Raw genomic sequence first — 144,179 nt, forward strand, 5'->3', positions numbered from 1 at the left:
TGTTTTTGCATATTGGAAACAACACACAAAATGAGACACTTTCTAAAATTTTTTTTTATTAGTTTATACATATGGGTGTTTCCCCTACACATATATGGCCATGCACCACAGCCATGTGATACTTACAGAGGCCAGAAGAGGGAAATCCGGCTCTGGGGACTGGAGTTACAGATGGCCGTGAATCACTATGTAAGTGCTGTGAATTAAACCAGAGGGGTGAGAGTAGGTATGGTCAAAGAACGTTCTGGTAGAGCACTCAGGGATGAGAGTGGATGATGTCTGGTGAGATCATTGTGCTAGCCTACATTTTAGGTGGGCTTTGTCCTATTTCTGCAGTCTCTTTGTTAGTTTCCTACACTGGTTCAAAGCCAGTGCACTGAACCACTGAGCTGTTTCTTCAGCTCCGAGTCTCCTCTACCAACCCCCACAACACACACATTTTTAAAGAAAGTTTGTGCTCAGAGTTAGAATCACAATATATGTCCCAAATATTCAAGGTTGAATTTCCAAATTGAATTCCAATGAGAGATCAGGAGAGAAAGGTCTCCACTTTCGTATCTGGAAACCTCCCCCCCTCCTGGGACAGTGGGGGCAGGGGGGATCAATGGTTCAGTGTATTCAAAATAGCCCAACACCTTATTCAGGAATTGTAGTAAAGTGGCCCACACTGCTGTCTCCAGGAGTACCCAGAGACATATCTACAATGATAGGACCTGAAGTAGACAGCCCTCCACAATTTGTATAGCTAAAAGACAGGCCTGTCTTGGGTGATTTCTGGATGAGGAGGGACTGTTAGGGGAAAAAAAAAGATTTTCTAATTGCTAGATCCCAGATTTGGCTGCTGGGGCAAAGGTAAGGTAATATTGTTACTGGGTAACTCCCCGGTGGAAGAATTCCAAAAGTCAGAAGCAGAAAACATATGGACCATGGGTTTAGATTTACTTATTTGGGACTGGCTCTTGGGGTCTTTTCTGAAAAGAAAATGTAAGGTCTTAATTTATTATCTTATATTTTACTGTGAGTATTTTCTGAAATATTGGGTTTTTATTTTGGACCGATTCACCCAGTTAGTAATTGCTCTGGTTGATTTTTGTCAACGTGACATAAACTAGAGTCACTTGGAAAGAGGGAAGCATAACTGGGGAATTGCCTCCATCAGACTGGCCTGAAGATAAGTCTGTGGGACACTTTCTTGATTAATGATTGATGTAGGAAGGCCCAAGCCCACTGTGGATGGTGTCAGTTCTGGGCAGGTGGTCCTGGGATGTATAATAAAGCAAACTGAGAAGACCATGAGGAAGAAGCCAGGAAACAAAGTTCCTGAAGGGCAGTGGTTCTAGCCTTCCTAATGCTGTGACCCTCTAGTACAATTCCTCATGTTGTCATGACCCCCAACCATAAAATTATTTTCATTGCTACTTCATAACTGTAATTTTGCTGGTGTTACAAATAATAAACACTTGACATGCAGAATATCTGATATGTGACCCCCAAAGGGGTCGCAACCCACAGGCTGAGAACTGCTGCTCTGTGGTCTCTGTTTGTCCCTGTCTCCAGGTTCCTGTTTTGGTTTTCCTTGATGAGATGGTGGCCGGTGACCTGTAAGCCAAATAAACCCTTCCCTCCACAAGTTGCTTTGGTTAGTGTTTTATCACAGTAACAGAAAGCAAATTATGACAGTAATTCCCTAGAGTCCGATAGCTATAAGGGTACTTAATAAGTCCCAATAGGTCCTCTTTAAAGCTAGTTACATGAATGACTACCTCTCTAGGTCTTTAGGGGAACTAGGTCCCTATTTGAACAGGGTTTGGATGAGAATCCTGGGCAGGGGTTGGTAGAAATTTGTTTTGTTACACAACTAAGTAATTTACTTTTTGGTTATACGTTCTTCCTTGGTATTTAAGACCATGTAGGCAGCCAAAAATTAACATCATCATCATCATCATCATCATCATCATCATCATCACCAGTCAAGACTGTGTAGGGATGACCCTTAGAGACCTATTATAAGTAGGTTTCTAAGGAGCATCCCCAGGGCTCCTTTAATTTTGTTTTCTATCCAGTTGTGTTATCTGGACTGGGTCCAGGTCTTGCTGACTATGTGGCTTCCCTTGGAAGCCTCGAGGATACTTTTCTCTGTAATTAAATTACCCTGATCTTTACAGAATGCACATTGACTATAGTCGGACGGCTCAGTCTCCATGACCTCTCTGATAAAAACAACAGGAGGTTCACCAGTCTCTCTGAGGTCCTAGCAGCTGGCCTGGAGAAAAGGCGGACATGGAAAGGGAGCTCTTTTTGAAGGCCCTTCATCTTTGTTAGTCTTGGTGTCTTATGGCTGTTGAAAACCTGGAGGGTTAGATACACCAGTCCTAGACAGTGAGCAGGGACTTAAAGTGAACTGTTGTGTAACATTCAGAGCAATGTTTCTCACCCTTCCTAATTCTACGACCCTTTAATACAGTTCCTCATGCTGTGGATCCTCAACCATAAAATTATTTTCATTGTTACTGCATAACTGTAATTTTGCTACTGTTATGAACTGTAATGTAAATATTTGTGCTTTCTGATGGTCTTAGGCAACCCCTGTGAAAGGGTCTTTTGACCCCTCCAAGGGGTTGTGACCCCCAGGTTGAGAACCACTGATTTAGATAAAGCGTATGAAGACAAACAGATTTTTAAATAAATCTTGAGTCTGTTAAGACTCAGTTTCAGAAATCACTCAGTTAAAAATTGGCAATTATCCACCTAAAGAATGAATTAATTTTAGATATTTTTTATTCTAGTGATAATTGGAAATTTATATATCAATCCTGTTGTATCTAAAAAATATGTTCATACAAGAAAAAGCATAATAATAAACATTATTACTTTAAAAATAATAAAAATGATTACTTAAATCAGAAATAATGCAAATAATGAATTCTGCTCTCAAGAAGCGTAAAGAAAAGCAACAAAATAAAACTATAGGAAGGAGAAAGACTTTAGTAAAAGTATAGGTTACGTTAATTAGCGAGAAAAGAGCAGAATTTATAAATACATTGGAAATCTTAATAATTTAGACACTTGTAAGACAAGACCCAAAGCAGAGATAAAACCAACATATTGAAAGACAAAGTGGAACCAAGGAAATGGAGAAGACTGCAAAGGAGTCAGTGTGTAAACTGAAAACTGGATAACTAATCCTGGGAATCATATCACCAAGACAAGCTAGGTAGATTAATAAGCATGCAAAATCTTTAAGAGAAGACTCAATTTCCTTGACAAACTTAGCAGAAAACACAATTATCTTGATGAAACATTAAAACCCTCTTTTATCAAAAGCCAGTTATTATAAATGTTGCCAAGAGCGAATGAATAATTTGGTATCTTAGTGGGAAATTGAAAAGGTTGAAGCCGAAAACATGGACACGTGAAGTGTTGAATTCTTAACAATAATAACAGAGCAATGTTACGGAGATCAAAAGGCCAAAATGAAAAGCCAAACTAGAGAGCAAAATTGTCCATGAAAAGCCAAACTAGAGAGCAAAACCGTCCATGAAAAGCCAAACTAGAGAGCAAAATTGTCCATGAAAAGCCAAACTAGAGAGCAAAACCGTCCATGAAAAGCCAAACTAGAGAACAGAACCGTCCACTCTCTATCAGGACAGAGAAATGTAGCACTCATTTTATGCGCATTTTAAAAGGATGAACCCTGATTCTCTCCTAAGCTCTCCTAAGCTCCTGAGTTGCCAGGGGTAACCCCAAGGCACATATGTGGACTTGCCCAGCTAGCAAAACTCAGGTTTCAGGGTCCAGCTGAGTCTGCAGCTTCCTTGGGCTTCTTCATGGGAAGAAGGTCTTTTAATATGCACAATGCTCGGGTCTGGGCACCCAGCAGCTGTTAGCCTATTTCCCTCCCCGTCCCATCTTTTCAATTTTTCATTCTTTTCTTCCCCATCCTCTTCCTCGATGTCTCGTCTTTTCTGTTTAGTGAAGTGATAATATGTTACTATTCAAACAGGTAAGAATAAAATTGTGTAGCCAGGAGGTGGTGGCACACACCTTTAATCCCAGCACTCAGGTGGCAGAGGCAGGCAGATCTCCGTGAGTTCAAGGCCAGCCTGCTCTACAGAGCGAGTTCCAGGACAGCCAAGGCTACACAGAGAAATACTGTCTTTAAAAAACAAAACAAGAATAAAATTGTGTTTTCAAACTAAGAAACATTATGAGTAAGCTATCCTTTTTCTATTTTTAATAAAAAAATGGATTTAATTGTAAAAAGCATGACCTTTTATTAGAGAAAAGAAAAAAATGAAGTTTCCTTCTTTTCTGCATCACCTAGATGTAATTTGGCTAATTTCTTTTTATCCGTGGTGCCGCGTGAAGATTTGACTTTAAACACAGGGATAGTGATGCAGGAGAAGGATGTCAGCCAGTCAGAACCATGAAGGTGAATGAGAGTGACCACAGACTGTCCAAGCTTTGTGGATTCCTCGGGATCCAAGCAAACCTATAACACTAATACCACCCAATATTTTCTAAGTCGCTCTGTGGCCACACATATTTTATTAGCTTTTATATAACACCTCATTTAATTTTGCACCAGATGAAAGAAGCACTGTAGAGGGTTCCTGCGACCTGGAGACTTAGTCTTTGCCATCTCCTTGATGAATTGGACCTTCTTCTCCTTCCCAGACTCCTCCTGTGACGGGCTCCCCTGCCTACTTATTCCTGTGTAGGAACATGCTCGGTTGTTTCAAGCTCTTTTTTTCCATGACAAAGTCACATCCTCCATCTCACCTTTACCCTCATGGACAAGGCTGCCTCAGTCCAACCTGTTAGACCTGACCTCTTCAGAACCATTCTAGAATCTTCTCTCTGGCTCTGTAGCTCCTCTCTTTATCAACTCCTCCTTCAGGTGAGTGCCAGGCACCAACAGTTTATTTGCACTTGAAAAATAAAAACAGCAACTCTGCATTTAGGGGCATCCGAAGACAAAAGTCAGTAGTGGAGACCTAGATAAATAATTTGTTTTTGAAGGCTGTGGCTATGACAAGACAGCATAGCTCACAATAGCTCACCTGAACATATTCTCTAGTTTATCCCCTAAGACTTCGGGGTTGCTAAATGGTTAAGTGAAGAGGTCAGAAGGTTTAAATCAGGCAGTACAAGTTTACAGACTTCCCTTCTCTCTGGCTCCTCCCTGCGTCCAGCACAATTACAAACTTGAGCTTTGACTTGGTCATCTTCTAAGACTCTGCCTCTCGGTGGATGTTTATATTTATAGAACATTCTACTAAAAACAATAAGGTTGTATTTTCTCCTGTTAACTCTAGGGTGTTAGGGAATCCTGCCTATCCAGAGGTAGTCAGTCTCTGAACTTCGTGAGGGTGAGCAGAAAGGTTTTTAAAAATGGAGTGCTGTTCCTTTAAATTCTGCAAGTGAACTTGGCCTTAGAAGGCCAGCAGCTCCAGGTCCAGCCCCTAGAAGAGAGAACAGCTCCAGGCTCTCCATCCTCAGACTTTGCAAGGGGACAGTGGTGCCAGCTGGCTCTGGCAGGCTTCTGGCAGCATGGCAGTAAAGCTGGGGGCCTTCCTGCTGGTGTTTGGGCTCAGTGCGGTGTGGCCAGCTTCTGCCCACCGGAAGCTCCTGGTGTTTCTCCTCGATGGTTTTCGCTCAGACTACATCAGTGAGGAGGTCCTGGCGTCCTTGCCTGGTTTCAGAGAGATTGTGAACAGGGGAGTCAAAGTGGATTACTTGACTCCGGACTTCCCCAGCCTCTCCTACCCCAATTACTACACCCTAATGACCGGTGAGTACCTACCGTGTCCACTTCTTCAAGAGGAGGGCACAGATACCCTCTGATTTGGGGAATCTTAATGTTTGTATGTCCCGAGTCCCTCAGGACATGAAGGATGGGCAGGAGTCTATAGTCCCAGCTAACTCTTCCATTTTGTCATAGCTGTTTTTTTCTACAAATGTCCTCCCAAGGAACTATTTTGGATTGTCTGTAAAGAGAAGAGATGACAATAACAAAAAATGGAAATTGGAGATTTTAAAAAGTGGTTATTGTTGTTTGCTTCACAGATTAAAAAACAATAACATTACATCTTCTAAGCTCAGGTGTAGAAGATGGACAGGTCTCCGGGAATCCATACCAAGTCCCTCTGTCCCTTTACTGCTGTCTGGATTCTTGCAGATTGACTTATCAATGTATAAGACTGTGACAATTACTCTTAGGATCCCTCAGCAGGGAACTTTATTTCTAGATAACTTGGAAGGGATATTTTAGGTCACACTCTTCAGTGTTCTCCAGCAATGCCACTCTCTGCTTTGGCCTTTTTGGGGCCTTGTAAAATGATACAGAGACAAATTGTTTTTGTTGTGGAATTCAAATTGCCCAGCATCTATGAAATGGGGGGTAGGCAAAATGTAAGCACAAACCCCTAAAGAAACAGACGGAATTCCAACCGGTCATTTGGGAAAAGTGGATTTGGCTGAAGATGACCTCCCTCCATCTGGAATTGCCTGAATGTCAAAGGTGATTCCAGAAGGCTGAGCCTGTCTGTGTAATGATTCTTAACTTTTGGTTTTTTGGTTTTTTTTTTTTATCTAACCTTGCAAAATCAGCAAGAGGTGTTCAGAAAGTTTGGGTTTTTTTTTTTTTTCAGCCACCTATCGAGGGAGGCTAAGAACGCAGTCATTGCGAGACTTCACTGTGTGCTCTGAACTCACGGAGAACTTTGAAATTACATTACCAGACAAGACTTGAGAACTGCGATATCTCATTAAATAGCTTTATGGAACTCCAAAGCCAAAGAAGTCTGAAAATATGCAATGTGTCTTCAACTGTGTGTTCCAACCATAGAAAAAAATCCAATAAATGATGGTCACAGAAAGGGGCCAGGAACCCTGGGATTTCTATCTTGTATGGGTGTCCTAGGTATACACGAAGTCACCATGAGCTGACTCCCCAGATTAAAGGGAATATATACTTTGGAGAATTAGAAATGAAGATACGGGGGAGAAAAAAACTCGGGCTGCACACAAGCAAGGAATTTATTTTGTTTCCCCGCCTAACAGATAAACCAGTCTCTAAGATAAACAGTTAACAAAGGACTATTGGCCTTCCCTTGGTCTGTCTGTCCATGCTCACTTGCTTGCTCATTGGGAAGCAGTTTGCAGGCTTCTGGGTTACACATAGATGCTATTGTGTGTCCCAACCCAGTTCTGCATGGGGAGTGTCACACACACTGGCCACCTCCCTCCACTTGTCTTTCAGAGCCTGCTGGGCGACACAATTCATAAGCTGCCACGTGCAGCTTTTTCAGTTACAGTGGAGAAAGAACAAAAATCCGGTTTGTAAAGTCTGACCCCAGTGAGTAAAAAGGGGCTATTGCAAACCCACATAGACGTGGAGCCAGTGACATGGACGTTTGTTTTTCAGACCCACATGGCTGACATGGCACAAGGATGAGTTTGCATGAAGTCTCTGTAAAGCAAATATACACACTTCTTTTCAGGCTATAGGTCTCTAGGGGATATGGGCTAAGTGATCCCATGAGCACTGTACATCCTCAGGCTGTGTATCTTAGTAGTCTCAAGAGAGAAAGCTATCCCACGGGGAAAGACTATAGCTCCAAGCACACAAAGCTCTCACCTTAATTTTGACAATAAAGCTAGCCAGAGGAGGAGGAGGAGGAGGAGGAGGAGGAGGAGGAGGAGGAGGAAGAGGAGGAGGAGGAGGAGGAGGAGGAGGAGGAGGAGGAGGAGGAGGCCACATATACCTTCTGTCTATAGATTTTCAGACGGTAAATACATTATCTGATTTGAAAGTCTTTTCTGTTTGTTTTTTAGAAATGATACTAGATGTAGGCTGTGGCCAGCCAGACTCACGTTTATATTGAGATGTCTTTGGATATGTTTCATCCTGCACCTGAGGAGTAAACTCACAGTTTGGGGGAAGAATTTTCACACTATGAAATCTACCTGTATCATTTTCACTGTCCTGTAACTGACCAAAGGACAAATTTAGACTTTTTTTCCACTTGATGTCGAGAAATTCCATTTGCGCTTGCTTCTAAGGAAGAATATACCCATTGACAATTCTATTTAAGCATCTGAGCATTTTATAAACCAACACAATTGTTAGGTAGATCATACCCAAAGATAGATTGTTTGGATTTCTCAGAATTCATGAGAGAAGCTGTTCTTGCTTCATTACGTGGATTAGTGTGCATAAGATCAAAAGCCCTTAATATTTTTTAATTTCACATAATGAAGGATAATGGATTGTTGGAAGGAAAACACTGCTGGCCTTGGAGTCAAAAAAACTTACTTGGAATCCTTGCAGGGAGGACTTTGACAATCCTCTGATTGCCCCCAGCCTCTGTGTCCTCAGCCCCAGTGTAAAGTAAGATGAACTGCTGGGCCTAGATCTTTCCTGGGTTTCAGGTGCCGCTGGATGCAGAAATGGAAGTGAGTGATGTACGGGAGCTCAGGATGTTTAGGATTGGTCTTCTGTCTGTTGTTTAGATGTGGCGTGCTCCACAAGGCTTCCACGTGCTGGAGGCTTGGTCCTCTGTGTAGTTACGTTGAGAAATGCTATGGAAGCTCTCAGAGGGAAGGACTTCCAGGAAGTCCTTGGATCAATGTAGGAACCTGCTCTCAGGAGAGAAATTAATGTAGTTCTCATGGAATCGGTGAGTTCTCACAAGATTAATTTACCATAGAAACTCAAGCCTGATCCCTGAATGTTCTCTGGATTTCTAACGTGAGATATGATTTATTTCTTCCTTGTGTTCTCCTGCCATGATGCTAAGTGCCGTCAGGACTTTGACAAAGACCAAATCAATGGAACCACCCAATCTGGGACTTACAGCCTCCAGGACTGTAAACCAAACGAGCTAATTTTCATTATAAAAATCCTCCACCTCAGACATTTCACAGTAGTAACAAAAGTCAGATCAATACAACCTTCTAGGGAGGTTTTCATACAGACATTAAGAAATACCCGAGACAGAATTTTCCAGAGTAGTCAATGGAATGTCATGGTAAATAAACTTATTTATAAGCAGAGATTCTCCTGCCCCATCTAACAGGAAGAAGCCACTGTGCTGATTATCTCCCCAGCCCCCAAAGGTGTTTCCAACAGGATGATTGTGAACAAAATTCTGATAGTGATTAAGAAGATCAATCCATTGATTGCTGTAATGACAGAGTCTTAAAACAAGGTCTTTCACCAAGGAAGGTGTACACTGCATTTGAGGAAAAAAGCCACTCAGAGAATAGACACCTACTAATATTCTAAAATATATCACAATGTGTTGTGAGCTCAGTTGTCCACACGCTGCCCAAATTCTAGGAGGCATTCCCGTCCACGCTATATCAGAATGTGACTAGGTTTGTAATAAGATCTTTAAAGAGCGATTATGTTAAGATGAAGCATTAGATTAGAGCTCTGTTACACTATGACCAGTGTTCTTATAAGAAAAGGAAGAAAAAAATTGTGTGTGTGTGTGTGTGTGTGTGTGTGTGTGTTTCAGCCAAGCGGTGGCGGTGCACACATTTAATCCCAGCACTAAGGAGGCAGAGGCAGGTGGATCTCTGTGAGTTCGAGGCCAGCCTGATCTTACAGAGTGAGTTCCAGGACAGCTAGGACTACACAGAGAAACCCCGTCTCAGAAAGAGGAAGAGGAGGAGGAGGGGGAGGGGAAGGAGGAAGGGGAGGAAGAAGAGGAGACTCCAGGTGTGTGGTGTGTGAGAGAAAAGGCAAGGTTATGCCACAGCAAGGAAAGGTTCAAAGAGAAACTTCAGAAGAAACCAAATCTGGCATCCCTTTATGCTTGAACCTCTGGCCCCCAAACTGCGAATGAGTTTATCCTGTTTAAGCCACTCCACCTCGGGTATTTTGCTACGGTATTCTGTTTGGGTGTGAGCTTGTCAGGGTCGGGATGGGGAAAACTAGATTAACATAAACAGACAGGACCCAGAAGCAGGTCAGAGAGGAGAATTTTCTCCTAGTCACAGGAGCACGAGGAAGCATTTTTGTTGGGACTGAGCCATGTAGCCCAGGTTAGCTCTGAGCTCCTGATCATCTTGCCTCAGCCCTCTTATTGGCTGTTGGAATTATAGATATGCTCTTCTATGTCTGGCTATGAGAAAGCAAGGTGAAGCTTAGATTTGAGGGGGCGTAAATAGGCAGAAGCGTGGCTTATGTTGCTGTGTCTACCTTTCTGCATAATCTTTCTGAAGTTCAGTGTGTGTGGATCAAGTTAATGGTAGTTAAAATGCAACCACGGTTTCAATGCGGTTAGAGTACATTCCGCTTAAGTTCGTTTTACTGGGGATCTTTCTGGAAATCGAGAGTTTCCTTGGCAGGCAAATTCACAGTTAACTTGGTGATTTCACGTAAAATTAATGGAGGAAAAGAGAGTGATTTGTTCAATCCAGGTCATGGGTCAGAGAAAATGCTATCCAAAGTAACATAGCATTGTTTTGCTAAGGCCAATGGAATGCTTGTTTGTCAGTTTTTGAAACGCTTGGCTAAGAAGTTCAAGTGGCCCAGAAGTGTCCTCTGTAGCTAGAAAGCCAATCTAGAATTTTAGCTTCATTTTAAAAAGTCTGCCAAGATACGAAAATGTGCTGAAGCAGTCATTTCCACACTTAAAAACAGCAAATGAGAAACAAGGGAGGGGCGGGCTGAGTGATCCGCTCTAAGGACCGCAGGATGTTAGCAGGAGAGTGGGCTAGAAGGTAAGGTTCAGAGTTCGCCTGAGACCCAGGACAAAGGGCTCCTCAGGATGGGTCCAGGAGGTGGCAAGAATCTGAGCAATGATGCTTTGTAAATCCTTTGTGGGGATCAAAGCAAAATCCAGGGCGCTAACTGCCCCTCATTAGTAACTGGGTCAGCATGCTTCCTATCACACTCCTAGAAACTGCACGTGATGTAAATTCTTACCAGATACCAAGGACACAGCACTCTAGGGCTAACAGACTGCACGGTGAGACATGCTTCCCTACAGTTTAAAAAAAATGCCTGATGTAAATTAAAGCCAGCCATGACTTGGACGAAAGATCAGTATAGGAAGTACTTAAACAATCACATTTTGAGAAAAGCACCCATTCAGAGGTTTTGCAGATTTCAGGCTGTTGTGGGGGTAGGGCATGAGGTCCATGAACCTCTAATCATCCATGCACCAGGGAGAATGAGACAACATCCTTGGCTTCCTCTCCTCTCTGCCATGGAATTCAGCACTGATGCAAGACCAGCTTAACCCTGGATGTGAAGCTCCTCAGATTTAAATGCCTCTACTAGTGAGTGTTCTGCAATTGGGTACCTTTATCTCTTGTCCCTTTTCTCTCATACCAACCCCCTGAGCTTCTCTTTTCACAAGTGACATTCTAGAGATCCAGGCTCCACTCCTCACTTCAAGGACCTGGCCCAGGACCAGCACTTGTCACCCCTAATGTTCCCCCTCTTTGACAGCCTGTCTACGTGTCCCCATGTCCCCCTCTGCTCTCTCTACTTCCTCTTTGTTGATTGACCGCTAGATCCTTTCTCCTAGCTCCTCCTCGTCTTCCTGATCTTTCTCTCTCATGGCTGGAGTCCCCTGCACTTTCAGGGTTCATCGCCAGTCTGTGTTGCTTCCACTTCCCTTGCCAGAGTCCAGTGGAAACCACGCCCGTGGTTGCCAAGAGTCGCTTCCCTGCTCCGACTCTTCTGTGTCCTATCGTCATGTGACAGAACCAGAGAAGTCTTTGGAAAATATGCATCTGTCTGTGTCATTCTTCTGTCAAGACTTCCAGAGAGTCCATTGTCACTCCAAGCGAGTCTTTACAAAAGGGGCCCCAAGCTGCTCCTGTTTTACCTTGTCCCTGACCGCCCAGGCTGCTTCACATCTGTTATTTTGTTATTGTTGTTCAACTAACTGTGTGTCCATCTTAAGACACATTGAACTGCCTGCTTCTTCCGGGCACCCTTAAAGCCCCCAAGGCTGTCCCTCTGCCTCTTCTGACTCCTTCCTCAAAGCTCTGATAGCAGCTGCGTCTTTCCCACCCTCCTGAACTGGAATAGCTGAGCCCCACTCCATTACTCTCATCCTTTCTTTTCTTCTGTTTCATCAGAGCACCAATGCATGTATTTCTGTCTCCCCAAATAAAACTTGTTATAGTGAAGAAGCATAACGTCACAATGACTCAGACGTTCAGAATCTCAGAGTAAATGTTCCTAACAAGGAGGGAAAAAAAAAAAAAAACTAAACTCATGGTCAAACGAAAGCAATTAAGAGCCACATAGGTGCACATTCATATCTAGTCATAGATCTCAAAATGTTTCTTTCAGTTTTGACTGTAAGGTTGGAGGTTCAAGAAGGCTAGAGGGAGAATTTCCCAGAAGAAGGGATTGTGCCAAAGAAAGGGATCCAAGAGAATGTGGCACAGGCAGAAAACTGAACCAGAACATTAGGAGTTACCACAGTCCAAAGGAGATCTAGTTGTAGTTAAGATTTCAAAAGGAAGCGGATGAAACAGCAAGACACAGACTAAGGAAAAGAATCTGGAACCAACGCAGAGAACAGCAGGGAAAGAAGGAAGGCTTATTTTGGTGTAGTCCTGGCTGTCAGACACAGGGAGCCAGCTGGCTACTTCAAGAGTCTTTGGGGCTATTCCTGTATTCTTGGGTTCCAGTCTATACTACTCTTGTGGCCAATCTGTACATTCTAGCACCATGAGAAGCTCCTGGGATACTTAAAAACATGAGTCAGTGTTATGAGACAACTTGTATCCCCTGTGACATTCATGAGTTAAAATCTACCCGCATACCCCAGAATGTGACTTGTAAGAGAGACAGTCCCTGGATAGGTAATTTCAATAAATAAGGCCGTTAGAATAAGTCCTAATCTAATACCACTTGTGTCTCTGCATGAAGAGATGGTTGGAACCCAGATAGGTCTAAAGGGAAGACCTGTGGAAGCACACAGAGAAGATGGCCATCTCAAGCCTAACAGAGAAGCCTCAGATGAGTGAACCCTGTTGAACCTGGGTCATGGACTTCTGGCCTCCAGAATGTGAGAAAAAAAAAATAACTGTTCTGTGTAAACTACCCTATTATGACCTTGTAAATGAACCAAACAAGACTGACACTGTCACTGGAAGAATTGAGGGTTTCCAGACAGGCTGCATCCATTCCCAACCCTACTTTGTGAGAGTTTCTGGAGACTTCTGCCCTGAAATTAAGGCACTGGTAGCATTTGAGTTTCCTAGGACTTCCCTAACAACGACTACAAATAAAGAGCCTCACATCAACTGGAATTTATCTCCTCACAGTTTTTGTGGCCAGAAGTCTAAAATTAGAGTGGTGGCAGGGCTATGTTCTGTAGTCGGAAGATTTCCTGTGTCCCGGCCTGCCGGCGGTCAGGACAAATCTCTCCCACTCGAGTCCCCCAAGTAAACACACAGAGGCTTATATTAATTATAACTGCATGGCTATTAGCTCAGGCTTCTTACTGACTAGCTCTTACACTTAAACTCAGCCCATTTCTGTTAATCTATAGGTCGCCATGTGTTCCATGGCTTTACCTGTGTGCCATTACATGCTGCTCCCTGGATAGTGGGCTGGCGTCTCCTCACTCAGCCTTCCTCTTCCCAGAATTCTCCCTGTCTGCTTGTCCCACCTATAATGTTCTCTCTGAAGGTTCTAGGGTGCATGTGGCTCAGGCCTTTCTCTTAGCTTCTATTACTGCCAGTCATCCTTGGTATTGTTTGATCTGTAAGAGCTCTGCCTCTGTTGGTATATGGTATTCTACCTGTTTGTATCTGCCGCCACCCTTGTGGAAGGGACACTCCTCTGATGATATCACAATAATTTTGCTATGTGTGAAAGGCTGTGATGTTTTAGTTGTCATCTCGAGATAATGTAGAATCATCTGGGAAGAGGATCTCAATGAGGGGTTATCTACATTGAGTTGGCCTGTACGTAACTCTGTGGGAGGATGTCTTGATTGCTGATGCCAAATGAAGTGGGAAGACCCAGCCTACTGTGGGTGACACCACCCCCTAGGCAGTAGATCTTGGGGTATACAAGAGAAGAGGAATTGACCTGAATGTAAGCAAGCAAGCAAGCAAGCAAGCAAGCAAGCATGTGCACATTTATTTTTCTCTGGTCTTAAGTTGGATGTGATGTGACTAGCTATTTGAAGTCCCTCCCTGCCTTGGCATCCTCAAAATGATAGACTGTGACCTAGAATTGTAAACTGAAACAAACTTTTCTCTCCTGAGTTGTTTTTCATTTTATCACAGCAACAGAAATGAAACTGAGACACAGGCCTTACTTCTCTCCACAGTGAGGTCACCTTTTTAGGTACTGAGGACTAGAACATCAACACATATTTTTGAAGGATACCTAGAACACATGGTATAGTGGAAAGAGTGAGGCATTTGCTAAAAAAAAAAAACAAAAAAAAAAAACCAAACAAACAAAACAATTTGTCTTCGTTACTATTCTATTCCTGGGAAGAGACAACGTGAAAAAGGCAACTCATAAAAAAAAAAAAGCAACATTTAATTGGGTGTTTGCTTACAGTTTTAGAGGGTTATTCTGTTATCATCATGGTGGGGAGCATGGCATCATGTAAGCAGGTGTGGTGCTAGAACAGTAGCTGCGAGCTTTCCATCCTGATCCACAGGCAGCAGGAAGAGAGAGAGAGAGAGAGAGAGAGAGAGAGAGAGAGAGAGAGAGGGAGGGAGGGAGACTGGGGATGGCATGGGCTTTTGAAATCTCAAAGCCCACCCCCAGTGACACACCTCCTCCAATAAGGCCACACCTCCTAATCCTTCCCAAACAGTTCACCAACTGGGGACCAAGCATTCAAACATATAAGCCTGGGGGGCCATTCTCATTCAAACCACCACACAATTTAATCTATTTTGGCATATTTTGACTTTTAGAATTTGATCAGCCTTGGGTTTCAATGTCGTTTGTTTGTTTGTTTGTTTGTTGTTTTATTAGTGGTAGGACAGACAAAGAAAAAAATCAGCCAGTGCATTTATTTTGAAGATAAATGTATCTGTGTTAAATTACCATTGTTGTAGCTGTGCGCATTATACAAACTGTCAGCAAGGTCAGCCCAAGTTGTGTTCCAGTAACAAGCAAATCCAGACAGTACCGGAAACACAGTCATTTTTTTCCTCAATCAGGAACTTGGCCTAAGGAATTAACTCTGCCTCAATTTTTCTTCACATTGGGACCCAGGCAGAAGAAAGCCACCTTCTAGAAGAGACTTAGTACTTTCATGGAAGAGAAAATAGTGGAATGATGCAGCCTGTTTAAAATCTCTGCTCAGAGGTGGCACAAATCACAGGTGCTCACATTTCAGTGACTGAGGTGAATCACATTGCCAAGCTTGATGCCCATAGTGAGATATACAATCCTCCCACAAGGGGGGCCAGGGATCATTTTTAACTTTAATGCAGTGTGCCACAAATACATTAAAAGTGATACAGTCGCAGTGAGAAACTTGTAGATCTTATTGCATTTAACAAGCTTAGAGGGGAAGGGGATTTTGAAGACACCTAAAATGTCAAAGGCTGATTTATGAGTGAAATAATGAAATAACCCGCTCTCTTAGTTACTGTCCTGTTGCTGTGAAGAGACACCACGACCAAGGCGACTCTTATAAAGAGAAGCATTTCATTGGGGGCTTGCTTACAGTTTTAGGGGGTCAGTCCATGATCATCATGTTGGGGAGCAGTCATGCAGTGGAGCTGGAGCTTTGCATCCCGATTCACAGGCAGCCGGAAGGAGGGAGGGAGGAAGGGAAGGAGGGAGGGAGAGAGGAAGAGAGGAGAGAGAGAGAGAGAGAGAGAGAGAGAGAGAGAGAGACTGACTGACTGACTGACTGACTGACTCTGGTCTGGCAACTACAAATCCTGTCCCAGCTCTACTGCCCGGGTACCTAGCATTCAAACTCATGCACCAATGGGAACCATTCTCATCCACACCGCCACAGACCAGAACAAGAGCTATCCTAAAGCTGAAAACGGAAAAACCTGAACAACATGCAGCCAGGTGCCTGGACCTGGGAAGGAGTGGCCGTTATTGGGAGTTACAAGGATCTTGACCATTTTCATAGAGAAGCCAGGTATAGAATTAAATATTGTAAGATAAGCAGAAAGACTTTTAAGTAGGAAATTAAATTTGAGTCAGATATTCAAAGAAAAACACCAATAAAGAGCTCGGCGATAGGAGGGCCGTGGCATAGACCAAGAGAAGCAAATATCAGAAGACAAGAGGAGAGGTTAAACACACGTCATTTAGGTGTGGCTTAGGGGGATACAAAAGAGAAGAGTTTGTAAATTTACTTTAAATTTAAAACAACACATGTGCCTGGTGGAAGACTTCGAAAAACCCAAGGAAGAATTTTGCGGTGAGTCCATCCCTCCTTTCCCCCACAAGCATTTAAGCATTCTTTCTTCGTGAAGGGGGAGACTTAAGTAGGAAGACTACCTTTGAGGAAGCACTTACTGACCGGCTGGGGGGGTGGATGTAAAAAGAATTTAAGGGAAGGGGGCTTGAGTAGTTTCCAAGACCAAGTTGTGTTCTTTCTGCTTCCCATGCATCTGAGAGAGAAGAGTTCTCACGAACGCACAGCTAACACCCAAGAGCAGCTTTCCACATTCCAAAGGAAAACCACGGTCTCTGGAAGGAGCCCCGATGAGACTTCTGAAAGCACACTGGGTAGCTGAAGTGTGGGGCAACAGAAGCCCTAACGAGCTCTAGCCACCTCATGCCTTGAAGGGAGAAGAGAGGGGTGTAAGTATTTACAAGAAATAATGTCTCCCGGCACATCATTAGTTAAGCTCCCGTCAACGACCTCTCCACACTGAAGTGCCACTTTTCAAAAACTGTGTTTCTCTCGGCCTCCATGGTGATGAGGAAAGTCCTTAGTATATAGCATTGGTCCACTGGAAACCCATTCTCTGAAGGAGGGAGTGGTGGGGTACTGGGCAAAGCCTTAAAATGTGGCGAAAGCGTTTGATTATAATAACAGCAGGCCTTTTTTACCCCCAGAAAATGTATCCAAATAGAGCCCTCGTGGTCTACAAACCATGGCGGATCTAGCCCTGGCCTTGTTTGCTCCAGCCCGTTTTTGATTGATAGGACCACATACCTTTACCTAGGGCTTCTGGGAGTTTGGTTAGACTGGTCTGTTCTCAGGACCTGCTTCATCCCGAAATCCTGTGCCAACAAAATGGGTTAAAACAACTTGAAGTTAATTTGGAGGGGCCTGACTCAGCACGTTAACATTCCTTTCAGAGCCCCTCCAACAACACCTGCTTGTGTTTCCTTGGGTGAATAGGGCCATTGTCTCCGCAGTCTAAACAGGCAGGGACCTGGGGCAGGTCTGAGGCTCAGGTCCTCTGGGTAGCATTTGACTCTTCCTGGACACTTCTCTTAATTGTAACCAATACATATCTTCAGCCCTTTTGAGAACAAGGAGAGAAATTCCAATAGTCAGGTCTTAGAGTGATTTGTAGGCAGACATTGAGTCAAAGAGCGGCCCGCCCTGGAATTATAAATGGACTTGTGGTTTGGAATACTTCGGATACTTTGGCCCTGGAAGAAGAAACTCCCCACGGGGTGTCTTTGAGAGGTAGTGCCTCTGTAGTTGCTCAGTCTGTGGAAGAATCCATAGTCATGAGAATGTATGCAAGCATCTGCAACAGACCCACACACAACCTGTGTGCTGTGGGTTGTAAATGGGTTGGACCAGGTATACTCACCAGTCACCTTCAGCTGTGAGAAGCCTTGTCTGCTCAACCCAGCATGCCTAGTTAGAGTGACCCACGTGGGACAAGTTGGTAGACCAGAGAGGGGCCAAGAAAGGGAGTTTGAAGTCAAGTCTCTTTTGCTGATGATGCCATAATTAGCTGAGATTTTTGGATAAGCCACAGTAGCATGCTAGTCCTGTGTCTGAAAGGATTGTCATCTATGCATTGGTGACAGTCAAGTATGTGCTAAAGGTGTTGTAGATGTCAGAAATCCAGTAGTGAGGCACCAAGGAGAGTCTTAAGGGCTACAGAGGGAGCCAGAGGTGTGGTTGTGCTGGCTAATTTTATGTCAACTCTACACTGCCTAGAGTCATTTGGGAGGAGGAAACCTAACTGGGAAAATACCTATATCAGCTTAGCCTGTGTACAAGCCTGTGGGGCATTTTCTTCATAAATGATTGGTATAGGAAGAGCCAAGCCCATTGTGGGTGGTGCCGCCCCCGAGTAGGTTGTCCTAGGTTCTATAAGAAAACTATCCGAGCAAGCCGTGTGGAGCAAGCTAATAAGCACCACTCTTCATGGCTTCTACATCAACTCTGGCTTCCAGGTTCCTGCCCTGACTTCCCTCAGTGATGAGGAGCCGTAAGCTGAAGTAAATGCTCCTGCGCAAGTTGCTTTTGGCCATGGTGTTTTATCCCAGCAATAGAAATCCAAACTAAGACAGAGGGATGACAATCCATGATGAGGTTTTGCAGCCTTGGTTATAATCACAACAACTTCCTTTTGGCTAAGATCAAGTGTAGTATCTGTTCTTATCACTTTGACCAACTTCATGCATTCAAAGAAAGTTGTTTGCAATATCTGACTGGTACTGATGGTCTATGATAAAGATATTAGGCTAAGGAAATGGGGCAGCAGCTGAAGTCCCCATATCTATGGGTGTAGTGGTTGAGACACACCCAGAGTTTGCTTAAGGGGCTTCTGGGACTTGCTGTCTTCTTCCAGATACTGCACACAAATTAAACAAATACACTCTCTGGCTCCATGACATGTCTAGCCTTCCACAAAAAATATCTGTATGTTTAAATGCTTGACTTTCACAGGTGGACTTCAGAAAACATTCTGCTTCAATGCTTGAAGGCAAAAATCTTAAACAAACATCGATGCTTTGGATAAAACCTCAAATACTGTATTCTTCAATCACTCACCAGCATAGTCTGGGGGCCTAACCTGGGACACACTCCCCAGATCCCTGCCACCTCCCCCTGGTGGTCCCAGACTGGTCCAAATTTTCCCCAGACACATTCAGCATCCCAAAGGTGAAATGCAGAAAGTGTTCTAGAGGATCTGGTATGTTTGTCTTATTGAACACAACAGGACACAGAGGCCAAGACTCAGGTCCCAGAGCTGGCTAGACTAAGAGCACACCAAATGCAGGTATCTGAATTGGGAACAGGGTTGGGTATCCTCTAAGACTATGGATGGAAGCATGTGGAGTCTTTCTCGGTGCTTCTGGACTTTTTTTTTTCCTGTCCCATCATTGCTGTATGCTCTTGCATGGCTAACCATATCTGAGTTGCTGTTGCTTCTTTTTTCATTCCCAGGGTGTGCAAATTGAAATAGAGATGTATTGTGGAATATTACTTTAAGGTGTGTTACTTTTGTTTTGTTGTATTTGTTTAACTCTGTGAAGCTGTGTTACTGTGCCTGTCTAAAACACCTGATGGTCTAATAAAGAGCTGAATGGCCAATAGTGAGGCAGGAGAAAGGATAGGTGGGGCTGGCAGGCAGAGAGAATAAGTAGAAGAAGAAATCTAGAAGAAAGATCAAGGAATGAGAGAGGACGGAGGAAAAATTCAGGGACCAGTCACCCAGTCACCTAGCTAAATAGCCAGACATGGAGTAAGAAGGAAAGAAAAGATATACAGGAATAGAGAAAGATAAAAGCCCTGAGGCCAAAGATATATGGGATAATTTAGGTTAAGAAAAGCTGGCAAGAAACAAGCCAAGCTAAGGCCAGGCATTTATAATTAAGACTAAGCCTCCATGTGTGATTTATTTGGAACCTGGGTGGCTGCCCCTGCCCCCAAAGAGTAAAGAGCAAAAACAACAACAACAGAGATGAGATTCAGGTAAGAAAGGAAGTGGAACCATCTAGAAGGTCACACAATGCTTAGTGTTCAAGTCAGGATAAATGCATTTTTTCCCCTGAAGCATTCATCAGTTCTTTGTGGTGCAAACTTTCAGAATCCTTTCTTCTAGCTGAAGTTCTTAATTCTGGAAAGAGAGCTCTCACATTTTCATTTTATAGCAAGTCCTGCAAACCATGAAGCCTGCTTTTCCTTCCTTCCTACCTCCCTCCCTCCTTCTTTCCTCCTTCAGCCCTTTTTGTGAAAGATGAAGCAATACTTCATTTTTAAAAATTTCATTTAAAAAATGGTTTTAATTTACATTTTCCTAATGACTGATGGTGTTGGGTATCTTTTCGTGTGCTTTTTGGATATTTGATAACTTCATAAGAGAAATGTCTATTTAAATCCTTTTAAAAAGTTGGATTGTCTTTTTAAATGTTTTAGCTGTAGGAGTTCATTGTATACCCTGGGTACAACTTTTTAAGAGATACATGATTTATAACCTAGGTTGTGAGCTGTCTTTTGCCTTTTTGATGGAATGTCTTGAAGTGCAAGCTAAATGTGAATGGAGTCTTATTTATCAGCTTTTAAAATCACCATTTTTTTTTTCTGTCATATTTGAGAAGTCATTGTCTAACCCCAAATCCTGACGCTATCCCCTGCATTTTCTGTTAAGGCCTTTATATGCCTAACTCTGTTTAGCTTTGTGAATTATTTTGAACTTAAAAAAGAAAGAAAGAAAACATAGAGTATGTGGTAGTTCTTTTTCTACTGATTTTACAAAATAATTCTTACCAAAAAGTGAAAATAACTGTTGGAGTTTTACTCTTAGGCTCGCAATTTTAATCCACTTATGTATATGTATTCTTAGGTAAGGATCGTGTCATTAGGAATGCCACATGACTTTGTAGTGGTTTTAAAAGCAGTATGTGTACGTCTTCCCATTTTGTTCTTTTTTTAAGTTCTTTTTTTTGGGTATGGCTGTTCTGAGTTTTCATACAAATTTAGAATAAGCTTGTTAGTTTACACCAAAAAAAAAGCATGCCAATCAGAATTCTAATAGGGGTTGTATTGAATTTTTAGATTAATCGGGAAGGTATCTTAATAAATCCTCTGATCCATGAAAATGGGATGTCTTTCCATTTCCTTCCATTTCTATCAACAATACTCTGTAGTTTTTGTTGTACTAGTCCTGCATTTTCTGAGTTAAATATGCCTAGATATTTTGTTCTTTTGATGTTGTGCATGGAATTATTTTCCTAATTTAAATTCTCTAGTATACAGAATGCAAGAGGTCTAGTGTAGATGTTGTGTCTTGCCACCTTCATGAATTTTTAAATTAATTCAAACATTCTTATGGATTCCTTAGCATTTTTGCACACAAGAACATGTTTTCTACAAATAAAACCAGGTATTTCTTCCTCTCCGGTCTTGATCTTTATAGGCATTTGGGAAGTTGCATGGGATCCTTATAGAGGATAAAGCAATTCTAGAGAAGATATGTAACTTGTCTAATATCATGTAGCGATGTAACTTGTCTAATATCACGGAGTGAGTAAATCAGAGTCAGGACAGAGGTCTCCACCACCCCTCTGTTGCTTAGCATTTTTACCCTGCCACTTCCAGTGGGGACAGTCGTTCTTAGAAGACAATGGACAGCCTATGTTCACCACCAGTCTGATTGCCTTCCTTTGTTACAAGAAGACACTTTAGTCAAGCAGGATACAGGATTTCCAGACTGTGTGTCATGCTAAGTACTATACACATGTAAGTACTCTGTGCCATACTAAGTACTATACACATTCAAATACAGCCCTCGTAGGAACCCTGTAGGGTAGTGACAATTGTTCTCACCTAACAGATGGGGAAACCTAGCTCTGAGATACAGAGTTACTTGTCCATGATCACAGAGCCTATAGGTGGAAAAAACAAGGGCACAAAATCCTATCCCCCTCCCATGGTGTCATGTGGCTCTTCCTTCTTGGTTCCAAGGACAGGGTCTGCAGGGCAAGACTGTCCTAAGCATCTCTCCTCAGACAGAGATCTTATAGCTGCCTTGTGCACACAGCATCTGCCTGTGCACACAGGACAAGAATCACTGCCTTTCCAGGCTTCCTCCAGGCTAAGCAACTTCATGGCTCCATGCATTTTTAAACCTTCCTTTGTGTATCTCAATGGACAATGTGAACAATAAGTGTGCCTGGTGTTGAATATAAAAGAGAGAATTCAACCTCAGACACTCAGCTACTTATTCCTAATGGCCAAGGCAGTACAATTGTGAAAACTGGTTTAAACAAGCCTCTTTTGATAATCCACATCTGGGACACTGACCCAGACTACCAATGTGCAGCTTTAGGCTAGTTGCTTCTTCTTGCACTTGATCTTGGGGATATGGGATGGCACAGAGTCTCAGTCAGGGCAGCGCTGGACTCACTCTACTTCCCACTCAGCCTGCATCATGCTTTCTGACACTCTGTAGAAACTCAATAAAATAAATACAGGCTCTTTGCTTAAAAACTAAGTTGGTGTGTGTGTGTGTGTGTGTGTGTGTGTGTGTGTGTGTGTGTGTGTGTGTGTAGGACTCAGCTCTCCCCTTTCATCATGTGGGTCCTGGGGATTAAACTCAGGTCACCAGGCTTGTTGCAAACACCTTTACCAGACGTCTTTTTCCAGTCCCTTCTTTGCTTTTATTATAAAGCCATTGGTAGCTTCTTTACCCCAAATAGTTTCTTTTTTTAGCTGTTCCTTTGCCCACACCTAGCACAAAGAAAGGTCTTGCTACCCATCTATTAAAGTGACAATTTCAGCTGAGGAACAGTCCCAAGGAATGTGGCAAAAGGCCACCTCAGACTCAGCTGTCTGGTTCTCTCTGCCCTCTCTGCCCAGTGCCAGCCCACACTCAACCCAGGATCCATTCTGGGATCTCCAAGTAGGAATGGATGTAATTAAGTGTTTTGCTAACTCTTTCAAATGTCGTAAACAGCAAGGCCATGGAAGCCCCACAGTTTACCTTTATAGAAAATTCCAGATTGGTGAGTGGCCCAGCACTCTTGAGCTTAAAAACAGCTCTTTCATATCACCCAAGAGATTTTTTGCTTTGGGAGTTTAAGCCTTTTGAAAGCCAGAGTCTGGGAAAATCCTCAGGAATAGCAGTTCCCTGAGGCAACGTGGTGTGAGGTAGAAGATATCCTGTGTTAATTTTAGCTCCTACTTCCGGATGGTTCGTGGTTAGCAGGAGAATATGAAATTTTTAATAGCATGAAATAAAAAGCCAATACTTCTGCTAAAACAAGATTGTCCCATGTTTTACTTTGCGGTATTTTATAATCTCTCAGTTGGCTGCCAAATCCAGCGACTTAACCCTCCTGTTCCTCCCTATCCACATCCACATGTAATCTAGGGGAGCAAACTGCTTGCTTCTTTGCCCCTTGAAGAAGTTCTTGTGATGAGAGCCATGATGGACTGGAAGCGAGAGACACAGGTTCTTGTCTGGGCTATGGAGAGATGCAAATTTTGTTTTCTAAAAAAAAAAGCAAAACACTTTGGATGCTGTTTGTTTTCTTAAACCAATGAGGGGGGTGAAGTCTAAGAAGAACATTCAAAGGTTACTGCCAGGGTCCTTTTTATCTTGATCCTTTCTGGTCTGTTTCCCTCTAGAAATGTCTGACTTTTGCTCACACCAATACGAAGGTTCCTGCTCAACTCTATGACTATACCACTCCTCACATCTGTCACCACTACGTTGAGCAGGAACCTCAGCAGATAAATTCCCATGGCTGGACATTCACTCTTCAAGACCTAAGTTTAGTCTGAGTGCACCCTCTTCTACTTAAAACTCAAGATATAATTTAAGAAAAGAGGGGGAAAGTTCTGGCTTGAGGTAGGATTTGTGGGGTTAGAAACCTAGGCCAAAATTTTCTCTTTAAGATCCTATTCTTCATTATCAATTTCCCCGAGGAACAAAGTTGATATCAAATGGCCTCCGCCACCACCAACTCCACATCACGTAGAATCACCCCTACTTAGTCAGAGTCATGACTGTGAAACAAGGGCTGATGGGAGAAAGATCCCTTGATGTACACACAAGGAACTATTTATTGTGTCAACCCCAATCTACTTCCCTAGAGGAGCAGAGCTGTTCACTTCCTAGTCTCTGCTTGACCCAAGACCGAGTGGACACCCTAGTGAAGTCACTGGACTGAAGATCAAGTGGACACCCTGGTGGAGGGCAAAGGGAAAGTTCAGGAAATTAACTTTTAAATAGTGGCAAACACATGTGTTTACTTACTTGTCCTTTTGCTCCCTAAAGTCTTCTGTTTCTATTCAGTTTGAAGTGGCTGTGTCCATTAGGCCAAGGTCTGACCTCTGCATGGAAAGGAGAAGCCCCCTCATCACAGAAAGACACAAGTAAAGGCAAAAGCTGCTTTATTCACAGGCCTAGGCAATTCATGTTTAACTTCACAGTTGTGGACTTATGGAATCTTTATTTTAAAATTCTCTTCCACCTATAAAATTACTGATGTATTTTTCTAAATCTTTCCTCATAAGAATTACTTTTTCTTCAAACTAAATTGTTCCTAAATTTTCAAACATCTGGGACAATTAGAATCAGTTTTCTTCCTGAATTTTTGGTTTGGTTTGTTTAGGGTTTAAAAAATAGTTATTATTTGTGAGTGTATATGTGTGTCTGTATATGTACGAGTGGGTGTGTATATGTGCCACATCCTGATGCGGAAGACTGAGGAGAACTTTGTGAAATCAGTTTTTCTCTTTATGTAGGTTCTAGGGACTGACTTCAGGTCTCCAGCTTTGGGTAGCAAACATCTCTACCCACTCGGCCATCTTGTTGTCCCTTAGTTGGGTTTTGGGAAACAAGGTCTCACTCTGTGGCCTAGGCTGGCCTCAAACTCATGGCAATCCCCTTGCTCAACCCTCCCAAGTGTTGGGATTTACGTACAGGCATCACCATACTCTGTGTGGCAATACTTTTCCCATGCAGATTCTTCTGAACTCGCTTTACCTCTTCCATGAGATGAGTGTCTGCAGGCCCACAACAGTTATTCCCAATAATCTCAGCCTACAGACTAGCAAGACAGATACAAGTTTAGGGTGAAGGCTTCCAGCCCAGGCTGCCCCAGGGACGCTGCTACTGGTCTGGTTTCTAGAACTTCAAATAAATTCAGGGGTGGAGTGTGTGTGTGTGAAAATGGTGAAGAAATTACCTTCCCAGCTTAAAACGCAAACCTTGGGTGATATTTGATTTGACTAAGTAGAATTGGGTTGATAGCTTTAGAAAATGTTTGCTTTCTAAGTCCTGAAATTTAACCCCACAGAAGCCAACCTGAGATAATATTTTCTTAAGGAAACACCAGTAGGAAAGGCTGAAGTCACAATGTCAACCCAGACCCGGCTTCCAGAATTGAAACATAAATGCACGAATAAAAACAAAAGACCGCTAGATTTATTCCACTGGTTCCTCATTACGTTCTTTCCTGAGATGATGTTCTGTGAGTGTGGGCTCCTTTAAAGATGGAATAAGTGATCTGTAAGGAGATGCTCCTGCTCCTATGAATGACTGATTCTAGCATCCAATAACCAATTCTTATTAAAGAGTGCAATGCTCCCTGGGACTGGGAATACAAAGTCTTGTTCAGCTTTGTATTCCAGTTTCTGGACAAGTCCTGACCAACTCATTCATTCATTCATTCATTCATTCATCCATTCATTCACCCATCCATTCTTCATTCATCCATCCATTCATTCATCCATTCACCCATTAATATCTTCAGAGTGCTAGCTATGCCTACATAATGGGTTGTCATCATTCATTTCTTCAAAAAGTTATCTATTGCCTTCTACAGATCCAGAAATAGTCTCTTCTAGGCTATTATGTGTATGAACCAAGCAGGGCTAAGTGTCAAACTCCAAGGAACTTATAATCTTATAAAATGCTGAAGACAAAAGCTGTAATATCAAGTGGTAATCTAGTCTGTGGGAAAAGTTAGAAATGGGCGGTAGCAGCAGGAATGACCTGAGAGAGCCTTTTTCCCAGCATGCTGTGGAGACGCCTTGATGAGATAAACTTGTGAGCTGAGATTTGAGGGAAGGAAGAGAGCTGACCACGTAGCTATCTGAAGCCAATGCATCACAAAGAGAAAACAGGAAGGGCAGAAGGGATATGAGACGGGCACACCCTTGGGTCAGAGGAAGGACAGCCAAGAGCCTAACAGCTACAGCCAAAAGGAATGCTGGGAAGACTGGGAGGTGAGATCTGAGAGGGAACAAGTATAGGGTCTGTGACAACATGCTGCTCAGAGCACCTGCTGCGGGAGGAAGACTTGATGGGCAGTCATTGCGGATGTCCCCAGATGTGTCAAGCTAATGCTGAAGACTCGTGGCCACCAGACACAACATGACCAGCCACTGAGCAAAACAGGTACCTAGTTCTGACCGGTTTCTCTGCAAAGTGACCAGCTCTATAATAGGCTAACTATATAATGATCTATGTACAAATGGGGTTACATCCTGAGACACCAATCGCAAATTGAAAATATCGTAAGTTTGGAAATGCGTTTGATACACCTACCCTACAGAGGAACATCATGGCTTAGTAACTGCATGCTGGGGGGTGTCTTTGTTTGACTTTCTGATTGTGTGGGTGACAGGGAGCTTTGGCCTATAGGTTCTGCCCAGCAAATCTACTGTGTAGGGGATTGCATGTCACCAGCATGGCAAAAGCTCAAAATTTAATGTGAGGTTTCTAGCAAATGCACCAGCAAGAAGTTGAAAGTTGGTAAACCAAACTGTTGATTGGCTGGGGATCATCGTTATGTCATCTTGGGAGGCAGAGGCAGGCAGATCTCTGTAAGTTCGAAGCCAGTGTGGTTTATAGAAGTCAGGACTGTCTTAGGGCTCCAGGTTCTTAGCTGTTAGTTCATGCGTTCTTCCATTTTCTCTATTCTTTCTTAGACATAACATGGGTCCTTTAGTTCTAATGTGAGTTTGCTGAAGTCACAGCAACAAATTACCAAAATCTCTCTCTCTCTCTCTCTCTCTCTCTCTCTCTCTCTCTCTCTCTCTCTCTCTCTCTCTCTCTCTTTCTGTGTGTGTGTGTGTGTGTGAAGAGTGTGCACATTAAAGCAATAGAAATTTCTTCTTTCACAGTCCAGGCCAAGAAGACCAAACCAAGGCTTGCTTCCCTCTACGTGCTCCCAGGGCGACTGTTCTGTGGCTCCCACAGCTCTCCTGCCATCCGGATCACACAGCATCCTTTGTAGACCTGCTGCCTACCTCCATTTATGCTTGGCATTCTCCTTTTTGAGTGCTGTTATGGCCCACTGGGTAACCTGGGAGTTTATTACTGTCCTGTCTTTTTAAAACTTAGTTTTCAAGCAGGCATGGCTGCTTGCCTTTAATCCCTGCACCCAGAGAGGCGGAGGCAGAGGCAGAAGCAGAGGCAGAGGCAGAGGCAGAGGCAGAGGCAGAGGCAGAGGCAGAGGCAGAGACAGGCTCGTCTCCATAAGTTCGAAGCCAGACTGGTTTACATGGTGATGTTTATGTCAGCCAGGGTCACATAGTGACACCCTATCTCAAAAAAAAAAAAAAAGAAAAAGTTTAAAAATGATGTACCAAGTTGAGTTTTCTTTTGACATTTTCATTCACACTTTATTCCCATCCTCTATTCCTCTTCCCCAAATGTCTCATGCTCCACCCCTTGCTGGTCCCTTCCCTCCACCCAGTGGCCTGCCTTCTGCTCTGTCCCAAGCATTTTGCTACCATCTTTTTATTCTTTTATCCGGCCTCCCCTTACAGTTTCTTTTCTCATCTAATGGTTCCTTCTGGCTTTATAAGCTATGCTCACACTCACACATATATATGTGTATAAAAATTAAAATCTCGGATCGTTTTCTGAGAGCAAATATGTAGTATCCCCACCCCTATCCACCGAGTTCATTGAGTTCTGCCTGAGTGTATCTCCTGAAGCATGGATAGACTCCCATGGACCAAATCCCTGAAGAAAACAGAATGTACCTCTTTCCCCCAGCATCTATCAGTCACCAGTATTTCCTCAGATAAGGCTGGGACTTCATGAGCCCTGCCTCCACACATGCTGGGATCACATCCCTTCCTACATCAACATTTCTAACATGTCCGTCAATGGTGGAAAGTATCTCTACTCATGCTATTCTAACTGAATCTGCTCCATTCTGCAGCAGCTGGCAGCTAAGGATGGCGGTGAAGAGACGGGGTCTCCCTGTGGATCCCAGAGGGGCCTCAAAGCCAGTCTTTGCCCCTGCCTCCTAAGTGCTGGGATTCTAGGAATGTCCTGCTACACCCTCAGTAGCCGGCCATGTGAATGAAGTCCACACACTTCTATGTAGTCAGTATCTCCTCATACAATCAGATACCATCAACCTGAACGTCCGGTTTTGTACCAACAGGAAACGTAAAGGCAAGAACCGTACATGTCATGCTTTCATTTCTGATGATGTTACAAATACTTCAACAAAAAGTGACTTAGGGGAGAAAGGACTTGCTTTAGCTCGCAACTCCAAGTCATAGCCCATCCCGACAAAGAAAGTCTAGGAGGCAGAAGCCTTAAAAACATCTGAAGGCAAGAGAGGGAAGAAACAGATGCATGCGTGTTTGTGATCAGCTCACTTTCTCGACGTTTGTGCAGTTCTGGACCTACATCCAGGAGAGGGTACCATCCACAATGGGTGAGCCTTCACAGCATAACTGACGTGATCAAGGCATCCCTCACCGCCAGGCCCTTAGGCCAACCTGATCTAGAGATTCCTTCATTAAGTCATTCTTTTCTGGGGTGATTCTAGCATGTATCAAGTGTGTTGTACCCAGAGTCCCCCAAAGACCACCAAGAGATCAAATCCAATGCAAAAGCAAAGAGTCTTTGTATTGTGAGTTAACCTGGGACTCTCTGTCCGTCTGACGCAGCAGCAGAGCAGGAGAGACCCCGAGTAGCAATGGGGCAGGGTTTCTAAAGCAAGGGGGGCTTGGGGTCTACAGACTACATAGGAACAGACTTAAGATTAGTTTATGTGAGTGGCAATCAAGTTAGTAACTTTTAATTGGCTAGGATTAGTTAGAGGTTATAGTTACCCATTTTGGGGCAGACCTGGACAAGTCCCAGGCTCTGTCCTTGAGCTGCTATGGAGGCTGGCTGGCCAAGCACGTACTGACTGTGGGGGCTGGTTCAATGACCCAGGCTGTCACATTGACCCATGCACGTAGCTCTAAGTTGGTGTGGGGTCCCAGACAGTAAACAATTGACTGAACCTTGAGCAGTCAGAGATTGTGCAGAAAGGGAGCTACTGCAAGGACTATGTCTTTTGTTCACAGCCCTCCCAGAAACTGCTTGCTCAAGTCTCAGGAAACTGAAATTGAGGCCTGATCTCTGAAGGAAGACTGAGCAGTCTGTGATGGCGTCTGCATGGTCCTTTCAGTTGACAGTTAAAATTAACCATGAACTGTCTTTTGGAGCCCACAAAAGCTTCCTAGTGAGATCGGAGCTTGCTTTACACAGCAGGGCTGCATTAGGGGACGGCTTGACCACGTGCATGGTCACCAGGTGTTTGGGATGGTCTGCACTTGGCTGTACTGGGGGGAGGTCTTTTTCTCCACCCCTTGGCATTCCTTTAAAAGCCCTTTAGCAGAGGCAGAAGGGGCTGGTGGGTTTTGACCCAGGCCCTTCCAAGGCTATCCTGTCTTTCTGTCTGTCTCTCTCCTCTGTATTTCTATCTACATAGTCCTCACTTCTCCCTGCTCAAGAGTACCCTGGGGGAAAAAGTGGGGGTGGGCCCCCAGCAACCGTTGCCCAGTACACACATGCACATGCATGCAGGAGAATGAGTGTGACTGGGAACACTGTATTAGTGAGACTCAGAAAGACAAACACTGTACATTTTCTCTCATATGTGGATCCTACGTTTTAATGTTTGTGTGTGTTTGTGTGTGTGTGTGTGTGTGTGTGTGTGTGTGTGTGTGTGTGTGTGTAGGGGGTGTGCAGGTCACGAAACTAGAAAGGGGACCTTCATGGAAGGAAGCAAAGAGAACTAAAAGAGAATGATAGAATGTGTGTAATGGTAAAAACAGAAAGGAGGCTTTTGGGGGGCAAAAGGAACCAGCTGAGGTGGGGTATTTACTGTTTTCTCTTAATTTCGATGTTTCCTAGGCCTGTGCTAACTGCCCTTATTATAATTCTTCAGTCACCTTGAAAACGTTTCAGCCCTTATTATAACTTCTTCAGTCACCTTAAAAACATTTCAGCCAGCTCTGTTGATTATCTGTAGACCCCTTCCGTGCATCAGTCCTCAGGACATCAACACCATTCCTCAAAGCTCAGCGGCCGCAGCCTGTTGGTTCACAGGAGTGCTCTGCTCCTTGGTAAAGTCCTTCCACCTTCTAGATTGGTGTGGAGTAGGTTAGACTCGTGTGGCCCCATGGGGGAGGCAGGATATCACACAGCTCCAAAGCCCCACTTCTGTGTCAGAATGGCCGCTGTTCTCCTGAAGATGTGAGCAGACCGTTCCACTTCTCTGTGCTTCTTTCTACTCACTGATTTTAAAAGAATGTAATAGTTGTGCCTATTGCAAGAGGGTTAGCGGGGGAAACTATACAAATAATTCTGAGTGTTTTACTCGCATGTATGTCTATGAACCATGTATGTGACTAGTGTTTATGGAGGTCTGAAGAGGGCATAAGATCCCCTAGAACCAAAGTTATGGATGGTTGTGAGCCATCACGTAGATGCTGAGAACTGAGCCCAGGTCCTACAGTAAAGCAGCCAGTGCTCTTAAGCACTGAGCCATCTCTCCAGGGCCTGCCCTGGTCCCTTTTCTCATGTAGCCCAGCTTTGTTCTGTTTGCTGGTGGGGGTACAGAGTACCTTAGTTGTGAGAGAGAGACACCTGCTCCTCAACGGCCCCAATCGAAAACACATCTCAAGCTTTCTAGTCATTGTTAGACGTTCCATTTAGAGACTGCCTCGTTTCTGGACCAAGTGTTGACAACTTGTAGGCTCACAGTCTGATGAAGATTCTGCTCCTTCCCAGTTGTGTGATAAAATGCTTTCCTCTGGAACAGTAGGCATAAATGAAGCTGTTCTACAACTTAACATAGGCTCCGTGGGGGAGTAGGAAGGAAGAGAACAGGAAAGGTCTGAGTTCTCCACTTAGGAAAATAAGAGCTGCCGTTAAGTCATTGAACAATGCATGTCCATTTTCTTAAGTTGTACCCCTGATCCTAAAAGAAATAACAGCATGCCTTATATGGTGGTGCTCATCAGTTTTTTTGTCAGCTTGACACAAGCTGGAGTTATTTGGGAAAAGGAACTTCACTTAAGAAAATGCCTCCATCAGATGCCTGGGGGCAACTCTGTAGGACGTTTTCTTTATTAATGATGGATGTGAGTGGACTTAGCCCACAATGGGACAGTGCCTTCCCTGGGCAGGTAGCCCTGAGTAATATAATAAATCAGGCTGAGCAAGCCAATAAGCCGTTAAGCAGCATCCTCCACGGCTTCTGCGTCAGTTCCTGCCTCCAGGCCCTTGCCCTGACTTCTCTCAGTGATGGAGTGTGACCCGAGAGATGTAGACTGAAACAAACCCTTCGCCCCTCACGTTGCTTCTGGTCATTATGTTTTATCACAGCGGTAGAACCTCTACCCAAGACACTGGTCATGCCCTGACTTTGAAAAGAGGAGTTGATCTTCGTTTGTTCAAGCACAGAGATGGATGTGGGCTTGAGGGTTTGCACACTTGGGACCAGGGACTCACTGACCTCCTCTGACAAAGCAAAGAGAAAACGGAGAGGTTTTTGAGACTGGGACAGATTAGGGTGTGGTCAGGACCCCAATCTAAACACCCTAGGGTGGGGAATGAGAAGAGTTCTGGGAAGTACAAGGCAAGGCTAGGAGACCTGGGAAGGTTTTGGAGCAAGTGCTGGGTCCAGTGGATTGTTCAAGAGTCTTGCGTGATGACCCATGTGTCACTCAGCAATGCTTTGGGTGGATCATTTACTTCTTGTCAGAGCAGGGAAGTGACAGTTCCAGCTTCAAAGTCATCACTGAGTGGAAACAAGAAGGCAGCGGAGTTAACAAAAGCATGGACTACATGTTCTTCCTTTTCTGATGAAGACACCAGGAGTCATTCGAGATGACCGGCAGGTAACTGGTGAAACTGGGGTGCACTGTGGATCTCCTTCAGTGCAAAGCTTGTGCAGTTACACACTCCGTGATGTGGTTCAAAGACTATGGTCAACAAACATCGCTCTCCTGTTTTAGGTCTCCAAACCATAGAACGCATAGAGCAGTTAGGTCAAGTGCAGAAGACTTAGAGGCGGAGCTCGGTGTTAAGCAGGTAGGGTGCTTAGACCACATGATTGAAGTTTGGAGTTCAGCCTCAAGCTCTGCCAAAAAACAGTGTAAAATACTTCAAGATACCACAAGGCTTGAAATTCAGTGGCTTTACCACTTAATGATGGAGAAAGCAGAGCTTATTTCTCCCAAGTCTTAGTTCTCTGGCGTGTTAAATATCTGCTACAGAATGCTGCTATCAGGTAAGAATTCTGGAAATCTCTCAGCACAGAGCTTGGCGTGTAGTGAAAGTTGCGGCTGTCACCCGTTATTATTAGGTGTGTCCCCAGCACACTCCATCTTGCGTATTTCTTTAGCTTGGAACAGGCTTGAAGCACTAGCATTTCATATGTTGTTTCGGAGATGATCAACAATTTGGTTGAGTCCCTGTATTATTTCCAAATGAACAAAAGCTTCTGAATTCCTGGCTTTTCACTAGAGTATGGCTCCTTCCAATCTATTTTCTTCAGAGCTATGAGAACTACAATCATCAGGGTCCTCTATAATAGGTGATCAGCACAGGCCCTCATGTATCCTTTGTACTTTCCTAGTATTTTTCACATGATCCCTGGATGGCATTTACCAGTATGCTACTGTCAGACCCCCCCAAAGCTGGGATCCTGTCACCTCCACATCCTTATGCTTTTCCCAGCACCCCTGACATTATGCTTTGAAAACAGTAAATACCACAGGAATGGGCAAGTGTTCAAAGAATGTCCCTAGTGGCCTTTTTAATGTTGACTCTGCCTTTTGAGAATGAGTCCCAGGGGACTTACTTACTCCCTTACTGGAAAACTCAGGGAACACATTCAAATCTTCAGATTTCACCAGTGGTCACAGTGACCACCAAAGGCTTATCCAAATGAAGAACTACAGGGTCTTGATGCAGTTAAAACAGTTAAGTAAAAAGTAATGTAATCTTGCACAAGGCTCCGTTAATCCCAGCACTCAGCAGAGGCAGATGGATCTCTGTGAGTTCGAGGCCAGTCTAGTCTACAAAGCAAGTTCCAGGACAGCCAGAGCTGTTACACAGAAAAACTGTGTCTTGATAAACAAACAAAGTAATCTCACTTTAATTCTTTGGCCTTTAAAGCTGTAGGTTGAAAGTAATAGAATCCAAGAAGGCAGAGAAGGTGATGAAATTGATTTACTTGAGGGAGTATAAACAGAGATGCACCCTTTTTGGAGGAGCCATGGAGAAGTGTTTATCAAGGTTCTTAAAAGTATCCACTGAACTCTAGCGTTGCATAATTCAATTTTTGGATGTCCAATAAAATAGAAAAGGATCAAAGATGAGATTTTATAAATACAGATGTTGTAGAATATTATTTTAAGGTGTGTGACTTTTGTTTATGTTGCATTTGTTTAACTCTGTGAAGCTGTGTTACTGTGCCTGTCTGAAACACCTGATGGTCTAATAAAGAACTGAACAATAGTGAGGCAGGAGAAAGGATAGGCGGGGCTGGCAGGCAGAGAGAATAGACAGAAGGAAAAATCTGGAAAGGGCAATCGAGAAAAAGCCAGAGAATGGGGAGGACATCAGGGGCCAGCCACCCAGCTACACAACCAGAATTAAACATCCTGGGAAAGAACGCGAGGCCCAGGAAGGACTAGAGTGGTGGGTTGAGAGAGTGAGGACACAGGATGATGACTTGAGTCAAAACCAGTCAAGTCCCAATGATGTCCTCCGTGGTCTCCGGGAACTATCTGGGTCAGTATTCTTGGTAAGTGCAGTAAAGTCCCAAGCTGATCTAAGAACACAATGGTTCTTGAGGAATATTCAAGACAGGAAATGAAAAGACTGACAAGGCGGCAAGGCTCAGCAGGCTGGAATCTGGCAACCAGAGAGGAGTGGAGATTTTTTTTACCACCAGTAGAGGGCAGTGTCAGGCCAGGCATTTCTCACATCTCAGGCAGATAGATGCCTTCTCAGCTATGCTGAGCCGTCTGGTCAGTTACTGAGTCTAGCCGGCATTTCCTTTTGATCCTTTTAACTTCTCTTGGTCTGTCCAGAGTAAAGTGTGGGTAGTAACACTTCTTTGATTTATCTTCGGGGAAATTGGGAAGTAAATACCATGTAAAAAAACATACTGCCTATCACCATCTCTCCTAGATACCATTTAAAAGTATACCCTGCTCAATAAGGCAGTCCTTTAAGGGGTATATAGACATCAGGTGCCCTGTGTTACCCTGGGCATCTACCAACCATCATTTAACCCTGCTAGAAGGTGTGGCCATATCTATTTCTCAATTAAGCAATTGGACCTATGGGCGTAGGTCAGTGGTAGAGACATTGCTTGTGCAAGGCCCTGGGTTCCTCGGAGCTTAAAGAAAATGGAAAGGAAAGGAAAGAAGAGGAAAGGAGAGGAGAGGAGAGGAGAGGAGAGGAAAGGAAAGGAAAGGAAAGGAAAGGAAAGGAAAGAGGAGACCTCTCAAATGGGAAAACTTAAGGTTGGTGAAGCTCAGCAGATTGGGTGAGGTCCCAGGGCTAGTGAGTAACAGGGATAGGATTTCAACTTCGGTCTATTGGCCTCCGAAAGTATTGTGAGGCCACAGCCTACTCACAGGTCCAGAATTCCTGTTCTCATACTTCCTCGTGCTGCCTTAGCTTAAAACAACAACAAAAACCAACACACACACACACACACACACACACACACACACACACACACACGCACGCACGCGCACACACACGATGTCCCTTTTCAGTTGTATAGATCCCTTTAACTGAAATACTGAAATTATCAGTGCAACAAAAAGACACTCCCTACACTTGCCAAAGTGCCGAATTGCTCACCGAGTTAAGTCTCTCAGCCCTGAGGCAAATTATCATTAATGCAGCACTGCACCCAGGAAACACAATACACCCATGTTATTAAGCTGGTCCCGTGTCTACTCCAAGTACAGCTGTTTCTACTCTGATCACTGCTGGTCACTGACTGGGACATCTAAGCTGTGGCTACAATGGGCTATGATGCTGATGTTAGCTATAGGGATGCTGTTAACTCCTGACTATGGGTAGAGAGGCTAGTCGGGTGTTATGGGAGTCTCTGGCCTGAGACTGTGAGCTTAGATAGGCCAGCATTATATCAACTTCACAACATCTAGCATCAACAAACTGAATGAATCATGTGAATGAATCATGCTGACAAAAATGAGCTTTCTATGGGGCTATGACATGGCTCAGTGGCTGAGAGGGTCTGCTGCCAAGCCTAGTGACTTGAGTTCAATCCCTGGAACTCACTTGGTGGAAGGAGAGAACCAACTCCGCAACCTGACTGCCAATGTGCACCATGGCACTCATGGACGGACACGGACACACACACACACACACACACACACACACACACACACACACACTAAAACATTTCAATGAACTTTCTTTAAAAATATATAGGGTGCCTCCCGAGTGCTGGGATTAAAGGTGTGTGTCACCACTTAGGAGGTAGAGGCAGGCAAATCTCTGTGAGTTCAAGGCCAATCTGGGCTACAGAGTGAGTTCCAGGAAAGGTGCAAAGCTACACAGAGAACCCCTCTCTTGAAAAACAAAACAAAACAAAACAAAAATAATAATAAATGTAGGGTGCAACAATCTGGATCATAATTAAAGCTCTGCATGTTTTTAATCTTAAAAAATATCAGAAGCTGAGTCATCCAGAGACTGGCTTTGAAGCTACAGGGCCACATGCCCTGCTGTGGCCTCCCAGATAAAAGAACAATGAAATCAGCCCAAATCTGGGGGGCTGCAGGGGTGGGGTGCTGCATTTTCCTTTAGAGTGCTGAAAACCCTCAGAATTCACAAGGAATTGGTCAGTGTGTTTCCGAAATCATGCGAAATAGCTAACCAAGACTGACCACCGTTTTGGCCTCACCTACCTAGTCATTAAAAGCAAGCTAGTACAAGAAACAATGATCAATCTCATGGGGTCGTGATAATTTTTATGTCCCTTAAAGCCCTCACCTCTGAGGAAATGATTTTGGAGGTAGAGACTTTGGGGGTGAATAGTTGAGGAAGGCAAAGCCCTCAGATATGATTAGTGTTCTGATGAAAGAAAACAGATCCAAGAGAGACCCCTCCCCACCCTTTCCTCTGTGTGAGGGAACCCCGAATCTGCTGCCTTCAATCTCGGATTTCTCAGCCTCCATAACTGTGAGAAATGGCATTTCTGCTGTTTAATAAACAACCAACAAGACTTTTCTTCCACGTGCTTCTCTCTATATAAGGGGAGAGGGTTTGGCTGATTGGCTGGTTCGCAATACTTGATTGAAGTCATTGTTAGTTCACCCTCCTAAAAGAGCTGGCTTTGATCTACCAATTGCTAGTGTCGCGGGTTACTTGGGTGACGATCTGGAATCTGATCATCCTTTTTAGAGATCACCCATGGACCAATTAAAAGCTTTACTGGAGAATGTGGCTTGGATCCAAGACCTAACTCTGCCTTGTTCTTTGTTAATTAAATTCCCTGTCCTTACTACTGACACCTGCCCTAGGCCAGACAGCTGGAGAACTCCCTCTGGCTTGAGGCCTCCCGTCCTAGGGAAGAAAGAGGGGGGTCCCACCTCCTGCAGCCAGGCAGTGTTGGAGGGACAGGAGCCTGGGGGGTCTCAAGTCACCATCTCCATAAGTTTGAGGGAACTGATGGTCCTGGGGAAGAGAGAGAAGTTGAGCCCCTCAGAGAAGAAGCTGGCAGCTTTACCACAGGGGAAGGCCATTGGTGGGACTCCAGGGTACAGGTGTTGGCTGAGTTCCATCTATGGGAGGACAGGTGATCAAAATGAATGATTTCTCTTTCCAAACCCCTTACTGTTGTTTGAGAAGACACCAACGGGCCCAAAGAAATCCCTTTTCACTTGTGATGAACTCAGCCACCTTCCGAGTTTGCCCAGAGATTGCAGTGCATTTTACTGTCTGGAAACTTATTTATGTATTTATGTTTGCTGTTCTCTGAGACAATACATCTCGACTGCAGTGTTCTCTCCTCCTGCTTCTCCTAGATTCCCCCTCTCCTCTCCCCCAGATATTCCATTTCTCTTCAGAAAAGAGCAGACCTCCCAGGGCTACCGACCCAACACAACAAGTATGATAAAGTTAGGCACAAATCCTCATATCCAGGCTGGGTGAGGCAACCCAGGGGGAGGAGAAGGGTCCCAAGAGCAGAGAAAGGAGTCAGAGACCTCCCACTCCTACTGTCAGGAGTCTCACCAAAACACCAAGCCCAAAGCCATAACACGAGCTGGGTGGTGGTGGTGCACGCCTTTAACTCCAGCCCTTGGAAGGCAGAACCAGGTGGATCTTTATGAGTTCAAGGCCAGCCTGGTCTACAGAGTGAGTTCCAGGACAGGCACCAAAACTACACGGAGAAACCCTGTCTCGAAAAACCAAAAAAAAAAAAAAAAAAAAGCCACAACCCATATGCAGATGGCCCAGTGCAGACCCATACAGGCTCCGTGATTGCCACGTCAGTCTGTGAGCTTTGCTTAGTTGATTCTGTGAGCCGTGTTATCCTGGTGTCCTCAACCTCTCTGGTTCCTACAATTCTCCCAGACTTCTTTCAGCCTCCCCTCTCTTGTGCTGAGGATTGAACCCAGGACTTTATCACTGAGCTGTATCTCCGGGCTTTGATTAAAAATAAACCTTCCAAAAGTAAAAAGGTTCAAAGCAGAAGTCCAAAACTTTCAGTTTTCTTCTTATGCAAGAAAACAATTAGTTTTATTCTATGTTTTCATTGTTAGGAAATTGCTCGATGCTACTGGGCCCTATGGAATCACGAAACCGTGCTCCACCACCACCTTGTCTGGTGACTTCAAAACTATGGGTGTGAATGTATCCAAGAAAAAATCGCTTTTAACATTTTGGGTGGTTTTTGTTTTGTTTTGTTTTGTTTTCAGTCCTTACACTTCACACTACAATCAAGCCATCTTGGACTTGCAATATTTGTGACTCACTCTAATCATGACCCCGTCTGGCATACACATCAGTAGGCACTTTGAAAGAAGCGCAAACTGCGAGCTTCCTGTTTCAACTTAACCTTGCCTGGTTCATGCAAAACAACTTCTCTACCTTCGCCATACTGATCTCCATCTTCGGACAAGTTAAGAAAACAGGATATATTTCCCAACCGGGGCAATACGTAATGCAAATTTCAATTTGTAAGTTCAGTGCTTGGAGCAAAGCATGGTCAATTCTTTTACATGTCTCGGCTGAAAGGAAGTTATTTGAAAGGTTCACTAACCTAAACAGAGTCTAACTTAATCCTTAGCCTCCCAAACGCTGGAGGATGTGTGCTACGAAGGCTCTAATGTGCAGCGATCTGACTTACATAACATATCCTTAAGACGCCTGGCTCGGAATTGGACATTTAAAGATATTTCTTGGCACCATGTCAGTGTAAGGGAACATGGATATATGACCAGTGTCTAAAACGCATTAACCCGAGACCCCAGATTTCAGAACTTTGGGAGCCTCTCTTTCCACAGCTGGACTCTTTCCAGAGGGAAAGAAAACCTGAGATCATGGTCTCCTTTGTCTGGCAGCATCCCGCCCTTAGGAGGTACTTACAAGGGTGCTGGGGGGGGGGGCGTTGGTTGTGGGAGATCACAGTCTGTCTGGTATTCTGGAGTTCTGTGTACCTCCACGTGGACAGCTTGGTGTCTGAGACAATTGCTGTGAAAGTGGCCAATGCTTGGAGGACTGGGTGGGCTGGCGGTAGGTTTTGGTGCCGGCAAGCCCACAGAGGTTGAGGGAGAGATTCATTTTGACCTCAATGCTCTGCCCTCTCGCTGGGTGTGGTGCCCCAACCCCAGCACTCAGCCGCTGTGACCCCTTAGTTTCCCCACCTGAAAATCAAATGTCAGAAGTATGTCTGTGTCTGAGAGCTACGCCGAACGCCACAAGGCCAAAGCAAGTAGAACGGGACACATTCAAGGTGGCCAAGGACTGGTAATGGCGGCTAGACTACCCAGCAAACACCAGCCAAGCTCCATCTCCCATCCCACTCCCGTGCCCCACCCCGCCTCAACTCTGTTATAAACTCCACACCAACAGACCCTCACTCCAGCCTCTGGTCCCAAGATACCCCAGGGGTAATGGCTCCTCTTGCGGACTTCAACTCTGGCCCTTGTACTCTGGCCTGATTTGTTCCCCTGATTTCCCCCACTGCTTGAGGGTGATAGATTCATAGATCACCTAAAAGTAGCCACGAAAACCATACCACATCTTTTTTTTTGTGGGCCCATCAAGCGTGGATTGTGCTTGAAGACCTCCAGTGGATGCCTGCCATAACACTGGACAGGATTAAACTTTGTGCACTCTATGCTACTTCCTCCATACAGACTTAGAAGAAAGTATGGTTTATAAACCAGGCGCAGGAAGAGGCTAACAATCACAACTCACATGAGAGAGCGACTGTCACAATCAGCTGTAATAAGAGTTGTGTTGGGGAGCTCTCTCGGGCTTGCTCTGGGGCTCCTGTTCCTGCCCATTCTCACTGCATAGCACTCATGTTTCTCATGGATCTCTAGGAAGCCGGTCTGAATTAAGGCTGGGGGCATGTGATGAACTCTCACACCCCGGCGTTCTCTCCCACTGGTGATGCGAGACATCCCTTCGTTCAGTGTTTCCTTGCTGTATACACTGCCTCCTTCTTAGTTACTTAGTAACCATGTTATCCATCGACTTTCTCAGTATCAAGGTGCTTGTGTTGAGAGTGAGCCTTAGAACAGTGGGCAACTTAAAGCTTATGGATTGCTTATTTCTAGAATATTCCATGTTTCTAGGCAGGCTGCAGTTGGTTTTGAGTAGCTGAAACTGAGAAAAAGCAGAACCTTGCACAAAGGAGGACAACTCTTAGACTGAGCACTAACTCTTACCCCATGGATCAAGTGTTAGGAGATCCCGGAGGAAAGGAGCCACCTGAGGCACCTTCTAGTTCTGTCAGAGATGTGCCCAGTGGTACCCTAAAACTTACATGTCTGTGTTCAGGGGATACACGGCCCATGTGGTCTCTGATATTAAGGACTTCTGTTAAAGCTATCAATGTAAATTTCTTTTTAAAAGCCTTTGGATTCTGTTTGTCCATGTGTGTGGGACTTCATCCTTCACAGCGGGCCTACATCCTACAGAAAGGGGGTTTTGATAGATAGAGGAGGGTCTTTGATGATGACACCCTTCCTCCTGCTCTTTAGTTTTGGGAGATGGAAGTGATGATCTCGGTGTGGTTTCACCATTGACCACTCTAGTCCTCCCCCCTAGACAGCACTAAATGAAACGGCACGATTTGTTTATTGCCGGGATCTTGAGGGAGTCCAGCTTTGGATCTGTTTAGTGTGCTGAGGCAGCACAGCTTTGAGGGTACCGCTCTGTTCAAAGCAAGTGAGTCACATTCTTATTTTCATCAGCAAGTGTGATTAAAAAAAAAAAAAAAAAGCAAGCATCTTTGTTTTGTCCTAAGAAATAACCCGTGTCTCACCTCTTCATTCCTTTCTAAGGAATCTTTTTGTGTTGTTGTTTTGTTTTTGTTTTTTGAGACGGGGTTTCTCTGTGTAGTTTTGGTGCCTGTCCTGGATCTCGTTCTGTAGACCAGGCTGACCTCGAACTCACAGAGATCCGCCTGGCTCTGCCTCCCGAGTGCTGAGAATAAAGGTGTGTACCACCACTGCCTGGCCCCTTTCTATGCATCTTTGTGTGGAGTGCAGGAGAAACCTCACTTACCTGTCAAGTCCTGGCTCCTCTGAAGAGCCCTCCTGGACCCTTCCAGTCAGACTAGGCTGTATGTTTGTGTGCCTTGTGTGTGTTTCTCTGGGCTGCTCCTTAGTCCTGCTGTGACTACAGACAGGGAAAAAAAAAGAGATGATCTTCATAGCAACAAGTGAGGTGATCAGGGCATGCAGTTACACCTGATCCTTTGATAAGCGATAAGGAATTCTTAATATATCCCACCTAGTATTTGGAATATATGTGGACATTTTTGTTATCGATGACTGAGGTGGGAGGGCTCAGCCTTGGTTGTATGAGAAAGCAGGCTGAGAAAGCCATGGGGAGCAAGCTAGTAAGCAGCACCCCTCCATGGCCTCTGCATCAGTTCCTGCCTCCAGGTTCCTGCCTTTGGTTCCTGCCTTGACTGCCTTTAGGGACAGATTGTGACCTAGAAGTTATATGATGAAACAAACTTTTTTTCTCCCCTAAGTTGCCTTTGGCCAGTGTTTTACCACAACTGGGAAGCAAGCGAGGATGGGGGTCTGGGTTTCTCCCCAAACCAAGTAGCAGTGTTCTTGCTTAAATTGGACTCCACAAGAGGGAAGCTCAAGCCAGGTATGGTTAAACAGAAGGCTCAGAGGAAGAGGAGCCTGGTTAAAGTTTAGCTAAGAGAAAGTTCTGGTGACCACCAGTGACAGATACAGTTCACAGAGCCTCTTTTATCCTGTGTCCCGTGAAGGCTGTTGAATTCCACAGTAGTGGAAATACGGAATTCGGTGCAGGGCTAGAAAGCCTCTGGCGGTGCCACGGCACCAGAACACATTAAATAAGACTGCATCGTTACTGGAAAATACCGAGAACTGTGCTGCAGAAAGTTTCTCCTAATGCTTTGAGCAACTGTTCCAGAGAGCCAGCCATAGCAAGGCTGTGTGCAAAGCACAAACTGGAGAAAAATCAAGCCCTGGGCCGAGGTGTAAAAATAGATATGGGTCAGGCAGGAAGATGGAGATGAAGCACTCTGTAGGCTGTGAAGCTGGTACACTGTGTTTTGTTTTGTTCTGTTCTGTTTTCTCAGCTACCACTTTCACGCACACACACACACACACACACACACACACACACACACACCCCTGCAATAAAATTGCAAGAATGAGTTGCAAGAGAGAGGGAGGCTGGGTAAAGAAACCTGCGGGAATCAGGCATCAGGCTGCTCCAAGCACACACTGCCAGCCTCGCTGGGCTCCTGGGAGCAGAGCAGGCTGAGCTGGGGAAGAAGAGAGAGGGTCAGATGGGCTAGGGACGTCCAGCCTCCTGCTGGCTTTCAGAAAGGCAGCTTTTTCTGCAAGAAGGGCTAACCCTGGGAACTGGCCCAGCACCTGCTGTTCAGCCTTTGAACAGTAAGGGCAGTCCACCAAAAAACCCAACCTCCGAGCTGAGTCTGAGGTGGTTCTTTGTGGAATGGCTGGATCCCCCAGAAAGGCTCTCCAGGCCCTACCTCTCTTTTTCTCTTCCTTCTTCCTTCCCCGCTTCCCTCCTCTCAATCCAGACACAACAGCCCTACAGCGTCCAGGAAGCCCCTCCTAACTTTTCAGTTAGACAGCAGAGAGCCCAGAAAGGTGGGAGGGTTTGGACTCCGGATTCTGCGCACTGGGGACGGAGGTGAAGGAAGAGGGCCTTGCCCAGGGACGTGGCGTTCGGCGCTTGTTTAAAGTACTTTAGAAATTGAATTTGATTGTTTTGTACTTCTTGGCACTGAGCATCTTCTGTGAAGTACCTTTGCAGTGGTCATTCTCATGATGGCCTCATGGAAACATGAGCGAACAGACATGAAGAAGATAAGTGTCTGAATTCATTGTTCTAAAGGAAGAACTCATAAGTGTTTTTGCTGGAGGGGTGGGGCGGGGGGGGGGGGGGGGCTCCTTAATGAGTTTCAACTTTCCCGACTAAACCTTTGGAATCAAGAGGAAAGATATTTCTACTTGATGAACTAGTCAGACCATGCTCCCCTTTCTCCTTAGCGACAGAGGCATCAGTGATGGTCACATGTCTGAAGGGAAGCTGCAGTCTGGTCCCCTTCCTGGCTTCCTGGGTCACTGGAAGCACGTCTTGTTTATGCAAAGACCCTCTGCTCGGGAGGCAGAGCCAGGTGGATCTCTGTGAGTTCAAGGCCAGCCTGGGCTACCAAGTGAGTCCCAGGAAAGGCGCAAAGCTACACAGAGAAACCCTGTCTCGAAAAACCAAAAAAATATAAATAAATAAAATAAAATAAAATAAAAAAATAAAATAAAGACCACTTGAAGATGGAGACCATGCTTCACATTTGATTCTCTATGCTTATCGCAGTATATGGTAGATAGGAGTGTGTGTGTGTGTGTGTGTGTGTGTGTGTGTGTGTGTGTTCAATTAGTGCAAGTCAAATTCCTTAACCATGGAGAAATTGCTTGATGATTCCAGCCTCTCTGTTCTGTTTCACTTTGAAATTTTATTAGTTCATAAGCAAAACCCTTAGTGGGGATAAAAATACTAATGCTACAGCTTTGGGGAAAAACTCTTTCGTTTAGATCTTTGGGCTTCGCGTGTAAAGCGTGGTTTGCGGAATGTCTGGCTTTCTGTGATGGGAGAGAAGGCTTCCCCTTTTTAGAAATTTTGGCGTTCAGTGTTTCAACATTGTCCTTGGTAGTTCCTCTTTGTTTTTGTTTAAAAACGGGGGGTGGGGAGTGGGGGAGCTGGGAGACTAGAAGAAATAACAGCAGCAAACAAACAGAAAACGTTACTCTGATTACACTTGCTTGTAGGGCTTGCTTAAGTGTCTCCCCCACACACACCCCATGCCAAATGACTCGCTCACATTGCAGCGATTTTTGATGCCCTCGCCAATGTTTGTGTTATTTTTAACTTTAAAGATGTAACAGATTGCTCTAAAGTAAATAATTTAATCTAATGTTCCAGAGAGTCCCAGTGCTTGCGTCCTTCACTTCTGGCTTCTCCCCTGGGATGGAGCTCTGTCCAACAGAACCAGCCCTCGCTTTGGTACACCTCACTCCATGTGGAGTGGTGTTTTCTTGCTTTTTTTCTTTCCCCAACTGGAGTCTGTTTTGTACTCTTTGGTTCCATATGTTATAGGGTGGATCATTGTTTACCACTGAAGCGGTAACTTGTCTTTTCCAAGAAAGGAGGAGACTGGAAGGGATGCAGAATCCAAGTTACCTGTCACAAGAATCCACTCTTTCCAGGCTGGTGCATATGTAGCCATCAGGCTATGAAAAAATGGTGTGTGTGTGTGTGTGTGTGTGTGTGTGTGTGTGTGTGTGTGTGTCTCGCTCACACAGAAGTCAGAGAACCAGAGGTCAAAGGATAACTTGAGAGAACCAGTTCTCTTCTTCCACTATGTAGGTTCTGGGAATCGAACTCAGCTTCTCAGGCTTGGTGACCAGCTCTTTTACATACTAAACCACCTCACTGGTCTCCTCAATGTAACTTAAAACGGAGCAGTTGGAAAGGCTTAGCTTCGTGCAAAGGATCCCACCCTCAATGAACTATTGGATATCTGTTTTATTTTTAAGACAGGGACTTATCACACTGCTGTGGCTGATCTGGAACCTGGTGTGTAGACCTGGCTGGCCTCAAATCCAGTGGTGGCTATCTTGTTTGTCCCCATGGCATCATCTAAGAAAAGGACAAGTTGTGGTACTTTCTCTCTTTCCTAAATGAACATGAGAAGCTCTTGCAATCAGATTAAACAAAGATTAAAAACAAAGAATAAAGTGACCATGTGTTCCCTCATTCCCGCAGGCCGCCATTGTGAGGTCCACCAGATGATTGGGAACTACATGTGGGATTCCAGAACCAACAAGTCCTTTGACATCGGGGTCAACCAAGACAGCCTTTTGCCGCTCTGGTGGAATGGGTCGGAACCGTTGTGGATCACTCTGATGAAGGCCAGGAGGAAGGTCTACATGTATTACTGGCCAGGTGGGTGTGCTGACCTCCAGGCCCCTCCTCTTTTCCAAATCTCAAACACCATGAAGTCTGCCAAAGAAAATAAAGCAGAGTCCTTCAAAGACCAATCCCTGGTTGAAATATGGGATTTTTACTTAATAACCATGTTCTAAGGGCACATTACAAATTTTAGGAATTTTTAAAATTTAACTTAAGTTTTTCTTAATGGTATATATTTTATATTGAATGAATTCCCTCCTCTGTCCCTCACTACCCACTATATTACCCTCTCTCTACCCCATTATCTCTCCCCTCTAACACTAATCTCCTTTGTTCACCTAGTTTTACTTTATTTAATGTATATAAACGTGGTTTTCTGTGACTATAAAAAGCAGGGACCACAAATGAGAGAAAACATATGATCTCCGTCTTTCTGAGGCTGGCTTACTTTGCTTAGTACATTTGTCTCCAGTTGCATCCATTTTACCACAGATGACATAGAAACCACCATGTATCTATGCTACCTTTTCCTTATTTCCTTATTTTCTCTGCTGTCTCACACCCAGGCTGGTTCTATAACTTTGTGAATCACACTGCGTTGAACTGATATGCACGTGTTTCTGGGGTAAGACTTGGAAGTCTTTGGATCAATGCTCAGGAGTGGTGCAGCTCTGTCCTCTGAAAGCCTGATTTCTAGCTTGTTGGGAAGGCTCCGTACTTGTTTCCGTGGGGGATTAGACTAGCTTACATACCCGCCAGCAGAGCACAAGGATTCCCTTTTATCCACACCTCTGTGAGCATTTGTTCTTTGTTTTCTTAGTGACTGCTATTCTGACTGGGATATGATGGACTCTTGGTGCATTTTTTTTAAAATTTATGTTTCTATGATAGCTAATGAGGCTGATTTCCCCTTTTATTTGTATTTTTCTTTTATGAGCTGTCTGTTAAATGTCACTATCCCATTTTTTAACTGGGTTGCTTGTTTTCTTGTTGATTTATTTATTTATTTATTTTGAGTTCTTTGTATATCCTGGATAGTAATCCTCTACCAGACGTATCAATGACAAAGCTTTTCTGTGGCACATCTTAAAAATTCCATGCTTGAGCTCTACAGTATCCGCAGGTACATGTTGTCTCCTGGTCCCCTACAGTGGTGTTGCATGTTTGAATTTCATGGGCAACATTTTCAATATAGAAGAGAAATCAATTTTAGTTTGCTCATTGACTTTTACAAAGGAGCTGAATACCATTTCTAGACACTTTTTAGAAAGAATGTTTTTATTTATTCTTTGAGAATTTCATCCAACATATCTTGAATTTTCTATGCACCTTTAATTTTCCTCACAGCATTGGAAATGGAAAATCAAAGCACTCACAATTGTTTGGTAATGAATTAGAGGACACCTCTTACTGTTGACTCCTTTTTATACACCTAGATAACTGGGAAGCAAAACTATTTTACTTACTGTAACCAAGTAAGTAATGCTACAACCTGTCTTGGCTACTGGGAAAGCCAGTGGATATGCTCATCCTGTCCATTGAATCATTAAGAATGAGGAGATTGTGGGGCAGCCAAAGGCATTTGCCACCAAACTAGAAGACCTGAATTCAATCTCCAGAACCCACATGTTGGAAGGAGAGAACAGACTCCAGCGAGTTGTTTACACATGCACGTGTTTGTGCGTGCACACACACACTAAACACAGGTAGAAGTACGAGGGGATTCAATGCTGACACAAGAATCACTCTGCTACAATGGCTTCATTCTTTCGGCAGGTGACATGCACTATGTTTTTTCCAAGCATACGACTATGGCACTTTTCCCCAATGCTATAAGACTGATTCTTATCATCATGGAGCCAGCTATTGGTAACAGCCTAAAGGAAATGCAGGGGAAAATGAACAATAGCCTGATGGGAGGCAGAGAAAAGCAGTAGAGATCTCACTGACTTGGGCTGGGGTGGCAGGGGGCAGGGCGGGGAGAGCAGGAACAGATGAGAGAATTGTGAAAACGCAGTGGATTATGGGAGAGGGCTGCTGACAGGCGTGGGGGACAGTGGAGGGAAAAATGACTAATCCAGAGCTGAGTCACAGATGGCCTGCACCGAGGGTGTGGGCTTTCTACAGGAGTTGGGTGGATGCTGTCTGGAGGTGGCCACATGGAGAGATGCTCAGGACGCGCTGCAGATCTCAAGGGATCACAGGACACAGCAGATGGAGGCTGCAGAAGGCAGCCCCACTGCTGAGCTGTGATGCAACCTTGTGAATTGTCACAGAGCAGGGACAAGCATCCACAGGGAGGCTCACAAAGGCCAGCACGCACAGCATTAAGTCCAAATTGGGCCAAAGAACTAACTGGCTTATTCCACCAACAGGGATAAATTCAGAGCGACACCAGGGATTCTGTGCATAAACCATCAGCCACCTAGACTGACATGAGATGCTTTGGATCAAGGGAGGAAGAATCAGTTATGTTTGACGTCACTGTGACCAAATATATCTGACAAAAATTCCTTAAGAGAATAAGGGTTTTCTCTGACTCCTGGTTTCAGGCACCATGCACTTGAGTAGAACATTATGGTTGATGGAGCCCGTGGCAGAGAACAGCCATGTACATCACAGTAGATCGTAGTCTTACAGAGCACTGTTTTTCTTTCATCTCGGAGAATCTTAATTTATATGTCACTGAATATGTGATGAATCTCAAAGGTAATTTCCCTGTACAATATCTTATTCCTCCTCCAGAACAGCTCTTTATGGGTAAGAAGGGGCCATCACACCTTACAAGCCACAGTTCAGCAGCTAATAGACACGGTAAAACTGCCTGGTTAGCAGTTATGGAATTAACAATGAGAAGAAAAGAGACTAAAAAGAGCGTTCCTCAGTGACCCACATGGAGCTTAGCCAAAGATCTGGATCAAAGCCTTCGTATAAATTAGACGAAAAGTCTATTGTTTCTTAGACACTGTCTAGCCCTTCGAAAATGAGTACCCCACTGAGGTTTTTCTGAGTGCAGGCTGCCCAGCCCAGGCTGCAATCCCCCAGTCCCCTTCGTTCCTGCCAATAAAGGGCTGAGGGAGTCATGGTCACGGTTGTCCATTCTCTCTCCTCCCTGGTGCCTTCCAGCCTCAGACAGCGACCTAATGAGTGCTCATTTGTCTCCATATGATTAAGTGAAGCGCCATGGGTGTCTTCTAAACATGCCTGGATTTTATTTTTCTCCTTCTGCCTTCTGTTCCCTTTTCCACTCCTGATGGGACATTGTACAGACCTCTCGGCGAGGCCTGGACAGTCTTCGTTGCTTCGGGGAGCTGTGTTATGACACTTTGAGTCTTGCCATTAAGTCAGTGTTTAGAAGTATAACTTAGACATGGCAGGAGTTCAAGGCTTCCTGTCAGGTAGATAAAGCAACCGGGTGAAAAATGGAGCGACGGGGAAGAGTCCACCCTCCCTCAGCCCAAATCTTAAGACATTTAATATTTGTCAACAGAGCCTTCAAAGCCCTGCCGAGTGGTGCCATGCAGTTATACAAGAGGAAACCAGTCTCAGGAAAGAGTTCCAGGCTGAAATCAGCCAGAAATAGTACAACAGGGACCCACCCACCGGTGCTCCAAAACAGTTAAGAACTAATTACATGTTGGTCACAAACTTTACGTTTTGCTGTCCAGGAAATCTTATTTTGAAGGACAGCAAGAATCTTCAATTGATATTGAAGAACAACTCAAAGGTAGTTGGCTGTCCTGAGGAAGAAGTCAGGGATTTTCGGGCAGGTGGTAAGATTGTATATGGGAAGAACATTTGAGCTCCTCATAGCACAAGTCCTACTTTATGGTGGCAGCAGGTTTTAAATTTATTCTTTAGTTGCCTATTAAGGGTTGGCATTCCAGTTCTGTGTCCCTTCATTATGGACTTTGCTGTTAATTTTCAATAGCCTGCTGCCAAGAAGACTTGAACAAAACCACCCATTTACCCTAGGATGATGTTGGGTGTGCCTTGGCTCAATGCCACTTCCTCTTCCTGTTCTGTTCAAGTGTTTTGGCCAGTAAGCTACTTTCTATGTAGAAAAACACACATGGCTACCAGCCTTCTCTCCTTCTCTTTCTAGAAAAGTGTTGTAGGCAGCTTCTACTCCACTCAGATCCAGTTTTGGCAGTTAAAATCATAGTGATTTCATTCGAATTAGCAAGAAGAACATACTAGATGTTGGTCAAGAGTTAAGGGTCACCTACAGTACCTTCATCTACCCTGCCATGGTGCCACAGTGATACCCTTCTGTCAAGTTCACCTTAGATGCATGTCACTTGGGCACAGGTCAAATTAGAAGCCAAGCATCTGCCACAAAAAAAGTGTGAGCCAACATTATAGCTCCACCATTGCCTCTGTGTACACTACACCAAACATCTGGATAACAATTGCCATTATTTTTATTAGAAAGAAAAACAATGCTCTGTAAGACTACAGATTTGACACGCAAATGAAATAATCTGAATGGTTACTGGATTTCCCAGTACTGTCACCAGTTTGGCATTAGTCTCTAAGAGGAATGTCATTTTAGAACTGGAAAAGGCCTTGGTCTGGACTTTGTTGGCTCCATCACTTGGTAACTATGAACTTCTTTTGGAAACTGACGAAAACTACAATTTTGAGGATTGAGGGTATAAATAAGTAAGTGGCAAAGAACATCTTTGATAAGTGCCAGGCTCTAGGTTTAATCTCCATAACCTCGAAAGAAAGAAAGAGAGAGAGAGAAAGAGTGAGAGAGAGAGAGAGGGTGGAGGAAGGAAGAAAGGAAGGAAGGAAGGAAGGAAGGAAGGAAGGAAGGAAGGAAGGGAGGGAGGGAGGGAGGGAGGAAGGGAGGGAGGGAGGGAGGAAGGAAGGAAGGAAGGGAGGAAAGAAGGAAGGAAGGAAGGAAGGAAGGAAGGAAGGAAGGAAGGAAGGAAGGAAGGAAGGGGAAGAAGAAAAAAGGCAGACAGTCTCATTTCCTAGAAAAATATATCTAGATCTGGTGAGGTAACTCAAGCCTGGAGACCTGAGTTCATGTAAAGGTGAGAGGAGGGAATCAGTCCTTCAAATAGCTTTAGATATTTGTGTTATTTTCCATATTTATGCTTTGGTGCACTCCCACTCTCTCTCTTTACAATAATAACTACATTTTAAATATATATATGTATATGTAAACATACTGCATTTATATTATTGATCATGTAGTCCATGAGAATGCAGCAGAATTGCAAGTAGTTTTTTTATGCAGTAGCATGTACATACCTGTGGTATAAAATGGATTTTATTTGTCATATGATATAAGCATGGCAAAAGTCCATCAAAGTATCCAGTGCAGGCTAGGCTCTGTCACTAATCTTTCTGGCAAGGGTAGGCTTGGATCAAAACTCTGTTAGACTCCAGGCTGTTCCAGGTATGTGCAGCTTGAGAAACAAGAGGACAGGACAGAGTCAGGAAAAGAATAGTAGAGGGAAGAATGATGCCATTCTCATCTGGTAGGATTGGGACAGTTTCTCTGAGCAGGTGACACCAAATGAAACATCTTTACAGACACGTGTGAAAGACCAAGTGGGCAGGATGACTTCAGGAGAGCAGTGGGCATCCCTGCCATTTTAGGTCATTGAACTTCACAGAGATTGCAAACAGAACATGCAATTAACTCCTGAGACATCACTGGTAGACTCTGAATTTCATAGCTGTTAAATTTCTCCAACATATCCAGATTAGATTAAAGCAATTACAGTTGTTCTAACTAATTTCTAAATATTCTAAACATTTTTTTCAACATCATTAGTCACCTTCCAGGAACATGTACATATTTACACTGTATTGGGCATTACCTGGGATCTATAGATAATGGCAAGCTCACAGAAGGTGAATATAGGTTAAATGTGAGTAACTCACCATTTTTTGGTAGGGACCTAAGCAAGTATTGTGCTATCCTGTACCAGGCTTTTTCTTTTGGGCCACCAACTAGCTCTCAAATCATGACACAGAGACTTATTAGTTTTGAATGCTCAGCCTAACTTAGGCACATTTCTGGCTAGCTCTTATAACCTAACCTGTTTCTCTTCATCTGTGTTTTGCCTCAGGTCTTATTACCTTTCTTAGTTCTGTATATCTTACTTTTGCTGCTTCTCTATGTCTGGTTGGCTTCTTGCCCTGGGTGTGACCCTTGTTCTCTCCTCCTTCTTCTCTCATTCTTCTTCTCTGGAGCCTAGATTTCTCCTCCTATTTATTCTCTCTGTCCGCCAGCCCTGCCTATCCTTTCTCTGCCTTGCTACTGGCCTTTCAGCTCTTTATTAGACCAATCAGGTGCCTTGGGCAGGCAATGTGATACAAATGCAACACATCTTTACATCATTAAACAAATGCAGCATAAACAAATGTAATACAGCTTTACACAGTTAAAGTAGTATTCTGCAGCAGAAACAAATGTACCACATCTTTGCCTAGTTAAAATAATATTCTACACCATTATCCTAAAGGGAACTGGAACTTATCTCCTATGGAAACTGAGGGATAATTGTTCAAAAGCTGATTTGATCTAATTTGTGTATTGATCAAATTATTTTCAGTCAAATTGCTTTTCTCTAAATTTATTTCACCTAAAGTATGTGTCATTCTATATACTCTTGAGTGATTCACTTGGCCTCTAGGGGCCTACAGTGAGGAATGCCTCCATGTATTGGAGGACATCTACCAGAGGTCTTCCATCTGCGTTCACCGCCCTCCATTGCTGCAGCTATGCCTTAGGGGTTTGCATGTTGGAAATGCAGGGGACAACTTGGAGTGACTTGGTAAAATGTATCTCTAAAAAAGAAATTTGGAGTCACTTGGGTATACTATTCATTAATGTCCTCATTCCATGACTACTTTCTTGTGTGATCTGTGTTCCTGATGCACGGAGTACAGACTGTCTGTGCCATAGCCCTGCTACCAAGCAGCTTAGAATCTGATGATATCACCAGGTATGCAAAAAGTAATCATTCCACACAGCATGACCACAACCAGCACTCAGACAACCCCTCTCTGCTGCTCCAGCACCTTTTGCTCACACCTAACCTGAACAGGAGGTTTCAAGTACAGTTGCTGCTGCAGTATCCCGGGCCATACAATACTCAATCATCCTTGTGCTGGTCCAAGTTGAAGGAGGAGCTAGCAAGGGGATTACAGGCTTTGAGATTGACCAAGAAAGGAATTCGTGTGCTGCAAGACCAGGCATCATCCTCAGAGCTTGATAGCGTCTTCCCAGACTTAGGTCTGGGTTCCAGGCATTCTACCAGCCTGTGAATTTGTGAGTTCGAGGTTCATTCTCACCTCAATTTCATCTGGCTCAGACCAGATGCTGATGTTGTGTTGGGGCGCAGGAACACAGTAGGTCTGCTGCCCCATCTCCATGGGTACCCAAGAAAAGGCGCTGGACTGCTGTGAGCATCGGGCTCTCTTGGGTGCTCCAGTAATAATTCCTCTTCCTGGAAGGGTCTCTGTAAAGGATTCTAGGGAAATGTTTCCTTGTCCATCTCGCTCCCTAACTCAGGAAATAGCTGAGAGAATCGATACGCAGAGAACATACAACCAGGAAGCAAGCAAGTCAAGCCACCATCCATCCTATCTGGTTCCAAATCCTTTGCAAATTGCCCCGAGCTGGTACCTGAGGACACAGACTGAATTGGGAGAGATGGGAAGGAATCTCTCAGCCGGGGCCAGAGATCCAGGAACCCAAATGAGTTGTGCAAGAAAATGCTTCAGTGGTATGTTTTATTCTAAGTAAGTCCTGCCTTCTCTCTTTCAAGGTCTCCATAGGAAAGGAGACTTTGGTTGGGATCACCACATAGTGCAGGAAGTCCACATGGCTTTTCTGGTAGGGAGGAGTCACATAGACCTTTCACAGTCCTGTGAGTGAGATATCCTTGACGCAACTACCTCAGACAGGAAGATGTCGTTTCTGGTATACGCCAAGGGGCCTTCAGGAACTATGACTCTCATAGACGCCACTCTATCTTCATCTTGTTCCCCTTGGGAGGAGGAGAGTCCCTGACCCTGATCTAGAGGACTTTTTTCCTGATCTAAAGCCAACTCTGACCTGCTTGGCCTAGTAAGCAGAGCCTTGGCTCTGTGGAGCATACTTACCCTCTCACCCTGGCTTCCTGTTAGTCACTTTTTATGCCCAATTGGGCACTTCTTGTCAAGCCCCTGGACTCAAGTGTCACAGATGAGCTGCTTCTCATCTGGTTTGTCCTCCTCAGCCTGCTCTCACTTTGTACACAAGGCCAGTCTTCTACGGCACAGCCAACCTCCTTACCCCTGACATCAGAAGCAACCTACAACAGTTCTTCTGGCCTTCTGGGACCAGGCCAGCCCTGGGGAAAGGGTCTCTGAGATCAAAGGCCATGCTTCCCTCCAAAGACTTGTTCCCACAAGCTCCTGTACCTCAGATGTATTTTCCTGGAAAAGGTTGCGTGTTTCTATGAGAGTTAATTGGCTGAGCTGCTTTAATAAGCTCTCTTGAGACATGTATTCAACAGTTGCACACCTGTCTCACATCACATAAAATGCAGCTCACAGGAGTTATTGTTACAAGATGTGTCAAAGTTGGCAAGCGGGAACTCCACTTGGAAGGCGAGACCTGTGCTCTAGGAAGCTGGGAGAAATGTGATGTTTATGGTCTCGGGTTGGTGGTCCTTGGAGAGAGTTGCTAGGAAGCCAGGCGCGTTGAAGAAAACAGTGTGTGCGATGGAAAAGCACCAGAACTAGGGGATCAGATGGTTGGCCCACAGAGAGGCGTTGGGACATTCACTTCTGTCTGAGGGTTTTATTTTCACAGCTATGAAAGAACAGGGTTTGAGGAAAGCCTGTTGGGTAGTGCTTTGAAATTTTTCCTTCCACAAGGGTGCTGCGTCTACATGACGCATCGTCCACACTGGATTTGCATATTTGTTTGGATAGTTTATTTTGGGCGATGAGGTCTTGTCATTAAAAAAATAAGTATATTAAAATAATCTTCTGATAGGTGAAAGATGAGAAAAACTGCCTTAAAATATTTAGGACAAAAGTGCACATATATAGTGGTGGCCCTCGGTAGTTGTACCTACTACTTATTTTCTTATCAGAACACCCAGTAGTACAAGGTGCAAACTATTTAGTAAGAAGCTAAGCTCTAAAAAGAACAAGAGTAGGGTCTTGATGAGTATACCTTAATTAAGGACAATGCCCCTCAAAGTTCACCAGTCATAGTGAGGAAAAGGATGGAAGAAAAGGAGAGACCGTGTCCTCATGGTTGTCACGAAAACAAAAACTGACTTCCCGACCATGCCTTGGCCATGACCTTCCCTGCAGACCCCTGAGGCAACAGTCCAAAACTTCATACTTCCCTCAGACCTACTTGGGTGACCTGTAGTGACCTCAGTGGACCGAATTTCATGTTCTCTGAGTAACCACGAAGCAGGCCTGGAGGAGGTAGCAGCCTGGAAGTTGAGAAATACTCGCCCACACTCACAGATCCCAGAGTGAGCCTCTGGCAGATCCAGAAGGAGTCCACGGACTCCTGATTAGAGAGCTATCCACACAACACCCTCTTCCAGTCTGCTGATTCCTATCCGACAAAGACCAAAGAGAACAAAACAAAGCACCCACACAAACCCACCTAGCAGTAATTAACTCTGCTCTCTCCGAAACCACCGTTTCATTTACACCCTGTTCCATTACACGGCCATTGTCTTTTGCTCACTGGCTTTCCTTTGTTAGCCATAGATTCGTTCATGGCTTTGAGCATCCCCAGTAAGGTGCAATGAGCTCTCTTTTGAGAGCTCATCCAGGAAAGACTGTGGTAGACTGACAGAGAAGAAGGATTTCCTTGCCCCAGACTTGTCTAGTTGGCTACTTACCCAGTCCATTTTGTGAGGCATATGGAGGTAGACGGCTTTCATCCAAACTGATGGCACCCTCGGGATTGCATTTAGAACATTATTCAGTTGCGGTAGGACTTCTTGCTCCGTTGTCTGGATCTCCGACCTTGAATGACGATGCTCCATTGGCCCTGCGGGGATGGTTATTTCTCTCTGCTGTGCTTACAGAACTTGGGTTGTGAATGACCTCAAGGTGGACTGTCAGTCATAACCCATTTCTCATCACCAGCTCCCAACACCACTTCCTGTTCTGTTGTTTTCTGGATATTACACTTTGGTACTATGACTTTTCTTTCCTACTTCTGAGCTCTTCGAACTGGGTTCCCAAGCAGCTCCAAGAACAAGACGAGTTTTGATGGAGTATTTTATAGACACCCCCCCCAAGTTTTATATTTGGTATCAAAATTATTCTGACTGCTATATGCCTTTTTCTTACCTTACATAAGAAAGAATATCCCTCACCCAGAATCTCGCTAAGGCTTCTTGTGCTCTCCTGGCAGTGCATAAAAACTTCCAGCACCAAACAGATACACGGCTCAAATACCGGCGTATTTGGAAAGTTATGAAAAAGTAAGTAGTTGCTACTACTTGCTCTTCAAGTTATTTAAGAAAATCTGAATTGAATTGTCAACTGAAATACTGTCTTAAAGTTTATGCTGGATCACATTTTGATATTTAAAAAAGTAAATTACATTGGCACAAATGAATCCTAGTTCCAGCCACGTATGTGTGTGAACAACTTTCTTAGCACTCAGACTAAACAAGGAGAAGCCGTATTGATTCTGAACTTGTCTCATTCGAGAGATTAGTCATTTTCAGCCATGGATATATGTTAGCTTTTAAAAGCTTCTTTGTTCCTTGAACTAAGAAATGTCTTTATAATAAAAAGTCATGTTCTTAATATTTAAAAATTGTTAGAATTTGGGGTTCTAGTTGGTACAAAGACATGCTAAGTAGTTTGGGAACATTTTTTTTTTCTCTAGGCATAAACTAGATACTGGAGAGCTGATGTATCTGTGCTTGTGTAGTAGATTGGACACACACCAAGACCCGAGAGGGAGGTGTGTTTCTTAGTTAGGATTTTTAATTGCACTGAAGAGACACCATGACCACAGCAACTCTTCTAAAGGAACACATTTAATGGGAGCTAACTTAGAGTTTCAGAGGTTTAGTTCATTATCATCATGGCAGGACATGGTGCTGAGCCATTTCTCCAGCCCAAATGCTCTTGGGTGTTGATTCTTAGACATCTCTGTTGTAGCTTCACCTTGGAAGAGCATTGCCAGAGTTTTAGGTTGATGATCGCTCCATCGTTTTGAGGCTGCTGTCCCACTCTCTGCCTGCATGCCAACACTTCTCCTGGACTGTTGGCTGTCACTCCTATAGTACTTTGTTTGAGCAGTGTTCTCTGGCCAATGTTAAGCTTTCCTCGTCGCCGTCTTTAGTTTTCAACAGTTCTGAGGCTCATCTCTTCTTTCTTCTCATTCCTGACACAGCACTCTCTCTGTGTGGTGCTGGGAATCGAATACAGGGCCTTCCTGGATTCTAGTGCTTTCCCGTGCACTATGGTTTCTTATTTTTATTTTGTTTTGAAACAGGATCTGGCTGAATTGCCCAGGTTGGCCTCAAACTCCCTATGTAGCCGGGGATGGCTACTTTTACATATCTGTATATCGTAACTCAGAATCATCTGGGAAGAGTCTTAATGAGGAATTATTTGTATTGATTTGGCTTTGGGGAATGCATACCTGTGAGGATTGAGGGGGGATGACACACCCTGAATATGGGTGGCACCATTTCATGGGCTAGGCCCTGAGCTAAGCAAGAGTGGGGAAGGCGGGCATGCTTGTATTCTCTCTCTCATCTTGACTGTGGATGGACTAGCTGCTTTGAATTCCTCCCTTGACTCCTTCTCATGGATTGACTCTATTGGAATTGTATGCCCCCCCCAATGTGTTGCTTTTGGTTGTGGTACTTTATCATAGAAACAGAAATGAAACTACAACATAGCCCAAACAGGCCTTCAACTTGTGATCCTCCTGCCTCAACTTCCTGAATGGCTGGCTGGGATGATAGTCATAGCCCTTCTACAATATGTGTTTAGGGTCACTTGTTAGTTTAAAATTTTTCTTAATCATTTTCTCTCAAATATCACTTCTTTCCCATTCTGCCTCTCTTTTCCTATACATTATCCCTATGTGTCCTTTACATTATTTTCTGTCTTTCTGCCTTTTGCCTCTCCACATTTGGCTTCGAAGACTATCTTCAATCCTAGAATTATCTTTTTTAAAAAAGATTTTAGTGTACTAGAGAACTTCCATTTTGTTCTTTGTACAATGGTTCTTTTGAAGTGCATGACTCATATCTGGGTTGCTTGTAGAGTTCAGTCTGTTGTTTAATTTATTCCTCTTGTTTTGGGAATGGTGGTCAATACTTATATTCTTATATTTTTATTGAATGTTGCACACTGTGTATGAAAACTTACAGATATTATATGATGTTCTATATGTTATGTTCTTCTGGAAAGCATGCACCACTACTTATGGATGTCTCTTAGACCACCCCATCCATAGTATAATGAGGGAGAAAGATTATTCAAAACTCAACTTTGTGTTTACAAAGACTTTCACCTTTGTTTATTTCTACCTAATTCTTATTCCTCAGATGGTGTCCTTTATTGAAATCTTAGGATGCCTGCTGGGTCTTATCTTGGTAAATATTGTCTTAGTGTTTCTATTGTTCTAAAGAGACACCATGACCATGGCTACTCTTATAAAGAGAAAACATTTAATTAGGGTACAGGTAGATATGATGCTGGAGAAGGAGCTGAGAGTTCTACATCTTGATCCATAGGCAACAGGAAGTGAACTGTGTTCTACACTGAACATCGCTTGAGCGTAGGAAATCTTAAAGCCCATCCTCACAGAGACATATTTCCTCTAACAAGGCCACACCTACTCCAATAAAGTCACACCTTCTAATAGTGCCACTCTCTATAGGAATCATTTTCTTTCAAATCACCACAGTCTACTCCCTGACACCCATAGGCTTGTAGCCAACTTCAAAAGCTCCCATAGTCTATAACAGTTTCAAACTTATTTATAAGTCTAAAGTTCCAAGTTTTTTCTGAGATTTATGCAATCTCTTAACTGTAATCCCATGTAAAATCAAAATAAAAAAGCAGATCACATACATACAACATATAATGGCACAGGATATACATTACCATTCCAAAATGGAGGAAAGAGAGCAAAGTAAGGAAATACTGGGCCAAAGCAAGACCAAAAACCATCTGGGCAAACTCCAAACTCTGCATCTCCATGTCTGATATCAAAGTGCTCTTCAAATCTTTAACTTCTTTTATCTTTGTTGATTGCAATACACTTCTTTCTCTTGGATTGGTTCCATTTCCTCTTAGCAGCTCTCCTCAGAGGTATCCCATGGCTCTGGAATCTCTAACATCTTGGAGTCTTCAAGGCAATCCAGTCTTCAACTTCACACAATGGTCTAGAAGTCTTTCTCATCCTTGGGAGTTCATTTGTGGTAGGCAGGCCTGTTCTTGCCTCAGAGTCTTTCTTTGGGAGAAGGGCTACTGATGGCTGTTCAGTTTATCTGCCAGTGCTGTTGCTGGGCTAGATCCACCCTCACTTTCAGCCCTTTAACATTTTAGTTACTCAAAGTCCAATGCAGTTTTCAGCCTCTCTGATCCCTCCCTGGTGGAGGCTCTCCTTAGGAGAGGCGTGCTTCCCAAACAAAACCAACACTTCCAGGATAAACTCTAAACCCTCTTTCTTGGCAAAATTCCTCATTTTACTTTGCTCTTTCAGCCAGACATATTTGTGTGTCATCACCGCTTTGATAGCAGCTATGGGACAGTCATTAGGCCCCAGCCCCACATGGTGCAGGCTAATGTGACTACAGCAGGACACATGAGGCTGTGGCTGCTATGCGGGGAGAGAAGGAAAGCATCCATGTGAAACTTTAACAGAATTTACTCCTGGTTAACTACACACACTAAAATGGAAAATGGCTAATTTTAAAAAGAAATAACAAATCCCAATGTTGATAGGAGTGGAACAATGATATCTCAGGAAGTGCCGATAGGGAGCAGAGCCATACCATAATACTCAATCCTGACAGTTCTGTTCATGACATATTCCGACAGGAACGCACCCCTAAATGAACCAGAAAGCATATGTGAAAATATTTATGTCTGCATAATCCGCAATTTAAAAACTGGCAACAAACGAGTGCCCAGCAGCTGGAGAATGGATAAATACAGCAATCACATAGTGGAACTTTGGTGTTCTAACTGGTATATTAGAAAGAAGTTGGAAAGTTATCACTAAAACATCAACATTTTGTTTTTTAGGACAGACATTTGTTTTACAAAAGGGAGGTCAATTTGAATGAGCCATATGAAAATATTTAGGATATCTGAATCCCCTTTATATCACCAATTAGGAAGTGTGTTATAAATAATAGAGAACAGACTAAGAGTGGGCAGCAAAGGGACTTGTTTGGACCACATGAGAAGTATTGCATGTGGGTTCTGATGCTTGTCAGTGTCATTTTCAAAGTGCATGCCCTGGGACTTTCTGCTTTGCTTTAGTATATTGACTTTGGAATCTTCTTCCTTCTTGTGTCATTATTTTCAAGATGGCTGCCATGAGTCCAGGATTCTATCTTCACAACCTACACTCCATGCCAGAAGGAGGGACCGGCCCCTGCAGTGCCTCTTTATCTTTCATAAGGAAGCAAAGCTCCCCACCTCATGCTCCTTAGTAGACCTCTGAGTCAGGGCTGGGTCACATGACGACCCCCTCCTGAAGAGGCAACTGCTGAGAGCTTTCCTCCTAGAGTAAAAGATGGGCTGAGGGGAGGGAAGTTCCACATGACTTCAGTTTGGAACTCAACAAAAACAATTTATCCAGGCAGCCACAAAGATGTGTTCTTGCGGCCATTGTATGATGTTTATTTCCCTTCTTTTGCTAGCCATAAATATGCTTTCAGGCTTTATGACTTCATATTCTTACAATATGTTCCTAGAAGTGGTTTGTTAAGCAGAGCAGGACTATAATAAAAATGGTCAGATTGTTGCTTTATAACCTTTCCCTCAGTGGATGGAAGTGACTGAAGACTCCATTCTGAGATATAAGCTTCATAGAGCATTCCTTCCCACTATTTTAGCTACTTGTCAACTGCTATATGAAAGCATTAGTTGCAAAAGTCAAGAAAGAAATTATTATTGAGTTTTAATATATACAGCATTTGTGAGCTAAAAATCTCATGATGTCCTATTTTGTCCCTCTCAGGATAAGCATTGCCCCATTGTCTAAGTGTATTCACCCTGTCAGTTACCCACCAGATAATCACTTGGAAGCCATCTTGGTTACTAGATGGACTGTTGAAGTATCTCAGTGCTTGTAATCATGTAACTCTTATTTTACTTAATAAAGAAGCCAAAGCATAAGAGTGGTGGTGTGAGATATAGGCAGAAGAAAAGCTAGGAAGTACTTCCCTTAAATGAGAAGGGTACTCTGTGTAAGTAAATTTGTTGCAACTCTATGGGTTTGGTCCCAGGTTTTGGCACCAAAATGTGAGTTTTGCAACTCTGGGGAAAGTTATCCTAACTACTTGGGGAATCAGGCAACACCTTGAGCTGCTTAGGACAGCTCTGATGGCTGGAGCTGCAAAGAGACAGCTTAACCCTGGAGGATGAGGTATCCTGCACACCTTGAGCTGCTCGTGACAACTCTACCCTAGAGGTGTCCTGGACACTTGGAGCTGCTTAGGACAGCTCTGATGCCTGGAGCTGCAAAGATACAGCTCAGCCCTGGAAGGGAAGTTTTTCTGACTGCTCCAGAGAGTCAGGCCTGGAACTACTTCAGCAGGGAAGGGTATCATGACTGTTTGGGAAAGTCAGGCCTGGAGCTGCCAGGAGCTCTGCAGGGAAGGGTATTCTGAATGTTCAGGAGAGTCAAGCTATACCTGGTATGATGGGGGATGTTCTCCCCACAGGAAATAGCAATCCTGCTCCTCTCCTGGAGAGCTGCTACAGATGGGCTCTGCTCAGACCCCACTTAAGGGGGCTTCCTAGCAGAGCTCTGATTCTCTGGCCTAAGATGTTGCTTCTTTTGCTTTACTCTGCAAAAGGGGAAACCCCTGCAGAAATTTAGCAATCTCCTCTGGCTCCGGAGAAAAGCGTTACTTTTTCAGCTCTTTCAGCTTTCCCTTGCTCTGTCCACTGAGGGATGTCTCAGCAAGGATCTTCTCTATGCCAATGAATGAAGATCTTCACACCCAAAACTCTTTTGAGAAAGAGATTTATTTGGGAATGAGGGGTCCAGGAGAGTAGCTGCATCTACCAGGATGGAGAGAACAGCTCTTTTTTTTTTAAACTGACCAGGCATGGCAGTTTATATAGGATGTCTTGGGGTAGAGTCAACCAGGGGTTGACTTGAGGCCCAGGGCTCTACTGTCCTACTCTTTGATTGTTTAGTTTCACAAGTCAGTTGACCAGGAGCAGAGATGGCTCTGATCTGAGCCAAACTGTGTTTCTTTCACTGGCCTTACTTAGCTTTTTGACACTAATTCTAAAGCCAGGGCACATTTCTTTCACTGACTCTGATTCTAGGAACCAGGAGTGTTTCTTTGGCACTAGTTTCAGAGTCAAGGAATGTTTCCTTGGTTCTGGGTTTGGGGATAAAGTGTTTATTTCTCTGGCTCAGGTCTCATACCCAGGTTATATTTCTTTCCCTATCCTGGGCCCCAGAGCCAGGGTTCTGCTGTCCTGCTCTGTGATTTGTTGGTTTCACAAGTCAGTTGGCCAGGGCCAGAGTGGATTTCCTTAGCCAGCCTCTTTTACTATAGGATATTGTTATAATTGTTCCATTTTACTATTGTTTTTAATCTCTTACCATGACTAATTTAGAGATTAAATATCATAAGCCTACCTATCTGTCATCTATCTATCAATCAATCAATCTATCTATTGATCTATCTATCTTCATCATCTATCTAATCTATCTACAGTACAACTGAAGACAAAATGTATCTTGAGGAATGTGGTGTTAGGAAATCTTGTTATATGAACATTATACAGTGTATTAACACAAACTAAGGTGGCTGACAACATCACTAGACAATATAATCTGGTATACGTGGCCCATTGTTAATTTTACATAAAGGTTTACATAAAGGTTTCTATGCTTTCTGTTGTTTCTGGTATCTACAGAGGTCTGGTATCCTCTGGATAAGAGGATGTTATTATTAGAATTGTTCCAACACAGGTCATGACCCATAGTGAACAGTAACGTAAACTTGTGGCTTGATAATCAACTTTTAAAAAATACTCATAGAGGTTAGAACAGGATAAAATAAGTATCTGTGCCCATTGCTCACAGTTTGGCGACACTTTTGTTTCTACTGTGAATGTTCATACTACTATACTATGTCATAGAGTAAAATATTTTATAACTATATGTGTGTGATGGACATGTGTGTATGCATGTGTATCTGGAAGCTGGAGACTTACATCATGAATCTTCCTCAATTGCTCTCTACTCTATTCTTTGAGGCAGGGTCTCCCAGTTGGACATGAAGCTCACCAATATGGTTAGTCAATCTAGCTGGCTTACTCCTGGACTCCCTTGTCTCCACTTCTGGTTACCTGAATTAAAGGCAGGATATCATGACCATCTGGTAGTTGTGTGCACTAGGGATTTGAACTCAGGTCTCTGCACTTGTGTGGCCAGTATTTTAATCACTGATCCATCTCTCAGCCCTGCAAAAAGTTTAGTAAAGACTGTCATACAGATGCTCTTGGGCATACCTCCTGATTCCTAAATTTATTTATTTCTATTTCTTATTTGATGAAAAGCATGTTCAGAGCAATAAATTATAGCAGTGAGGGAAACATTCTTGATTTTCTTCTGGCCTAAGTGAAAATGTGTCCCTTGAAGTGTGAAGTATAGAATTTTCATTGTTGTTAATAACTAGCCTGTCAACCAAGTTTTCATTTCCTCTGTACATCAATTTACATAACAGTTTTCTTTCAAATTTGTAAGTGGTTAGGTTTATTTTTAGTTAGCTATTATGATTAAACTTCTAATGTTGTTACCTGTGGTCAGGTTGTACGCATCGTGTTTGGAACTTTTCCTCTTTTGGGGAACCATTGAGATTTTATTTATGGACCAGAATATGATTTGTTTGCCTAACAGTTGTGTTTAAAATTTATATCCTATGCTCATAGGATTAAAAAAAAATTCAAATCTATTTAGTTCATTCCATTAATATTAACACTCAAATTCTCCATGTATCTCTATTTATTCATTCTATCTGTTTATTTATTGTTTGTTTACATCTTTGATAGAGGGCCTCATGTAGATGTAACCAACCATCTTATTAAATAAGAAACACAGAACCAATGCAAAGAAGAAAGCCAAGAGATTAGAGCTAAGAGCCTTACCCGTCTGCTGCAGCTAGCCTCTTCAGCCAAGAGAGACCTACTTCCTGAGTGTTTGTTTTTATATAGACTTTCTGTTCTGCCTTCTCATTGGTTGTAAACCCAACCACATGACCACCTCGTCACTTCCTGTTTGTACAGACCTCCAGATCTTCTATGGTTGGTATTGAGATTAAAGGCGTGTGTCTCCAATGTTGGCTGTATCCTTGACCACACAGAGATCTACCTAGCTCTGCCTACCAAGTGCTGGGATTAAAGGCGTGCGCCATGAACGCCCAGCTCTGCTATGGCTTGCTATTAGCTCTGACCCCCAGGCAACTTTATTTATTAACATACAAATAAAATCACATTTCAGTACAAATAAAATATCACCATAGCCTCATGTAACTCAGGCTAGCCACAAACATTGTATAGCCAATTGCCAAACTGGATTTAATTCCTGATGCTCCTGCTCAGTCTTCCAAGTACTAGGATTGCAGTTCGAATCATCTGTCAATCAATGAATGGCAGACTATTCATTGTATCTCGAACTAATTTCCATTAAGGTCAAAGTCTTGTACCTACGTTACTAAGATTCCTTTGTGTGTGCATGTACATGACACGTGAGCAATAATCTAAACATGTAAATGTCTATGTGGAGTCATGGCTTATTCTGGCTTTTTATACCTTTCATGTTTGTTTGAAAACTAAAATCCTTGGTTTTATCCTTTTATGTCATTATTGCTGCTTGAATCCTCCCTCTTTTTTTTTTTTTTACTTTTATGAACTTTGATATTTAGTTTAGAATCTGACGCTTTATTTTTCTTCTTTTAGTGATTTAGTAGTTATTCATCCAACACCCTTTTGCATGTCCATATCTTTTAAAGCAATGTCTAGTGTGAGATGTATCATAATTCATCTTCCCCTTTATCTGTAACCAAAACACTTTCCTCCCTTCCCTGGCACTCTCCCCAGTTTCTGTTGATATTCAGAGTTTTAGATTTAGATTATCATATTTAAACATTTTAAATATACATCTCATTTCAAATAAAGGACTTTCACATAGGTAATATTCTTCTTGGAATTAATTATACTTTACTATTGCATGGTTTAGTGCTTCATTAGCTTATGGCTCTGCAACCAGGACCCATGGTTTCTGAGGGTTCAGTCCATGGCCTCTTGGTTCAATGCTCTTTGGAACAGTGGGGTGAGGGTCAGAAGATGTGGCAGAAAAGCATCTCACTCTTGGCAACTGAAAGCAGAGGGATCAGAAGGAGCAGAGACAAGAGACTCCTAACAACCTGCCCTCAGTGACCTTCTTCCTTCTTCTAGACCTCACTGTCTAGAAGTTCTAGAACCTCTTCAAACAGTTCCTAACTCCCCCAACAATTCATAAGCCTTCATGGGAATACTTCACATCTAACCCATCCCACCAAGAAACAATCTGATAAAGTGGCCATATCATTGTCCTCCCCCTATATTGTAAGAACTGCCCATCCCTGTAATGCATTGTTCTCTGCGTGGTAGCCAGCTCCTAAATAACAACATGGAGATTTATTATTAATTATGAAAGCCTGGCCTTAGCTTAGGTTTGTTTTTAACTAGCTATTATAACTTAAAATAACCCATTCCTATTCATCTTTGTTCTGTCACACACCACCCATCCTGCTTCTCAGTGTCTCCTGGTGTCCCTGTGCTCCTAGATTCATCTCTTACTTCCTCTCTCTCTTTGCCTGGAAGTCCCGCCTATATCTCCTGCCTAGCTATTGGCCGATCAGCTCTTTATTAAACCAATCACAGCAATATATCTTCACACAGTACACAAATATGCCATAACACATCCCATTATCATTTGTTGTTTACAGAATTCTGTTTTATCTACGTGTGATCACATGGCACACAATGTAGAGTCTGTGACTTCAGTGGAATTTATCTGTATTCCCCTATCACTCCCAAAGACTTTTGTAAGATGCAACCATGGTCCTCAACTAAGAAATATCCATTACAGGAATGTGTGTATGTGTGTGTGTGTGTGTGTGTGTGTGTGTGTGTGTGTGTGTGTGTGTGCTTCATCCTGTTATATTTCACAGATACTTCACTTTTGTGGTAACTAATTCATTGACCATTTTCTAAAACTTTATGTGATTGTGATCATTTTCAGAAATATAGAATTTTAAACTAAAAGATATATCTGATATATCTTTTATAAACAATGCTATATTTCATTCAATTATAGTATAATGTATATGCAAATTTTATAGGCATAAAAAAGCCCAAAATGCACATGTCTTGCCTTATTGTGATATTTTCTTTCTTTATTTTATTTTTTTAATTTATTTATTTATTATGTATGCAGAGTTCTGGCATGTGTGCCTACACACCAGAAGAGGGCACCAGATCTCATCCTAGATGGTTGTGAGCCACACCATGTGGTTGCTGGGATTTGAACTCAGGACCTCTGGAACAGCAGCCGGTGCTCTTAACCTCTGAGCCACCTCTCCAGCCCCGACATTTTCTTTATTACAGTGGTCTGGAACTAAACCTACAATATCTCTGGGATATACTTACATAATTTTTAAGATTAAAAAATTAATACTGTAATAATAGCTCCACTTTACTACATATTGCCTGTATGTATTACAGAAGTCTAGATATAATTAACCAAAAAAAATGTCTTGTATCCTATTTTAACCTAGGCCAAGAGTTAATTTCTCAAGTGAAGGATATTACTACATCAGTGTTAAGCCCAGATTAATTTTAATCAAATGAAAGTATCAAGAGAACACATGCTTGATAATTTTAGCAAATATACTTATTGTTGATTATACAACAACAACAAAAAAACCTGTGGTTTGTACTAACCTGTCAGGAACAAAAATCATGCATTCATTCATCTATAAGAGAATGATCAAAGTCTTATTACTTCAAAATTCCCACTCCCACATCCTGGAAATGTGGAAACAGACACCTGGCCACACTGCAGATAGCAGTTAAACTCTGAAAGGGCACATGATGTCTGCTGTGTTTCTGGCACTAAGGAAAGTATACATACAGGGGTCGGGGATTTAGCTCAGTGATAGAGCGCTTGCCTAGCAAGCTCAAGGCCCTGGGTTCAGTCCTCAGCTCTGAAAAAAAAAAAAAAAAAAAAAAAGACAGAAAGGTGTACATACAGAACAAAAGGCTTTGAGACGACAATCAAAATTTACAAGTAACTGTTGAGAGACAAAACACAAGTATTCAAGGTAATAGGCGGTCAGTATTCCCCGTGCATTTCTTAGAATTCTAAAAACTGTGAGCAGATTCATTCCTAAACTACACCTTTTTATTATTATTATTATTTATTTATCTTCTTCGTAAGCATGTCCAGGAAAGGAGAACGGCCTGTCTCTTGGCCCTCCCTGAACCCAAGATCTCAGGCAGACAGACAGGGTCTCGCACAGACTATTCCAATCAAATGATGATATGCTAATGAAGGGAGTCTTCCTAGGAGTTGCTCTGCTACCTTGTGCGTCACCTGGAGCCACCTGGCAGACGTACTCAAAAGTGCGTGCCAACCTGTTTCCTGGCGGACTTTTTCCTCCCCCACATTCTGTGTCTCCCACTTTCACTCACTTCCACTCAGAAATCATTTTCCGCGGGCTGTAAGCTAGAGCCACATCTGGTGTGCTGGTTCCCCTGGTCTGGCATTTCACGGTGCTTAACTGTTTAGAAGTCCTCTGAACTCTGGCTCACACTGCTTTCTTCGCCTTGGTACCCACCCTACCCCCACTCCTAACTCCAGCCCCCATCACCTTGGCTGTGTCTCTAACACTGAGTCGGGGACAGGGATGCAAGCAGGACTTTACAGAGAAACATAATGCTTCTTACTGAGTTCCGACACCACCCAGGAAGTGGGCACCTCACTTCAGACCTCACACAGCACACTGTTGTTCTCTTTCTCATAAGACTAGACGCTGGACTGCTTGGAGAAGGAGACCCTGGCTGATTCACTTTTGTTTCCTCTGCCTGAACAGGGCCACTAGGTCATAGCAAGTGCCAGTAAATATTTGCTCAACAAATGTAAACTGAGGCTGGCTCATCCCTCTGCTGCTCTGTGTTCTGATATTCTGATTAAGTGTCCCCTCCCGAAGACAAGTACTTCTCCTGGTCTAGGAGTCTGGGGTAGAAACTTGAGCAGATTCACACCCAGCTTCTGACTCTTTTATTGCATTTTGGGAGGTGGAAGGCCGGCTCAGAACTCTTGCTTTAACTCAGTGAAGTTGGCTTGCTGTTACCACTCTATAGTCCAGTTAGTCTTCATAACTGGATAGGGAAATGTTTATTTTATAATTATCTGGCTACAAGGTACTATTCAACATAAGTCTTTTGAATAGGCAAGGAGACTTTAGACTAGATGATGGTAGTTATGGAAAATCTAGAAAAAATTGAGATATTTTGGTATACTAATTAATATTTGTTTTGTTTCTATTGTCCAATTTGTAGCCATCATGGGACTCCAGTATTACATTGGAATGACATTAAGAAACTACTCTACTGAAGCAAAAATATAATGAAATATGCTACCTACCAGGAATAAATTATTTTAGTTTATAAAAATTTACAAAAATATTTTGACTGATGTTTGTTTTAGTGGAATAGGTTCATAGCCCTACTTCAAGTATTAGAGACAATAACTATTTTCCATATCTTTTCTTGTTAGGCTGTGAAGTGGAGATTCTTGGTGTCAGACCAACTTACTGCCTAGAATATAAAACCGTCCCAACAGATATCAATTTTGCTGATGCAGTCAGTGGTGCTCTTGACTCATTAAAGTAAGTGTCCCAAATCTTTAGCCATAACGTTGTTCTTCCTTGTTTTTCTTTTAACAAAGAGATTATGTGTGCGTGTGTGTGTGTGTGTGTGTGTGTGTGTGTGTGTGCGTGCGTGTGTGCGTGCGTGTGTGTGTGTGTGTGTGTGTGTGTGTGTATGTACACACACAGTGGATATAGGTGTTTGCAGAGAGGAGTTAGGTCCTGTGTAACTGGAGTTACAGGCAGTTGTGAGTCACCTGACATGGGCGCTGGGAACCAAACTCTGGTCCTCTGAAAGAGCAGCAAGCACTCTTGGCCACTGGGCAATCTCTCCATTTCCTCTGCCTTCTTGGATGAACAGCAAGTCCTACAATGGTCTGAGAGAACTGGATCTAGGTGTAATAATATCTCAGCGAGTTGTATGTAGTGATTGTTAGGTGAGAGAAGTGGATTGTACCTGTGAGCACTGTTTGCAAATGGTGAATGGGATGTTAGCAATCCCCAGGACTCGAGGACCTTCTTCTTCTGTTGTTAGACTATAGAGAAACCACATAAGTACCAGAATTTTCACACTGATGATTTACTGAGCAAGTATATTTCAAAGACATCAGGGAGTATTTTCATTAAGGAAGGATCTGTGACCAGATGTGTTTGGGGAAACTGCCTTTTCAACACTCTTGTTTAAAATGTACAAAGCACGTTGCGTATTAGAACAAGGAATGGCTTTGGTTTTGCTTAGTTGTTTTTGTTTGTTTGTTTGTTTGTTTTTCCCTTGCACATGAACAATGACACAGAGTGTGAAACACGCAAGATTTAGTTCCCCTCCCCTGAATAACACATAGGTCTGTCAGGGAACTGATTATCAAGTCAAAGATAAAGCCTCAAGTCAACTGGAAGCAGTCAGATCACCAAGATGGGGGGCCAGCTGGGAGTGTCCTTTAGAAATCAGGAACAAGGAGGTGTTGGGGGCTCCCATTTCTGAAGCTGGACTTGAGGTTTTTTGAGGTCTTCTTGGCTGCTGAATGGGTTTCCTAGTGGGGAGTCAGAGCAGAAGACACAGATAGAATCAGAGTTTATAGATTGGGGCAGGACCTTCATCATTCCAAAAGAGCATGGTTTCCAGCCAGGAAGTGAGAGGTCATCCTTCCTAAATCCAGTTCATGAATCACCGGCACCAAACAGTGATGCCTGGCTATGATTGGGATTGTCTCTCACACAGATGACCAACTATATATTACATTCTAAGCTGCCTCAGGTACAGAGATGAGCAACCGGGTGAGATTACCTCCTAGTAACTCAAGTATCTACTTAGTAGTGGGATCTTCCTCATGGGGTAAGATTACCTCAGTACAGAGGTGACTGATCATGGATGGCACACTTTCACTTCCTTTTCTGCCCCAACCTTCAAAGTAAATGGTTGCCACTCCCACAGGATTATCAAAGGAGAAAACAGGACCCCATCCTTTGCTGATTTTCTGACCATTCTCCCTGTGGGAAATCTATAAAGAGGGGTCTTTAGGTCACAAAATTCTTTAGCATGATTGACATGCTAAAGAGAAAATGTCTTCAAAATATTAAACATCAAGAAGAAACAAACTTATTCGTGTCATTTGATTCTGGTGGCATTTAGAGGGGGCAGAGTTAGCTTAAGCAAATGTTCTTTGTACAGTTTATATATTATGTGTGTTGTGTGTGTTATATGATGCTGCCTGCTACTTCATCTGCCTTTTTTATTTCTTGCACACAAGAGCTAGAGAGCCATGTGCATGCAGAGCTGGTACATTGTGTTGCTGTCCGGTTAATGCAAAGCAGACTGCCACAGCACCCAGGGCAGATGAACAGTGCCAGAACTTCAGAATTCCTCTGTGTCTACTCAGTCTTACTTCCAATGTATTCCAAACCCAAACACCATCCATCCCTATAGCCTACTGCCATGAGAGACAGGAGAGTTTGGGTTGTAATTGTCACATAGATACCTCCAAGTAGTCGGACAGTCTGCTTATCAGTGTGTTTGCGTATCTCTCATATTTATCTTGTGTTTGGAACTGAATGGACTCTCTTTGTACCCAACCCAGAAGTCACAGTAAAATCGCAAGGAATACTATGAGAGCTCCAGGCTAGTGATCATCAGTTTAAGCAGACATTCTTATTTTCACAACACCCGAATGCTGGAGGAATAAAAATTGGGTTCTGTTTCCTTTAGAGAAGTATTGGCTTTGTGGGTTTTCGTTTTTTGTTTTTTGCCTTTTGTTTTTCTTTGTTAAGCAACACGACAAGGTAATAGGACTCTGGGAGATGCATCTTTATCTTGGAAATAGGGAAGATTTTCTGATTGTTGCTATAGTTCCTGGTGGTAGGGGTAGGATGTGTGTTCATATTTGGTAAAGGGATTGGACTCCTCTAGAGAGAAAAGGCCGCAAAGAACTACAAGTCCATAGAATTGGCCTCAGACTAGGCTTCCATGTGGTATGGTCTGGTGCTCTGCATTGCCCAACTCAATACCATTCATGTGGCGGGTAGTCTAGGTGCATGGTCTTGAACTCTGTAGACCAGTATTTTTCAACCTTCCTAATGCTGCAACCCTTTAATATAGCTCCTTATGTTGTGGTGACCTCCAACCATAAAATTATTTTCATTGCTACTTCATAAGTGTAATTTTGCTACTGTAATGAGTCATAATGTAAATATCTGATATGCAACTCTTGAAGAGGTTATGACCTACAGATTGAGAACTGCTGCCATTCACACGGTCTGCAATCTAGATGATGTCTCTGGATTTTGACAGTATAGACCTGGGCAGGATTGAGTAAGACTAATGCTCTTGGGGTTGGGAGGCAGGGTCTTCATACTGCCAAAGTTAACCAGGCAGCTAGAAACAACCTCTTTAATGGTAGATAGAAAGATCATTTCTGACATGATCCCAGGTCCTTTCTGTTTATGGACTGACAGAGAAGAGTAGAGATGCAAAGTCCTGCTTGTTGTCTCTAAGCTAGGTAGTATTTGGAATGAGAGAGAAAGGAAAGGCCAGATGATACTCCCCAAGGAAGGCAGTGGGGACGACCTGGGTCCTCCTCCAGGAACAAAAAAAAGAAAGCACTTTCTTCAACTTTCACTTCCTTCTTACAAAGCAGACTGAAGACTAATGTTTGTAAGTCAATACTTTTATTCACACAAAAATCAAATCTGTCCTCTTCAGGAATGAAGTGGTAGATAGTCTTAGCCAGATTAGAACAATCTGGAGCAATCAAGATTGCTTTGCATGTAAGAGCTTGTGCGTGAGTGTGTGCATATGGCACAAAGGAATCTAATTCTTGTGGTAGGTGTGTTTAGGCAAAGCTGTGGAATGACTTAGCTTCCCATCAGATAGCCCTGACTGGCACTAAGGTTCTTTTGGTTTTCTCTATCTCAAATTCCTAATTATAATTTGAGGAGCATTTGGAAATTGCCACACACAAGTGTTCAAACACACACACACACACATACATTGTTCTGAATCTGTCTTGTGCACAGAGTTCAACTGCCTTTCAGAGAGAATGGACATGGGACAGATATGAAAGAACCTAAGAGAGATCATTAAGACCTTGCCATGCATTCTTACCCAGGGGTGTTTCAGCAGGAGTCCAGGCAGATCAAGAGGCTTCACATGTCCAGACAGGAAGAGATGAGACCACACTTGTGTTTGACCTGGGCATTGCTTTGCACTGCCATATCCTTGTAAAATGCTACCTTTGAATTTCAATGACTTTTTTTTTTTTTTTTTTTTTGGTTTTTCGAGACAGGGTTTCTCTGTGTAGCTTTGCGCCTTTCCTGGGACTCACTTGGTAGCCCAGGCTGGCCTCGAACTCACAGAGATCCGCCTGGCTCTGCCTCCCGAGTGCTGGGATTAAAGGCGTGCGCCACCACCGCCCGGCCTTCAATGACTTTTTTGCATAGAAAAAGAAGATTAAAGAAAAGGTGTCAATTTTAATATCAAAGCATTGGGACAAAGGGCTTTATTTACATGAACCTATGTTGCTCTTTATCTACTGTGGGGAATGATGAGATGTGGGTATTGATACATGGAGAAATATCAATAACATTGAGAATAATCAAACTATAACTTCAGGGTTGTTTCTTCCATCAGAAAATTCAAATTTTATTTTTATCAGGTTTCTGCTAGCTAACAGCTAAGTTTACAGAACCTGAATGATAACCACGAATGAAAGATGGTAACTTTTAAGCATGTGTATTGGACAGTGTTCCAAGATGATACTGAAGGGTCACACTGTCATTTCAGGGATCTTCTTTCTAAATATTAAATCATCTTTCTTAACAGTCAATAACTAACCATACTTTTAAATTGCTTCCATTTCTCTGTGCCCAGTTCCTCTCCCTTCCCAGCCTACTTCAGTAAGAAAAATGCATATGACATTATGAACTCTTTATATTGCAAAGCAATCTAGACAGAATTATAAGGTGAGGGGAGAATTGGGTGTCCCTGAAACCCTAGGGTTGGAGGCCCCCTGCAGCTTTCTGGGAACTGGGTTTGATGGCCACATGTCCTTCTGGCATGGTTCCTGAACCTCAAAGCTGTAAATGGCCAATGGTAGACACGCAGGCATTTCTATCCAACTTGCCTCACCCAGCCTCATAACAAATGAGCTGACCTGTGATAGAGACCAGACCCACATCGGAAACAGCTGGCTACCAAGAATTTATCTGCTAAACTCCAAACAGGCAGGAACTGTCAGCCCTGGGAGACTTCAGTCCCTAATGAATCAATGAAACCTTAGCACAGGAACCTCTCGCGTGTGTATTCCTTGTAACACAAGCACCCCAAATCAAGTGTTCCTGGCATCTAAGGTTGACAGCTTCCTGAAACAATGCCATCAGGTAAATTGTGACACTCTCCAGCTTTCTGACCACATGGAGATTTTCAGATGTGATAAACAGCCTTGGAGAAACCAGCCTATGCTACAGTGCACTACAAATACACTGCAATACAGTGGGTATTAAAATGAAGAGAGCGGGGTGTATTTCATTAAACTCCAATACCACAGTAAGCCTCACTTTATTAAGACACCAATGCATTAAGTGGGATTTCCCACCATATCTAGGGCCTGTGCTGGAAGTGTGGACCCCTAAACAGATGATATAGTGCATGACCCAGCACATCTGGAATGTCTAAGAGGCCAGTCCATAAAGCAGATAAATGCGGAGGCTTATCTCCAGGACAGGTTTTATGGAAAGCTTCCATTGTGTTCAGATGTAGTGATGGAGGAAGAGGCCAGAGCCCTCCCAGTCATGGACCATGAGTGAGTTTCAGCGTTTGGATGAAAGTCATATATATTGCCTAGTACTGACTTCTCCCTACCACCTACACACTCATGGGGCCCTAGAGGGACCTTTTGTACCTGACTGTGTATAGATGCACAGGAGGTTTGAATTAGTCATCCTCACATTAGAGAGTATGAATAATGATCATACCATTTGTGAGAAAAATCTAAATACTAACATAACCCAATCCATACTGTGGAGGAGGGTGGCAATGGGGCTTATTACTGAAGGGTCAGTTTGTTTTCTTCTAAAGATAGAAAAGAACATCTGACTAACAATTTCACTTCGCTTGAAACCAACGTTTCCTTGGAGCTGTTAATGATATGCACCCCAGAGTGTTCCCTAAAACATAACGACATCACTAAAGGGTACGGGACCATAAGGAAGAAGGTGCCAGGCAGAGAATACTCTTGAATCTCTCCCCTAGTTTAGAAGATAGAGTACATGTGGAGGGACTTTCTTTCAAAGGCCCAGTTTACATTTCCAAGTTCCAGCTTTGTCTCAGAGATCTGCCAGAAAGTGAGAAACTTCTAGAACCTTCTGAAGTCTGCCTCTTCGTGTGCAAATCTGGAAATGCTCTTTTGTGAGGACCATTTTCCCAATAGCTCCAGGCCTGAAAATGAAGTCAACCCATCGACACAGAGCACCTGGGTGACGATGATGGTGTCTCCTGGTGTTACTTTTGCCCTTTCTCTGGGAGTTGGTAAGGTGTCATAAAACACCAGCAATTTCCAAAGTTCACTCAGGCTGGGTGGAATGGTTCCCCTTTGTCATGGGCTGTTGACAGATGCTGCAACCAACACAGAACCCAGCCACAGTCAACAGCCCCCTTAGCGGGTACTTGTTACTATACACCTAGCTGACACCTGTAGGGTGTTTACTGTGTGCCAAATGCTAGGCTTGAGCTGAGAGGCCTGGAGAACGAACCCTCATTCCTGATGTGAAGGGATCTCTAGTTTAGAGAGAGAAAAGTACACCTAAAAGGGCCCAGAAGAGAGCATACAGTCATGGGGGCATGGTGCCATGTGCCAGAGCCACCTGATCTGGCCTCAGGACACCAGAGGAAGCTTCCTGGAGGAGGTGACAACTTTCACAGATCTGAAAGAAGAGTGGATACTATGTGACTCTGACCAGGCAAACCAAGCTCTCTAAGCATTACGAGGATGCTTCTCTCTTGGGGGACAGCAAGACCCAAGGTGCTGGCAGCCCTGAGATCACACTCTTGTATTGCTCGTGCTGGGAAGATCATTTCAAGGGAAAACATGATGTGTGACTATGTGACTATGTGTCTGTGTCTGTATACAGATGTGCCTAAAACAGCGTTTTTCAAGAGAAATAAGGCAAATTGACGAGGATATTAATACTTCCTCTTGTACAGGTCCAAGCAGAAAAAAAAGACCACCTTTCATTTCTTTTCCATGGCCTCATCTTTCAGTCCCAGAGGCCATCATACCATCTTCACCACCATCAACAGCACTCTGGTCTATTTTTGGTGCTTGATGGGAAGATAGGCAAAGTCAGAGCTTGGGGAGGGGACGTCACAGTGGAAAGTGTTGTGTGAAGGATGAGAGAACATTTCCTGGAATTCTTCCTTCTCTCCATAAGCTATCTGCTCTTCTTTATATCACTAGCTTCTGGCCATCCTTAGGCCAGCCTTGGGGGTTAAATGGTTTGGATTTTCACCATCAGTGCTGACCCTGGGGGTGTTTTGGAGTTCATAAATGTACAGTTACTTTTGGGATTTACTCTGTGTCTATAGGAGAGCTAGCCTGTCAAAGGTTCCCATAGAGCCCATGGCTGGTGTGTGTGTCTGCGGATGGTAGATCCTAAGGATTCATCTATTTACAGCTGACAAAGTGGCTGTGGTGTCACTGTTGATATTCTTGTCAGTCAGACCCACAATCTAGCATTTTATTAGGACTCCCTTCAAGTCCACTAATAATTTTATGGTAGTTATTTAAAGAACTGCCTCTACTTTCCTGACTTTCCAGTTCCAGCAGGTTATGAGAAGGGAGTTATAAAGACTATGCTCTGCCTCATGCGACATCTTTCTATTTTTGTGGCCATGAAAAGCAATACAGTCTGGCCAGAAGAAGAGGTGACCAATAAAAACACTCTTCAAATCTTGCCACCAAGTTGCTCAGGACTAGAAACCTTGCGTTCAGTATTTACCTACCTTGTTTATGTGGACATGTGGGTTTTGACTGATCTACTAGGCAGGTCTGCTTGGGGGTTCTCACACCTTCACAGAGGGTCAGTGGGTCCTGAGGGAGCAAGCTGTCAGAGGTCTCCTTCAACTGTGTTTGTCTCACACTGTCCCCTCCAGGAGTGGCCGAGCTGATCTAGCAGCCATATACTACGAGCGCATCGATGTGGAAGGTCACCACTATGGCCCCTCGTCGCCTCAGCGAAAAGATGCCCTCAGAGCTGTGGACAATGTGCTGAAGCACATGATCCAGTGGATCAAGGTGACCCAAAACAACTGATCTGGCATTTTTCTCTGTCATCTCTTATCATCTCCATGACTGCTGGTCCTTCATACTTCCTTCAACAGTTTCTTTACTAGGCCAGTGTAAGGCTCTCTTTTCTTCATGTAGTACTTTTTAGGGCACCAAGCGACTCCTTATTCCATGGATAGTCAGTGGGATTTAACTCATCCAGATGTGGTTTTTGCCTGGCTTGACTAGAGAGCTGGCCTGGTTCGTAGTAATATTAGTAAGTCTATTGACCAGTTTAACCTGGACATGGCGGTTAAATGTGGGTTCCAACTTTAACAGTCTCCGTTCTCCTTTAATCAATAGCTTAAAAGCACGTCTTTACAAGAATGTTTGTGTGAAAGGATCTTTCTTCAATCACTGTGGTGACTGCTCGTGTCCCCCCCTCCCCCGCAGGAACGAGGCCTGCAGGATGACCTAAATGTCATCATTTTCTCAGACCATGGGATGACTGACATCTTCTGGATGGATAAAGTGATTGAGCTGAGCAAGTACATCAGCCTGGATGACCTGCAGCAGGTGAAGGACCAAGGGCCTGTTGTGAGCCTGTGGCCAGCCCCTGGAAAACACTCTGAGGCAAGACACACCGTGGTGGATGGGAGGTGACCTGGCCCCATTGGCCCCTCATTTATGCTTTGTCTTATTCCTAGAGTTTTCACAATGAACTATGTAACAGGGTAGGCGCACAGACTTTGGGATCAGATGACTGAGCTTGCCATTCACTTACCAAGTGACCTTTATAAAGGTCATTCATTTTCTATGTTTGTTTATTCTATACCAGTATCTACCTCCCCTGAATTTAATGAAAATTAAAAGAGATAAACGAGACTCCATACTTTGCAAATGCCTGGCACGTGTCAGCATGCCCTTATTAGGGCTCTTTTATTGTTGGACAGACTACGGAGGGGGCTGCTAGAGGCAGGCTCTTCAGAATGAAGCTGCCACTCTGATCTGCATCCGATTCTTTTTACCAGGGGGGCTGGAGATATAAAGCTGACTAAAGAAGACAGCCTAGGCCACATGTGTACAGTGGGTTCATCCCTGACTTTACGGTCACACCTCTTAGGTTCTGATCCCAGCTCTGTTATAACTGTGTACAAGGGAATGGCAAGTCTGGCCCTTCTGCCTTCCACACAGAAACACGGCAATGAACGCTATCCTCAAATCCATGGGAGTACACAGAAGCAGGCTGAGATCACAGCAGAGACTATATATATGTGCCACTTAGGAAGACCATCATCAAACAGGAGGGTGCCTAGGAGGGTGTGGTCGGCTTCCTACAGTGTGCAGATGAGGAACAAAACTCCCTTTCAGGAACTCAGTACCCTGTGTTCACCCTCTCAAAAAAATAATTAGGGATGGCAGTGGATGGTAAGAATAAGGAGGAATGAGTGCCATTCTTGGCTGACAACGGAGTGCTCATGTTGCTTCCTCGCCTCCCAGTGCATGGATGTAGCGTCTGTCCACCCCCAGGGGAGCTGACGTGAACCAGGAAGCATCTATGTTTCTCGGTGGAGGGGACAATGCCAGCCACAGGGGGGGCAGGAGGAGCCTGGGTGCCACTGCCTTCCTGCATCCTCATGGCTACAGAACAGTTGCCTGTGAACATTAGCCAGAGGGGCCTGGTGGAAGCGTTGGTCCTTTGGCCCAGAGCCAGCCCCACCACCACCTTGCTTGCCCTGATTTGAGGTCTCTGGTCAATGATATCACCACTCTCTCAGCCTTTCCCCATTCACTAGGGAAATGCTCCCCCCTCCCCACCACCACCATGTTTTTCCTTGAGCTCCACAGCCAGGAAACGAAGTTTACACAGTGTCCCAACAACTCCCTAAATATGAAAACGGAAAGAATATGTTACACGTTGGCAGGTTCTTGGGAAGCAACTTCCCTCTTCCTGGCAAGGAAGAGCATCTTTGTCTCCAATTTGGCACTTAGGCATGTGACACCTCCAGAATGCTTGGGCATCAACACTCACAGGAGCTGAGAAGAGCATCTTCCAGCAGGATGCGCATCCCAAACACTGCCGTCAGCCAGTAGCAGTTGGTAATGGTTCAACAGTGGGGGCTGTGTTTGGTGACAGCTGTGTCATGTGATGGTCACAACAATCTGCAGGACCTGCTATATATCAGCAGATTTTTCACATATTTGAAATAATTCTGCATACATCGTTTTTAATCAAATAGGGGAGGCTAATTCATGGAGCTATGAACAACTTTCTGCTTAGCAGCCCGACGAAGACTGTTTTTAGGGTGTGAGTGAATACACACCATTTTATTATAAAGGAATACATATCTGATTTGGTTGGTGGCCAGCAAATCAGCGTCAGCAGGTGGATTTTAATTTTAGCCACAAATATTTAAGTTTCTGCTAAATATTGGAAGTGTGTATAGACTTTACGTCTTCATTACAGAACTGGCAATGTGGTTCATAAACAGTTCCTCGTGCTTTTAAGATTCATGTATGGGTAGGATATAATCTCAATGTCAACTTAAAGAGCACTTATCTTTTCTCTGGTTTTGGTGGTATTTAACATCAGCCGGCCACTTTCACAATTGCCACTTAATTTTAGTGCATAGAATTTTGACAAATAAGTTTTGTAATGTCTTTACCAGTCACTGATTATTTATGAAAGAATATATATATATATATATATATATATATATATATATATATGAAAGTGTGTAAGCAGTATAGGAGTATAGGATAATGTTGCAGTGGTCACCTCATCTTTAAGAGAAGTAGCATGCTGGCATGACCTACGACATTTCCTGAAAGTCCTTCCTAGATCCTTCCCATGAGCATTTTACCCTCTCAGAAAAACCACTAAAATGTAACCATTTATCGTAAGGTTGTGTGGTTACTTGAGTTTTATGTCATAAGAATCTCTGTGATATTTTCTACAATTTACATTATTTTTGCTCTGGCTGAGATCCCTGAGTCTTCTGTGCGTCTTTGCAGGTGTGGTGCGTCTGTCTTTACTGTTCTTTATGGTGTCTGCCCCAGAACTGCACCAGTATCTCTTTATCTCTCCCCATTATCTCTTCCCTCTATCTCTTCTGCTATGTGTCTGGGTTATTCTGTGCATACACTACAGGTGCACACACACACAGGAGCTTTTCATTATATTCCCTAGGGGTCCATCTCTCACATCAGAGAGCATATCAAACGTCTCTCATAGCAAGATGTGGTAGCATACACCTTTAATCCCAGCACTGGGGAGGCAGAGGCAGGCTGAGCTCTGTGAGTTCAAGGCCAGTCTGGTCTACACAGTGAGTTCCAGGCCAGCTAAGGCTACTTAGTAAGTCTTCTCAAGGAAAAAAAGTATCTTATTTTAACATAGCTAAATTCTCTCTCTTATATACATACATATATGTGCATGTATAGGTATATACACATACATATATGTGTGTATACACACATAGATATCCTATCTCACAGATGTAACATGAGTGTTCAGACAGCTCATTCTCGGTTTTCTTTGCAGATATATCACAAACTCAGCACAGTGGAACACATGACTGTGTATGAGAAAGAAGCGATACCCAGCAGGTTCTACTACAAGAAAGGGAAATTCGTGTCTCCTTTGACTTTGGTGGCTGATGAAGGGTGGTTCATAACGGAGGTAATTATAAAATCGGTGCCCTTCCCCTCATTGTTCAAATTCTATCCACAGCCCACAGGTAAGTAACAAGTATTGAGATCTTTTCACGAGGAGTCCTTTGTGGCACTGCTTCCTTGTTTAGAAAAATCAAAAGGCTGTACCGGACGTCTAGGAGAACACAGGCTTCGGGCACAAACCCAGAGTCGAGATTTAGACTTCATGGCTCCACATACTCTGTATTGTAATAAACTGGCCTTAACTCAATTACTCAAGCTTTCACACAACCTGTTTAGCTTAAAGCAGGACAGTTACTGTGATCTGAAGCTGTTGCTCCAGGGCAACGGAAAGCCAGGAGAGCCCTGTGCTTCCATCTAGAGAGAAATGTTTAGGAAACAGAACTGCAGGGACCCGGGCCCCCAAATTACCAGCTGGTTTTTACAGTAGAGATTATCTTTCCCTTTGGGCCCGAGCCCTAATGTGCCTCAGGCCTGCCTGCCTCCTCCTTGTCCTCCTGGGCTCCAGGCTCAGCAGAATCCATGTATGATACTTAGGAATGTCCCACCTTCCAGAGGAATCTATGATCACACTGAGAATCCAGTCCATTCTGGAAGGGAGCATTCCTTCAGATACGAGTTCCAAGGTGAGCTGTGCTTGGCTCGGACTGCAAGATTAAAGGAGTAGTAGGTGGCTGAAGCCAGTGATGCCTAGGACTCCAGGTAAATAACATGCTAGAGGGAACCGGTTCCTCGTCAGTGGAAATGGGCATTTGGGAGAGTGAGTGGGTGACCAACAGGCAGGCCATGAAATGAAAGGGCTCTGTGACATGAACATCAGCTATTGAGCAAGACTGAGTTATTCCTGTGTGTTACAGAGAGAAATGTTTGGTCACCGTGAACCATAAACAAGGCAGATCTGGTTGAAACCATGGGCAACAGAAGGCAGAGGCCGGTCAGGCTCTGCTGAAACTGAATCCCCCTTCCTCTGCCATGCCATTTAGAGTCTCTAAGGTGGATGGATGCAGAGAGAGGAGGAGGCCAACCTGGGCTCCGTAGGAAACCTTCAGAAATACCTAGAGACAAAAAGGGTTTCAGGAGACTCCTAACACCACCACTTCCGGGAACTAAGATGTAACTCTTTAGTTCGTCAGCCCGTTCGGAGTTCACATGGACTGAGAGAGAATATTTTAAGCTATGACTGCTATGATTTTTGCACACATGGAAACCCCCCAGCTGGCCGGGCCAGGGTATCGCACGCGTGCAGGGGACCAGGCTGGGCAGATGCTGGCGGGCAGCCCACTCCCTTCGGGCATGGCGGCGGGGTGGTGCGTGGACATTCACAACGCAGATGCTACATCCGCATGGAGAGTTTATTATAATAGAGAGATAAAGAGGCAGAGAGACAGAAGGGGGCAAGAAGGGGGTGCACACCTTGTGGAAGAAAAGCAGAAGGAAGGGGAAGAGTTTTTCCTTCTACATCAGGACGCAGGGTGGCCCCAAGGGGCAGGTCAGAATATTAACAATAACCTTGTCATGTACCATTATCATTCTCTCTCTCTCTCTCTCTCTCTCTCTCTCTCTCTCTCTCTCTCTCTCTCACACACACACACACACACACACCCCAATATAAAATGATAATAAGAATACAATCGGTTTCATTCACACATTCATATTCATAGTCTGTAACATACAAACACACGTGTTTCTCAGGGCCCTCTGTGGAGCACACAGGCAACCTGGTTAGAGGCCCACTGACATCAGTCCATCCAGAAAGACCTCCCAAGTCACAGCAAAGCACTTTCTTTTTTTGTTTGTTTGTTCTTGTTTTGAAACATCTCGCATTTTATAAAATCCTGGGCAAACTGTTCCGAGTCTCTGGAAGTCGGTAATTAAATTGTGAGGATTAATCCACAGTGGTCTACCACTAGTGTGTTGGCATGACTGGAGACATCTGCCATTTGCTTTCTCGTGTTTAGTTCAAGTGCTGAAGGGCTGAGAGGCTACAGCGTGGGGAATGGGGAGACTGACAGGCTATGGGGCGATTTGGGGTACTTTGCTGGAAACGGGTAGGGATGGCAAAGCCAGAGATCACCATGGAGAGGGTGGACAACTAGTGAGATGCCACCGCAATTCCAGTGGGACATGCCTCGGGTCCCCACAGGGGTAGACAGGCACTATGAAACCACTCCAGCTAGGAAGGGAAATCCTCTGATGGGGGGATGGGAGATTCCCTCCATTTTGGCAGAGGTTCTTCTAATAAAGGAAATATGGTACCCTGTTGTAGTCCATTCAGGAAAAAGATGTCTATCTTCTTGAGTGATGCAAGCAATCCTGGGAGACCGAGGGTACTGGTTAAAATGTGTTGGGTTGTAAGCCACGAGCCATTCACCTTTCTGTTTTCATTTTTGGCTTCTTGAAACAAAGTATTGCTAAGTTTCTCATATAGCTTTACTCTGGGAGTTCACTCTCTAGCTCAGGCTGGACTCAAATTCACTAACCTCTTGCCTCAGCCTCCTGAGTATTCGAACTAAGGCATGTGCCACCGAGTCTGGGCCACAGGCCACTTGTACAATGGCTTCAATAATGATTTGCCATCTCATTTAACTGAATCTGGAGACAATCAGCTCCATGGTTGCTTAATCCAGAAACTCAATGAAGTCAAGTCCCTGAGTCAGCTCTGTGTAATTCTGCTTTTCTTTCAAGATCACAAAATAGTTTCTGCAGCTCTGAGCTGTATGGCCTCTCAAAACACCCCAAAGCAGGAAAGAAATGCACATCTCCTACTGTTATGGGAGATGGTTATATATTTCAAAACTAGAGGAAGAAGCAGGTATGTGGGACCCTGAAGGTTATAGAATGCAAGTGGGGAGGGCCTCTCTATAAGAAAGGGTACATAACTATGAAGATGAGGTCTTAAAAAAAACCCACATACCCAATAAGTTCTTGTAGTGAAGTTTCTTTAAGGACTCTGAAAATCTGCCCCTGTCTAGAAACTATTAGCAACTTCCCCTAAGGTCTCATCAATCAACTGGTTGATGTGGCTAGAAAATTCCTGCCTGGGGTGAGATTTGCTTCTGAGATGCACTGAACTGCAGAATCAGGAACCTCAATCACAAAACCAAAGAGATGCAGAAGCTGGGGTTAAGAGACAGGGGCCTCAAAACAAAGCGTTACAGAAGCGGGCAGAGGGCATGGCACGCCATTTCCAGGAGATCGGCAATCCACTCTAGGACGCCTGGGACTGCCTGAAAAAGCCTCCTCCTGTCCCCAGCCTTGGGCCCCACCCATCCCCACCCCACACGCAAGGGAGCTGAGTCATGCTTCCCTGGATGAAACCGGAAAATTATTATCTTCTCTTATATGGTTACATACACTATATTATGTATTACTTTTGTATGTACCATACACATTAATTTAAGTTATTAAAAACTAAGAGTCACCTGTTAGCGAGGATGCCCAGGTATTTCATGATGTGGGCTTAAGAACAAAGAAAACCCCATTAAAAAAAAAAAAAGAATCCACACCATGGACAACCACATGAACAGTTTTTAAAATCTATAATTAGGGTTGGGGATGTAGCTCAGCTCCTAGACTGCTTGCCCTGTCATGTAAGCCTTGGGTCCCATGCCCAGCATCACATAAACTGGCCATTTTGGCACACACTAGGAATCCCAGCACACAGAGGGAGAAGCAGGGGGAGATCAGAAGTTCAAGGTCATCCTTGACCACATCGGAAGCTCCAGGCCTGCCTCAGATGCATGAGATCCTGTCTGGAAAAACAGAAAGGCCAGGAAAGAACACAGGGAAGGAGGGAGGGAGGAAGGAAGGGAGGAAGAAAAGAGAAAGATTTCAAGAGGGAGACTTGAGATATTAAAGATAAGTAAAACAGGAGCCGAGCGTGGTGGCACACGCTTTTAATCCTAGCACTCCAGAGGCAGAGGCAGGCTGATCTCTGTGAGTTCAAGGCCAGCCTGGTCTACAGAGTGAGTTCCAGGACAGCCAGGGCTGTTACACAGAGAAACTTTGTCTTGAAAAACCAAAAATAGATAATAAATAAATAGACAGATAAGTAAAACTATATATATATATATATATATATATATATATATATATATATATATATATATATATATATATGTCAGGATGAGTGGGAGAGAGATGTTGTGGGCAAGAGTAACCAGAATGCATCAGAATGTATCGTATACATAACAAAATTATCAAAGAAGAAAATAAATAAAAGCTGTAGAATAAGAGAAGACAGAAATAAAAGTAAGATAAATTGGGCAGAAAAAAATCAGACTACCTCTGAAAGATGTGTGTTGACCCACCCTGTTGACTTAACCAACAATGATGGAACTACACACCAGTTCTTATTGGTCATGCCTGAGTCATTTTGAATGGCTCCTTTCCCAAAGTTCCTATGGTGCACACTTACAACTATTTAACCTTTTTTTATCAGATAATACATATATCCATGGGGAAAAAAATGAGCATTGGTCAGTGATAACAACTAAAAAACAAAAAAATCCTGAACTAATTGCCGCTTGTTAACTCTCCTCATTTTGGATTATGAGTACCATTGGTCCTGAAGCAACATAGGGAAACAAAAATGGAAGACGGTATATTTCAGGGCTTCTCAGCGCAGTCAGTTTTGCGCATGTCATTTATGGTGTCTGTCATATGTGAGCACCTCTTTCTCCGGAAAGCCATCATCATCTGTGTCCTGAGAGACACTGGGATATCCCTGTCATTCATGTTTGTGCCTTAGGTTCATAGCGTGAACCTACCGTGATCACTTCATTCCTGTTCTTGAATATATACCTTTTTATTTCCTGGATAGCATATATAAAAATTTCAAGTGCCGATCCTACTCTAACACTGAGGAGTCGTTTTCTGAAAAGTCCTAAAAGCAAGTGAGTGTCTTCCATACCTCTGTTGACTTTCTTCTACAGACCTGTACTGTCTATGACCCTCTCCTAAGTACACTCCACTGAAAACTGCATTCTGCATCCTTGTTTCTGCTCAGGACCAGAACTGTTTATCGCTCACATTTCCATTTGCAAACTTCTTTCTGGTCAGAAGAAAAAGAGGCTGTGTTTTGTCCTGTAACCTGCACACCTGTCCGAGGGGCGTGCTGTGGCACAACAGAGCTGGGTCTCACTTCAGATCTGCAGATGACAAAGTCTCAGCCCTGAATGCAATCTCACTGGGTCTCATTTCGAAGTGATTAGGAAAAAAAGCTGAGTAAGGACAAGTTGATGCTGGATAGAAGCCAATAAACTAGAACCCCACCCCTCCCTCATGCCTTGGTTCCCACAGCTACCATCCCATGACCACAAAAGCGTAAGGTGGGGCTTTCACGGCACTGGCACCCAGCACCTTTCACTAAGGCTCTCACAGGATCGAGACAACCACTGAGGGTTCATTTCTTCTTATGGTCGCCTAGAAAGCTGCCACTGAAAAGACAGAGACACAGATTCAGTTTGTCACAGGAATTGTACCAATATCCAGAGTGACCCAGGTGCTCAGTGACTCCTGAGGTCACTTCTGCTCCAGGTGTTTCCAAATACAAGCTAGATTCCAACATCTGTCCTTTGTCTGACCACCCTTCCTCAGCCAGCGGAAATCTGAAGGTGTTTGTGTTTCCAGGGGACTAAACAGAAAGAGGAAAATGAGTCACTGCTGAGGTCAAGGCCCACTGTCCCCCAAGCCAGTCACTGTTCCTCAGGACAGGAAGCAGAGCTCTCGACTCATGCCCCATCTCCTCTCTCTCCCTAAGAGCTGGCCAGTTCCTCTGGAAAAAAAACTGTGTGGATATTGTTTCCTTCTCTCAGGGGATGAGTGTAGCTGAAGTTTTCTCCAGTCCTGCCCAGCCCCATGGACCCCGCAGCTGCTTATAAAATAATCACTCAGAAGCTCATATTAATTAAAACTGCTCGGCCATTAGCTCAGGCTTCTTACTGACTAGCTCTTGCACTTAAACTCAGCCCATTTTTTTTAATCTATATGTCGCCACGTTTTCCGTGGCTTTACCTGTGTGCCATTACATGTTGCTCCCTGGATGGTGGGATGGCATCTCCTGACTCAGCCTTCCTCTTCCCAGAATTCTCCTTGTCCGCTTATCCCACCTATATTTCCTGCCTGGCTACTGGCCAGTCAGTGTTTTATTAAACCAGTGTACAAAAGCATTATCACACAGCAGATGAGATCACACTGGTTCGCAGAGCATCAGAACCCTGAGCGATTCAGCCTTCACTCATGCTCTTCTGGGATTTTCAGGCAGCCATATTGCCGCCTCCTTCTTCAGCAGGTGCTAGGCCAGAGAGCAGAGAAGACTGGGATGTCACCATGTCTGATGCCATCCAAGGGCACTCAATAGACACATCCAGTACTGCCAAATATCCCTGGCATGGGACAGTCAGGGACAACACAAGAAATGATTCAGGGAAGTTTCCACCAAACTCATGTCTGCTCTTGCATCCTGAGCCATTAAGCCCCTGGGCCTATCAAACTCCACAAATATTTGCTTAGTGCCCACTCATGCAATGAACTGTGTAACATGCTAACTCCACTGAGGAGCCACCGAGAGTCCCTAGCTGCCTGATGCAGCCGAGAGAGAGAGAGCCGAAAATCAGCTCAGCACGCAGGCCATAGGGGTCAACAAATGTGTTATTACAAATAGGTTACACATTCTAAAGAAGAGGTGAGAATGCCGTGAAAGACCATTTCTGGAGTGACAGGGTGGGAAGCTTTCTCTGAAAGGGGCCTTGAGCTGAAACCAAGCACAGTGTTCCTGGGCATGTAAATGGGATTCTCAGATCTGAAGGAATGGGGTGTAACCATAGTTCATGCAAAAAGGAGAGTTACAGAGTCAAGTCTTTGGTCCATCCTGGTAGAGAGACTTGTAATCCAGCTATGTGGTGGTGGTGGTGGGTGCTAATGCTTCGAGGCAGGAGGATTGCAAATACACCCCTTCCCTAGGCTACAGAGAGGAAGATCCTTCTTCAAAATAAAAAGAATAATGATGAAAGGGGGTTTGGAGGGATAGTTCAGCATACCTCCACTAGCTCAGTAGTAAAGCTAAGATCTAGTTGAATCCCCAGTACTGTAGCAAAGAAAAGAAAGAAAGAAAGAAAAACAGGTCTTCATTTATGTGTAGTTTCACAACAAAGGGAATCCTGTTGTAAGTATAAATATAAACAGGATTTCTTGTACTGATTCACTAACTAGAGATAATCTGTATTTTTAAATTTTTCTTAAACTAGTATACAGCGTAATGCATTTCATCATGGCATCTTCATCAGTATGTGTCATTAGACTTTGTTCACACCCTCCCTTCTGTCCCCTGATCTTTCCAGCTGGTTCCCATTCTCCCTCTGAATGTTTTCATGTCACATGTATTCCACCACCCTCCACCTTCTTAGAATTTGTTCTTCCTCTTGTGACCCTCTCTCTAGTTTCACAGCTGTCTTGGTTTCTTTTCTGTTGCTGTGATAAAACACTCTGATAAAAGCAACTTCAGGGAGAAAGGGTTTCTCTTAGCTCACAGTTACAGGGTATGATCCATTCTGGAGGAGAAGCCGAGGCTTCGGGAGTTTGAAGCATCCCGTCACGATGTCAGGAAGGGAATGATAAACACACACATGCTAGTGCTCAGCTCACACTTTACACTCTTAGGCAGTCTAGAATCCCGTGCCTAGGGAATGGGTACCATCCACAGTGGACAGGTCTTCCCATATCTACTAGTGTAATGAAGATAATCCCCCATAGGCATACTCAGAAGCCCATCTCCCAGGTGATTTCAGGTTGTGTTAAGACGACCTTTAAAACTAATTCTATCACAGTAACACACACACACACACACACACACACACACACACACACACACACAATACTAAATCTAGATTCTGCATCTGGTTTATTTCACTAAACGTGATTTCCAGTTCCATCCATTTTCTTACAGATGCAGAAATGATGAACTCATCTCATAAACCTTTAAATAGCAATACCACGCGTGAGGAGAAACTGTGAGAGTAACCCTCCTTTGTCTTGCCAGGGTCATTAAAAAGCGAAGTAAACCTCTAACTATGCACAAAAGAGGTTTTAATAACATCCTGGGACATGAAGTCATTTAACATTTTTCACATTGTAAATACATCAAGAACTTTTTGCTTTAAGATTTTCAGTCAACGACAGTGACAACTGTCTTGAATTAAGTCCTTCCTAGCAGACAAATTTCAGTCAGGCCCCATAAGCAGTCAACAGGATCCGGGGGTTGTCCTAACTCTCACAAAGTCCTTCCAGTTCTTCAAAGTCCAGCTGAAGCCCCTCTCTCCCTCGATACACTCAGTATCGTTCCTAATTGTCCTCATTTGGGACTTTCCTAAGACCGCAAATCCTTCTGCTGGGTACCAGTTTGCCTGCAGATTCTGGACTCTCTGGTCTCGAGTGGAGGTTCCTAGAGAATGAGTCTTTGATGAGGTCTTTTGACTTTGGCCTCTGCCCAGGAAGGATGTGTTCTGCAGTGTACTCTGGAGCCACAGTATGTGTGAGTAGATTGGACAGACAAATAAACACCTAGACTGTTGCATTGGTTCCTTATTCGAAGACTATTTGCTTTAAAGGTTGCTAAGCAATTACCAAGTAAAGGAAGGCTGAGTCAAGACTTCAACTCATTCTTAAGAGCTCTAGAAAGATGCCAACTGGGGAAGGCGGTGAAACTCTGAGCGACAATTCTAGCTTCAGTGAGCCCCAGATTGAACAGGACGTGCCAGCACACCCAGTCGGCAGCCCCCTTTCAAGGGCCGGTTTCTGTAGCCTGTCCTGGAAAAGTGTCTACCGAGCTGAAGAAAAGCAAGATGGCGCAAGAGCATGGAAAAGGACCGTGAAGCATGGTGCTTTGTGCTGCTCGTCCGGATCCCTGTGTCAGTTAAAACAGATGGGGCCAGCACAGGCCCGGGCATCTACAAGAGGCCAATATTTGTCCACAGAGGAAAGATTTGTTTTGAAGACTAGTAAAGGCTATGACATGCCAGGCTCAATTCTAAAGCCTCTGGCTGAACGGCAGTTAGGCCTCACTCCAAAATATTTGGGGAAATCAAGACAATCTGGGAAGCATGGCTTCTGAGTGATTATGGCAGCAAGCGTGGTATTGTCCAGGCCCAACTAATTGAGCTTCAGGAAGTCATGGGAAATGCTGGAACCGCTTGCTCTCCACAGTGACTGGGGTCACGTGGGGGAAACTGTCTGAGAGTGCAGGCCCCTCGCCCCCCCCGCCCCGCCCTGCCCCACCAATGATTCAACAAATGAGATCCCAGTAAAGAGGAAGAGCCATCATCCCTGGTCCACAGTACTCCTCTCCAACGCTTCACTCTAGCCGGCTTCTCCTGACCCCTGCTGACTGGGCTGACTGGCATTTCCCACGGCAAGGACCAAGCTGCGTGTGTGGCAAGAGATTCTCCAAGGTCAGGCCAAGGGACCAAGGCTGAGTAGTTACGTCCTGTTAAGACAGAAACAGAGCAACTGTTTGGACATCTCCTGGGAGCTGCACGTGGTGAACACATACCCAAGTTTAAGACCGCGGCTCCCCAGGGGCTCCTAGGGACCTGACCCAGGAAGACACCCTGCCAAACACTTTTAAAAAGCAGTGGCATGAAAGCTAAGCAGCTGGGGCTGTGTGGCCTTTCCTCGGATGCAAACAAATGCCTTTCCACCTTAGGGCACTGATAACAGCTCAAAGCAATAATTCCATGAACCAGCGAGGTTCCTGGGGGTATTGACAGGAGTGCTGATCACCTGTTACATAGCCCAGGTGACTTGAAGTGACACAAGGCAGCTGCATGTCTGGAAAGCCTACTCCAGTAAGAGTAAGGACTCACAAACACTGCATCTCTGGAGCTCCACAGATGACCCGAAGACGGCTGTACCCTGCAGCAATCTCCTCTGGCCCAGCAACCATCACCTGCCTCTGTAGGCAACCTCTGGCCTGGCAGCCATCACCTGCCTCTGTAAGCAACCGTAGAGAGGGCTTTCATGAATCTACCAATGCTCTGAACTTCTTAGCCTTGTAAGTGTAGGGAGCTTCCTGAGTCTCACGAGCCCCCCTGCTCTTCCCTCCAGGAAGAGATGCTTTGAGTTGGAAGCGATTGCTACAGAACACATGGATAATAGGAGAAGGCACAACGCCTTCTCAACCCTAGCACAGATCCAAGACTGTCAACACGCTGTGGCTCACGGGCATTTTCAGCAGTGCCTCCCATGACTGGGACGTTGTTGCTCTTCCTTCTCCTTCTGAGATGACACTACGTAACTGTAGTTTCCCTCTCTTTTAGGAAGAGGAAGGCTCCTGTGAAAAACATGACCTAGGAAAAGACGGCATGTTGAATTTTTATTATTGTTCTAATGCACCTTAAATGCTTCACATTTCGTTTATTTTCATTTAATTTCTAGAACGTCCTCCCTCCCCTGCACCAAGATTTTTGGGAATAACTTGAGGAGGAAAAGACTTATACTCTTAGTGGGTTTGTTAGTCTGCTTCCTGTTACTGTGACAAACTAACTGAGTTAATCAAAAGACAAAAAGATTTACTTTTGCTCATGGATCCATGATTGACCGATCCTGTTTGGAGCCAACACCTCCCACCATGGTGGGAGCACATGGCAGAGGAGACCCAGTCACCTTCTGGTCCTTGTGAAGCAAACAGAGAAGGAAGGGGCCAAGGTCCAAATATTACCTTCCAAGGCACTCTTCCAATGATCTAACTTCCTCTCCCCAGAGCCCAGCTCTTCAAGGTTGTGTCTCTTGCCCACGGTACCACTGGCTGGAGATCAAGCCTTTAACACACGGGCCTTTGGGGATACTCCAGATCCGAATCCAAATTTACAGCAGTGGTGGAAGAGGAAAAATGGTTAACACACAGCAACTGGTACTCCTCGGGCACCAGCCAAGGAGAACAGAGCCCAGGTAGAGAAAGCCGACGGCCCAGCTGTTCCACCGGATCCAAGCCAACTTTATCCTTGATTATGCCACCCCTGAAGCTTTGTGGCCTTTCTTGGAAGGTCTTCTCAAGTTGCACCCAGAGCCACAAGGAAAACACATGATCTGACCTTGGGATGGATGGCAGTGAGTAAAAACAATGCCTGTCTTCAGTAAATGGTGAATGATCATTCAGTGATGCCGGGTGAATGCCTTGCAGGGGTTTCCATGCTCCAATATGAGGAAGATGCACCCTGGTGCGCCCAGACCCACAGAAGGCAAGCATCCAAGAGGGGAACGTAGGACATGCCCAGGGCAGTCTATGCCCAGCCTGGCTTCTGAGCCGCCAGAATGCACAGTGAGTGCTCCCTTCTAACGTTGGCCACCACAGCTGTGGCCTCCGTGGGAAGAAAGACAAACAGGCATCAACCAGGAGGAGGACACAGGGAGGCCACACTACAGACCCCCCCCCCCCCCGCCAGAGAGCATCCATCCCAGTCACATGTCCACATCACGAGAAGTTATTACTCTGTGACTCAGGGCAGGATACGGAGGCCTCACATCTCTCTCTCTCTCAACTGCTGGCCCTCTGCCTCCTCAGGGGTATGTTTCCCTGAGACTCAGCAATCTGTTAGGAGAAATGGGAGCAAATGGGTGAGAACTGGACATCTTAAAGTACTCCAAAACCCCAATGGTGAGTAAAAGGAGCCAATAGAACAAGATTCCTGCTTGTGTGCAAACAGAAAATAACAAATCCACGCTTGCTCAGGCTGCTTCCTCCTTCTTCCCATCCTTCCTCATCCCCTCCCACCTCCACTCTTACTCCCAACCAGACATCTCTAGCTATTCTTTCAGTTCACTGCAGATTAACACCACGGAGTCCTCCATGGCAGAGTATAAAGCAACAGCCCCCAGCAAGGCCTGAACAAACCTCACCTACTGGTTCTGACTTGAACGCCACTTTTCCTTATTAATGCCAAGTTTGATTGAAACTAAGCCCTGGTCTGAAACTGCAACTCTTATAATTTTTCATCTGGCACCCCAAATTCAAGTCTAGCACATCATAGGGGTCTTGGTGGTAGGCTGGAAACGGAGTACATGCAGCAATGGAAGAAGCCAAGTCCAAATCCAAAACCCTCACCCATTTTTCCCAGGGTTCCCTTGTATAGTGCTGTCAAGTTCTAGATCCTTCCCGACCAGAATGTTGAATGGGAGCCTTCCTGTCAATTGTACCAGCCCATGTGCATGGCAGGGGCTTGGGAGGCGCCAGAAGTGCCGGGAAGACCATGCAATATGATGATCATTGAATTCTACACATAGTGTTAAATGCGGCGCCACCAACTTGCTCTGGTTTGCCCAGGGTGGGGGGTGGGGGGAGTCCAGTTTTAAAACTGAAATCTTGAATCTCTCAAGTCCCCGTGGCAGCACACTGGGATGGCTGGTGACCGTCCTGGGTTGCCACATCCCTAGGTGATCGTAGAAAGCCCTGTGACTGTGCACTCTGGCTGGCTGTCGCTTTCCTCTGGTCTTGTCCCATATGAGGTGAGCTGTGTAAAAAGCCCCTCAAATCTCAGAGCCTCCTTGGGGTCAGGCCTGGCACCAGCGATGTCCCCCAGGTCCTGTCATGGAGGAGGAGCTGTGGGATATCTGCTCCTCTTGATTCACTTCTCATTGCAGCCTCCTCATTGTGCCCCCCCTCCTGCAGCCATGTGCAACACAGACAGACAGACAGACAGATGGACAGATGGACGGACAGACAGACAGATGGACAGACACACACAGGGACACACACACACACACACACACACACACACACACACACACACACACATTTCTCACCTTTGGCCAGATCTAGGTGGCCTGGATACCTCCCCAGCATGTCACTAGATGGCACTGTGTGGCAGTCCATGGTAGGGGTCCGGATAGGGTCAGCTTCTCAATCAGCAGCCGGAAGACCCCCAAAGCTAGAATTTCCCTTCTCACTGCATGGTTCCATGTGTGTGCCGTGAGAAGAGGATGCAGGTACAATACTAAGATGCCAGAAGACATCATTTTAAAATTAAAGGTGTGTTTGCATATCACCTGGGCCACCTCTTTAGTTTAAAAGAATTAGTCCCTCCTTACATGACCAGTTCATTATTATTATTTATATCTGTAAAAATAGTTTTTTGGTTTTTTTCTCCCTTTCTGGGGTAACTTGTCACTTTAATAAACAACAGTGATTTATCTGTGATTGGACAATTCCCCAGTTACCTTAAAGACTAAGATTATCGTTGTATTTATTTGTGCAATGAGAAATGGTAGCCTTGTAGACTGTAGTTTTTAAGCTAGGCTGTCCATCTTCCCCTTGGCTATGGAGAACAGACATACCACAGGACCCATCACGAGTGAGATTTGAAGAATCAAATCGTTCCACCTAGGGCTTCCAGCCTTGCTGCCTTGAAGACAGAAAGTGGGAAAAGCAACAGATTAAGTTAGCTGATGAAGCTAAATTGGAATGTGTTGTGATCCTCACTACAGCCAGCTAAAAACCAAAAGACAAAAGGCAGTATGAAAAGCTAGCAGTGCAGTTAAAGTATGTCGGTGCAGAACTACAGGCTGCAGCTGGAGGAGGAGGAGGAGGACCGAGGCATGATGGAAAGCCCGGAAACAGAGAGTCTGTGAAAAAGTGTCCTTTAGAAAGCAGAAAAGCTCAGGAGCGATTTATGGGGTGAGAGAGGAGGAGTATGCAGTGTGCTATGGTTAAATAAGCAGAGAGACCTCAACCTCGCAGCCGGAATGCCTTGCCCCACAGCTAGTGGCATCTGGTGACCAGACCAGCCATTTGTTGAGCACCTACTGTGTGCCAAAGTACTTAACACATAGTCATCTCAGCCTCCCAAACTCCACAAGGTGAGCGTTGAGCATCCCTACATCCAGCAGGGAGAGTGAAGTTCAGAGATGTGACATAGCTTCGACTTGGTGCCAGAGAACTGGAGAGCAGAAAACTAACTCCACCTCCGTACTCAATCCAAGTCCAAACTCTCCTCTCTCTGCCCCATGTGGTGGGTAAAGACCCAGGACACGAGAAGACAGTTCATGGTCCGGTTTCACCAGGAGCGCTGTGGCTTCGGGTTGGTAGAATGTGTATGATGACTGACAGACAGACTTGAGTTCCAGTTCTGGCCCTACCTCCTACTAGCTGTGTGACGCTGAGACTTTCATTTAACCTCTCTGTGCCAAGAAAAGGTGGGATTGTCCACAGTAGGATGTTGTGATGATTGTAAACACCACGATCAGCCCTGGGTCTGCTGGATGACTCAGTAAATACACGATGCCAGTGTTAGCTTTGAGGCTCACCCTGGAAACGGCTGGCAATTGTGCTGTTCTGATTCTGCTCCTGCATTTGAGATACTTGGGATGCTGAATTCTGCTCATCAGGAAGATCACAGAACTGTCAAAAGCACATGGTCTGTCTACAACAAATGGCTAGGATTGTGTTTGACAGGCTGTGAGATGTTCGGGACCCACAAAAACTTTAAGCTCCTTTTCACCACAACTGGGCCTCTGGAGCCCAAGAAAATGTAGTCTAGAAAATGACAGGGAAATGGTGGCCCTGACACCCTTCCCCAGGTGGAGAGTAGTTGAGGGAAATGGAGATGCAGGAGGCCTGGGGAGGAGGACTTTGGGAGCCATCTTCAAATGGCTAAATAGAGGGAGCAGAGGAGAATGAGTGTGATGGAGTCCCTGAGCGTGGAACTGGAACAAGACTGTTGTGTGTGTGTTGTGGAAGGGGCACTGGAGGGGCTATGGGAGACCTTGGGGTCCTGGTTGCTTCGCTACAAAATGAGGTGACTCTATACACCTCATATTTTCCAACAACCCTTCAACATCTCAGTACCTGAACATTCAATTTTATCCCCACACTAATGCATAGAGTTAGAACAAATATCACAGGCTAAGGAGTCCAGTCCTGTGAGACTCCACTCACTTACCAGGCACAAGCCCTGGGTCCCCAAGCTACCAACACTTATGCCTGATTTGGCTAGGGTTCTCACCATCTGACTTCAGTTCATTAGAATGGATCCTAAGACTCGGGGAAGTGCTGCATTTGTGATTATAATTTTGTTATGAAGGACACAACTTGAGAACAGCCAAGTAGACACATATGGGTGAGAAGTGAAGGGCACACAGCTTTTATTCCTTGGAAGGTGTCTGAATCATGCTTGGCAGGGTTGAATCTGGGATGTCATTTTGGGGAGATGAGATATTGTATTGGTTATATGACAGGACTCAAAGCCAGCAACCTCACTCTCTCCAGTGGTTGGGAAACATGCAAACTTTCTAATCCGGAGGTTTGTTCCTTAGGTAACTGCCCCCTCCTGAGGCTACCTAGTCCCCCAGTCCAGTGGACATCTCTGCATAGACCCTGGTATGGGAGGAAGGGGCTCCTTAGGGATAACAAAACCCCCTCTTATCATCCAGGAAATTCCAAGGGTTTTAGGAGCTCTCTGGTAGGAACCCGGGATAAAGACAAATTGGCTTTTAGACCACAGACACGTTCTAACATCCCTTCTATCTCTTACATGCTGTATTTAGTGGTCCCAAACCTCATTACACAATGTGATTCATCTCTGGGTAAGAAAATACCTTCTTAGCCAGAGATGTTCAGGAATTTAAGAGGCTGCTGCTAAGGGTTGGAGCTACCTGAGGTAAAAAGTGGTCTAGCTGAAGCTGGCTCAGGTAGGAAGAGGTCTAGCTGAAGCTGGATGACCCCAGTCTCAGGGATACTGATGAGGAAATCTCCACACTGGGATCCGTTTGCCCACTGGTTGCAATTGTCCAGGAACAACATACTATCACCGCCTTTCTTGATTTCAGAATCGAGAGGTGCTTCCGTTCTGGATGAACAGCACTGGCAAGAAGGGAGGCTGGCAGCGTGGATGGCATGGATACGACAACGAACTCATGGACATGAGAGGCATCTTCCTGGCCTTCGGACCTGGTAGGCAAGGGGATGACGGCACACTCGTAGGCAGCGTTCCAAGGAAGCAGCTCTAACAGGGACTAACCACACTCGTACAAAGCTGGAGCAGTTCCTTTATGGACCCTCTTTATGGGCCAAGCTAAGCAAATCCAGCCGCTCTCCATGAAGCATCTTTGGCGGGCTTCCTTGCAGATTCTTTTTTGGTTTGGCAATTGTGGCCAAATACTTTTCCTTGTAAATTTTAAATCCTGAGTGTAGTGCCGAAAATGTGTTCCACATGTCTATGATTCATTTTTTACTTAATTCATCAAGACGTTATTTTACAGCTGTCTGATGTCCAAAAAGGCTTATCAAACACCAGTTTGCTGACAGCTGTGAGTCTCAAGGTTGACGCTATTGCTTCCTGGACTCTGGCTCTTAAATAGCCCTGCTTTGTCTAGAATATCCACCCCTGTGGGGTCCATTTAGAGTCCAACTATAAACTAGGATGTATTTAAGAGCGGGCTCAGAAATGACCTTGAGATTGACTCTGAGAATGAGCCAGAATGACGAGAGATATTTATAAAAGTAAATTTGCTGGTCTTTCCTTGGTCAGATTATATTCCAAAGGTCTGGAAGAAAGGACAGATGAAGAGAGTCTCTTTGGTCACTTGACTTAACTGATAGGGCACTGTGAATCTGCACATTGGAAAATTTTACCAAGTAGTCTACTGAGCACACTGCTAGAAACATAGCATCCAAGAGAGACATCAAGGGGTGAGAGAGAAAAGGGTAGTCACTCACTCCAAGGACTTTCAGGCATCAGGTGACCAGTTCACAGCTGTCCTTTCCACTACTGTCCAGTCCTTTATTAAACATTCTCCCCCTGATATCTGTATTCCAAAGGCATATTTCTGCTTCCGCTCAAGAAAGTCCACCTTTTCATTTCCAATTGTATGTTCTCTACCTGTGAGCTCTGCTCCTCTCATCCGAGGAGCAAGTGAGACCGGCCATGTCAATTCACTCTTTGTGCTTTGTCTGTCTCAGTTTACCCTACCTACCACAAAAGTGCAGTTGAGAGCCTGAGCTTGGCTGAAAAACAGTAGTGGTGAGCCGCAGTTAACCCCACATAGGATTCTCACATCCCAAAGTCAGCATCAGAATCAGTGACAGCAAACATGTGTTGAGCACTGGCTGAGTTCCTAACACAGGTCCAAGGGACCAGAGGACGTCTGAGTGCGGGGCCATTGGCCAGTGAAAGTTAGGAGAGCTCCCTGTTGGCCAAGCCCAGGCCTTGCAGAGCTTCGGTGCAAGAGGAATTAAGAATGGAGCTTTTAGGACTATGTTGAGGTCTGTTGTAGATCAGAAAGAAGACATTCCAAGGTCATGGCCTTCATTTGGGAGGACGTCAATCATCAGGATTTTCAGTCAAAAAACATCAGCACTTTCTTTCCCAGAAGAGGGAAGAAAGGTCAAGAATTCTGAACAGTTGTCTGTTGGACTGTGTATGAGCAAGTCTCGTGTGTGTTTTAAACCATAAGCCAATCCAGCCCCGCATCAAAAGTTCTAAATGAAATACCCAGCACTGCGCTAACGTAGAGTTAAATTCACCAGGGATGTTTTGTCCATTAACAGAAGCCTCTGTCATCAGCTCCTTTCCAACGGAAAGCCCTCGGCATTTTACAGACAGAAAGACAACCCCTGATGAAAATGGACCGGGCTAATTGTGAAATGTTTCCTTGAGAGCCTCTCACAAACCGTCACGTTATTCCAGGCTCCAATTCTCATGAAAGATTAAACAGCTTTACACACCGATTGTTTACTCAGAAGAAAATTTAAGAGCCAGCCCTTTAATAGCTATCTAGCTGCACTTGCAGATAAAGGTGCATACTTCCTGCTTCGTCGTGCTTCTCACTTAGGGAGGAGGGCTGGGCATCATTGCGGCTGCCCAGATACCAGCCTTCCAAGCCTGTGGTATTGTATTCCCCCAAATATTGTGCATGCTAATAAACTTATCTGGGTCAGAGACAGAGCAGCCACAATATTAAACATAAAGGATAGGCAGTGGTAGCACACGCCTTTAATCCTAGCATTCCAGAGGCAGAAATCCATGTGTTCAAAGATACAGACTGGCATGGTGACTCATCACACCTTTAATCCCAGAAAGCAAGCCTTTAATCCCAGGGAGTGGTGGTAGAAAGCAGAAAGGTATATAAGGTGTGAGGACCAGAAACTAGAAGCATTTGGCTGGTTAAGCATTCAGGCTTTTGGGCAACACAGATCAGCTGAGAAGTTGGCCAGATTCATGCTACACAAGCCAGTGAGTCTGGCCAGCAGAGAGAAAGGAAAGTAATTCCGAAAATAGCCTCTATATGGTTAATCCCATTTTCTAATTTCAACTGACTACCTAATCTGGTTCTGGAGAACTCTGTATTCAGTAGGAGATGGCAGGGACAGGAATCAGCGAGTGGTCACAAGCCAGGAAACCTCTCTCAGAGCTACGGCCAATGGTGGAAGGTGGTGGGGCACAGCGTGAGCCTACAGGGCCTTCTCTTTTCAATAGATGAATTTTAATACCCAAAGCCCATGTGTAAGCTTGTGGGAATAACTTAGATCCAGATCTGAGTTCAGAATGGCATCTTGAGCTAGTGGGACTTGGTGGAAGCCTTCCAAATCAGACTAGGTATTGTTCATCTCCTGGGGAGTTTTCTAAAAGTTTGCATTCTTTTTACTTGAGCTCAGAATTCCATGCCTTGAGAACAGAAAGCTGTGAACTAGATCAGAGAGAGGTCTGTGTCCTCCTTCTGGACAGGCACAGGCATGGGACACAATTTTGTGTTTTCGGTCTCACTTCAAATATGAGCATCCTCTCTAGGATGTGTGTCAGAACTTCATCTCCACTGTTTTTTTTTTCTCTCTCTCTTTGAAACTCAGATTTTTGAAAGGTCAGAGAAGGACACCTTGCACCACCCCACCGCCAGATGATGATTTGGCCTCATGTGATGAGCGGTGTGACAGTCACATCCAGGTCACATGGCAAGTCAGGAGCACAGGGCAAAGTTGCAATCATAACCCTTAGACAGTCTTTCCATTGATCCCTTTGGTTGTGGTGGGTTCATGTGATGGTACTATGTCACCACCACCCTCATCCAATTACATAATTTGCCTTGACATTGAGAGACCCCTCCTTTGTATTTTCCCATGTAGCCATGTTCTCATTTTTTTAAAACTAGTTTTTTTATACTTTAAAGCAATTCCAGACCCTTGTTCTCCTTCCCTCATATGAAAATGAGCCCTCTAAGCCATTTATAAGGTGAATATTTTCAACCCTAATTTTTCTTGATGCCATTTATTAATAATAATGATTGTTGTGTCTGGCACTATGATTTAAGTGCCATTTCCCATGCCCTGTAAAGGGCTGGTGCCTCCTCACACCGAATTCAACTTTAATTCTCCAAAGTTGAACTCAGTGAAAACCCATTTCTTGAAAAGCTGCTCTAGATCTCACACACTGGGTGCCAGGGGCATCTGTCTCTAACTTTCTTCCATAATTACAGTTCCAGGGAGAGAATGGGTGTCCGTACTGTGCTTCCAGAAGATACTTTCTCATGCTTTGCTTGCGTCTTTTAAAATTAAGTATATCTGATCATTTTAGCAGAACACGTGAACTGATGGTTTTCTGAGATGGAGAGCCTGACTTGCCACCTCTCAAGCTCCCTGTCCCTTCTTTAAACCTTCAAGATGGACATTAAAAGCACAGGCCTCTGCTGATGGATCAAAACTCATCTCTGAACTCAGCCTTAACGTTGCTTGGGATATTTTGCTAGATATTTTGTTTGGGGCCTAAAAACAAAAATTGCTTGTTCATGTTGTATTCAGATTGTCACTGTCTAAATCAGTGGTTTTCAACCTATGGGTCACGACCCCTTTGGGGGTCAAATGACCCTTTCACAGGGGTCACTGAGGACCATAGGAAAACTCATAGGAAAAAATCATGTTTACATTATGATTCATAACAGTAGCAAAATTACAGTTATAAAGTAGCAAAAAAAATAGTAATGTTATGGTCCAGGGTCACCACAACATGAGGGACTGTATTAAAGAGTGGCAGCATTAGGAAGGTTGAGAACCACTGGTCTAAAGGAAAAGGGCTCCATATTCATTTTCTGTCCCACAAGGAAGTAACAGGCATACTGGTCCAACTGGTTAGAGAGCCAGCTGGAGAAAGGACTGTGCATGACCAGCCTCTGATTTACACACCTGTGTCTAATGCCCTCAGCTGGCACAGGATCTGGGTAGAGGGACAATGCCATGACCCCCATAGGTCACTTGAGGTCTTCCCTGGAATCTCAACTCCGATACCAATTTGCTCATTTTCCCTATAGCTAATTTATTTCATCTGTTCCCGAAAGGCTCCCAAGCAACGTTCAGTTAATTCTCTAAATATATTGAGAACAATGTTGCCATTGCTGGTGAGTTAGTTACCAGTCGCTAGGAGACTATACAGCTTCACGGGCCACATAGAACTGTGACTTTGGTATGGCTGTGAGAGAGAGACGTTCTCAGGTTTTGGTGGCTGCTCTGGAAAGCACCCTAGGTATTACCCCTAGCTCGCTAGAAGTTCTAGAAGATATCCATGACGTTTTCAAAGAGCCCAGCAAAATAGTCTACCTTCTTTGACCACACTGGCTCCCCAGTGCTCTAGAGAAGTGGAGCAGCTTAGCTGGCCTGTCTGCCTCTGCAGGAATGCTCCATTGCAACAGAGGCACAGGGAGCTTAGGCACAAAGAAGTCGGTCTGCTAACTTGTCTTTGAAGAGTCTCATCTCCATGTCCCGTAGAAGGATATAGACGGACTTTTCTTTGGGCCAACCAGCTCCCAAATCATTAATTATGAAAGCTCAGCCTTAGCTTAGGCTTGTCCCACTAGCTCTTTTAAATTAACCCATACTTTTATTAATCTAAATCTACCATGTGACTTTTACCTCTATCCCACTTGTTCTGCATCTCAATAGCATCTCCTATGTGCCTCAATTCCTCCTCCTCTTCCTCTCTCTCCCCAGAAACCCCACCTATCCTCCCTGCCTAGCTATTGGTCATTTATGTAGCTCTTTGTTAAACCAATCAGAAGGCTCCTTAGGCAGAGACACATCTTTATAGTAAACAAATAATCTGAAACAGGTTTGTTCCTTCACAACCTATAGCTGTCCACATTTATAATCCTCATTCATAAATCACTTAGCCACAGGCACTGATGGAGCTGACTTTCCCAGAGCCTGAGCAGAACTTCTCCGTCTTCGAGTCAACCTTCCTTTTCTGAGTGACCAATCCTGACTGTCTGCTTGTCCGTTTTTGCCTTTTAGATTTCAAGTCCAACTTCAGAGCTGCTCCAATCAGATCGGTGGACGTCTACAACATTATGTGCAACGTATCAGGCATCACCCCACTGCCCAACAATGGGTCCTGGTCCAGGGTGGTATGCATGCTGAAGGATCAGACCAGCTCAGCTCCATCTCCCCCACTGAACCACTGTGCCCTGGTCTTGATTCTTCTCTTATACTTTGCATAATTGGTCATATGGCTCATTCCAAAGCACTGTTGCAGTAAGGCCTGCCTCCAACATGGGACAGTTTTCATTTTCTTTACAAATAATAGCTTTATTAACACAATCAAGGCCATTGAAGTTGTAAACATATTATTCTTGGATGATTATATACATAAAGTCCCTTCTTTTAAAAAATCTTTTTAAACTCTGTTTTACCTAAAAGTTTGACATTTTGTTCTTTTCATTCACTTCACTACACAAGTTTTCTCCTTAGCACATCCTTACTGAGGATGAACAGTGTGAGCAGTGGTCTGTCCCAGTAACAGCCAGTCATCAAATGGATATCCTGGAGTCATCCTGGGTCCCTCTCATCCTGCCTTGCCCTGTCAATCAGGCCCTCTGTGTCCTGTTCACATTTAAAGGCTCATACTTGGGATCTGCAGCCATAATTCTGCACTGCCTTTTCTGTTCTGGAAAGAGGAGGTCTAGTCACAGGAAAGCAACACCTGCTGTCTGTTTCTGTCCCGGTGCATGGCGTTTTTAAGAACACGGTCTCAGAAAGCACATAGGCCAGTAGAGATCACCAACCAACCAATTAAAGTAGCAAAAACAACTAAACTCACAGAACTGACGGAAGCCGTGATTTCCTCTCTCAAAGTCTGAGAAGACAAACAGCTTCTCAATTTCATTGAGTGCTACATTGTAGGGTCCATGAGGCTTACTACACAATGTCTCAAGGTCTAAAGCCTCGTGAACCACAGGCCCTGAACATTGATGTGTACTGATCATCTGCCTACCTGATTCATCTGCCTATGACCTCTTACTTCCTCCAGACACTGCCACTCTTTCGCTCTTGAGTCAGGGTGCAAGGCAGGTAAATACCTGATATTGTCAGTATAGGCTTAGAAAGGAAGAAATGTCTCAGCAATAATAATACGAACATTAGAAATCTTAACTCGTTGCTAGGAATGATGATATATCAAATGCAAGTTTTATATTTCAGGAGTCCAGAAGAGGACTATAAAAAGAGTTGATTGTATTTTTAAACAATTAGAGGCATGTGCATGTGCACATGCGTGCACATACATACACACACACACACACACACACACACACAGACCTCTATATATGATGGTTAGACTTAGGTTTTTTTATACTTTTTTTATGGTGAGGAAGCAAGACACATTCAATAGAATGCAATCTGAATTTTGAACTTGAACATTTCCTCAGCTTAGTATGATGCAACGTGACACTGTCTCACGAGGCTGGCCAGAAGCAGCAACCAGCCACAGCTCCCAACCAGCCACATGACCCTGGGTGTAAACACATAATATCCTAGAGCATCGTGTGCTGCTAAACTATGAGGTTTTATAGGATGGTGCATTAAATTCATTTTGACTAAATAATATTTCCAGTCTATGACGGGTTTATTGGGATGTGACCCCATCATAAGTTGAGGAGCTTGTGAATCTTGTTGCTTTGCATTCGAAATGAGTTGGCACTAAATGAGTCACTAGCAGTGACACTGTGTTGGGAAAAGATAAAACATCCGCTCTCAGGAGGAGGAAGCTTTTGTTTGGTGCTTTCCTTGACAAAAACAGCTCTCCACAGCACCCGGGTTTGGTAAAGATGGGCTTGCCACAGTGCCTTGAGTCAAGAGAGCAAAAGATCACTGCTTAAAAATGTCGAGTTTAGCCTCACAAAAGATTTCTAAGGATTTATGTAATGCGTTTTTTTTAAAGCTCCAACAAGCCATGGAATCAACTGGAAAGGAGGCGAATCAGCCTTTGTTGTGTGGTTGAAAGCAAATTAGTACTTTCAGAACACTGCTATGAGCTGTGGACACAGACATCCATTGTTCAAAGTTTTCTTTTCCCCTCAAGAATGGTGTTTTGTTGAATTCCAGGAAGCTGGCTTGACTTCCTCTTCAGAAGGATTTCTGAGAGACATTCAAGTGATGAAATTAAAAGTGAATCATTAAAATCAAGAGGGGATAATAAGATTGCACACACTATTGCATTTTTCTTTCTTGGTCTGTTCTGTTCTCTCCACTCACCCTTAAGAACCCTTTAAGTTGTATAACAGAAGTTCAGATCTCTGTCTGATAAAGTATAATTTCTCAATAAGTAATGTTGAATAAATGAATGAGATACCAAAGGAATCTTGAGTAGAGGTCAATAATAAAATTGAGGAAAAACATCTTTTGCCTAAAACTAACGCATTCATTCTGATGACATAATTAGTTGGCTGAAATTCCCTTCCTTTTAGTTTTACTTTAAAGTCTAATTATTTTCCCCAGTTAAAAATCTCCCACCCACTATTAACCCTGCTTAGCCTCTGATGAGATACAGTATGTTCATGGTGCTATGGTTGTACACTTCATTTTCTCTAAATGTGATGTGTTCTATAAAGTAAGATGTGCTGGGAATATGCACACGCATCCTTCCTCCTGAAGTTTTCTGAGACTTTACTGCTAACCCCAGGAGGGGGATAACTGAGTGGACCTACCACAGAGAAATGAAAGGGATGTTCTTTAAATTAAAGATGAGACTAAGGGATACTTTCTCTGCCCATGTGCCTCATCTCCAGAATCCAATTTAATTAAGTTCTAAAGACCTAACCATAAACTACAATAGGTCCAGGGAATTCTTGCAAGCCTAGAAGAGTCTTAAATTATAAAGGCCCAATTCTCTTCACTTTTTGGAAATCCATATCAGATCTGAGTTCAGCCATAGATAGTACCTTGCAAACCCTTCCAGAGTAAAAGGGATAGGGCCTCAGACAACACTTGTAAGTCATAATAATGAAAGTTTGGGCTTGCTCCAAGGAGACGTGGGTTTTGACTCAATCCTGGGATATCTGAATCCCCGGAGAGCTATTTCATAATTAGCCAGTTTCTCCGGGGATCATCAGCTGACATTGGCCACTGACCAAGCCCATTTGGGTCAGGCTTCTATCCCTCCAAAACCAAAGTGGGAGGCGGGGTCTGAAAACTCTTGGGGAGGAAGAAACTTGTGGAGGAAAGAGCAATAGCAAAGTCAGCTTCTGAACGCCCTTCCTTATGGTTCTAAGAATCCCAATGGTGCTATCAAACCAACTTGGACGTTGTTCAAGATGCACAGCTCTTTTGTGGAATTGTCTAACTGTTTCGAGTTTGTGTAAATGTCAAGAGATTTCCAAGTGTGATTTGTATTTTACCTTTTAAAGCAACTTGTGATGGACCAAAGTCAGCTACTATAAAATTTTTGCTACAGAAAAGGAGGGTATAATCAATGCCCACTGGTTATTAAACATTTAAAACTTGGTCTCAAGTTTACACTAAGGAGAATATGTGTTGCTTAGAAATCATAAAATAGCACCTAGTACAGTGCCTTAAATGTTTATGTTTTGAATGAAAAATAATAAATGTCAACAGGGAGACTTAAACTTCTGATATTCTCTCTCTCTTTCTCTCTTGTCTGTGGTTGTGCCAGTTAAACGAATTTTCCACATTTGGCTTGTTGTCTCTCCTTGTTTCCCAGTTGACAATGTCATTACACCATAGTTCATGGGCTAAATGTATTCTATCACAGGTTCATAATTTAGATGGGAGAGAGGAAGGAAGTGAAGGAGGGAGGGAGGAAGGAAGGAGGAGAAGGAGGGAGGGAGGGGAGGGAGGAAAGGAGGGAGGGAGAAGGGAGGAAGGGAGGGAAGAAATGGAGGGAGGAAGGGAAGGAAGAAGGAAGGGAGGGAGGAAGGAATGGAGGGAGGAAGGGAAAGAGGAAGGAAGGGAAGGAGGGAGGGAGGAAGGAAGGGAGGAAAGGGGAAAGGGAGGGTGAGAAGGGAGAGAAGGAGGGATGTGGGTAGGGGACTCAATTTAAAATGCATTCAGCATATTAATTTTTCTTTTAAAATGTAATATTTTATTAATTTTTTGAGTATTTCATATAATCATACAATGTACTTTAATTCTAATCACCTCCTACTCTGGCTCAACTCCTCCCAGATCCACCCCCACCCCCCCTCCTCTCCAAACTTCATGCTCTCTTTTTTCATTTCCTTTTGTACCCGCCGAGTACAATTGTGCCGCCCACATACTCATGAGTGCGGACCATCCACTGGAGGATGGTTCACTTATCACTAGGGGTCACATCTTGGAAAAAAACTGACTCTCCCTCCCCTAGAAGCCAACTGCTCCTCAGCTAGGGGTGGGGACTTGTGAGCCCTCTCCTTTCCACAGAATCCTAACTTTTAAAAACATAGTATCTTTATTGAGTCTGAATTCACTTACTGTACCACTCATCTGTTTGAAGTGCACAATGAATTAGCTTCATAGAACAACTCGTTTTGTTACCACAGCTCCACACCCATTAGTGATTAGCATCCATTCCTTTCCCTCTTCCTGTTTTGGTTAAGGTTTCTATCGTTGTGATAAAACACCTTGAGCAAAAGCAACTTGAGGAGGAGAAAGTTTATTTAATTTTATACTTTCAACTAATAGTCCATCACTGGGGGAAGCAGAGCAGGAAGGGGATCAGGAAGGGGATGCTGCTTACTGGCTTGCTCACCCTGCTTTCTTACACGTCTCAGAACCACTTGCCCAGGGGTGACTACATCACAATGGGCTGAGCCCTCCCACATAACTCATTAATCACGAAAATGCCCAAGGAACTTGCCTATAGGCCAGTCTTACTGAGGAATTTACTGAAGATAGAGTCATTTTGAAAGGGATCCCCTTCAAAATGACTCTATCTTCAGTTGACACAAAGATACCAACATATTGTCAAACACTAAAGCATTGCGTCAACAGCTTCGTTACTTTGGGATGTTTTATAAACAGACTTTTGTGGATAGCTTCTTTCACTAAACATAATGTTTTAAAGATTATGGACTGAATCCATACTTTATCATTCATAAATAACATCCCATTGTGTGGATAAGTACTATTTTATTTATTTATGTATCCATTGACCAGCATGTTATTTTTCCTCCCTGTTTAGATACAAACAACACTGTTTTGAATATTCATATACATGTTTGGTGTTCATATATTTCATTACCCCATGAATATACCTAATGTTATATGGCAACTTTATGTTAAACTTCTGAGGAACTGCCACATAGTTTTCTGAATTGACTTCTTTATTTCACATTCCCACCAATAATCTATGACTTTCTCTGCACCCTGGCTGGCACTTGTAATTACCAGTCTTTTAAGATTATAGACATCTTAATGAGTGAGCCATCTCATTGTGCTTATATTTGTGCTTCCCAAATGATGCAACATCATATTTTTATGTGCCCATTAGAAAAATGTCTACTCAAATCTTGTGCTCATTTTTTCCATTGAATTATCTTTTTCTGTATTGAGCAGCAAGCATAACTGATATATTCTGCATACTAATTTCATATCAGATATTGTTTATAAGCCCTTGTTCTTCTATTCTGGGGCTCACACAGTCTTGATGGCATCCCTTGCAGCACACATGTTTTTAGCTTTTGATGAAATTCAGCTTTAGTCAGCTGTGCTTTTTGTGTGTGTCATACCTAAGAAGGCTTTGCTCAATCTAAGACCATGAAGATTTCCTCTTTAAATTCTTCTGTGAGTGTTTAGTTTTAACTATGACGTTCAGGTCTAAAATTTATCTTTAGTTCATATATATATATATATATATATATATATATATATATATATATATATGATGGTGAGAAAGGAGCATAACCTCATTCTCTGTTTGGATACCCACTTCTCCATTTCTTTACTGCAAAGCAGATCTACTTTTTTAGAGAAATGTTACAATGATTCTTTCTATTGAACAAAAATATGTATTCTTTTTTAAATATCCGAATAACTCCAGAAGTTTGTTTTTTTTCTATTTCTACATGTCCAACTACACAGTACACAACCATTAAATAAATTCCCCATAAACTTGAGGAGAGATACCTTCTGTAGAAAGTGAGCATTGGATGATCTTGAAATCAGGCACATCCATTGGAAGAAAGTTGGGACAAACAAGTCAAAAGAGTTGACACCATCTTCTAGCTGTCTTAGGATGGGAGGCGCCATCTCAGTCACAATCTAGAATGAGTCGAAAATCCATCTCTATCCAATTGTACCATTCAAATGTACCCAATACTTCCCAGAGTACACTTACAGTTTCATAAAAAAAAAAAAATCAGTAAGCCCTACATGTCTCTTGTCTCTAACACTCCCAGAGGCTTTCCTTCACCAATGTGCAATGGCCTCTTTTCCATTTCCCAAGGACCTTTAAGGCCCCAGCTCCCACACCTCTCTTCTGTCAAGAGGCTTTCTAACATGCAATTGAGACCAGGCCATTGCCCTGCTCTTACTCCTCAATGGCTTCCCACTGTCTTAAGTCAACACTTTTAGTGTGGTTTATCTGTGTTTATCACTGCTGTATCAGTGAGTAGATATGAAATTCACTTGCTTTTTATTGCACTTTCCACTCACTTTAATCTGCCCCTCCAACTCACCCTTACCATACTTTATAAAGCCTCAGACTCTATTTGAATCTAATCTCCCACATCTTCATACAGCCCCACTCTATATTTCTTCACTTTTCCCCTTTAGTAACGAAAAGTGTTACACCTCACAACTATCTTTATTTCTATTTCCTCATATTCATTTACACAATAAATTTGTCAACAATACATTTTCCTTTTCTATCACAACAGATTATAGTTTCCTTGGGAACAGAAATCTCTCTCATTTTCTTTTTCTCTCAGTGTTTAGAATTTCAGGGTTCAAGGCACCCTAATCAAATCATTGCCATCTCCACCCTGAAATAGACACAGGCATGGAATTCATTGAAATAGACACAGGGTTCAGCAGATTCAGGGAGAAAAACCATGTTTCTTCCAATAAGCCTGATAGATAATGGAGAATATAGCTTTTAATGCATTCCATTTAATCACACACAGTTGCCAACAAAGGCTCATAGAGGAGCAGAGCTTAGTATACACAGGTCTTGTGGAGATGAAGGGGAGTCTCAAATTCACCAATAGCATAAGTCATTTCTAAGCATGGGGGTGGTGCATGGGTGCCAAGAAGAGAAGTCAGATGATTTAGAACTGTATCACATTCCTATAAATGGAAAGTGGAACATCTTTAATCATAAAAATGTGGCCACAGTACATATTCCTACCTGGTACAAGGTCAAGAAGTAGCTTCCGTCACTGTATGAGTTATTTTCTTCATCATTGTGACAAATTATCTTCCAGGAATAAATGAAGGCACCTTGGCATGGAAGGCATGCTCATGGGTGGGGAGGGCCTCTGTTCAGTGTTGGCTGTGTGGTAAGGCAGCTGGTCATCCAACGGTAGGCAGCAGAGAACAGCACCAGCAGCCAGGCTTGGCTATGTCCCTCAAAGGCTTGCCCCACAGTGACTCACTTCTGCCGACTAGGCAACATTCCCAAAGGTTTTGGGATGTCTTCAAAGAGCTCCACCTGCTGTGAGCCAAGTGTTTAAACCCGTGACTCTGCGGGAGACTTCACATTGAAATCCTAATTGTCGCCGGGCGGTGGTGGCGCACGCCTTTAAACCCAGCACTCGGGAGGCAGAGCCAGGCGGATCTCTGTGAGTTCGAGGCCAGCCTGGGCTACCAAGTGAGTTCCAGGAAAGGCGCAAAGCTACACAGAGAAACCTTGTCTCGAAAAACCAAAAAAAAAAAAAAAAAAAAAAAAAAAGAAATCCTAATTGTCACAGTGATATATGCTATGGAAAGGTCAGTGATAGCAAAGTCTGGACTAGGCTAGACTTACAGAGAGCTGATGGAGGTAGGAAACGCTAACCTTTTATAGATGAATCACAGCAACAGGGTAGTCATGCTTGCCCATCCTGGGCATCAGAGGCTCACAGAGGCAAGGGTTTCAGTCAGACCTATGGGATAGCTGAGGTCTGGGCTTGAATGATGAAACTGGATATTTCACATGTATTCCCACTTCTCACACACCAGTAACTCAGGGTAAATGGAATAAAACATCTCCCAGAGAGATGGCCAAACTCTACACACATGTCTTGACTCCCTTCCATAGGATTTTGGTGAAGTGTGCATGATGGCCACTTGCATTAAGTTACCCTTCCATGAGTCCTGAACATAAACGCCATGGGTTTCCTGAATTCACTTTCAAGTCTTGGAATTAATTTTTTTAAATGGCATGCAAATTAATGTAAATATATTAATACAAAATAACATGAATTCGCTTTTGATGGCTTGGGGAATAAATATAGCCATTTTCATGAATGCCTTATGCTTTCCATGTCATGTCAGTAATTATTAAAGGGTATGGAACAGCCCATTTGCAGTATGAGTAGAAACCATCAGCCTTCAGTACACTAGGCAACAGCCAGAGATGGTGACTACTTATGTGATATTTTGATAGCATTCTGTCGCTCCCATGACTACCAATAAAGTTTGCTTTGAATCAGAGGGCCGATCTAGCTACTAGCTGACCAAAATTAACCATAGAGGTTTTGGAGAACTGAGGACAGATAGAGAGACACAGGAAGTAGTAGGGCGGGGCTTAGAGAGGGTCTTGACCCTTTGGATGGAGGAATGAGAGATAGAGGAGGTCACTGGTCACTGCTCCGACGCTTCTCTGATCATTGAGGTTCTCACCCCAATATCCGACTCCCGAGATTTATTGATAAAGAATAATTAGATAAGCACTTCATCCAGCATTCAACTTGTGGCATGAGATCACAAGGTAGCCAGCCACTCACTGCTGAATTTGCAGCCACAGAAGCTGCCACCAGGGCTGGCTTTTACTTCTCCTCTTGCATGTCTCTTCCCTCTGTGTCCATTGATGACTCTGCCTTTCTTCTTCCCAGAGCTCTCTCTGTCCAGAAGTCCCGCCTATACCTCCGGCCTAGCTATTGGCCATTTAGCTTTTTATTAAACCAATCACAGTGACACATTTTCACACAATGTAAAGGAACATTCCACAACAGCTACTTATTTCACTTAATGAATGTTGAACTTTACCTGCAGGTTATAGTGTAACAAAATCCTAATAGGATGGGGTAACAGCTGAGAGACTGGGCAGGATTTTTTATTGTAAGCTTTACATTAGGCTAGTGCTTGGAATTTATCATTAGGAAGCATGACCCTGGAGAATCCTCCCTCAGCTGTGATATATTATGTGTCATGGAGTTGGAAAGCTACAGAAAGATGTACCATTGATCTAAGGACTCATGATAGTGGGTGAGGAGTCACACTCGATGGCTCCAGAGAGAGAAGTGAGCACAAAGACAGGGTGGCTCTGGTGTCACTCTCTGAATGCTTACTATCTTCTGGAAGTTTCCAGAGAAGCTCCAAAGGAGCATCACTGCTGGTTCCAGTTGTCTCCATGGTAATCCAAGAGGACTCTGGGTAACCCTGCACAATCAGGATCCCAGCTGCACCCATAACTGGAGATTTGGAGAGTAGAGGCACATAGTCCACCTCCTTCAGGGCCCCCCCATCCTTGTTGGCTTCCACTATCTCCGTGGTGTGCTCAGACTCTGGAACTTCAAGGAGGGTTCCACACTCTTGTCAGAAGTCCTTATAAATAAATTCTGATTCTATGTAATTACATTTTCCCAGTCACACACAGTCATTTCACTTTTGGACAAAAACAACAACAACAACAAAAAGATTGATTTTTGACTCTTAAACTACATTAAATTATCCAGAAAAGTTTACTTTGCTGTTGGAAAATTGAAAGCATAAATCCTGGATTTGTTCAGAGATGAGTCTGGAGTGGCTTTCTTATCTTTCCACATCAGACCCTAGGACAGTGTCAGTCATGTCCTAGGTCATCAAACTCTGGGAGAATAGATGGATACAGTTTCTAGAAAAGAGATCTGCAGCTACTTAAAGTTCTTGAGTGGGCACTGGTCCAGGCTGCTCCATGTGGAGTGAGTCCCCCCGAGAAGAGATTTGAACTGGTAGAAAAACAATAGCAAAAAGCCCACACCCTTCCTTGAGGGATGAACTGTCTTCCCCAAAACATACCTTATCCTCAATAAGATACCTCTGGATGTGAGTTAATTTGGAAATAGGATTTTTTGCAGATGTCATCAATTTTGTTGGCCATCATGATTTAGGGTGGGTCCTAATCCAATGACAGATATACTTTATACAGAAGGGTAAATTGGGGCTCAGAGATACAGAGAAAGTGCTTAGGTAATGACAGAGAGCGAGACTGGAGACAGCTGCAAGCCACAGCTGGCCACAGATTGCCAGCAATCTCAGAAGTTAGTTAGGAAGCAGGAAGGGAGGACTCTGCAGTGGACCTTTCAGAGGCTCGTGGTTCTTCTAGCATCTCGACTTCAGACTTCTGGCCTCCAGATCTGGGAGAATACATTCCCATTGTCCTAAGCACTCCCATTTGCGGTCATTTGTCATGGCAGCTGGAAGAAATTAACATGACCTTCAAATTGCCTCAAGTCAATCCAGCTCATCGTTTTCTTCAGCCCTCTCCTTCCTCCAAGACACTGGGATGGATGTGTTCTGGGGCTAGAGACACGGAAACATCTGGGTATTGTTTTCACTGACCGTATACTGCAGTCACTGCATTCTTCCATGCTTGGGGAGAATGAATTCTTGATTTCATGGTACAAAATACCCTGGTTGCTAAGAGAAATGAAGAGGCACTCAGAGCAAACAGAAGGATCACAGTAAGACACACTAGCTCAAGGCCTAAGGGCTGGAAGCAGGAAGTCCAGCTAGTGGATTTTAGCGGTCGGTCTGCGGCTTCCTTTGGTACCTAACTTCCGCCGTTTTCTGTGCCCTCTGGTTGGCTCTTGGCCCCTCCTGGATAATCCCTTCTGTAGAACAAAGGGGACGATGCTGCTTGCCTTCTTAAACAGCCCTTTTGCCTTTCTTGCTCCTACAGAATTAAAATACAAATTCCACCTCCAATAAATCTCTGTGATTCATTTTCTCCCTGTGTCTCTTCTCGTCTCAACCTAGTTCTTCAGTTGACCCTTGGATGGACCATTCTCAACTCTCTTACCCTTGTCTTTAGGCCCTGGGTTTTTGTTTGTTTGTTTGTTTGTTTTGTTTTTCTTACTCTGATTAGCAAACTGTGGTGGTACTATGTTCCCCAAAATATTGTGCACCCTAATAAACTTATCTGGGGTCAGAGAACAGAACAGCCACTAGATACAGAGGCTAGAAAATGGTGGCACTCACACCTTTAATCCTAGCCTTCTGGAGGCATGGATCTCTGTGAGTTCAAGGCCACACTGGAAATAGCCAGGCACGGTGACTCACACCTTTAATCCCAAGAAGTGAGCCTTTAATCGCAGGAAGTGAGGGCAGAAAGCAGAAAAGTATTTAAGGTGTGAAGACCAGAAACTAGAAGTATTTGGCTGGTTAAGCTTTTAGGCTTTGAGCAGCACAGTTCAGCTGAGAGCCATTCAGATGAGGACTCAGAGGCTTCCAGTCTGCGGAAACAGGATCAGTGAAGGAATTGGCAAGGTGAGGTAGCTGTGACTAGTTCTGCTTCTCTGATCAGGTATTGGTCACCCCAAAACCTGACTTCAGGTTTGTTTTTACTAATAAGAACTTTTAAGATTCCTGCTACAGCAAACTCTCTTCATTTCTTCCAATTCTTGATTCTCAAGAAGTGGGGAATGTATCTCAGTGGCAGAGTGCTTGCTTACTATGCACAAGGCTCGGGGTTCGATTCCCACCACAGCACAAACAGGAAAGAAAGTTAAACCCTAGATTCCCATGAGCCCCTTGTACTTTTATATTCCTTTTACTGTTGTGTTTAGTACAAAGCAAGCCACACTGTCTTATAATCATTTGTTTTCCCAAACTAGGCTGTAAGCTACAATGAATGATGGCATAGAGTCTTTTCATGTCAGGGTTGGTTTCCCCTCAACACTCAGCAAAGTCTGCCACAAAATAGTTGGCAACTCCCATGGAACTTTTGAGTAGACTGTTGATTAGCAGAGGCTAAGGCATGGCTTGGGTGAGCAACGTCTAGTCAGTGGGTGTAAAGATAGACAGGAGTGAGATTCTGGTGTGCTAGTGCATAGTAGGGCGACACAGCATCACTGAACTGAGTGTTTCACAAAGCTTAAAAATTTTTGAGTTTTTACCACAAAGAGATGATAAATGTTAGAGCAAAGAAATGTGTTTACCCTGGTTTAAACGTTACACTGTGGGTGCGTGCATTGAAATATTATACCATGCCCCGTTCATTTGTGCAATCTTTTTATTTGGTTAGAAACACATGATAAGCGACATAGTTGTCTTCTGAGTGGATGGGCAGACAGATGCACGGAGACAGTGAGGGGCTCTGGATGGATGGCGATCTGCATTTGGTCAGAGCTTTCTCAGAGGAGCGGTGGGTCGGAGAAGCCAGATGCAAAAAACGCTTTGCAGAAAGTAGAAAGGTTTGAGAAATGATAGGCGATGTGACCGGAAACCCAGAGGGCAGGGGTTTCTTTTTCAGTATTTTAGCAGCTCCCCCTCATTAGTCATGGAGAGGAAGTGGAGCTGTGGAGAGGAAGGAAGAAGTGATAAATCAGCTCTGTCTTCACCATATTTGACTCAACTTTTCAACACATCTGGGCTACAAGGCTATACCGCTATTTCCCCCGGGGCCTTCAGAGAGACAATGGGGAGGAGCCCACAGTGCTGACCACGCAAGATTTTATACACAGAGAGGCTCCTGATTGCCATCTCCTTTCTTCCCGATCCTAGACAGTGGGGTTTGCCCTTGATTCCTTCAACAGCCAGGGGAGCAGGTATGGAGGGAGTAGCTTATACTCTCTTAGCTGTCCTGCCACGCTGCTGTTTAACTGAGCCTGTGGATGTCAGCCAGAAGAGCAGGAAGCTGAATCTCCAGCCTGTGCTTTCTTCCAGTAGTTGAGGATAGAACTTCAGAAAGAGATGAGGCTAAGGGTCCGAGAAAGAAGAAGGAAGCCACTGTGCTACCTTGAAACTGAAGCGGGGAAGCTCCTCTTAGTCCAGTCACGCCCACAGTGTGAACTGAGGATGAAGCTCCAGGAAACAACGAGGAGGCAGCATTTGCTAGTGGACTCCAGGAGCTGCCCAGAGTGGCAGAGGGCCTCTGGGAGATCTCAGCCTTCTGGAATCCAGGTAGCTCTGTGGATCTGAAACTCCAAAACTAGCAAAGACTCCACACAGTCCTTTATGTTACAGCTTCTCTTGCTCAACACAGACAATCGAGGAACTTGGCAGCGGAAGCGTTTGCTTCAGGTCACATAGCTAAGGAAAGGATTGGGGCTAGTATTGACTCTGGGAATTAAAGAAGCCTTGTAGGGTGACCTTATACTGTCCCAGCCCCGCCAGCCCTCTGGCCTTTCTACAAACCACTTCCCAAATGATCACGTCGGAGAAGTACTAGATCAGAACATTGGTGTCCTTCTCAAATTTGTATGTTGGAACCTGTATTAGTGACTTTTATGTTGCTGTGATGGAGTAGCATAACGAAAGCAACTTATATAGGAAGGAATTACTGTGGCTTACAATTCCAGAGGGGTAAGACTGCACCATGGCTGATAAGTGACAGGGAGCTGCAGGCTTGGGGACAGGAACAGGAGGCTTATATCTTCATCAGGAAGCCGGGCAGAGGCGTCAAGTTCTCAAATCTGTATCCCAGTGATGTACTTTCTTCAGTAAGACCACACCTCCTAAATGTCCCCAAATAGCATCACCAACTAGGACCAAGTGTTCAAATACTGACCCTATTGGGGCAGAGGGTGTTTCTCATTTAAACCACCACAGACCCTAATACCAACATTACAGTATTAAAAAGTGGGTCTTTCAGGAAGTGATTTGGTCATGGGTATTTTTCTCATGAGTGGACTGGTGCCTTTAGAAAGAGTTATCGCCCGCTATATTAAGTTATTTTTAAAAGCATCATCTATAAGAAATAGGCATCACCAAATTCCAAATCTGCCATTGCCTTGATGTTAGTCTTCCCTGTTTCCAGACCTGGGAGTGATAAATAACACTCTTTATAAATGACCTGAAGTTTTGTAATGGCTACCCCAACACTAAGAGGGGAGCAAACAGTTCCAGATATCAAACACACCCTTAGCATAACCCCCACCAAGCAGTCACCCATGTTCCTTTTACTTATGGCACTAGATAATTATGACAAATTTAAATTTTTCTTTTTAAATTTATTTCTCAATGATAGGAATTGAACCCAGGGTCTTGTGCAAGCCAGGCAAGAAATCCACCAAATCAAAATTTTTTGATTTAAGTCATTGAATTTCAGAACTGGATGTTCAAAATTAACTGAGGACATTATTTCAAAGTACTGATGTCCAGGCTTAAGTTAGCAAGAGAGTGAAATCATCTAGAGAGGGTACAGATGTTACTAGTGTTCCAAAATCTCTCAGGTGATTCCAATGTCAAGCAAGAACAAAAATACTACTATGGGGGAAGAAAAAAAAAAGAAAAAAGAAAAACCAGTAGAAACCACACCCTCCTAAGACTCATGACAGAACATTAATAGCTGATGTACTTTAAATATTAGAATTTGTGTCTGGCAGAGACATGTTGAGAGGCTGCTGGTTATAGAGTACTTGGGAATAGCCAATAACTGTTCCTGTTTTGGAACTCATCAGAACAAAGGTGAACCCTCTCCCCAGAGTGGAACAGAGGCTACCTGAGCCCTCCTCCAAGGACATCAACATAGTCAGAGGTATCCCCTGGCCAAGCAGTAAAGCACCACATTTGGTATACACAAAACAAAAGCTTTAGGTGAAAGACACCTGGGTTTGTTCTGGGTTGCAAGATGTGACTGAAAATTTGTCTTCGGGAGAAATTCTATCACTTACTTTAACTTACCAGTTGAATTAAGAAAGTTAAATCCACAACCTGGTTGTATAGCTCAATGGTTGAGCACTTACTGGTATAGCACATTCACGTCCTGAGTTCTACTCCTAGTGCTGTATTTAAAAAATCTAGTAAATTAAAATAGCATTGCCTAGAGTAGGCCCAAGGGAGACCAGAGAAATATATAGGGAGTATAAAATTTTTGAGTCTAATGTATGAAAAGTTAAGCAAAATCTAGTTAAATTGATTCTTAAAGAGCAAAAAGACAAAAACAAAAAAAATCATAAACATAATAAAATGTTAAATCTCCCTAACCATAAAAAAAAATCCTTATGAAGCAAAGGAGAAACTCATCAATGTCCCCAATAAACAAGTGGGTTAAGGACATAGGTTACTATATGTAAATATTTCATGGACATTTTTTATTGTACAATCTTATGAGTAATCAAAATTGTAAGCAAGTAAGACTTTATCTATAAAATTGGCAAAAGTTATTTCAATAGTTGTGGCAGAAGCAGCCAGGGCTGTTGCCCAGCAGAAATTGAGCAACCTGTAAGGCCACATCAGAAGGGAAAACAGGACCCTGTTGGCCTTAAATTATGTCCTCTGTTAAAAACAAATTGGCCTTGAAAAGTCAATATTGCTTTAAAAATGTTTTCATGAGTACTCATGAAGTAATCCATGAACATATTTTCAAGGTCAAGTAGCATGAAAGAGATAATAATAATAATAATAATAATAATAATAATAATAAGAAGAAGAAGAAGAAGAAGAAGAAGAAGAAGAAGAAGTAAATAATAATAATAATAATATAGTAAACCCATATTCTATTTTTTCAGTCCTTTGAACTTGAAATACTAGCAGTATTTTTCTAATATTCATCTCCAAATTCTGTCCATATGCAATATGCTTATGCTACCATAGCTTAGATTTTTCAACAGTAATGGCTGACTTCTCCAGCATCCTGCATCCATCTTTTCCTCTCACCATGGTGATTTTACAATTTTTAGCAATGCTAATCAGTAGTTTAGATAGCACAATTGTGCCAGCATTGCTCACCTTGCCCTGATTAACTCCTCTACCACAACACAAGTTTTTCCTGATTTAACAGATCATTTGTTTTATTCATTCTTAGACTTGAAACACGATGATTTAATGATTTCCAAATGCTTTTTCTCATGTGCCATATGTGAAAATGTGTGGCTACTTCTGTCATAAGATATGCTTTCCAAAAAAAGCCCCATATTCTGTTAAGCTATATACCAAACATCACAGAATTTATGGGGGAGAAAATGAGGTTGAAGGAGATCTCTCAAAATGGATGCAATTTTGTAATCAAGTGACCCAAATAATGATTGACATCACCTGGATCACCCAATCGGGTAGCTTAGTTTGCTAAGAGTTTGCTTTAAAGGTACAAGACGAACATCAAGACACTACTATGGGCGGGGGGTGGGGGGTGGGGTGGGGTGGAGTTCTGAACCCAGGAGGAAGAGCAACTGGCCATAAACCAAGAGTTAGGCAAAGTTAATGATGTGCCTGGTTAAGTAGCAGCCTTGGGTTCAAAGCTCCTTTTTATGAATTTCTCAAAATACAGTTATTTAACTGGAGGACTCTGGGAAGATGAGAATGATCTCACAACCCTTACATTAAAAGCATTGGTCTGGGGCTGTTGAGTTGGCTGGGTGGATAAAAGTCCCAAGTCTGGCCAAATCTGAGTTTGGTCCCTGTGACTCACATAGGAGAAGAAGAGAACCTATTTGTATAGATTGTCTTCTGACTTCAACATGTATTGGCACTCCCAATGAATAAATAAATGTAGTAATTTCTAATTGGTTTGCAGATTTAACAATTCATAGACAAGTTCATGATAAAAATAGGTGTCAAAATATCCCCAAGAACTGCAGGACACAAGTGGGAATTGCATGATTGTTGGAAGAAAGCACTTGTATTCATGAGGCCAGCATGATGTCAGTTCTGTGGGAGAAGAACAGATGAGAGTAAGGAGCACATGACAGGCTCAGAAACAAAGGAATTTCAACTAGTCAAGGCTTGGGCACTGAGAAGGAGAGAAAGTATCTGTTGGGGTCCTGGAGAAGTCCCACAAGTGACCACCATTCACATATGCAATCAACAAGAGCGTTTATCATTCCAGCATGCTGTGGTTGACCATCCTACACAAAGGCAAGTTGACAATAACCCCTAGAGAAGCTTGTGGGCTCCTTTTAAGCACAGCCAAGGGGAGTTCCTAGGGCAGTTAGGTCATCTTAGATATGATTGACTTAAGCAAGTGGCAATCATATTACTATGTTCTAATTGGCTATGGATAGTCAAGGGTTGGTCAAAGCTGCAGTTTTTCCATTTGGGGGCAGGTCTGAAAAAGTCCCAGACTTTGTCTTTATTTGGTTAACACCTTGAACTGCTGTGGCTCAAGGTAATATGTACAGTACCAGGCTTCCTCATCCTTGCCGTTGGGGGTGTTGGAGATTGAGTGTCCTTTGTTGGTGGCTTCCTCAGAAACTGCCTGCTCAATTCCAAGAAGCAGGGACTGAGGCCTAGTTCTTAATTGAGTTATTAGGACAGGCTGTCATGATATTTGCCTGGCCCTTTCAGGATCCACTTGCAGGTAATAGCTGACAGTGCAGGGGCCTTTGCTGGCCCCATAGAGAACAAGCACAGGGGGCTCACAGAAAATCCTGAAGGCTGGGATGGTGCTAGAATGTGGCTCCTAGGGAAAGGATGTGTTTAGAGAAGGCTGCCCGCTTAGAACTTCTACAACTAACCAGGTCATGCTGGGTTCTAGGACAAAGCCCCAAATTCAGGAAAATCTGCTGGGAGATGAGTCAAAACAAAGGAAAAAAATGACAACAAAGATGAGGCAAAGAGAATGTCCTGGTAGCAGCAGCAGGAGAGAGATCCTGGAACACTTACTTAGAAGATGAGCTACCGTACTGAGAACCTGGAACACTTAGAAGGCAAGCAGCTACAGGTCTGAATACTCCAGGTATCTTTAAACAGGAAAGTTAACAACTCAAAATAGCTTCAGGAAGTCCCTGAAACTGACTAGATTCACTAGACCTCCTCCCTGACAAAGTAAGCAATACATGTTGAGAGTTCCCCTCAGACAAAATGCTTTAAGAGGAAAATCCAGAGCAGAGAAACAGTCTTACAGAAATGAAAGCATACCAGAAAGACCTGCTTAGAAAACAAATGAAAACTATTCATTACTATTTCAAGATAAGATAAACTACATTAAAACATCATACTGTACTAGATGGAAAAGAACAATATAATTCAAACAGTAAAAACACAGAAAGGGTTGGAGTAGAGAAAGAATAAGAGATAAAGAAAAATAATTTCAGAAACAAAGTCTAGAACAGATGGAAAAAATAAGGGTCAATAACCACAAGGGAGACTACTTTGGGAAAACTAAAGGTGAAATGGAACATAATTTGGAAAACCAGAAACAAGATTAAAGATAAAAATTTTTTAAAGAAGTTAATGCTGAAAACAAGCAGGTTGTCTAACTCAAGGATATTAGGAATCTAAGAAGACCCCAAACACACAAAAAAGAGCAGACACTAGAGCTATTTTCACTAACAGCTTGTTAGTTTCTCCTTTTCATTATTAAGCAACTTTTGAAATGCTCCTTTAATTTTTTTTTTTTTTTGCCATCGAAGAAAAACATGCTATGGCTTGAATACTTGGTTTTTACAAATCTCCATTGGAATCAAAGATTTAGTTCAGAGGCACAAAGTAAGTTTATAAACTTACTGGCAATTTTTATCTTCATAACACATTTTATCTCATTGCCATTTTTTGACCTACTAAAAATTTCACAGTAATTACCTAGAAACATTTTTATGTGAGCAATGATAGTTGACTCAAGATTGGTGGTACAGGTTGGTAATCCTGTAGCACTCAGTATGCTGAGCCAGGATGAATTTAATGCCAATCTGTGCTACAGAAAGTTCATGATCATGATAGGCTAGATAGTGAATTTGAAACTAGCCTGGACTATATAGCATGACCCTATTTCAACACACAAAAAAGAAAATAATAGTTTTCTCTGGGGTATGTACAAATGGCATATATACATATATGTATGTATATTCCATCTATATAGTATATTTTATACATAACAATAATATATGCTATCAAATATAAATATACATATTTATATTTCTCAGTGATAGAATATGGCTTCCAGGGAAAGCACATATTTGGCAAGAGTTGATGATGCTGCCTCAGAATTCAGGGGTTTTATATATAATTGCTAATTATATAAACTTAAAATAGAATATGAACAAGAATATTTAAAAGTAGTAAAAAAAATGGTCAACAATAATATAAGATTGAAACAACAGAGATATTCTGAGTCTTTCCTATTGGAGGAAAAGACTTCAGTTTCTCACATGGTCACCACTCCAAAGTGGAATGTTATTTGTTTATCCATCAAAGATTGAGACTTGTCTCAGAGGTCAAGCTACACCATCTTCTGTGCTTCTTAGACTATTGGGTACATGCTTCTGTCAGAAGCACTGAGCATGTAATCACTGTGTCAACATTTGTCTTTGAGAGGTCATCTCTGATATCCTGGGCATGGAATGGTAAAAATACATGCTCTTATGTTCTTGTGTTGCCCATTTTGCAACTTCAAATGACAATCTACTGATGCCATTGTGAAGAGCAATAGGAGAAGGATGACCCAGGCAGCATGCATCTCTTTTGGAAGGACACTGACTAGTGACATCATTCTGATCACGTTGGTCCTTTGGCTTTCTCAGCTATCTTCCTTTGGATTGTGCCCTCTGAGACAGGAACAGGTATCTTTTAGAAAGTAACTGCTGGCTCATGGTTCTTGTAAGAGTAGATATGAAGTACTCACATCTTTAATTCTCCATGACTTCTTCACACCAATTTTTTTTTTCCTGAGACAAGATTTGTCTATGTAACAGCTCTGGCTGTCCTGGAACTCCCTTTGTAGACCAGGCTGGCCTTGAACTCACAGAGATCGACCTGCCTCTGCCTCCCAAGTGCTGGGATTAAAGGCAGGTGCCACCACCGCCCATTCACATGAATTTTTACTAGAAGATGTATAAGTTCACAACAGACAACAATGCCATGAAGACTGCGAGCTAGAGTGCCCACTCAAACACAGGGAAGTTATTGGCACTCTGAGTCTGCTTTATTTTCCCTATATAACCTGTAGACATGATCTTTAATTGTTGTGAATGTAAGAGGGCAAAGCAAGAGAAGTTTTATAAAGCTAAAAAGAAAATGAGGCTGATACTATATATTGAGTGAACACTCTGTGTACCTGAGACTACCAGCCAGAACAACTAATGCTGAAAGCAAAACATTCTGAATTTTAAAATGAAAAAAACAAAACAAAACAAAATAATTCTTTAGGCATCTTAGCAAAAAGAAGAAATTAAGTATGATGGTAAGATTTTTAAACACAACATTTCATGGCAGGAGAATCTGGACTAATGTATTTAAAACACTGAAGGAAAGAAAATTTTTATACCTAGCAAAACTGACTTTCTCAAATATGAATGGTACAAACTGCTAAAATTTAGGTAACATAGTTGCCACGCATCTTTCCTGATTAATTTAGTAGAGAACAAGATTCAAGCACAAAAATTACCAGTAATCAATAAAAAACGATGGTACAGTATACAAGGGTGGTGGGATTTGGGGATGCAGAGATAACACCAATGTTCTCTAATAGGAAGACAACAAAAGAAAAATACACATTATATAAAAACCTATTTTCAGTCATTGTGTTGGTGGTATAAATATTTGGCCTATTATTCTGAGACTATTGTGTAATATGAAATAGAGCATGCCTATTGATATAGGATATTGTAATTATATCTTTCCTGTGTGTCCAAGAGCCAGGATTTCTTATTATAGAAGAAAGGAGACACAAATAAACAACATAAATAGATACTCAGACCCCTTGTGTGATAACTTTTAAGTAGAAATGATCAATTTAAAACACAGGGTTTTTTAATTTTATTTTTAAACATATATATTTTCTAACTCAGTTCACAAAAAAAGACCTAGAACAAACTGAATGCTGTTAGCATTCCAGGTGTCCAGCCTGAGATTTTCTTTAAAGGAAATTAGGACTTCCAGAATAAAAAGCTGATTTCAAGTCATTAGTCATTTCAAATATATTGAAAGAAAGGAGGAGAGGGAGGGAGTAGGAGGGAGGGAGGGAGGAAGGAAGGAACGAACGAAGGAAGGAACGAAGGAAGCAAGCAAGCAAGCAGTGAAAACCTAAAAAAAATAAACTCAAAGAGTTGTGGTGTATAGCCAATTTAAAATTTCCTTTTTAAGCTTTCAATATTTTAAACTCTTTCTATAGTGCATCTGTTTGAAGAAAATAAGACCTCTAAACTAAAAAGAGGAAGAACAGAAGCGTATTATGAAAACACACATGTAAAAATGAACACATTAAGGTATCTCTTTGGAAACATCATCAGTCACTAAAACAGCGATCTGAGATATTCTTTAAAGGAATCCTTCTCTAGGGGAGCTGTGTACACATGTGTCTCTCTTGGCAGAAAGATTCTTCAAGTCTATAGGCAGAAACGGCCTTGGGACCAAGCTAAGAAATGAGAGCCCGGCACCCACTGTGTGAGACATGAAGCCCTCCCTGAGCCTGCAGCAGCGGGGGAATGAATCATACTGTCAGCTCCGTGGGAGAGCAAGGGCACACGGAAGAAGCGAGACCTCAGCTTTCATTTCAAATGTGTATCACTCGGCTCTGGGGATTTGGGAGCTAGAGCTAAATGTGTTCCAGAAGACACAGTGTTCTGAACAAGTATGAAAGGGAAGAACATACCTCCCACCTGAAGCCTCCCATCACAACCACAGAGTAATCCTACCTTCCCTCTTCATCTGAACAGGAAATGGGTAACCCACGGCATCCGCCCTAAAATGTTTTCACCAGAAGTCCTTCCAAGGGGGTTTCAATGACCACAACAGATTGCAGCAGCCAGAGACCCGAAAGGACAGGTGGGCTGTGGAAAGATGAAATGATTTAACTCTCTTCCATACACCCAAATTCTCTTTCCAAGTCAACCGCCGGGGACCTCAAGTTCCTTCCTATAAAACGAAGCCGTTCTCACTTGCTCCCTCTTTTTCAGGAGTGCAATTAAGATTAATGAGAAGATGTTTATAAATAACTTTAAAGCCCCTGAGTGAAAAGGAGTTGTATAAGTGTGAAGTATTGTGTATGGAGAGCCATCTCGGAAATCTCAAAAATAGAGGGAACTGGGTTCAAAAGGACATTTCATCTCCTTAAAATACAGCACGGGTCTGTTTCTCGGTTGCTCTGGGTGTTATGTAGGTCTCTGGCTGCAAGTGACTGAGAGCAATTATAAAATGTAGGGCACCGGCTGATGCCTAGCCTTCCGAGAAGGTCCTGTCTGCCGCGTCTGCATGCGAGTGTGCATTGGCTATCACCGGAAGCAGAGCCAAGGGCTGAAAGTGGAAATCCAGGAGTCCCTCCATGGAGAAACGCTCCACGGTATTTGAGGGTCCAGGGAGGGTTCTCAAACTGAGAATTTACAAGGGTACAAGGGATGTGGATACAAGCTGTTTCTCTCAGCCTCGCCTTCTGAAACTAACATCAATTGGACTAGAGTTCTACCCAGAAATCTGCATTTTAATAAGCTGATTTTTATTTGCCCCAAGCTCTGAGAGCCAGGATAAACTTTCCAGTCTGAAGGTCTGTAGTCAATTAACAGATCACTTGCAGAAGGCAAGGAAGTGATGGGGCTGCCTGAATTTGAACCCTAGTTCTGAGTTTTGCCAGAGAATGGGTAGTGAGTAAACTGTAGTAACAGAAGGTAGAGAAAGCTACGCTTCCTGGAACAGACCTTGCCTGATGACTACACACAGTCATTCATGTACCCAGAACACCAGATGTAGACTATCGAAGGCTGTGCACTTAGACGAAATAAATACATTTTCCATAGTCAGGCTAACAGTGTATTCCATAGACACATGTGGCTAATAAACATTTAAAACATCACTAATTAGAGATACAGTTACACTGCTGTAGTATATATCACTGTATATAGTATTTGATATTATATTTTAATATAATGCATATTACTTCATGTTTTTATATTGACGATATGTTGAGATGAAAATTTTTGAAATTGTTTTGAGCTATTATAAATTAAATCCTCCCATTTTGGGGGGTAAATATATCAACCTAGAGATTTTTTTTATCACTTAAGTGATTTGCGCTATATTTCTGCTGGATAGTCCTGTTCTAGATCAATATTCTGTCTGAGTCTTAGTTTAGAGGACTCTTGATCTTGGTGTGTCCTCTGGTTAACACTAGTGGGCCAAGATCTGTCTTCACCGTTCTCTTAGCAAGGTGACCTCACTGTAATGGGTCCTCAAGAGAGACAAAGAGGAGGCAGGTCTGGCCTAACTCATTCATCAGCACAGAAAGCCTGCCAAATACAAACTCCCCTGCAATATAGGCCAGTCAAAGGGTGGGGGCTGCTTAATAACTGGAGAAAAAACACAAATCCAGTAGTATTCGGAGCTCATGATAACTCATGTATCCGAGCCTCTAGCCCCCACTGTCCGCTTCCTTCCTAGTCTCGATGCAGGAGGGTGAGATGGGGAGGGACAGCAAGCTAGAGTGAAGGGACTGGAGAAAGTCTGAGCCATCGGATTTCTCCTGTAGACCTTGTATCTCACACAAACCTCCTCCAGCCTACCGACCGGCAGTACTTTCAAAATTCATTTTTGGAAAGTGTTTCTTTAACTCAAGGTATCAAAATCACTGTTTAGGTTCTTTTAATGACTGGCCTAGATACCAAGAAAGATACAATTAAAGGATTAGCAAGCTTCCCTTTAAATGACAGAGCAAGCAGGGATACGCTTGTAGGTTATCGAGAGCATGGTAAATTTTACACCTAGAGAGAAGTGTGAGAAGAGAAGGTTCTCACCTTGTTGACTAAGCCAGAACTAAAAATAAAGGCTCCCATGTACTCTGACTTCTCGGCTGCTTGGCTGCCATGGTGCCCTAAAAATTCTAAAAGGACGAAAACACTCACCAGCCTCCATCTCCCCAGTGGGCTCATTAGGACCCCTCCTACTCACGATTTCTAATCTAAGAGTGCCAGAGATGTCCACAATGACAGTGACAAGCTCTCTACTTGAATCTCACCATGTTCAACACAGCCGCACTGAAGTCTTCAGTCAGTGGCCATAGCAACGTTGCTTCGTAACCCAAACTACAGCAGCAGCTTTAGTTCCAGAAAATACAATGTATGGCAGGGGAAAAAAAAAAAAAAAAGACAGACACCTCAAACTTCAGACTTCATTTGACTCAGGCGTACTTCAGTCTCCCAACAGACAGAACAAAATTAATATTAGATGACAAAGAGGGGAACTGGACTTTGCCTGGCCCAAATGAGCTACCTCTCAGTATAGAACCCAGAGGAGCCACGGGGTCCTACTTCAGCATCGTCCTAAACTGAATGTGGCTACCGGGCTTAAGCAGAAGTAAATGAGAAAAATCACAGTCATGCGTCCTAACCACACACACTGTGCAGCGACAAGGTATTCCTCGGCTACAGAGGTCAGAGGTCAAAAACTCTTCCCATTCCGCCATTTTTTGTTTTACTTATTGTGGATTTTTCTGACAGGAAACGGGAATTTGGTTGATAATTACCAGGCATACAGATAAGGTTTCCTCATTAAAGTCTCATAAAACCATGAAAATAAATCATCCCAAGTGGGGAGAGAAAGACAGTCTCCTGTTTAGACTTTTCCACGGCCACTCAGACCAATTATTTCTCGTCTTGCAGCCAGCCAATTTTGTTCTCAGCTAGTGTAGGGTCCGATAATCATAGGAAAGAATTTAGAGACCTCACAGCACTTTTCTGATTTCAAGTTAATGGCTTGGCATGTCAAGGACATGCTGAGCCTGGCAGAGTAAATTATGGAACCGCAGCTGAAGAAACACAGAGAAGGAGCCCACGTAATGTACACATACATCTGCAGACATGATAGAAACATAAATAAACAGGACAATTTTGAGAAAATCGAGGGGGTCCATTTGGCCAGTCCTGGAAATCAAAGCTGTTTAGAGCTACAGGGACACTGATGGCACCCAATGAGGTGTGACTAGAAGTCACAACAGACCACTTTCCTGCTCCTTCTCCAGTGTGTATGGGAGGGGAGGGGGTAGGGGTAGGGGTCGGGAGTCTCCTTCCTTGGACAGCTCAGTCTCAACACTCCCCAGGCATTTTCCAAAGAAGACATAGGGCGGGAGGTTTTCAATTTTCCTATTGTAATTTCTATGGTCCTAAGTCTTAGTTGTCTATGCATTATACAAAATATTACCGTATCAACAAATATTAGCCAGGGTCATCAAGGTCCTACATGTAATCTCTAGAAAAATCTCTCAACCTTGGAATGTTATGGGCATTCCTGGTAGAACAGATGCCCAGAACCACTTCATCGAACTGCCTGACCAAAGCAGGGACAGTATCACACTGTATGGTCATCCAACTGCCTGACCAGAAGAGAGACAGTAACACACTGTACGATTGCGTCATAACTTCAGAACCAAAGGAGTCCACGTTATCTGTAAGGAGGTTTAAATGGAAATAACCAAGGCATGCCGGTAGGAGGAAAGGTGACCAGGTCTGCTTGGGACTGTGACTTTCCAGATGGTGAGGGTTCCAGCGTTACATATGAACAATGGGTGATGGACACACAAATAGACCAGAGACATTAACTGAAGCTCCAAACAATGCTCATGTCACTCTTTCCTAAGAGACTGAACTATTTCTTAAGCAAGTGACTGCAAAGTACCTGAACACAAAAGAGTTGGATTTAATCTGTCTACTTCATTGCTTTTACTAGAGAGTAGAAAATGAGACATAAAAACTGAAAGAGTATTAAGTAATTTGAAAGGAGAACTGACTATCTGTGGGGACGTTTTGGTATTCCAATAGAAACCCAGTGGTTGATTGTGGCTCCTGTGTACACCACTAGAGGGGTAGGTGATTTTTGAGTACATGGAGCCTCTGAATGCCTGGAGCTGTGTTAAGACCGTACTCTGCTGACCAGAGAACAAGGCCCACCAGATCTTCAAGGCTGGCTGTATGGACACAAAGCATTGAACGAGTTACAGAGGCAGCACATAGACCTTGGGTTTGTTTCTGTAATGTGAAAAAGCCAAGAAGAAGGAAAGCCAATAACTTAATATGTAGAAATCTGACAATGCTCATTCAGCCAGGTGACCAGAGTCAGCACAGACAGTCATAGAGGATGTTGATTATGAGCTCTTGCCATGATACAGTGAGCTCACAACTTTAAATCTATATCAGTGACTTTTCCACTCCTGTGATGGACACCATGACCAAAAACATCTTGTAGAGGAAGAGTTTATATAGGCCTATGGTTCTGGAGGTAGAAAAAGGTATGGCAGCAGGTAGCGGGAATAGGAAGCTGAGAGACCACAAGTGGAGTGACTTTGCTCACCTCCCCAAATAGCACCAGCAACCAGGGATGAAGCATTCAAATATACGTGCCTGTGGGAGACATTTTTCCTTCAAGCTTCCACAAGATCTGTGTAACCTGTCTTTCAAATGCTCACAGTCTTGATTTAATCATGATGGAAACATCCAATTCCCACAGTGAGCTGCAGTGTGTGCCTGAACAGTGTTCCTCAAGACTTCCCAGGCCAGGCCATCGTAACAACGAAAGCCTGAGAAATTTGTCACAGGTAAGAGGAGCTTATGAATACATGATGAATAAATGTAATGTGGCAGCTTGAAATGAGTAAAAACTTAAGAAAATCAGAATAAAGCATAAACTTAATAACAATGCGTCAGTATAGTTTATTAATTATGACAAAAAGGCCATGCCATTATAAGGTATTAAAAATAAGGGAAATTCTGTGAAGGGCCCGGGGATATTAGGAACTAAATTATCTCCTTCATTTTCCTTAAAATATTCAAAAAATGGTCTAGTAATAAAAAGGCACATGCGAGGCAATAATACTAATTTATTGAGTAGATGAGGGGGCATCAAGAATAAAGTACTTCTACACCCTTGAAACACTAGAGCTGACTGTTATGGTTAAATATGAAATGTTCTCCCACAGACTCATGGGTTGAATACTTGGTCCCTGGCTGACAGCGCTAATTTGAGACATTCTGAAACTTATGGGAAGTAGAACTCAGGGAGAGGAAGTGGGATACTATGTGTGGAGGTATGAATAAGAATGGTCCCTATAGGCCATGTTTAGTCACCGGAGAGTAGAACTCTCTGGTAACATTAGGATGACTAGAAGGTGTGGCCTTGTTAGAGAGGTGTGTCACTGGGGGTGGGCTTTGAGATTTCAAAAGCCCATGCCAGGCCCAGTCTCTCTCTTTCTGCCTATGATCAGGACATAGCTCTTAGCTACTGATCAAGAGCTACACCTGCTGCCCAGGCCCAGTCTCTCTCTTTCTGCCTATGATCAGGACATAGCTCTTAGCTACTGATCAAGAGCTACACCTGCTGCCCAGGCCCAGTCTCTCTCTCTTTCTGCCTATGATCAGGACACAGCTCTTAGCTACTGATCGAGAGCTACACCTGCTGCCGTGCTCCCCACCATGATGACAGCGGACTAAGCCTCTGAAACTGTAAGCCAGCCCTTCATTAAATGTTTTCCTGTGTAAGAGTTGCCGTGGTCACGGTGTCTCTTCACAGCAACAGAGCAGTGACTAAGACACTAGGGATGCTCTTTGAAGGTTGCAATGGATCCTGATCCTCTTATTTATCTTTTTTCCTGTCCGTCATGAGTTTAGAACCTCACCTCCTAACATGATACTCTGCCTAAACACGTAGGGCGAATCAACGGTGAACTGGACTTTCTGGAGCTCTGAGTCGTAGTAAACCCCTCCTCCTATAAGGTGTGTCAGGTATTTTGGTAGAGCAATGAAAAAAACAACTAACTCAGAAAACTGGCAACAAAGAGGCGGGGTCTTGGCTGTGATCAACCTTGACCTTGGGATGCTTGGACTTTTGGAACTGAATTTTGGGAAGAGGAGTTTGAAGATACAAGGGAGAGAAATCTTAGAAAACTGTAAGCAGTGCTTAGCGGGTGATTCTGGTAGGAGTGCAGAGGCCAACAGAAATGCAGAGTAAAGCTTATACTCAGGAGGGTTCATGTGAGAACAAGGACTCTAACGAGATTGGACTGGTAACCATTTTTATTCCATTTTGACAAATAACTTGTCTGAACTTTGTCCTTGCCCTGAGAATTTATGAGAGGCTGCGTTTAAAGACAATGGGTGCATTCATCTGATAGAAGAAATTTCAAGGAAATCCACCATTCGGAGATTAGCACGGTGACTGCTACCTGCTTTGAGCCAGATTTATAGTAAGAACCGGGATCTAAAAGCAGAACAGAATAAAAGGCTTTTAGTTGGGTTAGAAAGTTAAAGCTATGTTGGGGCTAAGGAAGGCACAATTTCTGAAGAGGTTAGAAACATTTTTAAAGAGACCAATAGTACGCATTGAGACAATAGCAAAAATTCCTTGAAGCCATCTTGGAAACTGGCTGGACCCTCCCTACAGCAGGCTTATGGGCAAGACAGAGTGAAATCAGTTTTGACACTGTTCCCTTGAGAAGAGAGCATCTCTCAAAGGGCCACGTGGGAATGTGTTTCCCAAGTATTCATTTCACTCGCTCTACTCACCTGCCTTGGCACCTCAGCCACAGGGATCCATGAGCACTGTTAAAAGATCTTGTTGTTGTCCCCATGCTGGTTTATCAGCTATGCAGAATGAAAAAGTTTAAGGACGTGGGACCTTCCACTCAAATTTCAAAAGAGAGCCTGGGAGTCCTGGCAATGTGCAACAGGCATCCTTTTAGACAGCGTGTACAAAGCTGCGAGCGTGATGCCTAAGCTACAATGTAGAGCCCAGGAAGTCAGAGATGTCAAGAGCATGGAACATCTTCCAAAGATGTTTATCACAGTCAGTGAGGTTTCTCAGGCTGAAGAACTAACTATGTTAGTTCATGGCTGCAAATGGCAAGGCGGAGTTTCCAAACCTACTTGAGCTCACATGGAGGGATGCTGGAGATGGTGGACACAGAGCTGTGGACTTTAATGTTCCCACTGCTAGCTTTCAGTCCTCCTTCACTCTTCTGTTCCTCCCTTTTAGAGTAGAAATATTTACTCCATGTCACTGTATGTTGGAAGTATGTAGGTTGTTTCGTATTTCATAGGGCGTCACAGCTAAGAGACCCTGGAGTCTCAGTAAATCTTTGAACTGGGACATTATAACAGTGTTGGAATTGTTAAGATTGGGAGGACTTGGTGATGGATTAAATACATTTTTGGTAATGAGATGGCTATGAGACTGTGAGCAGGGGATGGAATATTATGGTTTGGATAGAAAGTGGCCTTTGTGGGCTCACGTCTTAAATCCTTGGTCCCAAGTCAGTGACTATTTTGGGAAATGACAGATTTAGGAGACAGGGCCTCCTAGCTCAAGGAGGTAGGTCAATAGAGGTAAGAGTTTGAAAGTTATATTTGGTCCCCAGTCTCATTCTTGCCCTCTATTCCTGCCCACCATGAGATGAAGAACCTCCTCCACTACGAATTTTGATTGCCATAATATTCTGTATGGTGTTGAACCACCATGGACAGAGTCCACTAAAAATGTGAGCAAAGTAGATCTTCCCCTTACAGTGTTTATGTTGGGCATTTTGTGATAGTAATGCTAAAGAAAACGAGCACACTGACTGTGGAGGCAATTAAGGGCTTAATAATCTTACTAAACTTACTATTTTTAACTGTATCCACTTAATGTATCAAACAATACTTTAAAATAACCATAGAAGCCAAACACAAAGTGGCACAAAGTTTTGACTCTAGTTCTAGAAAATATCCAGAATAGGTAAACCCTCAAAAGTAAAACATGGAACCTGAGGCAGAGTTGACAGTGAACGTTAAAATACCACTTGATGGCGTTAAAATACCACTTGATGGATACAGGTTCTTTTTTTGGTACTGACAAAGTATTTGGGGAGAAGGTTGTACAACATTGTGAATGTACTGAATATGAACGAATGCATGATTTAGCATAGTTTATCATGCGCTATGTAAATTTTACCTCAGTAAATATATCGAAAATAAAATAATTTAATAAAGTATTTAAATTAAATTTTTCTAATAATAATAGACTGATGATTTTGTGTTTTTCTACTATGATCTTTTCTTTATCAGAATTGCGGATAAGGGTCTTCTGAGTGAGATGGTCGATGAGATGCTGCTTCCCTGGGACCCAAGTATGGAGAAGAGTCAGGATGAGAAAGGATGGACTTTGCTCTGAAGGGACAGGGAGGAAGTACTTCGTTTGCAAAGATGTTGGTAGAAGGCTGGGAAGTGCTGAGTAAGAGGAACTCCATGCACCCTAAGGAGCGAGTCAGGCCAGACACAGCTGGGTGGGTGGGTCTGGCCAGGGGAAGCCAAAGCCTCATCCAAAAGTAATATTTCACTTGGTTGAGTTGAAATTTTGAAATTTTTTACATGTGGATTTTCTTTTGCACACTGATCCGATTTGTTTCTGCATTCATTATTGGGCAAACGTTTTTCTGTCCATTTTCTTTTCAAAAATTTTCCTCCTATGCCTCCCCAATTTTCTCCCTGTAGGCTAAAATTTTAGTTAAATTTTTACTTTATCTTCCTGGTTTGGTTTTTAAAATTTTTTTTATGTTCCTGTCTTTTATTCCTCTCTTTACATTTACCTCATTTTAAAACATTTTCTCATTATGGGGATTTTTAAAATATTCTCTAATACCATCCCGCTTTCACAACATCCTTCTTCATCCTTTTCTTCTTTTCTTCTTTTATTTGATCTGGTTTCTCTTCTATTTTCTCCTTTCTCTGCCTCCTTCTATCTCATTCATTTACGATTCCTGCACTTACCAGGGGGTAATTTTGAACATCATAACACACTCTGCATCAGCTTTGCCGTTTTCTGTTTCGTGGTCCTTGGCGGTGCGTTGGGGGACTTTATGTGTTCTAAGTGCATTTCTATGCCTTTCGTGGCTGGATGCTGATGCTCCCCTCACAACTTGCCTTCTCTCACTGTTGGCGTTGCTGATTGAGCCCCCAAGGGCAGGCTGCTCGGTCAAGAGAGCCCCATGTAGCGTGGAATATATCCAAGTCAACTGATGTGCAAATTACAACACAGAAACACAGGAAGAAAGAAGAGCAGGGAACGTGATTCCTCTAAAATATCCTAAGGTCTCAACTATGGAATTCAAAGTTACTGCGTAGGCAAAAGGCTGGGTGAAGACTTTAAAAAGTTCGCTAGTAAAAATGATCAATAACTTCAAAGCAGATACAAGCACGCAAATTAATTTAATCCAGGAGTTAGAGATGAAAGCCAGAAACTTCAGAAGAAAAAAATTGGCAAAATTGATGAGAAAATTGGCAATATAGATGAAAAAAATCAGTGGCATGGAAAAATTCAGCAAGGAAATTGAGATTTTAAAATTGTATCAAAGAAAAAGTTTCAAAATAAAAACTCAATCAATCAAATACAATATGTAGTAGAATGCATCACCAACAAACAGTAACAAACCGAAAAAGAAATTGCATGGATGGAGGACAGGGTCAAGGAACTGCCATGTTCAAGCTTCAGTAAAGAGAAATAAATGAGCATGCCCAATATATAACAGTGCAGAGATAACAATCGGAGAGCAAACAGGGCTGGAGAGATGGCTCAGAGGTTAAGAGCACTGACTGCTCCTCCAGAGGTCCTGAGTTCAATTCCCAGCAACCACATGGTGGCTCACAACCATATGTAATGAGATCTGATGCCCTCTTCTGACCTGCAGTCATAAATGCTGTATACATAATAAATAAATAAATCTTAAAAAAAAGAGAGAGAGAGAGAGAGAGAGAGAGCAAACAAAAGAATCTATAGGCTATAAAGAATAGAGGTAAAACATAAATATAGAGAATCTATCAAATATAGCAAAAGATGTCCTAAATTTTGAGCAAAGAGAAATAGAAATCCAAACACAGGAGTATTTAGAACTCCAAACACACATGTTCAGAGAAGAGCCTCTGTGCAACATATTATAATCATGATGTCAAGAATATAAAACAAAGAAACAGGACTAGAAGCTTTAAGAGGAAAATGCCAACTCACATACAAAGACAAACATGTCAGAAAAAACATTATAGCTCTTATCAGCCACCCTAAAAGTCAGGACAGCATGAGATGACGGATCTCAAGTCTTAAAAGTAAATAACCGCCAACCAAGATACCATCTCCACCAAAGCTATTTTCCAAAATGGACACATAACTTCTTTAGATTTATTTATTTTCATTTTATGTGTATGGGAGTTTTGCTGGCACACATGTTTGTGCACCACATGCATGAGAGAGCAGAAGAGGGTGTTGGGTCCTTTGGAACTAGAGTTACGGGTGGTTGTGAGCTACTATGTGGGTGCTGGGAATCAAATCCAGGTCCTCTACAAGAGGGACGAATGCTCTTAACCATTAGACTATCTCTCCAGTCGCAATTCATAAATAGTGACTTTTGAAGGTGAGTACAAACAAAGACAGTCCAGGACTATCAACCCACTACGGCAGAAGACACTTGAAGAAATACTGTACACAGAGAAAGACCATCTTAATAATGAGATCACAAAAAAGAATAAATTTCATGAGAGGAATAGACAATCAGAAGAGCCTGTGATTTATTTTATTTTTAATTATGTGCATGTGCATGGATATGCACAAATGAATGTGGAGGCCAAAAGAGAGATCAGGATTCCTTGGGGCTGGAGTGTCGGGCATTTGTGAGGCACCCATATGAGTGCTACGAAATGAACTCATGTCTTCTGGAAGACCTGTAAGTGCTCTTAACTGCTGAGTCATATCGCTGGCCCCCTAGTGGGTTTTAGTTTAATTTAATAATTTAATGTGTATGAGTGTTTTGCCTGCATGTGCTTCTTGAATGCCTGGTGCCCCTTGAAGCCAAATGAGGGTGTTAGATCCCCACAGGAACTGGAGTTACAGACAGTTGTAGGCACCATGTGGGTGCTGGGAACTGAACCCAGGTCCTCTGGAAGAGCATCCAGCTCTCATAACCACTGAGTCATCTCTCCAGTCCCAAGACATAACGATTTTAGATATTATGAACTGGATCTTGGAGCTCCCAATTTAATAAAACAAACAAAGGCATGAAAAGTCAGGTCTAGGAACAATAACAGTAGGAGAATTCAGTGTCCACACTCATCTTCTGACACATTTTCCAAAGTAAAAATTAGCCACCACAACAAAGAGCCTAATGTCTGAAGGAATTCATACTGTGATACTGGCAGGACAAGCCTGAAGTGCACCGCTGAGGTCTTCTTCACTACACATGGAGTCACCTCCGCCACGTAAAGTACCAGGCTCAGGGGAGGTGCCGATACCCAGGCCTACCCCTAGAAACAGTAGTAGGAGAAAACCAGTGAATCTCCTTCCTACTTCTTTGATTGTGAGATAGAAAAGACTGCATTGTACCTGTGTTCTGGGAAACTATATTCCATGAGGGCATCCACAGTTGCCATTTACTTAATGCCTACCCATTCCCAGTAGTCAAAAGCATCTGGGGGATTACTGCCTGCTCTGTTCCCAAAAGGTGGTAAGCCATATGTGGCAGAAGTTTAAGGGCAAGTCTTAAGGCAAGGCTTTTGTTCTAGTTGGCTTTCTGTTGTGGTAATAAACACATCCCAAAGCAACTTGGGGAGAAAAGCAACCACTGTCACTGACTTCGGGCTCCTTCTCCACCATTCCTTCTCAGTACAAGTTGAGATGGGAACAAATACGAGACAAGCAAGTGTAGATTTCAAAGGTTGGCAGTCAACAAGGTAGCCTTTCAGGGCGCATTTCCATCTCCGTGGAAAGGTCCATCCTTCCTAGTTTTCAATCCAGGAGTTATTTGTACTTACAGATTCTGGTCCTTGGGTCTACACCCTCCTGTGACAGTGTATTTATTGAGAAATATTATAGTGAGGAAGACAAATTTCTTCTTACAGCTTGCAACCCACCACAAAGGAAAATTAGGGCAAGAACTCAAGGCAGGAACCTGGAGGCAGTAGCAGGATACTGTTTACTGGCTTGTTCCTCATGTCTAGCTCAGCCTGTTTTTAATACAACCCATGACCACCTGCCTAGGGGAGACACCACCCACAGTGGGCTGGGCCCTCCTACATCAAGCACGAATCAAGAAAAGGCCCCACTGTTTTGCCTAGCAGCCAGCATGAGGGGTCATTTTCTGTATTGAGGTTTCCTCTTTCCAGATGATTCTGAGTTGTACCAAGTAAACAAACAAACAAACAAACAAACAAACGCCCTGACCAGCAGAGCTTCCCAATGAGCAACCACTGTCACTGACTTCGGGCTCCTTCTCCACCATTCCTTCTCAGTACAAGTTGAGATGGGAACAAATACGAGACAAGCAAGCGTAGATTTCAAAGGTTGGCAGTCAACAAGGTAGCCTTTCAGGGCGCATTTCCATCTCCGTGGAAAGGTCCATCCTTCCTAGTTTTCAATCCAGGAGTTATTTGTACTTACAGATTCTGGTCCTTGGGTCTACACCCTCCTGTGACAGTGTATTTATTGAGAAATATTATAGTGAGGAAGACAAATATGGACAAATGAGGTAGTGGAAATGGTTATAAAATCAAATATGTTCCATTTTAGAATTTACCCTGAATTTGGACAGTATGTGTTCCCCTTTCTGGGCAGAGGCACACAGCATCATATGTCTTTTGTTTTACAAAAGGGCCAGAACGGTAGATGACAAGATTTTTAAATGCCTTTTCTCACTGAAATTAGCTGCGCTCATTTCTGTCAGGCCCTCAGTTTTGACTTTGCCCTTGACTGGTGCAATCTCGGGATCTGGGAATCCTTGCTTTGTTCATCCTGAAACTGGTCATGAGAATGTTTCACTTGTTCCTCTGCTTGGTCGGAAGGGCTGCAGTTAAATTCTGGGGAACTTGAGGTGCATTCTCATGGGTGTTTACCGGGATAGGGTTAGTCTGTCATAGTGAAAAAATGGATACTAAAAGTTTTAACGTGTGTGTGTGTGTGTGTGTGTGTGTGTGTGTGTGTGTGTGTGTGTGTTTATGTGGGCATATATGTAAATATGTATCTCTATGTCTACACATATATGTAAATACATATACATATATGTGTTGTTATTCATAGGCATCTCTACCCCACATGGTCACTTAGGGCCACCAGCTTGTGAAGACTCCATCACTTTGTAGCTTCTCTCTCTGTAGCTTCATATCCAAGATACCCTGAAGGTGAAACATGAAAAGCCAGAGAGCCACTGAGGGGCCTTCAGAGGGCCAACTCAAAGTGATAAACTTTGCTTCTACCCACATTCCTTCAGTTAGAACTTGGCCGCCTAGGTCCAAATAGTAAAGGAACTGGAAAATACACACAGGTTGAATTACTGTGGGGAAGGTCAACTGAACAGATGAGGCAAGATTGCAAAACATTTTTATTTCTAGGTTCAGGGGTTAGCATATGACCTTTCAGACTTCAGAGGAAGGCTAGGAGAACATTAAAATATTCAAAGAAGTGCTCCAGAAAAATTAAGCTAGTGCCAGCACAACCGATGGGTTAGGAAAAGGAACCCGAGTCAGGGAAACCAGTTAATAGGTGTGGTCACATTCTTGGCATTCGGTAATAAGATATACGTTAGTGCAAGGGAGAGTGAGAAGATGAACATTAAAATTTCAGTGTATTAATTACATAGGATGCCAGAATTTTCAGTACATTAATTACATAGAATGCCAAGTCTGCAAATCCAGATTTTGGAGCGCAAAGGTGAAACTGGAAACCGTGAGAACCCGACCAGGAAAGAAGAGCGACCTGCCTAGTGTTGGCGCCTCTGAGCTGCGGGCACTGATGGCGAGAAGTCAGCTCCCTCTCGGAAGGGGATGACGGGGAAGGCAAGGTTTAGATTTGGCCAGTCTGCTGCTTGGAAAAGTCTTATTCAGTCTTGTGATTTTTTTTTTAGAAAAAGAACTTTTAATTAATTAAAAATTAAATATCCTTTTTTAATTAAACTTTTTAAATTAAAAATTAAATATCCTTATTTCTGTCTAAGTTTGGGATTTCCTGCATTTTCTAATTTGTCCATCATGAAGATATCTCATCTTTGTAGTAAAATTATAGAGTAATACTTCAGTTTATGAGAAATAAAGCATTTTTCTTCTCCCATAAATTTTAAAACCAATAGTCCCCCCCCAAAAAAAAATAAGGATTCTAGATCTGTGTCCCCATCTCACACACCTCTCTTGAGAAGCAACACACCACAGGAATTGCTCACTCAGGTTTTCTGTGGGTAATTACCTCATAGGGCACTAACTTAATACCATGAACGCACTGATTGTTCTGGGCAACTCTCTGGTGAGTTGGTCAGTCTTTGTGAAACCATTTTCTGACCCAGAAATTTATTTTCTGATAAATTCGGTTTACAATAGAAAACGCTATCCTCACTGGGTGATAGAGAAATTTGTTTTTAGTTTTTCTGAAAGTCTTAAATGGCTAATCTCCAACATTATTTGACGAAGCAGGCATGACAAAATGTGATGTGTGTGTGTGTGTGTGTGTGCGCGCGCGCTTGTTTTTTTTTTTTTTTTTTTTTTTTTTAGGAATATAAAGGAGTAAGAACAAGTCTCCTACAACTATTTTTAGCAAAAGCTGGCCGTGTGTACTGTGGTGGAGGAAGGAGTCTTGTCTCTGTATGAAGAATGTCACCCTATTAAAAACAGTGTTTTGACTTCTTGCGTGACAGCCTTCATCCACAGGTCACTGTAGTAATCTCCTACATGGACAGTGTGAGAAACGTACGTGATTATAACATGGCCGTGGACAGCCCGGCACGGTGCTTTGGAATGCACCAAAGAGGCAAAAGCTGGCTCAGTCCCTCGCTCCTGGATGACTGTGGCGTGTCACCATGCTGTGCTTGGTTCCTCTCCTGTCATGCTGTCATGATCGACAGGTACGAGCAGCTACAGGGCTTACCCTGTACCATCTGCATGGTGACATGGATGAGGAAAAGAGGAACTTCCTTCCACAAACCAACCTTAGAGACGAGGCAGTGAAACTCAACTGATTCTGTATCGGAAGCAGAAGCCCACACAGGCAAGGAAGGGTACCTTCTGCAGCCCCGGTCCTGGAGGCTGCTGACACACGCTGAGGGGTAAGCTCTCTGACTCAGCCACCTGCATCTTAGAAATTTGGGAGGGGTGGGGGGGGGGAGAATGACTGACAGCCAGTAGCAGCACTGTTTGGCTTCAGTGAGCCCTGGCAGGGAGGCTGGAGAGCAACTGTTTTAGAGATGCCATCGTTGGTGCCCTGGGTGGGACTCACCCATCACTCTCTACACCAGGGTTCTGCCACAAGGACTCCATGGTCTACAGGCTTTGCTTACTGCTTACTGTTTTGTTCCAGAGGACTCTCTGGAAGATGTTAGTGGCATGGGATAAGGACTTGGTGAGTCTGCTTCATGCTGCTATCATGAAACCCATGAGGCAGTCAAGTTATATACAGAAAAAGCTTATTTAGTTCATGGGTCTACAGGGTCTTTGTTCAAGAGATAATGGCTCTTCCACTTTGTGCACCTGGCGAAGGCAGTATATTGGGACTAGAACATGTGCTGGGGCGAACAGCTTACACCCTGAGCCAGGAACTGACAGGAAAGAGAGAAGACCAGAGGTCTGTAACCATCCAGGGAGACTGTTCCCTGTAAGTTCCATCATCTCCCAACAGTGCCACCCTCAGAATTGAACCTTGACACATGGACCTCGGAGGGACACCCATCAAACCACAGGAACATCTTCCATATGTGGGGTGTACCTTCATTCTCAGAGTGCGGCCGCCTGCCTCTTTCTGATGGTGGCAAGTAAGAGGATGTCTAATAATGTGTTTTTCAAAGCGTGAGGCCGAAGGAAAGCTGGAGATTTCCAATTCTTCCTCCATTCCTCAATGTGAGACCATTGATTCAGATGAGAAGATAGCATAAAATTGGCCATTGACTTCTCTTAGCTCATAATGGGCAACACTAAATATAGCATTTCAGAAAGTTAATACCTGAACTATTACAAATTCTGCCCAAAGTGCACCAAAGCATTTTTTATAGTAAGACATGTGAAGTAAGAATTTTTGCAATATAAAATAATAATTGCGTGATCCCATCAAATAAACAATACCCCTTAAAGATTTTCTGTTCTACCAAGCATCACTGGGCTCTGTTTCCCCTTACACTTTTTTCCACTTGATTTTTTTTCCAGTTCCAGGGGTACATGTATACCATGTAATCAGTAAATTCAAAAAGATGAGTTAGAAAATATCTCTGGTATGATTAAAATCAATATGGGAAATATCGGGAAGGTGGAGGCTGGGGTGTGATTTAATAAAGAGCATGGAATCCTGTATGGAGTCTTGACTGAAGAAAGGCTGTGGTGCCGGGCGGTGGTGGCGCACGCCTTTAATCCCAGCACTCGGGAGGCAGAGCCAGGCGGATCTCTGTGAGTTTGAGGCCAGCCTGGGCTACCAAGTGAGTTCCAGGAAAGGCGCAAAGCTACACAGAGAAACCCTGTCTCGAAAAACCAAAAAAAAAAAAAAAAAAAAAAAAAGAAAGGCTGTGATCAAAGCTTATCAGGCAAGAGCACATTAAATCCTTTTATGAGCATGACTTCATGACCACACAGTCCCAAACTTATATGAAAAGGGTAGGACTGAGGGATGCGACCCATGCAGAGACGCAGACAGGAGAGAGGTATCTGCTGCAGGTGGAGGCATGAGTAATGTCACTCCTTTATTGGAATGCAACCTCTCCTAAAAACAAAAAAAAACAAAAACAAAAACAAAAAAACCTTGCTTCTTTGTGCCCCAAATCCTTTACTCACCAGACAATCCATCTGTTGATTTCTTAAATCTTACTTAAGGCTCAGGGAGTGGTTCAGTGGATAAAGCCCTTGTCCTGTAAGTGTGAAGACAGGAGTTTGGACTGCCTGGACCCACATGAAAGCCAGGAGGCCATGGTGGCTGCTTGAAATCGCATCATCCAGGAGGTAGTAGCAGGGTGTCCCTGAGGACAAGCAGGCTAGCTAGACCAGCTGGATTGGTCAACTCCAGGTTCCAAAAGAGGCCAGGCCTCAATAAGGTAGAAAGTGATGGAGGACTGTGTTTCCACATACACACACCTTTGTTCTCAGAAAAGTGATCTCTCTCTCTCTCTCTCTCTCTCTCTCTCTCTCTCTCTCTCTCTCTCTCTCTCTCTCTCTCTCTCTCTCTTACACACACACACATACACACACACACTCTCTCTCTCTCTCTTTCTCTCTCTCTCTTTCTCTCTCTCTCTCACGCATGCATGCATGCATGCACGCATGCATGCACGCACGCACTTACCTTGAGTGAAAGACCTCTGGAGAAGAGAATGAGGCATGTACATTCTGGTTTATTCTGGAAGTTAAGTTATTCTACAAAACACTCACTGTGAAACGTCCCCATTATCTGTCACTCTTCCGCTCTTCTCTCCACACTAGATCTCCCACTGGCTTTAGACCAGCTTGGAGCCTTGGGAAGGAGTGTGTAGAAGGATGAACAGTGAGAACAAAAACCTGACTCTCCCAGCCAAACTGTTCTTTAGACATTTCACGCTTCTGATTTTCTTTGGGGTACAATCTCCCGTAATTCAATTTAAAATCATGATTTCCGCTCACTCTTCAGATTTGTTTGGATTGAGCATCTCAGTGGGTCTGACTGTGTATTAGCTTCTCAAAGCTGCTTCTTGGCGAAACTGCTTCCTTGCTTCCCACCGTGGGGCTGTCTAGCCATCCCAGCCTTTGTTGGAGGCACCCCATCGGATCCATCTATGGTAGAGCACGAACCACTGCCCATATATGTGAAGTGTCACACTCAGAGGTGATGCTCTGGCCCCTTGGGGAGAGAGCAAGTTTAATTACTTTGCTCCTGGCATAGAGAATGGGGACGAATGAGACCCTCACAATGTGGGTGTCAAATTGTCTTTTTAACCTGACCCCTGGACTGGAAATTCGAGGAATCTGTGGCACAATTAAATGCCTGAGATCACAAAACGCAAGTTCAGACAGAGCTAATTTAGAAATTATTGTCAGAACTCACGGAGGAATGGTCATCATAGGGGAGAGAGAGAAGTCTCCAGCAGCAAAAACTGCCACAGAGGGACCAAGGTCATGGTTTTCCTCTTAGAAATAAGCAGAAAGGATGATGGCCTTATTTTCAATGGAAGCTGCAAAGAGATTCCAAGATGTGAATGATTAAGAAGAATTTGCAGCAGTAGAGTTGTTTGTAGAAATGAGCACCTTTTCCTTTAAAAAAAAAATATTTGTAGGAGTATGTTTTGCCTGTGTCCCAAAGGTGTGCAGAGCCCTCAGAGGCCAGAAGAGAATGTGAGGTCTCCTGGGACTAAAATTACACAGTTGTGAACTGCCGTGCGGGTGCTGAGGATCGAACCAGGGTCCTCTGGAAGAATAGTCAATGAGCTTGTCTGCTGAGCCACAGAATATCTATGCCTGTAAAGGAGAAGGGAAAAACTTGACATTCCAGACTTCCCCTCTAGCCTTATGTTTTGGTGAAGGAGGAATGTGCCTCTCCCTGACATTGTCTGTTCATTCAGCTGGATGCCCCTGCTGACATCCCCCCTCCAAACAAAACTGAGGCAGGAAATGGTAAAAGATTAAAGTCCCAGATGAGGAGGAGACTAGGCCCAATCCTAAAACATATGTGAACTTTCAAGAAGTCTCAAGGAGAGTCTATCCATCCTTTTTTAAGAAAACAGAAGACACAAAAGAAGCTTACTAATTAAATGAAGATATTTCCTCCCAGTCAGCCAATTGAAAGCCCCCAAGCCATTTCAAGGAGACTGCCCATGCCTATTGGAAATACTTGTATCTGGACCATGAATAAAGGAAGTGCTTTTGAACAGGGCGTGACTGATGGAAAGCAAAGAGACCGGACCGGAAGGAAGATCAATATGAGAATGTTGCATGCGTGCATAATGACAAACCTAAACAAAACAGACATCCTTAAAGAAAACCACCTGCGTTCAGTCATAGAGTTGAGTTTTCCCCTCAGTAGCCCGTGTTTGGACAATGGTAAGTACGGCTGTGGTGTCAACGAAGAAGTTAGTGGAGGGGAGAGAGAAACCTGAAACCACTTGGCACCTGTGAGCTACTGACAGATCCACAAAAGCACAGGAAGACAGACAAATAGATGAAGGGAAGAGGGGTGCAGGGCACGACAGCCTTGCTTTGGAGAGTTTTGCACCCCAACTCCCAACAGGGGAAGAAAGAACAGGATCCGCTTGCTCTCTGGAGAGGGCGCTTCCCTTGCCTGCAGAGGAGGAGAAATCTGACTCCAGGACACAAGGACACACAGGTGGGGATGCTGGCAGTTAGCCTGGCTGCTTGCCCACAGGGTAGGGGGATCATTAACACGGAGTTGCTACTTGTTTTTTCAGATACCTAGGACAACTTTAAAGACACAGGCTCTCTGTTTTAGTCCTCGGATTGCCAACTCAAGTGTCACCAATGCAGAGGATGCCTGAGGCAGAGTTGTAAAACTGGAGACCACAGTCTGGGTGGCCCAAGGTTTCTCTGAGATTTTGGGGACCCTCCCCTCTGAATCTCCACATTTGTTGGGGTCGGTAGGTATATCTGGAATCATAGTGGGTAACCCTCATGTGTGCAAATGATACACACCATTTACCAGGTCCTGTCTTCACAGAGTATAAGATACATATATCTTGTCTGGGATCAGGGATCTCCTAAGCATCTAAGTGTTTGGACAGGGCTCACCTGAGAATGTGTTTGAGGGAAAATCAGTCATCTGGAGAAGGAACTCGTCTCTCAGATTTGGACTTGAAATTTGGGGGGCGATCCTCAATCAGAACATAGAAAGAGGCTTTGATTCTTCTGGCCTTCGTTTAGACGGATGGGTGTATCCTTTAAGAACAAACTAAGAGTTGGGGCTTAAGATCCTTGTACCAGATCTTTGGCAATAGGAGGTAATTGGCTCAGTATACGTGAGTAGGAATGTTTCAGCATACATTAAAGTTGAATGGAAGAAATAAGACACAAGACATGTGTTCTACTGCAGTGGGATGAATCAGTTTTAAGTTGTTTGGGGCAAAATCCCACCCCCTACTCTCTTCTGTGATGGTGGTGCTGGAGATCAAATCCAGGGCCTTACTTCTGTCAAGCTACATCCCTGGCCACTAGCCAACAATAATGTGGTGTTTATTGCAAAATGTGTAGAAGAGGGGAATGTTTTGTCACAAAGAAACAAAAAAAGAAAAAAAAAAGCCTGAGATGATGAACTACCCTGATTCAATCATGGCGCAGCACATGCAGGCTCTAACATACTCATGAGGCTCTAACATACTCATGCATGTATCCCAGCCATGAATTTGTATACTACTGTCTGCCAATTAAAAATAAAATGTAGCTTTAAAAATAGTTCTGTTTTAATGTTCATATATCCCATTTTTTGTCCCACCTACTTCCACCTCTGCAAGCAATGTTTGAAGAACCCCACATCTCATTACCCTTCTAAGGAGACTTTGAAAGCAGAGGAGTCAAGACTTGTGCGGGAGCTTTCACATTATGTGCAAGAGACCCTTGGGATGAGGGAATCATAGCAGAGCCACACCCAGTGTGAGAACCCCAGGAGAGGCTGAAACCCTTGTGTGGGGCCCATTGCAGAACAGATATTCTCACTTAACCTTGACTACAGGTTTGAGATTCTGCATTGAGGACTACGGTAGTTCTTGTGCTTCAATCTCTCCCCCAGTGCCTCTTTACAAACCCTGCGTGTCTCTCTCTCCTTTCTCACTGCTGTGACCAAAGCTTGATAGGAAGCAACTATCAAGCCTTAAGAGAGAAAGGCTTTATTAACACGCAGCCCTTTATGGTGGGCAAGGCAGCGGCAGATCCTACCATGCCTGTAGTCAGAAAGCAGAGTGCAATAGATGTGGGTGCTCAGTTCGCCTTGCCCTTTGTATTCAGCCAAGGACTCCAGCCTAGGGAATGGTGCTGCCCACGTTTAATATGGACTTTTTATGTCAGTTAACCTAATCTAGAAAGTTCCCCACAGACATCCCAAAGATTTGTCTCCTAGGTGAGTCTAGATACTATAAAGATGACAATCAATATTAACCACCTTAAGGGGAAAAAAATCCAGAATTATTCAGCAAACATGAGTTGAAGGCTGATAGGGTACGAGGCCCCTGGAGATGCTTTGGAGGCCACTCAGTTGATTCTCATTTGTTCTCACAAAGAACTGAGCAGCCTTCTGGTAGTATTGCTCTCAGCTGCACTCAGTCTCATCTCTGGCTATGAA

At 43.5% G+C, this 144,179-nt stretch overlaps 1 protein-coding gene and 1 long non-coding RNA gene across 2 annotated transcripts; one reads left to right on the top strand and one right to left on the bottom strand.

Annotated features, from left to right (window-relative positions):
• Positions 1-5,347: 5,347 nt before the first annotated feature.
• On the top strand, positions 5,348-101,376 carry Enpp6 (ectonucleotide pyrophosphatase/phosphodiesterase 6). Its single transcript, XM_059244919.1, has 8 exons — positions 5,348-5,794; positions 44,743-44,922; positions 67,943-68,054; positions 75,676-75,817; positions 76,241-76,420; positions 79,329-79,466; positions 95,276-95,399; positions 100,722-101,376. The coding sequence occupies exons 1-8, from the start codon at positions 5,554-5,556 to the stop codon at positions 100,925-100,927; spliced, it is 1,323 nt and encodes a 440-aa protein (XP_059100902.1). The 5' UTR covers positions 5,348-5,553; the 3' UTR covers positions 100,928-101,376.
• A 742-nt stretch (positions 101,377-102,118) lies between these two features.
• Positions 102,119-108,360, bottom strand: LOC131894366 (uncharacterized). The gene is made up of 3 exons (XR_009374899.1): positions 108,049-108,360; positions 106,827-106,961; positions 102,119-102,842 (listed from the first exon to the last, which is right to left on the bottom strand). It is a non-coding gene; the product is annotated as an uncharacterized LOC131894366 (long non-coding RNA).
• Positions 108,361-144,179: the final 35,819 nt, after the last annotated feature.

The sequence above is a fragment of the Peromyscus eremicus genome, chromosome 17, assembly GCF_949786415.1.
Source record: "Peromyscus eremicus chromosome 17, PerEre_H2_v1, whole genome shotgun sequence".
Taxonomy (NCBI): Eukaryota; Metazoa; Chordata; class Mammalia; order Rodentia; family Cricetidae; genus Peromyscus; species Peromyscus eremicus.

Coding starts and splice junctions, on each gene's coding strand:
- Enpp6 (XM_059244919.1), top strand. CDS start 5,554: ATGGCAGTAAAGCTGGGGGCCTTCCTGCTGGTGTTTGGGCTCAGTGCG. Junction 76,421..79,328: donor CCCCTGGAAAACACTCTGAG/GCAAGACACACC, acceptor TTTTCTTTGCAG/ATATATCACAAACTCAGCAC. Junction 95,400..100,721: donor CTTCCTGGCCTTCGGACCTG/GTAGGCAAGGGG, acceptor TTTGCCTTTTAG/ATTTCAAGTCCAACTTCAGA.